General features: G+C 45.6%; 1 protein-coding gene, 2 long non-coding RNA genes and 2 pseudogenes across 52 annotated transcripts; 1 reads left to right on the top strand and 4 right to left on the bottom strand.

The window, feature by feature from the left end:
• Positions 1–15,665: 15,665 nt before the first annotated feature.
• LOC147912382 (uncharacterized) lies at positions 15,666–19,429 on the bottom strand. Its single transcript, XR_015549874.1, has 2 exons — positions 18,769–19,429; positions 15,666–18,537 (listed from the first exon to the last, which is right to left on the bottom strand). It is a non-coding gene; the product is annotated as an uncharacterized LOC147912382 (long non-coding RNA).
• A 3,074-nt stretch (positions 19,430–22,503) lies between these two features.
• Positions 22,504–27,285, bottom strand: LOC147912383 (uncharacterized). Its single transcript, XR_015549873.1, has 2 exons — positions 27,026–27,285; positions 22,504–23,090 (listed from the first exon to the last, which is right to left on the bottom strand). It is a non-coding gene; the product is annotated as an uncharacterized LOC147912383 (long non-coding RNA).
• A 371-nt stretch (positions 27,286–27,656) lies between these two features.
• LOC147912384 (ral guanine nucleotide dissociation stimulator-like) lies at positions 27,657–91,572 on the bottom strand. Of its 49 annotated transcripts, none has more exons than XM_087423649.1 (13): positions 83,845–91,572; positions 83,474–83,595; positions 80,638–80,954; positions 80,407–80,466; positions 79,652–79,867; positions 79,176–79,278; positions 77,003–77,076; positions 76,523–76,597; positions 75,895–75,927; positions 75,115–75,205; positions 61,988–62,156; positions 61,553–61,681; positions 27,657–29,899 (listed from the first exon to the last, which is right to left on the bottom strand). In XM_087423649.1, the coding sequence occupies exons 3-12, from the start codon at positions 80,644–80,646 to the stop codon at positions 61,618–61,620; spliced, it is 894 nt and encodes a 297-aa protein (XP_087279775.1). In that variant the 5' UTR covers positions 80,647–80,954; positions 83,474–83,595; positions 83,845–91,572; the 3' UTR covers positions 27,657–29,899; positions 61,553–61,617. The 49 variants fall into 49 exon arrangements, with proteins under 49 accessions (XP_087279775.1, XP_087279776.1, XP_087279778.1 ...); XM_087423650.1 differs by lacking the exon at positions 27,657–29,899 and adding an exon at positions 31,615–32,186; XM_087423635.1 differs by lacking the exons at positions 27,657–29,899; positions 61,553–61,681 and adding an exon at positions 56,135–60,779 and having other exon boundaries at positions 83,845–83,892; positions 84,559–91,572.
• Positions 71,561–72,182, top strand: LOC147912385 (methyl-CpG-binding domain protein 3-like 1; annotated as a pseudogene).
• Positions 91,573–96,413: 4,841 nt separating the features above from the next.
• LOC101405308 (peroxynitrite isomerase THAP4-like) lies at positions 96,414–100,129 on the bottom strand (annotated as a pseudogene). Its single transcript, XR_015549875.1, has 3 exons — positions 99,227–100,129; positions 97,193–97,735; positions 96,414–96,912 (listed from the first exon to the last, which is right to left on the bottom strand). The product of XR_015549875.1 is annotated as a peroxynitrite isomerase THAP4-like (transcript).
• Positions 100,130–139,209: the final 39,080 nt, after the last annotated feature.

The raw sequence follows: 139,209 nt of genomic DNA on the forward strand, positions 1-139,209 counted from the left end.
GGGGCCAATGATGTGTGGTCCTTTATATAGTCATATATAACCTAATCACTCTTTCATCCTATTAGTGTAAGGAATTCTATGGAAGGTAGATTGGGTGACAATTCAACAAAAGATGATTGATTATGAACATGCTGTTAGGGGACAAAATTGGAAACCTCTAGGGTATAAAGGTTTACTTCTTTATGCAATTAATCAGCCACCCTAACAAACCCCTGTTTATAGGGCAGGTCTATATACATATATATATTAGATTAAGATTATATCACCTATTAGTTTGAATGTGCTTTTGTAAAGTATGCCTTTGTTTCCTCTCTTCTGCCCTCTTCTGTACTGGGAGAAATATGGAATAGCTAGGAAACTGACTGGGATTACTCTGGGAATCTGAACTCAGATCATGTAGGGCTGAATCGCTTAACAAATGAGCTTGCATTGATGGCGGCTACACCACTGGGATCTCCTGATCCAACATCGCGGTCATACACCCTATAGTGGATATGGACAGTAAAATAGACTGTGCTGGGTTTCTCTCCTGAGGGTAACTTGTTCTGTTGACTCAATATTTTGGATCAATAAGTGATAAAATATTTTGACTCAGCTGGTCTAGATTTTAATCACTCAGGAGTGTTATTTTATTCTCTGAGGTCACCCTAAATCCAAAAATTGTTAGTCCCTTTAAGTTTTGTTATCCCCTTGATTTGGCTTTACCTTTTGATTTTAAATTAATTGGAGCTCCATAGGTCTTCGTCTTACTCATTCCCTCGCCTCTTTTCAGGGAAAGGTCAATTTCACTGGATTAAAAGTAAGAGAGAGTAAAACCCTTTGAGTGGCCGCTTACATACAAGTCCCTTCATTTAGACAACAAATGATGATGCTGCCTTTGCAGGGTCCAGCTCACTGTGGCTCTTTACACTGTGGTCACTGGGCAAGCAGTGCCTGTAACACCCAGTGAAATGCCAGAGGAGATGCTTTTGGTAAACAGGTGGGGGCTGCGCTAGTTTGCCGAGTTTCTTTTACTTTTTAAATCTTTGCTTGAATGCCTACCTGTGTTGGGTTAACAGTTAATGTAATAAATAATTATTGGGTTGAATTTATTTTATTGTTAACTTTCGTGATTATCTGTTCTAAGATTATGCAAGGAGAAATAATTCTTGTTCCTCATAGTAACAGTACATTACTTACTAAGTGAAATCTAATAGATTAATGCAGTATTAGATTAGAGTTAGTTTCTGAGATTGAAATTAAGATAAGTATATTGTTGCACCTGGAAGTCTTTCTTAATTGGTGGCTGAATTTAGGCCAACTAGCGTATTGTTTGTACTCCTCTCTAAGGAAGGTTGTATCCTGTACCTAAAAGGCTGCAAATTTTTTAGGGCTGAGCTCTGGGGAAGGCAGGAGGTTGGACAAGTGTGGAGCTGGCTCTGGCCCTAGAGGGGATGAGCAGAGACACAGGACACCTGCTGCCACACACAGCCACAGCAGACATCACCAATCAGTCACGACATGCTGGGCTGCAGAGCCCAGAGAGCCCCCTAGTCTCTCAACAAGTTGCACACGGAAGCCACTCCCGGGCAGAGTAGGGGGCAGTGGGATGGGAAACCCATTTCATAGTCCATCCCAGCTCCCTGCTTGGACGTGCTTCCCAGGGCCTCCTTTCCCCAGGCTTAATGATTCCATCCCTAGCTCCCATCACTGTCCCTTGGGACTCCAGGCACTCAAGGCCCGCTTAGCAGGTATTGCCCCAGCACTCACTCCTTACTCGCCATCGCCTCCCCTCTCTGCTCCCACTCTAGTTCCAGGGCAAGTTACCTGTGGCTCCTGAGTGATGCTCTTGGCCTGGAAGGGCCTTCCTTCTCACGCCATCCACCCTGTGCATGCCTACTCACCCTTCAAGACTGGACTCCAGTGATGCCTCCTCAGGAAGCCCTCCCTGATGCTCCATCTCCCTAGGGCCTGCTCTGGGCCACCACTCTGCCTCCCTGCCCACATCTGTCACTGCCTGGAAACCTTGCTGGCCCCCATTCCTCTGGTCTTCACGTGTACCCCAGCCCTCAGGTGGGAAGGAAATTCTTAGGCTCAGGGCAATGGATAGATTCCTGGACTGTGGTGACACTGCCCACCCCAGGAGAGTCATTCTTTGGGCCTTTTCCAGCTTTGGCCCATTGCAGCTCAGCTGGAGCCAGGACACAGGAGGCTGGCTCTGGGCCCAGCAGATCACAGCGCTCAGGAATTGTGCGTGGAACAATAAACAAACCCCAGCCGGGTGGGATAGCTTGAGCAGCCACAGCTGGCACTTTCTAACTTTCAGAAAGTCCCAGTGTTGAAGGGAATCGCCCATTCTAGCAAATACAGCCCTCTCAGCAAAGCTGAGGTCCCCACCTACAAGAATCTGAAATGGTTCTGCCCTTACTTTTGCTCACCAACTTGAGTCCAGTCCAGAAAGCATATCCTGAAAGGTGCACTCACTCAGAAGAGGGCTAGTGCCCCTGCTGCTGAGTGCATTCATTGGGAGGGACAGACTGAGGCACAGGAAGAGTTCCCATCTCCATGCCCCAATCTGATACACCAGAAAACAACGGATAAATAGTTTTATAAAACCCTTTGCAACCAGTGACTAGCACAGTATCACTGCCCTTTATTCAAACATGCTGTCATCCTGAGGTCAGCATGAAAAATCTTATGATACAGAGGGAGAATCATTCTCTTTTCATCCCATCCATACTGCATCCACATTAACAGCCAGGCATAACACAGCAACTTCCTGCGAGAAATTGCATGCACTGCGTTTTCACCACAGCTGGTTCATTATCAGAGATCCAAAGACATCGGAATGTGTCATCTGGGGGTGCTCTGCCACAGGGCTGGTTATCACTATCAGCATTGTCCAGCATGTTATTCGGCTGAAGTTCTTCAAGGCACCGTCAAGAACATCGTTACCTTACAGAAATGATTGTCTCCCTTCTCATACAGAGAGGGAGACACCTCTACAAAGCAGACCTAGGAAGGTTGTCTGGCAACTCAGATGGCCTCAAGAAGCGAGAGAGCACGAGCATAGGCGCTGTTGGTCTCAGTAACTCACCACTATAGCACTGCATCTCTCCAAACAGGTCTATTTAAAAGCTTTGGCAGAGGGAAACTCTTTCTTCTGGAGTTCAGCCCTTTCTTCAGCCATTGGGGCTACAACATACCAGAGTGGCTTCCGAACTCCACCTGAGCTCTATCAGCCTTCTTCCATCTGGCATCCTTAGGATGCCAAAGCTCCAGGCTGCATGCTGAGTCATCTGCCACAGATGTCAGTCCAGTGTCATCCTTTAGTTGCTGGGAGGGCAGATTGCCGGCTCTGAGCTAACAGCCGCCTGTGGAGATCTGGTCGGTGAGCAGCAGATAAGAGGTGTGATCATAGCTGATTTTTCGCAGACGCCTCACAAGAATTACTCAGCTTGCTGATCACCCATGCCTCAGCCAAAGTTTGGCAACTCCCTCTTTTCCCACCTCAATGCTATTTTTAAAAAGCAGTTAATGGCGCCACCTCCTGGAGGAGGGGTGTTGCGGCAGTCATAACAGGACAAATAGGAGAGTTGTCCTTATTCTCACATTAAGGGACAAGGTGTGTCTTGCTCCCACCAAACATGCTGGAGCCTACGGGTGTCAGACTTTCATTGAGCCAGCTGGATTGCCAGGTGCTCCAAAACTAAGCCATTCCAGGACCTGAACATTAAGGAAGCAGCTATATAACATGCATTGGGGGAGGGGTGGAGACAGTAAATGCAAATGCCCTGAGGAAGGATGGGTGGGTGGAGTTCTATGGATGGAGATAAGGCCAGTAGTGGTGTGGGGGGCAGAGTAATGAAGAAAGGTTGTTTCCTATACTCCTGTCCTCCCAGTTTTGCCGTCTCAGTTCCACGTGGTTCAAACTTTTAAATCAGACCTGCTTTCTAGCTGTTAATCTCCATTTCCATTTCCAACACCTGTCTCCTTGGGCTATGAGAAGGATGATGTGATACCATGCCCATAGAGTGCCCGGCAGAGCGGGCATTCAATATGTATGCTCTCTCCCCCTTTGTGACCACAGGCTCCACCTGAGAATCCTGGGTGCCAGGCCTTCTTCCTAGGTCTGGCCAGAGGCCCGGCATTCCCTTCTCCCTGAGAGACGGGGGCAGCCTGTCTCTGACATTTTCTGTCCCGACAGGATAATGTACACTGAAGTAAACAAGACAAAGAGCATCCAGGAAAACACAGCCATGGAGGGCATGATTGTCGAAGGCTGTGAGACCCTCCTGGACACCAGCCAGACTTTTGTGAGATGGGGCATGGCACCCTGCCTCCCCCAAATCTCAATGTAGATCCCAGGAGTGGTGGCACTTGGGGACACCACCAGTTCGTTTGGCTACTATGTGCCAAAACCTGCCAGCATGATTGTGGAGTATTCCAGGGCTGCTGGAGGAATGTGACAGCTGTATGTAGATGTCGGTATCTGCACACATGGATGCAGATATTACTGGTTTTCACAGTTCCCTTCTCTCCAGATGTACACATGATTCTTCCCAGATGCCCTTGATGTGTCTGTGGATGTCATAGTAAACACTGACATGTCCTTTTGGGGAGAGAGGAGTGGAGGAGAAGGACAGATACTGATTGGCCTGGTGAATCACAAGCATGTTCAGCATCCGAGGGGAAGTCATGTGGGTCAGTCCCTCTGTCCCTTGCTCATCATCCTTAGCCCCTTGTGGGAGGCCGTGATCACAGCGGTTCTCACGGGTAGGAGGTTGCCTTCACCCTCAGCCTCCACTCGCCTTGGGAGCCGTGTTTGAGAGGCACAGCCCTGTGAGGGGGCAGCTAGAGGCTGTGACTGAGGGGACTGACTTCCAACTCAGAGACGTTAGAGCCACTAGGAGTTTGAGGGTCACCTCTTCAGATTCCGCTTGCTGTGGGACCCTCAGCTTCTGCTTGCATGCCCCCGAGGTGACCTCCACCTCAGATGGGCCTCCTGAGTTCCTTCTATCCAGCCCTGGGACTCTCTGAGCAGATGAAAAGCTCGCCAGCACTTCCTGTGGCCTGTGCAGCTGCCTTTGGCCCCTGCTGCCCTTAGCAAGGGTATCATCGACTTGGAGTTTTGTCCCGAGCCCCTCTGTGTGGCCCCCTGTAAATTTCCCTAAGCCCACCCTGTGATCTGCTGGGCCCAGAGCCAGCCTCCCTGTGTCCTGGCTCCCCCTGAGCTGCAATGGGCCAAAGCTGGAAAAGGCCCAAAGAATGACCTCTCCTGGGGTGGGCAGTGTCACCACAGTCCAGGAATCTGCTCCATTGCCCTGAACCTAAGAATTTCCTTCCCACCTGAGGGGCTGGGGTACACGTGAAGACCAGAGAATGGGGCCCAGCAAGGTTCCAGGCAGTGACAGATGTGGGCAGGAGGCAGAGTGGTGGCCCAGAGCAGGCCTAGGGAGATGGAGCATCAGGGAGGGCTTCCTGAGGAGGCATCACTGGAGTCGAGTCTTGAAGGGTAAGTAGGCATGCACAGGGTGGATGGCGTGAAGGAAGGCCCTTCCAGGCCAAAGAGCATCACTCAGGAGCCACAGGTAACTTGCCCTGGAACTAGAGTGGGAGCAGAGAGGGGAGGCGATGGTAAGGAAGGAGAAGTGCTGGAGCAGCCTGCTGGCGGGCCTTGAAGGCCTGAGTCCCGAGGACAGTGAGGAGCTGGCGGAGTAAGTGGGGAAAGGAGGCCTGGAGCACGTCTTAGGGGAGCTGGGATGGCAAATGGGTTCATCACTGCCCCCTGCTCTGCCCGGGAGTGGCTTCCGTGTGCAACTTGTTGAGGACTGGGGGGCTCTCTGGGCTCTGCAGCCCAGCATGTCGTGACTGATTGGTGATGTCTGCTGTGGCTGTGTGTGGCAGCAGGTGTCCTGTGTCTCTTGCTCATCCCTCTGGGCCAGAGCCAGCTCCACACTTGTCCAGCCTCCTGCCTTCCCCAGACTCAGCCCTAAAGAGGTACAGCCTTTTAGATACAGGATACAACCTTCCTTAGAGAGGGAGTACAAACAATACGCTAGTTGGCCTAAATTCAGCCACCAATTAAGAAAGACTTCAGGTGCAACAATATACTTATCTTAATTTCAATCTCAGAAACTAACTCCTAATCTAATACTGCATTAATCTATTAATTCATAGAAGTAGTACTGTTACTATGAGGAACAAGAATTATTTCTCCTTGCATAATCTTAGAACAGATAATCACCGAAAGTTAACAATAAAATAAATTCAACCCAATAATTATTTATTACATTAACTGTTAACCCAACACAGGTAGGCATTCAAGCAAAGATTTAAAAAAGTAAAAGAAACTCGGCAAACACAGCCCCCACCTGTTTACCAAAAGCATCTCCTCTGGCATTTCTGGTGTTACAGGCACTGCTTGCCCAGTGACACGGTGTAAAGGCCACAGTGACTGGACCCTGCAAAGGCAGCATCATCATTTGTTGTCTAAATGAGGACTTGTATGAACGGCCACTCAAGGGTTTTACTCTCTCTTACTTTTAATCAGTGAAATTGACCTTTCCCTGAAGAGGCGGGAATGAGTAAGACGAGAAGACCCTATGGAGCTCCAATTAATTTAAAAAAATCAAAGGTAAGCCAAATCAAGGGATAACAAAACTTAAAGGGACTAACAATTTTGGTTGGGGTGACCTCAGAGAATAAAATAACCTCTGAGTGATTAAAATCTAGACCAGCTAGTCAAAATATTTTATCACTTATTGATCCAAAATATTGATCAACAGAACAAGTTACCCTCGGGAAAACAGCACAGTCCTATTTTACTGTCCATATCCACTATAGGGTGTATGACCGCGATGTTGGATCAGGAGATCCCAGTGGTGTAGCCGCCATTAATCGCTCATTTGTTAAACGATTCAAGCCCTACATGATCTGAGTTCAGACCAGAGTAATCCAGTCAGTTTCTAGCTATTCCATATTTCTCCCAGTACGAAAGGGCAAGAGAAACAAGGCATACTTTACAAAAGCACATTCAAACTAATAGGTGATATAATCTTAATCTAATATATATATGTATATAGACCTGCCTATAAACAGGGTTTGTTAGGGTGGCTGATTAATTGCATAAAAAGTAAACCTTTATACCTAGAGGTTCAATTTTTGTCCCTAACAGCATGTTCATAATCAATCATCTTTTGTTAATTGTCACCAATCTACCTTCCATAGAATTCCTTACACTAATAGGATGAAAAGTATTAGGTTATATATGACTATGTAAAGGACCACACATCATTGGCCCCATGATCTGTGGAGACACCAGTATTTATATCAGTGTCACAAGGCCATCAGCTGGAGTTCACATTGGAAAACATACCCGGGAAGACACCCTACGGAGGACCCATTAGCACACAACTGAACAAGTAATGTGGACTTTTGTCGATGATCATTTGAAAACGTAACTGGGAAGACACCCTACAAATGATCCACTAGCACACAACTGAACAAGTCATGTGGACTTTTGTCAATTACCTAGTATTTAAAACGGGAGGATAGGGCTGGCCCCGTGGCTGAGTGGTAAGTGCGAGAACTACGCTGCTGGCAGCCCGGATTCGGATCCTAGGCACACACTGACACACCGCTTCTCCAGCCATGCTGAGGCCAAGTCCCACATACAGCAACTAGAAGGATGTGCAGCTATGACATACAACTATCTACTGGGGCTTTGGGGGAAAAAATAAATAAATAAAAATTATAACAAAAAAATAAAATGGTAGGATAAAGATGCAGGATTCTTGGGCCGGCTCCGTGGCTTAGCGGTTAAGTGCACGCGCTCTGATGCTGGCGGCCTGGGTTCGGATCCCGGGAGCGCCCCGAGGCACCACTTCTCCGTCCAACGTGAGGCCGAGTCCCACGTACAGCAACTAGAAGGATGTGAACCTATGACATACAACTGTCTGCTGGGGCTTTGGGGGGAAAAAAAATGAATAAATAAAATCTTAAAAAAAAAAAAAAATGCAGGATTCTAATGGGTTCATGGAAATGCTGAATGCACAATTCGGAAACAAGGAATAATCGACAAGGTAAACCAACTCCAATAGATTTATAATTGCTTACTTGTACACAGTAAGAGTTTTTGCTGAAAAATTAAGTATTCATGTATTTGTCTTGATGAAAACATGAAACTTTATGTTGAATAAAAATGGACCATTTTCCTGTATTAGTACATTACTACTCATCATTTAGTCATTTCTATAGTTAATGGAGTTATAAACATAATTACAAAGGCATGCATCCATCAGAAAACAACTATGAGTGAATCTGGAAATTGTAGGGCCAAAAATAATGTTTTCAATATTATGTATTAGAACATGTATATACATAACAAGGATGAGAGAAAACTCTGATTAAAGGAGATTAAAATGTAATCTAATCTTAAAAGAATAAAAAGAGTGTCAGTCCTGTGAGACTGGGGATAGGCAGTAAAATTTCACAGAATTCTGAGACTGGAAATGGGCCATTCCCTACCTTCATTTTTTTATTGTCGTTGCCAAGGGAATTTTTCCACCAAGAACAGAGAGATGGAGGGGAAAGAGGACATGGAAGGATATTGCAGACATGGGAAGGGTTCCATTTTCAGGACACCTTAGAGCAGTCAGGTGTCCATATTCTAGGTCATGTAACCACAAAGAATTTCCCCTGGGAGATGCCTTCTGTAGCTCTTCCCTCCAAATTTCCACTCATTCCTCCTGGTGAGATCATCCTAAATGAGAACAGGCTGGGAGAAACACAAAGCTGCCTGGAAAAAAGCCTATCTTGTAAATTGACCCTGCCCTGGAGCTGGCTGGGCAGAGGGCAGGAGCTGCACGATGGATACCGACTCCTCTTCAGTCCAGGGACTTTCCTTTATTGCCCTTTGGGGAATACACTGACTGTAACTCTGAGGTTCACTGAAGGCCAATAAGATCTAGTGTGAGACTAAGTTGTCAATAAAGCACTTGACGCAACATGTTTTCCTGTGTATCAATATGTGCATAACTAGGGAGAAGGGCCTTAACATCTTTATGATCCTTAAGGGAAATTTGATTCACATCAATTTAGGAATGATTGACAATAACGTGTCATGTAGAAGAAGGATCGTCAATCTAAATGAACTTATTCACACAGTCAGTGTCCTAGTCAGTATGGGATGCTGTAACAAAAATATCATAGACTGGGCACTTTATTTATTTATATTTTTCTGAGGAAGATTCACCATGAGCTAACATCCTTGCCAGTCTTCCTCTATTTTGTATATGGGTCATGCCCACAGCATGGCTGCTGATGAGTGGTATAGGTCTGTGTCCAGGAACCGAACTCAGGCCACCGAAGAGGAGCTCATTGAACTTAAACATTAGGCCATGGGGCAGACCCCTAGACTGGGCATCTTTGGCTTTTGTGTGTGTGTGTGTGTGTGTGTGTGTGAGGAAGATCAGCCCTGAGCTAACATCTGATGCCAATCCTCCTCTTTTTTGCTGAGGAAGATTGGCCCTGATCTAACGTATTTGCCCATCTTCCTCTACTTTTTATATGGGACGCTGCCACATCATGGTTTGAGAAGAAGTGCATCAGTGCATGCCCGGGATCTGAACCTATGAACCCTGGGACCACGAAGAAGAGCACCCACACTTAGCCACTGCACCACCGGGCCATCCCTAGACTGGGCACTCTTAACAAGAGAAGTGCATTCCTCACAGTTCTGAAGACTGGGATGTTGAAGATCTAGGTTCAAGCTGAGTGGCTTTTGGTGATAGCTCTCTTCCTGTTTTGCAGAAGGACAGCTTCTTGCTCTACCCTCATCTGGCAGAGAGAGCTCTGGCCCTCCATCTCCTTGTAAGGGCACTAATCCCATCATGGGGGCATCACACTCATGGCCTCATCTAAGCTAATTAACTCACAAAGGCCCCACTTCCAAATACCATCACGTCGGGGATTAGGATTTTAACTTATGAAATTGGATTACATAGACATTCAGTCCATAGCATTCATGAAACCAACAATTAACAAATATTTATAGAAGTCATACAGCCCAAACTGAAGAATGTTCTGGAGATCATGTGGCAAATGATACAATGTCTTTCCCTTCATAGAGTCTCCTAGTGGAGGCAGTAAAAATTAACAGTCAAAGAAAACTTGTGCTATTTAAAAGCTAACATAGATCAATTATGACAGACTGTACTTACAATTGTCTTTTGGTAAGACAGGTCTGATTATCAGAGTCCAGATTAAGCAAATTCCCCCGGGTGAGGGCATGTCTGGCAATCTCACCTAAAAAGGCTCTTTCCTTTTTGAAATTTTATTTCATCTAGTCCTGTTTGCTTCCACATCCCTTTGGTGTTTTCAAACATATAGTATTTATTAAATCAATGTTTAACTGTTGCTCTGCCTTTACCACATCTGACTGGAAGCAGAAGTTACTGGACTTGGCTGGAACCAAATTTCAGTTCATTTTTCCTCCTCTTTCTGCTCAGACTCTCTTCTCTCACCATTGAAATAGCAAATGCCTTAGGGGAGAAGCCGCATGGAGCTGGTGCTCACAATCTTGTGTTTCCTTTGTCTCAGAGATTGTAGACCCCCAAGTCCTGTCTGCACAGGATGTTCTACAACCCTCCAAACAGCTGTTGTGTGCTTTGTCCAGCTCTTATAGCTGCCCAAGAAAAGCTAGTCAATAAAAGTGGAACCTGGGGCCGGCCCCGTGGCTTAGCAGTTAAGTGCATGTGCTCCGCTGCTGGCAGCCCGGCTTCGGATCCCGGGCGCGCACCACTTCTCCGGCTATGCTGGGGCCGCGTCCCACATACAGCAACTGGAAGGATGTGCAGCTATGACATACAACTATCTACTGGGGATTTGGGGGGAAAAAATAAATAAATAAAATCTTTAAAAAAAAAAAAAGTGGAACCTGCAGTAATTTTATCCTGAAATGTTTTAAATATTTTAAACCAATGAATATTTGTCATTTTTCAAGGAATATTTCTATAATTTTATAAGAAACATTTAAATAGGAATTTTAACAGCAATAATGGCTGTTCTTTGGTCAGAATTCCATGTCATTAATTGTTTGGAATTATATCTAAGCTTTGATGCACTCTCTTCAGTGCCTTTTAAAATATCACTATTCCTTACATTTAAATATCTTGTGATGGGTTTGTATCAGTCACCTTTTTTGTACCATTTCAGATCCTTTTGGGTCCTCATACCCTTGTGTCATATGTCATTTAGCAACCAGCTTTGTAGGTATCATATTTGCTTTATGCAAGCGCCACCTGACAGCTCCCCACATTTTTTCCCTGTGCCCTCTGCCTCTCCCTCTCACCCTGGGGTGTCCATGTTGATGCTGAGGTGTGAAAAACCTCTTGATCAAGCCCACTCGTGCACAACCACGTTCCTTGTTGTGTGGATGTGTGTGTGTTCAGCAATTCTGTATGGTCACAGGGTTCATGGCTATTATGGCATCTATGTGAAAGTGTGTTTTGTTGATGTGTGTGTGTTTAGAGAGTTCAAGTCACTGTGGTCTCTGAGACAGTGAGTGGTCTGTATGTGTCTGTGTTTGTGTGTGTCTTCTGAGTATCAGTGTGCATTATCGTGTAGTTTACAGTCTGAATGCTGCTGGTCATTTGCAAATAGTGTGTATGAGGGTGTGGGTGTGTGTTGTCAGCATTTCCACATGTTCAGAGGATGTCTGTCATTGTGGGAATGTGTGGAATAAGTACGTTGTTAGAGATCAGTGTGGGCACCAACATTGTTTGCCTGTTACTAGTTCAACACTCAACACCCTTGAAGAAACATTGAGTCCAGACATTCACAGGCTCCATCAGGCCCACAGAGATCCTACTCAGCTGTTTTCTTCCCATCACAAACATATGAACAGGTAGCCAAGGACCACTTGATATTTGAGGAATTTCTCTAGCATGAAAGATGGAGCAAAAAACACATACACTGAAGTGAGGGACTAAAGGAGCAGCAAGGAAATCCAGAGATCATAGTGAAACTTCAACTGCATATCTAGTAACATCTTCAAAACAATTAGAGATGGACCAGTCCCATGGCCTAGTGGTTAAGTTCAGAGAACTCCACTTCAGTGGTCCAGGTGCAGTTCCTGGGCGTGGACCTACACCACTCATCAGTGGCCAGGCTGTGGTGGCAACCCACATACAAAATAGAGGAAGGCTGGCACAGATGTGAGCTCAGGGTGAATCTTCCTCAGCAAAGAAAATAAAAAAGAGAAAACAACCAGTAAGTGTATATATATGTATTGATGTTACTGCACAATATTGGGGTTCTCTTGCCCAATGCACATTAAAAAAGCCAATTATTCTGGCATCAGCTTTTGGGAAATGAAGTGTAGCTTTATTTTGTGAGATTGATCTGCAAGGAGACAGGGGCCATATGTCTGTCTCAGATCTGTCTCCCTGATCCAGGGCTTGGGGCACAATTTATGGGATGAAGGGCAGGGTGGTCTGACATGTGGAGGTACATGATTGGAAGTAAGGAGAAGTGAGGGAATTGATGATCTGCACAAGCAAAGTCAAGCTTCATGGCTCTTCATCGGATGTGTGTTCACAAATTGGCAGTGTTACCATGATCGGAGAATGGAGTTTTTAGCTTCTTGATGTCAAAAACGTCACATATAAAGCATTTGTGAACTCCCAGTTGATGAGTTGGTGTTCCCAACTGGTCTGAACTGGACGAGGGGTCTCAGTTCCTGAAAGAAAACTTAAATACTCTGTTGATAAGATGGGGTCAGTTTAACTGGTCCTGGAGGGCCCAAGGTTGTGTTTGTATATGTGTATGTATGCATATGCATGAGATTATCTGTATTTGTGTTAAATGTACAGTATACACAAAGCCAGGCTCTAGTTAAAGTGGCCAGGACAGATTTTAATCAGGCATATACCACTGCAATAGGGAAGAAGGAACAGGATGAACTGAATTCAATTTGATTTGTACAGAGGTGACTGGGCATTTGAAAGGGAGAATGAGGAAGCAGGCAGAGGAGTGAGCAGGGGCTCAGTAGAGTCAGGGAGGGAAAAGTTACAGAGTGTTGGTCAGTGCAATGTGATCTGGCCAGTTGTGTCTGCTAGTTGGAAATGATCAAAGTTTCACTTCTCTCCTCTCACAGAGTCTGGGAGACAGACACCCTGTCCTCCAATGGCTCTCAGGACCTTGAGAAATGCACTCCTGAGTTATAGGAGACACACATACAACTCAAAAGGACAGAGGAAAGATTCACAGTTGTAAGCACTTTTGGGTAAATGCTCTAAGAAAGGAATATCAGGGGCCAATGATCGAGTGTTGGCCAGAACAGTCAATTCTTACGGCTGCCTTGAGCTTTCTCAGGCAGGCACTTTAAGGGGGCAGTGGTCATCCTAAGGATGTGGATTTGAGCTGTTAGAAACTATGTCAGTTTTTAAGTCTTATAAATTGTGTGTGGGGAGGTGAAGTCATTTGTGCTGAGAGGCTGTAGTTATTATAGGCCAAGATCGAGGCCTAGACAAGAATAGGGCTCAAAGGAGCCTGGCTTGAGTTTGGTCAAGTACAGGAAACTACATATATAAATAATATATGTATATTTTTTGAATAATACAAATCAGTATATTGAATAATATAATATATTGAATTAAATATATATTTAATGAATATATAATGTGTATGTTTATATATTTTTGAATTAAATAATATAAATATATATATGATTTAAAGGAATATTGACACATAATAACAGAAATTTACAGAATTCCTAAAAGACTTCTACTCTAGGTTCAGGAAGCTGAATACATCTCAAGAACAATTAAAAAAAAATCTAGAGCCAGATCCATCCAGGGAAAGCAAAGAACACTAAATAAAAAAGAAGATACTCAAAGCCCCACAGAGGAACAGAACACTTACAGAGACTTACATGTAGACATATGATACATTTCTTAACAGTGGAAGACAAGAGAGAGTTGGATTAAATATTCAAGGTACAGAGAGAAAATAACTTTCAGTGTATATCCAATCAAACCATATCTCAAGGACTAGGGTGACTTAAAGATATTTTTATGGGAACACTTACTAAGAGTATTACCACCAACAAATGCTCATTAAGGAACTTGTAAAGAATGTACTTTAAGGGGGTCAGCCACCTGGTGTAGTGGTTTAAGTTCAGCACACTCCGCTTCCAAGGTCTGGGTTTGTGGGTTTGGATCCCAGGTGTGGACCTACACCACTCATCAGCCATGCCATAGTGGCGACCCAGATACAAAATAAAGGAAGATTGGCAAAGATGTTAGCCCAGGGCTAATCTTCCTCAAGGAAAAAACTTAAAAATTATAAAAGAATGTACTTCAAGGAGAAAGAAATTGATAGAAGAAGAAATGCTAAGAGGTAAAAATGGATCGTGAGGATAAAAAGGGTTACACATCTGAATAAATCATTGAAAGAATGACTTAATGAAACAATAATAATATTGACAATGTATAACTGATGGAGTTAAAAACTAATGACAAGGGAACTTCTGTTTTAGAGGAGACTAGAAAGCATTCTTGCTGCAAAACTGGACAAAGCCAGATAAATCATAAATATATTTTCAGAGCATCAGAGAACATCAGAATCAACCAACTAAAATTCCAAAAAGAAGAAAAAGTCTTTTATGTGGGCAAGGATTTTTATCTTTCTTTCCCCTGGAGGCGTTTTCTGATTCTGGGTGCCTGCTGAGGATCTGGTTTGCTCAGTCAGAGCCTCGGCTAGGGAAAAAAGAAACTAGCCAAACTTGCAGTGATTCTGCAGGACTGGTGTGGCAGAGGAAACCCGAGGGCTTTCAGACACACAACTGCTCTTATCACAGCACCTGTACTAAGTTTTGGTGCCACACAGGAATCTGGGGAGCTAGGCCAAAAGCTTCCACAAAACAAAGTGAAACCTCCAGAAGTGGTGGAAGTGGCCTAAGTCAAACATACTGCTAGTCTGACCTTCAGGGAATGTGCCATATTGTGAAGCGATGTAAGGTAGGAGGCTGCAGAGCTGCGCTGAGATGTCTGAAGGATGTAGCTGAATTTTCTGTGGGCTCCCAAACCTGAGGAGACAGAGATCTACCAGACTTAGAACCAGACCCCTGTGCGGGGGAGGGGAGCACAGCAAACAGGAACCGGGGAAAGCGGAAGGGCTGGGTTTACTAAAAGTGAGACCCAGCCCCAACTCTGATCAACGTCTGATTGGACTCAGGTGATCCAACCTCACTCTGTTTCTCAACGAAGGACAATAAGGTCATGTGGAGCCTCTCGAGTTACGTTACACAGACGTTACAAAGACACTGGTGAGAGGATGGAGAAGGCAAGCCACAGACTGGGAGAAGACCTTTGCAAATCACATATCTGACAGGACTATAAAGAACTCTCAAAACTCAACAATAAGAAAATCCAAGTTTAAAATGGGCACAGATTTGGACGCTTCACCAAAGAAGATACACAGATGGCAAATAAGCACATGAAAAGATGCTCAACGTCATTAATCTTGAGAAAAATGCACATAAATACCACATTGAGATACTGCTACGTACCTATTGGAATGACTAGAATTAAAGAGGATGAACATACCAAGTGTTAATTTAGGGTGGAAAGTAACTGGAACACTCCTACATTGCTGGTGGGAAGACAAAGTGGTTCAGCCTCTTTGGAAAACAGTTTTATTTATTTTTTGTGAGGAAGATCAACCCTGAGCTAACATCCATGCCAATCCTCCTCTTTTTTTCCCCAAAGCCCCAGTAGATAGTTGTATGTCATAGTTGCACATCTTTATATTTGCTGTATGTGGGATGCGGCCTCAGCATGGGCGGAGAAGCGGTGCATCAGTGCATGCCCGGGATCCGAACCTGGGCCGCCAGTATTGGAGCGGACGCACTTAACCACTAAGCAACGGGGCCGGCCCCTGGAAAACAGTTTTAAAGTGGAGTTTGTTATGCTGCTGTAACAAATCAACACAAATTTCATGGCTTAAAACAACTCAGATTTATTGTTTTACAGTTCTGTAGGGTAGCAGTCTGACACGGGTCTCCTTGGACTAAAATCAAGGTGTTGGCAGAGCTAGGTTCTTTTGGGGGGACTGTAAATGTTAATCAATTTCCTAGCCTTTTCAAGCTTCTAGAGACCACCACGTTTCTTAGCCTATGGCCCCCCTCCTCCACCCTCAAGACCAAGAACTCTGCACCTCTCTTGCCCTGCCTCCCTTGTTGCATCTTTTTTCTACTCGCCTGCTTCTCTTTCCCTTTTAAGGGCCTTTGTGATGCACTGGGCCCACCTGGATAATCCAGGATAATCTCCCTATTTTGAAGTCAGTTGATTAGCAACCTTAATTCCATCTGCAAACTTAATTCACCTTTGCCAAGTAAACTAATGTATTCCCAGGTTCCAGGGATTAGGACATCTTTCTGGGCCATGACTTTGCTACACAAACAGTTTTTAAAATAAAGTTAAACATACGCATACCATGTGACCCAGCAATTCCACTTCTATGTGCTTACCCAAGAGGAGAAGACTAATACTCACACAAAAACTTGTTTGCAAAGATTTATAGCAGCTTTATTCATAGTCAAAAAAGACAAAACTGAAAATAGCTCAAATGTCCTACAACTGCTGGATGGATAAACTGTGGTACATTCACACGATACTACACTCAGCAATAAAACAGAAGGAACTGCTGATACAGACAACAACATGGATGAACACTAAAATGAATGTATTGTGCTACATGAAAGAATCCAGACTCAAAAGGCCAAATACTGTAGGATTCCATTTATATGATATTCTAGAAAAGACAAACCATAGGGAAAGACAACAGATCATTAGTTGCCAGGGGTTAAGGGTGGGGGAAGAGTTGACTACAAAAGAGCAGCTGAAGGGATTTCTGGGTGCTGGTACTGTTCTGTGTCTTGATTTTGGTAGTGGCACAGCTCTATGCTTTTGTCAAAACAGTTGTACAAAGAGGAAAACAAATACATCATTTCTCACTCATCAGATTGGCAAAACTTTAAAAATCTGACAATCCCGATCTGACAATTCCCAGGGCAGGGATGACTCAGACACTGTTGGCGGGAATGGAAATTGTTAAAACTTCAGAGGATGATTTGGCTGCAGCTCATCAAGTTGCAGATTCACATCAGCCCCTTGTCCAGCAATCCACTCACAGGCAGGTTTCCATTCTAGGGAATCCACGTGTGCTCGAGGAGACACACACAAGTATAGTCATTAAACATGGTATAGGAATGAGTTAATTGTGGTTAGTAGTTATTTAAAAAAGAAAGGAAATATGCATATGGGAAAGAATCAACCCTGCTGGCTACATATGTGATCTGGGAAGGTAACTCATTGGTTTGTCTACTTAATAGTACGTAGCACAGACAGCACTGTACTAGGAATCTGGAGACAAGCATCTGAGCATATAGTTCCAACTCTGCCACTAAGTAGCAGTCAGACTATGGACAACTTAACTTGAGAAACCTCACTTTCCATTTCCTGGAAAATGAAGAGGTTAGGCTCGACAACCACCAAAATTATTTCCAACTCCACAATTCTATGATTCAATAAGTCAACAATCAAAAATTATATTCCAAAGTACCTATGTTCAGAAACTGTTTTTCCCAGATACCCTGAAACTGGAAACTATCAGGGAAATAGGATATCTTAAAATATTGATACATAAAATGGCCCAAATTTCTTGGTACGTCTATGACAAGCTGTTTAATCAAGATCGTAACTCAGAAAGAGCATATAAACAGCGAAACCTACCATATTGACTTGGGTCACCCTCAAGAAAAACATATGTCCTCTCCCATTTTAACAATGCAAAACAAATTCACTATACTAATGAGTCCATCTTGTCAAGTTCAGGTCTGTCTAGCCAAAAGTCATTCATGTATATGGTAAGATTTACTTGATTTTTTAACAAAGATAAAAAGATAAATGGCTTTTTGTATTTTTGCCTGTTTCATCTATAAAGATCTTACATTACAATTTAATAGCTTCAGCCTGCTACAATAATTTAAAGAGCCTTTTGAAACTTGTAATATGCCATGTCCAACAGGATCTAGTAAAAAAATCAGTAGTTCACAATCCAAAAATGCTTATTTAGATTCATTACCGACAATACTTACACTTCAAAGACACCTATAACCAACATGTCATTTGTTCCTACTGCAGAATTTAATAGGTTGTTAAATTCTGGTATCATCCAAAACTATAATTAGGCTGCTATCAATAAAATGTATTTTATTAATCAGAGATATTAAAACTAATGATTAAACTATTAAACTAAATGATTAAATATTAAAACTAATGGCAACTAACGATCTGTTGTCTTTCCCTATGGTTTATCTTTTCTAGAATATCATATAAATGAAATCCTACCGTATTTGGCCTTTTAACCTTTCACCTTCTCAGCCAAATCAAAACTTGAAAATTCTTGTTCTATGAGCTTTCCAAATCTAAATTCTTACAATTCTAAATGAGTATGGAGACAAAACACACACTATATACTACTTCTAAAAACCTCCTCCTTTTTTTTTTAAAGATTTTATTTATTTTTTTATTTTTTCCCCCCAAAGCCCCAGTGGATAGTTGTGTGTCGTAGCTGCACATCCTTCTAGTTGCTGTATGTGGGACTCGGCCTCAGGATGAACGGAGAAGTGGTGCCTCGATGCGCACCCGGGATCCGAACCCGGGCCGCCAGCATCGCAGCGCGCGCACTTAACCACCAAGCCACAGGGCCGGCCCTAAAAACCTCCTCCTTATCCGATTTTAAATTTAGCACCAACTGCCAAGAAAAACCTTTCCACTGAAAACAAAATTCCGTACACATTATGTCAATCATCAATTGATCAGTCATCAGTCTATGTTAACATATGGTGAATTATTATTAGGAAGCTACATAATTTTCACCAAAGACTGTTTAAAGCTCCTTTCATTAAATGCAGTTTACAACAATTCACAGGCTTCAAAGTTCACCTTGCAAATATAGAGTCAATTATCAGAAACCATTAATGGGATTAGGCTTTTCTATAAAAGTGGTCCCAAGGAAGTAGGAACGTTTATTTGTTTAAAGAACGCAATGAGGAGCCCAATAGCCTGAGCTGAGTCAGGCAGAGGATCGCAGACCACAGTCCATCTTCTGAAGGAAAGTGTTCACCCCGGGATGTCGCGACCTGGCCTAGACGGGGCCCCCGGGGGCACGAACTCAAGGGCGCGAGCAGAGGGCTGGCGACTCCCTGCCGCCCCCTGCACCTCCGCTGGGTGGGCAGGAGGCCCCGCCGGGTGGGGCCCCGCCAAGGCAGAGGGACCCGCCGGCCAGGCGGCGTTCCTCTGCTCCTCCAAGGGACAGAGTTGGGCTCCCCCGCCTGGGGCAGCCCGCCAGCAGCCCCGGCCCCCGGCCCCATCCGCCGACCCCCCCCACCGCGCTCCCGCCATCTGTGGTGGAGATCTCCACACCCAGCCCCCAGCCCACCGCCTACCTCAGCGCTGCCTCCTGCCCAGCGCTCCTCCACACTGCAGAAAGGAGAGCTCCCCAGCGCTGAAAATCCTGGAGGAAGGATCCAGAAACCGCCCATCCCCCCACACAAACCTCTGAGGAGGCCACCTCCGCACCAGGGACCCCGCCTCCAGTGCACGTTCTCTGGGGCTCTCCAGCTCGCCATCCCCTCTGCCGCTCTGAGAGCCAGTCCTGCGCATGCGCGGCCTCCAAGGATACAATGGGAACCTCTGGGGGGCACCGGGAGGGGGGTGGGGGTGTGGGGTCCAAGGTGTCCCTGAGAGGGAGAGCGGAAGCGGGCTGGCTCTCTGCAGTCCTTGACTCTGCTCTACCTGGATGACCATCAGCTCCTGGAGAAAATCTGCCTTCCCTTGAGGCGGCTCCTCCTGTCCTGAGAAGCACGTTACATGATCTAACATTTGTTTAAAAAAGAAGAATGACATCCTTAACACCTGATGTGTCGTGTCCCCAGAAGAATTCTCTGCTTCCCCAGAAGACTAGACAGCGAGCAACTGGGACTGAGTTCTGACCTAGGAAGGAAGGACACTGAGGGCACAGCTGTCTCCCCTCTGCTGGCTCCTTCCCCTGATCTGTGGCCGTGATGGGGACACAGCTTTGGGGACTCGTGCAGGTGACAACGCTCACATGTTTGCCCACCATATTACATTTCTTATGATTGAGTGGTTAAAACGGGAGGCTAGCTGTCTGTTTTTCCGACGATTTCACTTGCAGAAATGTCTTTGGACAAAGAAGTTTGTTTTCTTAATTTCTGATTTTAGTAATCAATAACAATAGTTAAAATACTTATTTTCTTAATCTCGTTGGCATGCTAAAACAAACAAGTCACTTGGTTTTCACCAAATTGGCCACATTTTCATTAAAACTTTGGAAGTATTGCTGTTTGAGGTAAAGAAAGCATTTGGGAAGAACAATTACCCTTGGATAATATCTTCCCAGATAAATGTACAAACACATAGTTATGAGCCGTTTTGAGGGGCCTGGGAAATCCAGTTTGAGTTCTACAATGGATCATCTGAAGTAAGGTTAAATTAGTAATTTCTGAGGAGTTTGCAAGTAAATATTCACGTCGCCTTCATCAAATAGGTCTGGTGATTTAAATGAAGGTTGAGCTTAATGATAAAAAGTTTTAAAGAGGCTGAGAAATGTTAAGTAAATGCACTTAAAACAAAAAGGTGCAAATCAAAGTAAAGCCTGTCATTATCCTCTTTAAAACAGAGTCACAGTAGCAGTATTGTCAAGGTATGAGAAGGAATAGAAATGCTTTATAAAGTCAATTCTTCACTTCTAAAGGACCTAACGTGACATTCTAGAAGTCTCCATAGTCTTTCACTCATCTAGATAAAATTGCTCAATTTATATTTTAAAGACTAATGAATCTGAGGGCAAAATATTCAAGGTCAGTGTTCAATTGTTTTTCATTGTTGCAAAGTACATGGGTATAAAATGTGTCTGAAATCCATGGTCTTGGAGAAGAAAAATGTATAGAACTTATTTATCACTCTCGCATGTCCTGACTTAATCCTACAAATATCCCAAGAATAAAGCCTCAGTGAATTCCATTCTGTTCTTAAATATGACATCTTTCATTTCTAATGAATATTCTCAAATTAGGCTCTAGCTAGTAATTATGTTCCTGATGCAAATAGGAAGTAAAAAAGAATCCATGCTTGATTAACTTGGGCTCAAGAGGACTACTTAGAACGAAAATTTGTTTTTTGCTTTGTTTTTCTTTATCGATTTCTTTCTTTCTGCTCAGTGGAGTCAGCAGATAAATGACACAGAAAGCTGAGAGACTGGAGGGCAGGGTCTTGAAGAATGTAGGATTTCCTAAACTTCCAGATCTTTTTTATCTTTAAAATTCTGTGATTTTTGCTATTTATATAGGGGTTCATTTTTTTCATTATTTCTAATAGTGATCATAATAGTGAGACTAACAAAACTTAGCACCTGTGGAACATTTTTCGTCGTAAAAATTTACGTCATTCTGACAACTGTTAATATTTTAAAAAGCCACTGAGAGCTAATCTGATGCTCAGAGGATTTTTAGGGTGGTGAGATTGTTCTGTACATAATGGTGGCTACGTGTCACTATATGTGTGTCAAAACCCATGGAACTGTACAACATAAAGAGTGACGCTTAATTTAGGGACTGTAGTTCATAATGTGAGAGATCAAGATTTGGCCACCCTGAAATCTATCTCTTTACCTTGGTTGTTTTCTCTGAGGACATTTGACCTCCCCCACTAACTGCCTAAAGAATTTGACGTAGTAACTCCTTCCTGGAACAGATCTTCTATTTGATGGCTGTAATATATTGTAAAATAGATGTTACAATAGAAAAGGCACCAACAAGCCCATCTTATCAGAAGTTCTGTCTCCAGCCACACTCTTTGGATGGCCCTGCAAGGAGTTGCCAGACAGACATTTACATTTATAAGGGAAATCTCCATTTGTAAAGGTATCTCCCTCTCTGTATTTGGGAAGAGGGGGGATGAACTCATTCCTAGAAACTTATCAATGTGAAAAGTGAGGCCTTAAATCTGCATAACAGCCTTACTCTTGTTTACTGTGCTTTAGTGGTAATCTCCTGTAACTGACTCCCCCCACCCCCAACATCCTCCTTTGTCGTTAGCTCAACATGGTATGTAAAACGAGAATTTCTGCTATTGTGTTGAGAAACGCAGTGTCCCTGCTTTCTCCCATGTATACTTGTTATTAAACTTGGTATTATTTTCTCCTGCTAACCTGTCTTGTTGATTATTTGGGCAGCCATAAAATCCTTAAGGAAAAGGGCATAGGGGGATTCTCCCTCTCTCCCCACACCTGCAATACCTACACATTTGGGTGAATTCCTCTCTTCCGAGATTCCCCCAAAATATTTCGAGGTTCCTTGTACCTGCTACATAAGTGACATTCTTTACTTATCCAGTAAATGCTGCTTGGAACATTGAACATAAGGTACCAGGCCAATATTTCCACATGGCTTTATTCCATAAAGTCCAATCTTCATTCCTCTAAACTGTATGGCTACATCGCAAATATGATGTTCCAGTCACAGCCTTGGTAATATAACCAGTGTTTCCAATTGTGTCCTGTTATAAGGAGAACAGATTCTTATTGAACTTATGCGAATAACTATATTGCCATGAAAACAATACTTACTTACTAAGAGTTTTTAAATTCTGGAGGGATCAGGTAGAGAGAAAAAGAGAAATATTTTAATATTGCTTACAAAAGTATCATTTAGCAAATTGCTATAAGTCATAGCTAGCTCAGGAGAAAAGAGAAAAAGTTTTCCTTAAATTTGAAAAAACAAAACATTAAAAATTCCACAATACTTCAAATAAAAAATCATAAAAATTATAATCATCCTTATCAGTTCATTCAGTCCTGTGTAATCCATTTTTGATCCCAATCTTTTTGTTAGTGGCCTCATGAAGTCATCAGTTTCTCCATCAGATTTCTGTAATTTCTTACCCAGTTCAGTTTTATGATCAGCAAGTTTATCAGAAGCCTGTACTCCAGTGTAACTGTCACAGTCCTTTCCATGAATTTTTCTGAAGTTGAAACATTTTGCAAAAGCATTAGAGCAAAGAAATAAGTCTGCAAACAAGACCTCAAAATGGCAATTGACAAAGAAATTTGGTTAATTTTGTGACATACGACACTTTAAAATAATAATAACCAGAATTATGACTGATAACCAGGACAGATCAGAATTTCAGTAATTTTATACAATTTTAAAACGCCTATATCAATAACATTTACCCACAAACTACCACCTAAGCATGTTTACCATCACTTGTCTGACAATGCTTCCCATGTAGTTTAACATACTGAGTAAGCCTAATAAGTTTAGTATCTTCCTCCTTATAGGAAGAGAGCAAATATCTCCAAAATAGGATGAGAAGAAGACAACATCAGTTGTAGACAGCTGTCCCAAGACTCCAGACCAGGACTGTATTCCCAACTTTACATCCACTCATTTAAACCTTTGTTATGCTTAAACTGTATACCTATTTTATAATTGTTACATTTAAGATTTTCAGAATACTATCATACTTAAGGAAAGTGATTGATTTGGAACAGACTGGTCTTAAAGTCCAGGCATTTATCGGGTGGCTCCTAATAGAACTTAATGGTTATATAGAACAAATCTCTGGCCTTGACTACTGGCCTGATGGCTAAAACTCTGTACCCGATCTTCCCTTAAATGCAGGGAAGGATTCACAGTGACAATTGCTGCCAACCTGCCGCTGCTTAAGGCCAGACGGGCTCATTCAGTGTTCCCCTGGTATGACCACCGAGCAGCTAGCTATATTTGTTCCTTTTTTAGGGCTAAATGGTGTCACATCACATACAGAAGCCCTTAATGACAGTCAAGCAGGAATTGCCTTATTAAATACTAAAATGTCTTTAATAAAAAGACTGTCCTTCAAAATAGAATGGCCTTAGATATTTTAACTACATCCCAAGGTGGTACATGTACAATCATTCAAACTGAATGCTGTGTTTTCATACCTGACGAGTCTTCTAATGTGTTATCTCTGCTAAAGCCCATGGAAAAGCAGGTGAATGCCTTAAACCATCCTGCACCCGGTCTTGAGTTGTTTGGTTGTCTCCCTTCTGGTATTGGTTCCCTTTTTCCATCTGGATTGCAATTCCTATTTCTATTACTTCTTGGAATTCTTGTACTAGCCATTATGTTTAAACTAATTGCTGTTTTCTTTACTCAGTGCTGTGAGACTGTCACGTGAGCTGGAGTAATGAAAGCTGAGGTGGTCGATTGATCTTATAACCTTGGACAAACTTCCTTTTTTGATAAGGACTATGCCTAAGAACTCATTTTACACTAATCTTTTCAAAGATGTTAAATTATTATCATTGTTACTGTACTTGTTCTATAATTGTGAATAGCGTAAATACAAGGATTCATAAAAAGCACAGATACAATGTTTGTGCAACAACCTAAAATTAATCCAAAACCCATGAAATGCTTCCTCTATTAATATATATATATCTTTGCTTGTCCACTATATCCAATTAATTCCCCCCAAGGTGGACAATTGGGCAAATAAATGAGATAAAAGCCTGGCACCGAGGGACATGAGGGACCCAGGGCAGGCAGCAACCACTCTGGGGCCGAGGGACAATATTTTGATCATCAATGCTTTCTATCAAAAGATTATAGATCAAAAGGGAGAAAATGATAAATAAATGGCAAGCAATAGGATATATTGGAACATATGAGGAAGCCGTTTGGGGTAAAACAAATTTGGCCTGGGTTTGTTTTTCCAGAAGGGCCTGTGACCTGCGTGGTGTATCTGCTTTGCCATGTCCCAAAGAGAAGAATAAATGCCCTTAAGATAAGGATTCAACTTCCCCCTCCTTGGCATTTCCTTAAGGATAAGCATTTCTCCCTAGGCTGGGATTTGACTGCTGCACTGATCCTGTGACCACCCAGCTCCAGACAACAGACCTGACACCAGCCACGCCCTCCCCACTGTGTCCATCAATAGCTATTCTGGCAGGGCAATCTGGCAGGGCGATCTTGTGGTTATTGTGAAAGGGACATTGCAATCTGATGTGATACATGCTCTTTGATGGTATATAACAGCTCTGTACACTCCACTTCTTTGGTACCCTTCCTTCTTTAGGGAAGGAAGGCCCTGGGCCATGGTCCTCAAAAGTTGGTTCATAATAAACTCACCCCAATTTGATTTATAGATTGATTATAGATTATTTACGTCGACATGTTTTACAAGTAATATCTTGAAAGGAAAAAACAATAAAGCAGCAGCCCTGCATTACACATGAAAGTTGTGCTCCCCCTGGAGGGAAAATGAGGATACAACATTGGTCAAGTACTTGATTTTATAATCCACTGGTGCCTTTCAAAAATATAGCTTTATTATTGTAAGAGTAAAGATATCCTTAAGAATAGTGCCACAAAACAGGTTTTCCCAGCTTCTTTTTGTCAACTATGAGAGTGACATCAGCCTGGGGCACTTGAAGAGGCATGGTGGACTCAGCTGAGGGCTATTTAATTACTGTGAGATGATTAGCCAATAGCAAATAAGATGCAGAATGATTAAAAAGAGTTAAAGGGACATAAAGTTGGAAATAATTAGGAAAAATAGTGCCTTCAAAATATCCTCTCATTATTTTTATAGCATTTTTTTTGAGGCATAACTAGGATAGTATGTTAGATTTTTCTAAATCCTTATCTCCAGGACATATATTACTGAGTTCTTCATTAAATAAGATAATGCCAAAGAAAACCTGGACAAAAGTATTCTGTACTATCAACAAGGACAAAACATGTACAACATTGCTCTATATATTAAGATTCCAGCTGTAATAGTTAAGATATATATTCATGTGAGTAAAATTATAATGAATTTCTATTTTTCTCAGGCCGTGAACCATGGTAAAACATATAGTAATAAGCAGAAAACCTGATGAACTAGGTGATTTAAAACACCTGATGTTACAGCTTGGCCAATCAAGGTTGAAATAGATCAATTTAAATTTCACACCTTCTGCTTTCCTTGTAGCCAGTGAAGTGTCTGGAAGACCGAAAGCACTTTAAATTAATTGAGAGTTAAGAGTATTTGGAAGCAGTTGAGGTTAAGCCCTCAATAATGGTGGCCCTTACTTCTGGAGCCATTGACTCTTTGTCATAAGTTTATTGTATAGACGAGTTCTCTCCTTAGATGATTTGTGTATGTTTCATAGAAGAGAGACAGGGCAGGAGAATTAACTATCACTCCACACCGGTTGTGGAGTGATATATATTACCTCATGCAATTCTTACAGTAATCCTTTAAAGTAACTATTATAATTCATATTTAACTGATAAACAAAACCATGTTTAGGGGCCTGCCCTGTGGCGCAAGCGGTTAAGCACACGCACTCTGCTGTGCCAGCCTGGGGTTTGCCGGTTCGGATCCTGGGCGCGCGCCAATGCACTGCTTGGCCAGACATGCTGTGGCGGCGTCCCGTATAAAGTGGAGGAAGATGGGCACGGATGTTAGCCCAGGGTCGGTCTTTCTCAGCAAAAAAAGATGAGGATTGGCAGAAGTTAGCACAGGGCTGATCTTCCTCACAAAAAAAAATAAAAAAGACCATGTTTACAAAATTGATCAAGGGTAGAGGGAAGATCTGAACATCAGTCTGTTGGGTTTTATGCCTCTATTCTCTCCACTGTGATAAAAATGGTACTTCAACATGGGTACTCACCATCTGGCTATTTAATACCAGCTCCTGCCAACATCATTGGATGAGATGAGATGAGAAGTTTACTTCCAAAGTTATCCTATTATATTTAAACTATACTATTTATGAGTCAAATGTCAAGTCATATTTTAGAGGCATAGAGAACAACTGATTACTTCTCCTACACATTTTTCAGTTTTATTATAACTTTGTTGTGCCACATTGTGTCAACTTTGTACCAACTTTAGTGCTTCACTGTTCTTTTTTAAAACACAATTTCATTTTCCATGTAAAGCACCTTGCTGTTTTCTTCTTAGTCACTAGATGGCAGTTCTGTATGTCTGTAAATTACCACTGCAGCAGGAAACAAGCCAGTTTGCTCTGTACAAATGATGGACATAGGAGGATTTCTGGTCCATCAAGGCTGCCTGTGTTATTCTGTGGCCGTAACAGGGATGTCCAGGACTGCTTAGTCAGAGGCATGAAGCAGAGTGAGAAAGCATCCTCTAAGTTCTTCTTCAGATGTGAGTTCAGACACTTACCCTCTCAGCTGAGCACACTGGAGTTTATTGAATCCGTTCTGACTCTTACTCTCACCCTCTAATTAATAAGTCTGGGAGATCCATACCCCTAGAAAAAACACACGACTCATAAAGCCTTTTCTCAACTAAATGGAGTTGAGGGCTATGGTGCTGCCCGAGAGTCTGATGCTTAAAGCAAACGCAGCTGGTGCTCATATGGAGGGAAAGAGCGTCAGCTATACCTTAAGCGCTTTTATTGCTGCTCCTATGGAATGAGCAAGTTTAAAATAAAACCACATTGCTTAAACCTCACTAACTGATTATTTTATTTTCAAGTAATATGCTGTGAAAATCTGCTATGTCTAAGAAACTATTTCATAAAACTGAAACAATTCTGTTTTTTATTCTCTGGTATTTGAAATACTATTAAAACTGTAACTCCTTTAACATTCTACAATATACAAACAGGCAAATATCAATTATATTCTCTAAAAATGTTTGCTCCCATGCTAAAGATTAATATATGGTAGCAAAACGGGTTACCACCCAGTTTTTAACTAATTTTTTGCTTTTGAAATTACATATAAAATTTGTGTTTTGAAGTATTTTCCTAAAACTCAGCAACTTTCCGATATAAATAGACTAGTTGACAGGTAACTAGAATGAAATTTGATCTTTAAAACTCTAGCTTTGTGTAAGAATTGATAATATCAAGCAGTTGAAAGTTGGGTCTCTCCACATTATGATATTTATTAATTGTGAATAGCCACATCTATTACAAAGTGCTGAATAATAAAAAGAAATTAAACAATATCAGCCTTCTCTTACCCCACATGTACAGTTTATATGCAAATAAACTCTCAAAGGTCAGGAAAATGCTTATGATTTCAGCTAACTGGTAAAATACTATCTCATTCCAGTTTTAACCTCATTTGAAATTGACTTAAAACTCTTCTCTTAGGATCCTGCTCTGATCAGTGCCCCCTGGTCCCCTCAATGTCTCATTTGATTGCAAACCTATCTGAGGAATTGAATATTCTTTTCCATTTGTTCTCTATAAGGTATCTGTGATAGTGCTTTTTATACAATGACCACTTGGTACAATTTATTATTAGTTTCAGAAACATCTTTGGCCGGCCTTGTGGCTTAGCGGTTAAGTGTGCACGTTGCACTACTGGCAGCCTGAGTTCTGATCTCGGGCGCGCACTGATGTACCGCTTCTCTGGCCATGCTGAGGCTGCATCCCACATACAGCACCTAGAAGGATGTGCAACTATGACATACAACTATCTAGTGGGGCTTTGGGGGAAAAAAAAGGAGGAGGATTGGCAATAGATGTTAGCTCAGATCTGGTCTTCCTCAGCAAAAAAAAAGAGGAGGATTAGCATGGATGTTAGCTCAGGGCTGATCTTCCTCACAAAAAAAGAGAAACATCTTTATTTAGGAACAAATCAAGGAAACAGATGTGAGGAATGTGGGGTAGCCTAGTTGATGGTGCTTGAGGGATTCTTCACGTGTCTCAGCATAGAAAAATTTAAAGAGTAAAGCAGCATTGGTCAGATCAAAAGTGTGGGGTGAACATAATTCTGAAGGGATAATTATGGAGACGTAAAAACAAGAAGCCACTTGAATTGCATTGGAAGGTATTAGACACATCAAAGGGCTGGGAGAAAACCTTGTTTAATGTAAGTTCTTTCTAAACTCTAAGGCAAAAAGTAATATGAATTTACATGGTAATTATAAACCACAAAACAACAATTCACAAGACAAGTAAACAACTAAAGTAGAAACCAAAATAAGAAAAATAGAGGTTAAAGAAGAGATGGAGAGAGATGGTTGGGGTCAGAAAACATGGCTGAGTCATCCTTGAAGTCTCCCTCAGACTCTGATCATTCTTAGTGCTCAGTAAACACTTTGAGCCCATGAGCCTGGGGAGGGGCAAAGTGAGAGGTGGTTGGGAGGGGAGACAATGCAAGGATACCCTTGTGGAGGCACTGACATTGAAAATCAGTGACATTTTGCCAAGGTGTTTACCATAATATATTAAGGATTATTCTGGAAAGTTAAGGATTTTTCTGGAATGTACATTTTCATTTTATGGAAACTCCAACTAGCCCAGAGAACGATTGAGACATTTCAGCTTTAGAAATAAAGAGAGGGGCCAGCCCTGTGGCACAGCGGTTAAGTGCCCGTGCTCCACTGTGACAGCCCCGGTTCACAGGTTCGGATCCTGGTGCGCACCGACATACCGCTTGTCAAACCATGCTGTGGTAACATCCCATATAAATTAGAGGGAGATGGGCACAGATGTTAATCCAGGGCCATTCTCCCTCAGCAAAAAGAGGAAGGTTGGCATCAGAAGTTAGCTCAGGGCTGATCTTCCTCACAAAAAAAGAAAGAAAAGGAAATAATGAGAAAATTTTCTGTCAGTTTTAAGAATGAAAACCAGTTAGCATCTGGAAAACAGTTGCAATTTGAGATCAGAATGTGGAGAAAGAATTAGATGTCACAAGTTGTTTTTGCTTTTATCTAGGGCAGTAAGGCTTGCGGGGGGAATGAAGTTCCATCTTGGCTCTATTGAGTTTGAGAAGGTGTAAAATTCATTTGTTCTGGGCAACACTGTTGACCTGCGGAGAAAGACAAATGGTTCAAGCAGCTAATCTAAAGGCATGACCTATATGTGCAAGGTATTTGTGGTAGGTATTGAAGGAAATACAAAGAATTATAAGGTTCCAAGCTCCTCCACATACATGACATGGCTTGCAAGATGTCACTTGATTCTGCCAAGGTATTTAGTGTATGTTGTATTAGAGAACCTAAAAAAAATGGGAATGTTATCGAGAAATTGTAATTAAGGACAGCTTCTTAGGAGAGGTGGACTACATCAAGTCCTCAAAGGGACCACTTTTGGGCAGGTGGAGGGAAGAAAGTGTGAGGATTTCAGATGGGGGAAGAGAGGAAAGGTACAGACGTAGAAAGGAACATGGCATTTGGGCATGGGGGTGGGGAGGCCATGACAGGCACAGTCTTCCCGTGACTGAGAGGCAGCTCAGTTTCCTCCTCCAGGAGCCCAGCACTGCTTCCCACCTCCTGGCCTCCTCCACCTGCAGACCCCACGCCTGAGCCAAGGCCTATCTTATCTGGATCACTGCCTAATCTCCCAACAGGTCCCTTTACTTCCAGTCTTAATTTCTTCTAATCTTTCCTCCACAATGCCTCCAGAGTTACCTTCTAGAATCTAAATTTGTTTAAATGTGACATCTGCTTATACTATTTCAATGACTGCTCAGAGCATTGGAGAGAACATTCAGACTCCTGAGCTGGACATGCAGGCTTTCCCTTGCTGTCCTCATCTTTAGCCTCATCACCCACTGTTTCCTACATGTTCGCTTTGTTCCAGCCTTAAAAATACCCCCATATTCTGAAAGCTTTAGCATCCTTTATATCTGCCTTTTTTATGTGTGTCTACTGCACTCCTACCCCTTGTTTAATCAACTTAATTCCTATTTCTTAATCTAAACTCATATCAAATGTTCCTTCCTCTTGGACACTTTTCCTGAGAGGTCTCCATCTAGAGACTCCTTTTGATGTCCCCACTCTGGGACCCTGTACTTATCTGCTTTTCCATAACTGTTGTTTTATTCATGTCTCATAGACAGTGAGCTCCTTCAAGCTGAGACTATCCTTCTTCTTGATAAATAAATGGCATGCAGTGGGATACATTGGAGCATATGAGGAAGCCATTTGGTGTAAACCTAATTGGGCCTGACCTATTTTTTTATAACTTTTTTCCAAAAGGGGCCTGTAGCCTCTGTTCATCCATTGTACATCCACTTTAAGCAATTAACATGTCCCAAAGACAAGAACAATGCCCTTAAGATGTAAATGCAACTTCCCCCACATTGGCATTTCCTTAAGGATAAGCATTTCTCCCTAGGCTAGGATTTGATTGCTGTGCTCATCCTGTGACCACCCAACTCGAGACAACAGCCACGCCCATGGAGACAGCAGACCTGATACCCACTGTGTCCATCAATTGAGGTGCTGACAGGTCAATGTCGCGGCTATTGTAAAAGGGACATTGCAATCACATGTGATACATGCTCTTTGATAGTATATAACCACTGTGTACACCCCACTTCTTCAGAGTGCTCCATTTCTTCATGAAAGGACTCTCCCGGGCTATATGGTCTTCAAAGGTTGGCTCGTAAGAAACTCACCCCAATTTTGATTTATAGATTGGTTATGGGTTATTTGCATCGACATTTCTTGGTGTAATTGCGGCAGGATCTCAGAGAAACCCACCGGATACCACCTGGAATCTACACTGAACCGACAGTTGGTACCGCAGGGGCACTTTGAGCCCCACCCGGATCACTGCATTCTTCAGGTGACCCTGGTGAGTTCTCCTGAATCCTGGACCTCTTTATTTTAAGTTGATAGTCCAAGAGTTTATTTGAGCTGTTTTAAGATATTAAGACTAGAGGCTTTGAAGGGTACCAGTACATTTCCTAGGTGGAGAAAAACCTAGGGGGAATTTCCCAGGCCAAGGAACTTTAGGGGAAGCTTGGAGTAAACTGGGTTGGTTGTCCTTTTAATTTGGCTTTAAAATTGGAAAGAATTATGTTTATAAGGTCTGAACAAAACTGCTTGATAGAGAAATGAGAGTCTGATCTTGTTCAGCTATGAAGAAAAGAGACATGGCTCCTCCCGGCTGAAAAGGCGTTTTACAGGTGACTGAAAAACCTCAGTAGGCGTGTCAGAGGTGAACCTCACGATGTGTAACCGTCCTATAAGGCATTCCATTATCATTCACGTTAATTAATTATAGCTTCGTCCGGGGATGCGCACATGAGGGTTGGTCACCCACGCTCCGAAGCCCCATGGTGGTCCTAGACTGCCAGCGGGAGAAACCTAGACAAATAAGACAGTGATTACGACACTCCTTTAGGGAATAACACTCAAAGCAGCACACTTGTGACCCACTACACAGTTCGAGAAGTTGTTCAGACTTTAGAAAAAACAAACGAACAAACAGAACTAAAAATGGGAAACCGTGCTTCAAAAGCCTGCCGGCTTCCAGATGGACAACCCCCGACGGGGACTCCCGCTGGTTTCACGTATAATGCATACGGAAACAATGCTTGCAAGTATTTAACTAAATGGGAAAGGTTAACTCAGGATGACTTAGGTCGTAAATGGCCAAAATGGTGAACGTTTGACCTCTGAAAACTACTGTATTTGCACGCCCATGTTGAAAAAGCCGGCGATAAAACCAAAACAAAAGAAGGGGAAGATTATTACGATTGGCATTTAGAGGCTTCAAAGTGTAATAATGATAAAATGACCTCTTTACAGGAGACTAACCATAAAGTGACTGAGAATATTTCTGAATTAAAGAGAGATAAGAAGTCAGAAGCTGTCCACCCCCTTCACCTCCTCTACCTCCTCCACCACCGCTGCTTTCAGCACCTCAGAGCTCATCTCCTTCTCCCTCAGCACCCGTGTATCCTTTCCTTTCTGAGCTTCCGTACCCTGACCTATCCACTTCACCTCCTCCTCCCTCACCTCCTCCTCCTCCCTCACCTCCTACTCCTCCCTCACCTCCTCCTCCTCCCTCACCTCCTCCTCCTCCCTCACCTCCTCCTCCTCCCTCACCTCCTCCTCCTCTCTCTCCTCCCACACCTCCTCCTCCTTCCTCTCCTCCTCCTCCCTCACCTACTCCTCCTCCGTCACCTTCTCCTCCTCCTTCACCTCCTCCTCCTCCTTCACCTTCCCCTCCTCCTCCACCCCTAGAGAAAACAAGAAGTAACTCTCATGGAGCAGATACTGAAAGTCCTAAAGTTATAGTGGCTGCCTTTAAGGAGAAAACTGTTACTGGGTGAGGTGAGCCTGCTCTGTGTATACTTCTTGGACTAGAACTGAATTTAAGAATTTGACGAAGGACTTCCCAGGCCCTTTGCAAGATCCTTTAGAGTTTGCTCAAGAATTTGATTTTATTGTTAGAATGTAGGATCCCAAAAAGGGAACCCCAACTCCACCCTCGGGAAGGCGCGGACCCACAGACACAGAAGACCGAGCTTGATGCAAACGCAAGAGGTAAGAGTTTTATTAAGCGGAGCTCCGGGCCGACACGTGTCTCTCGCAGGAGACAGAGGAGTCGACCCCGGACCTTAAAGGGCAATTTCTTATATAGGGTTTGGAAGCACAAAGCGGGAAAAGGTTGGCGTGGTCTTACATGATTGGCTAATTTAAAACATTTAAACAGTTACATTTTATGGCGCGAATTGCTATGGCGCGAAGCGATTATCAGGTTACACACACGCGTCCCCATCTGGACCCCCTCCACCCCGACCCTCCCAAACTTATCCCTCTGGAGCACTCTCTTGTTCTCAATTCTTCCCCGAACAGTTTAGGGTGGGTCTTTCATGAATAGAGTCAGTCAGGATTGATAAACGTTCCCTCCTATACCAGGAATCCTTAGGGCATGGAGGTGCCTGTTTCTAAGGTAGTAACTTTTAAATTTTTAATATAATTTACTTCCTTCATTCACCACTTCTTCTTTTGTCCCTAGTTCTAATCTTAGAACTTAGTTTTCGGTGTCTACTATTAGTGGCTCATTGCGTGGGAGAGCTTGGTAATGGCGTTGGAGCATCATAGCATGCACTGCATTGACCCTTTTTCTTATGAAAGCAGTAATTCTATTGAAAACACACGGTCCGAAAACTAAAAGTAGACAAAGAATCAGCAAGGGTCCTGCTAGGGAGGATAGTAAGGTCGTCATCCAGGGGGACTTAGTGAACCAGGATTTAAACCAGCTTTGTTGTGCCTCCCTGCTTTGCTGCCTCATGTCTAATCTTTTTCTATTCTGGAGCACTACTTCAGACAGGGAGGTGAGGGACTCCTCTAATTTAGAGATGGACTGTTCTAAAGTCCTGAGGTCTTCATCTATAGCATTGCTCAAGGCAGTTAATCTCCTTTCTCCTGTGACTAAGGCCGTAGTGCCAGTCCCTACGCCCGCGGCAACTCCCAGTCCCAGGAGTACAGACAGGGTGAGGGATACTGGTTCTCTTTTCCATAATCTGGATCTCTGGTCAAATTCATCCTCGAAACTATTGGCAGTAAGATAATAAATTCTAGGCACCAACTGCACAAGCACGCAAAAATCTTGTGACGAATTGAATACGCTAGTTGAGATGCAGGGGGTCAGGCCTATGGAGCAAGCCCATCACCTATTGGGCCCTGGTATCAAAAAATAACCAGGAGTGGTCGGAAGGCTGACTTCAGTCTTATTACATAGAGCCTGGTAGCCCGGGGGAATTTTTCTTAAGCATAGTCCTGAACCGGTCCCTGATACATCCATTAGGGTTATCCGCCCTTCTTTGCCCCAAAGACAAGTTGTGTGGTCCGTGGTGTTATTATAGACCCCCATGGTGGCAATTCCTTCATAAGAAGGGGGGGCTGACCGCTAGGCATAGCCAGCATGCTTTAGTCATTTCAGGATTGGAGCCATTTAAGGCGTAGTAAGCTCCCCGTACTAAGTTAAACAGTCTGTGCCATCTTTGCCCAGTAGGTACTGCAGGAGGTCAAATGTCCTTCAGAGAAAACAATCAAGGTAAAGAGATATATTTTAGGGTGGCCAAATCTTGATCTCCCACAGTCCCGCCTTTGAAACTAAAAGTTTCACAGTCTTTTTGAAACTTAAAGAAGTTTCATAGTCCAGAAGCTGAGTTGGTAGATTGTTTCATCTCACTGAACACATTTCATAGTCCTGATGATAGATCAGTTCAATTGAGTTCCTTTTGGAAGGTGGTGATGCAGGTGGGCTCTCAAGGTTACGCCTATATTATGGTATCAAGTCCATCAGCTTCAGTTTGTAAGGCTTCAGGAAAAGGGCAGGTTCAGTTCTCAGTGATTCCAAATGAAAATGATGGAAAAAATCAAAAACGTTAGTTTGGAGATCTGTAGCCAGATATTTCAGGAGACTGGAAGAAATCAGGATCCAGTCTAGTCAACAGATATAAAAAATAAAAACTTCAAAAGACAATTATCTAATATCTGCAAATGTATACTATAGTTTTATAGTTTTTACTGAAATATAATTTTTTTCTCTCTAAAATTACCCTCATTTTTATTAAGATAGAGTTGGCCCAATTATTAACATAAGTACAGCAAGAATAGCAATTGATCACATAGGCTCTTTTAAATCTGCTTTGCTGGAACTTTTTATAAGGAATCTCACATTGAACTTCAAAGGCCTCTCGAGGCCAGGAAAGCCAAGCCAAGGATTTTGTCATCAGACTTTGCCTGCAATACCTATAAATTTGGGTGAATTCCTCTATTCTGAGGTTTCCCCAAAATATTTCAAGGTTCCTTGTACCTGCCAGATAAGTGACATTCTTTACTTATCCTGGTAAGTGCTGCTTGGAACACAAGGTACCAGGCCAATATTTCCATGTGGCTTTATTCCATAAAGTCCAATCTTTATTCCTCAAAAGCTGTATGGTTATATCGCAAATATGATGTTCCAGTCATAACCTTGGTAATATAACCAGTGTTTCCAATTGTGTCCTGTTACAAGGAGAACAGATTCTTATTGAACTTATGCAAATAACTATATTGCCATGAAAACAACAATACTCACTAAGAGTTTCCAAATTCGAGGGATCAGATAGAGAGAAAAAGATAAACATTTTAATTTTACTTACAAAAGTATTATTTACCAAATTGCTATAAGTCATAGCTAGCTCAGGAGAAAAGAGAAAAAGTTTTCCTTAAATCTGAAAAAACAAAACATTAAAAATTCAGCAATACTTCAAATGAAAAATCATAAAAATTATAATCAGTTCATTCAGTCCTGTATAATCCATTCTTGATCCCAATCTTTTTGTTAGCAGCTTCACGAAGTTATCAGTCTCTCTAACAGATTTCTGTAATTTCTTATCAAGTTCAGTTTTATGATCAGAAAGTTTATCAGAAGCCTGTACTTCAGTGTAAATGTCAGAGTCCTTTCTATGAATTTTTCTGAAGTTGAAACATTTTGCAAAAGCATTAGAGCAAAGAAATAAGTCTGTAAAGAACAAGACCTCAAAATGGCAATTGACAGAGAAATTTGGTTAATTTTGTGACATACAACATTTTAAAATAATAATAACCAGAATTATGACTGATAATCAGGACAGATCAGCATTTCAGTAATGTTGTACAATTTTAAAACACCCATATCAATAACATTTACCCACATAATAGCACCTAAGCAGACTTATCATCACTTGTCTGACAATCTTTTTCATGTAATTTAACATACTGAATCAGCCTAATAAGTTTAGTATCTTTCTCCTTATAGGAAGAGAGCAAATTCCTTTGAGAAGTTCCAGGGCCCTTTGAAAATTATCAAAGAAAAAAGTAAAAAAAGACTTTACGATATGAATTTTGGGGGAGCTTGTCAAAAATATAAACAGTCAAAGCAAACATAGCATTAACAGTCTAAAAAGCCTTAATAGAGACCTCAGTCTTTTGAACACAGGAAATTATTTTAACAAAACATAGATTTTTTGTCTTTTAGGTAGACTTACTCAAAGGTAAAGAAAAATCTTTTGTACCCTCTTTATCAAGTTTAAGAAAATTATCCTTTTAAGAGAAATAAGACCAAATTATAATTTTGTACCAGCTTATTTTTGATATTAAAACTCATTTACTTAATTAAATTTATTTTAATCTTAGCCAACTTGACCATGTAAAAACTCTTTTTCCAGAATTCCTCTTTCACAAACTTATAACTTCTTTTTTACATTCAGAAATTGTCCCATGTCTTTCTTTTCCCTTCTAGTACTTGAGGACAAATTTATCTTTTTTAATCGACCAAACAAAACATTTTTATTCTTTGTTCCTTCTTTATACATCTTACTTTTTTGTACACAGACATATTTTTCTTAATTTTTTAGTAGCTTCAATCACATATATTAATTAGAAATTTTAACCCTTATAGACTTTGACTTCTAAGTAAAAACTAAGTAAGCAGTTATAAACTTTTTTACATTAGCATTTTGTGGATTGGAAAATTTATGAACACTTCATAACTTCTAGAAATATGTTACTTTATGGTACAATCTTTTAATAAAACACATGTTTACCAATAGACCTAAAACACCTTTTAGTTTTCCTGTAATGAAAAGCCAAAAGTAGACAAATGTACATTTAGCAATCAATGTCTAATATCTTATTTTATTTGGAAATGATGATACTCAGAGAATTTCCATCATAAAATTTAGCAAAACTCTAAAGTTTTAAGTTACCAGAAAGAGTTTGGAAGCTGTAACCACCATAACACATAATTATTGTATAAAGTTCATCCAACGTTCATCTTTTTCACAACTATTTAGTTACTTATTCCCAATAGTTATTTAGATTGCCTACAAGACTTCATAAGACTTCAGATAAAATTAGCCATCATTTAAATTACTATTTTTGTTAACCAGTTCTGTAATAGAAATAACATCAGTTTTTTCCTACAAAATTTCATGCAGTTTTCATCACTTCTTATACCTTTAAACACAGTCATCACTAAGATTTTTATCAATAGGTCTTGGTCTTATAACCTTGGACCAGGGGAGCATTCCCAGTCAGACATTTTAAAACATATTCAGGCAAGGTTGATGCAACCTCTCTATACAAAATCAGCTCAAACATTCCAACCTTTATAATCTCATCAACACTTACATTTTTACATGTTCTCAACTCAACTGCAACCTGAGTCAAGGTCTCAAGACTAGTCAAATTTTTCCCTTCTTTTTTCTAGCCTTAATTTTTAGGTACCAATTAAGCAATTATGTGAGAGCTCTCAAAACATTTTTTTCCCTAATTTAGAAGTTTTTCCAATTCAAAGGATCCGTCGTCTGGCCATTGACGAGTAGGATCTTCACTTGTATATTTATTCCAATAGTGACTCGAACCAATAAACCTTTTTAAGGAAAGACCCGGAGGTAACTTTCCACGCTTAGAATAAATCTTTCCCATGGACGCAAGAGGCGTCCCTGGTGAGGGCGCAGATGATGTAGCCCCCATGATCCACAGAATTTACTCCCAAAGATATTCAGACTCCCCTGAGAGCTTGGCACAGCCGGACAGAGACAGTTCGGAACCCCAGTGTACTCGACTGGCCACCAAGGTGCACCCCGGTAAATGCACCTTCCGTATGGTGGAGACCAAGGAGAATATTCTCACTGGTCACAAAGCCAAGTTTTCTCAGGACACAGAACAAGACAGAAGGAAAAATTTCATCCGGTTTTTTTTTTTTTTTTCTTATGTGCACAATGACAGCTTTAGCCACGCCTTAGGTCTCTTGGAGCCAAAATAATACCTGGGGGGGGAGGTGCCGCAGGGTTGGGGACCTGTGTGCTTTTACAGAGTACCTCATCGTTGCACGGACATTTTTCTTGCAGTTGGCGGGGGACCTGTGTCATCTACCCCGTTCCGTGACCCAACTTATCCTGTCACGGGAGTCTTCTGAAAGTGGCGAGCGCCCTAATGGCTCTTAACTGCTCGACCCGCGCCCACTTAAATTTGCGGCCTTTTTGGCTTCCAAGATGCCCTCGGCAATGACCTTCACTTCATGTGCATAATAACCCACAGCAAAGTTTGTAGACGCCGGTCTGGTGAGACCCGCAAACTCATCGGTCTGTGGGGCCGGCCCGGACAGCAGGCTAATAGGGCCTATGCCTGCGTCCTACCCTATGGTATTTCCTTCTTATGACAAAAGACACAGACAAAAGAGAAAAACAGAGACTACCTTTGGGAGGAAAAGGGATCAAGATCAAAAACCAAGAGTACTCTACCAAATTTAAACCAAGAGTCACTAAAAGCCCAAGAAAATAGTTTCCCAAATATTTTCTCCTGCCAATCTAAATTTAGAAAGAGAAAAGAATTCTCACCATTCCCTTCCGCCGGACTCCGCAGATAGAGATTCCGGGAGGCTGACGTGGTAAGAAATCTTACCTTTTTGCCGGCTTTTGTCAGGCGTTCCCGTATCTCATCATCTGCAGTAGTCCAGGGAGAAGGCAGGTCCTCCAGCTGTAGGATCTCATCCCGTCAAATGAGGTCCACGTGACGAACAAAAACAGAACAATGAACATCAAAGACACACCAAAACAAACAATCTCGCCCGGTTGGCGTCTCTACAAACCAACCGAAGGCGGCTTCAGATGGGAGGGTTTCAGATCCTCCCTGGGAAAAAGAGTGCCGTTTCTTTTTCCACCTGAAGGGTGGTGGTCAGGCTTTCCTGACTCCCCTTGTCCCTTGGGGCGTCCCCCAGGGTTGCAGCCTGCAGTTCCCAGCACGTCTGCCACTGCAGCCGCTTGGCCCTCACGGCCCGAAGCGGCGGCTGCCCAGATACCGAGACCAAAATAATGCTTCGCGGCGCCGCACACACTCACACACCCAGTCACTCAGGCTTACCTCCAAGGGGTCTTCGGAGTCTGGGGTGACCGCGCCGATCCCGGACGAGCCCCCAAATGTAGGATCCCAAAAAGGGAACCCCAACTCCACCCTCGGGAAGGCGCGGACCCACAGACACAGAAGACCGAGCTTGATGCAAACGCAAGAGGTAAGAGTTTTATTAAGCGGAGCTCCGGGCCGACACGTGTCTCTCGCAGGAGACAGAGGAGTCGACCCCGGACCTTAAAGGGCAATTTCTTATATAGGGTTTGGAAGCACAAAGCGGGAAAAGGTTGGCGTGGTCTTACATGATTGGCTAATTTAAAACATTTAAACAGTTACATTTTATGGCGCGAATTGCTATGGCGCGAAGCGATTATCAGGTTACACACACGCGTCCCCATCTGGACCCCCTCCACCCCGACCCTCCCAAACTTATCCCTCTGGAGCACTCTCTTGTTCTCAATTCTTCCCCGAACAGTTTAGGGTGGGTCTTTCATGAATAGAGTCAGTCAGGATTGATAAACGTTCCCTCCTATACCAGGAATCCTTAGGGCATGGAGGTGCCTGTCTCTAAGGTAGTAACTTTTAAATTTTTAATATAATTTACTTCCTTCAAGAACATATGCACAGGATATTTAGATTTATATCAGCATGTGCATTTGCTGGTGTCTGAGAACAAAGCAAATGAATGGATAAAAGAGGCAGATTGGAGAGACCCCCTGGAGGATTTCCATAAGCATGAGGCTCACCACCTTAAGGAGTGTAGGAATATTGCTCGAAACTTACACAAAGCCATTTCAGTAGTTTTTCCCAGGAGGATAGATTGGGCTAAAGTCCATCAATGTAAGCATAGACCCGAGGAATCTATCTTTGATTATTTCGAAAGGCTTAAGAAAACCTTCAAACAGCATTCTGGGGTGGCTCCTGAATGTTTTGAGGATCATTAAAATGATTCAATTTTCAATTCAATTTCCTTGGAAGGATTAGATGAGGAATTAGCAAAATTAGTTAAGAGACATGAACTGGATTGGACTTTAATGCACACTAGTGCTCTTGTCACTATTACAGATAAACTATCTAAAACCCTCCAGAGGGCCGGCCCCGTGGCTTAGCGGTTAAGGGCACGCGCTCCGCTGCTGGCAGCCCGGGTTCGGATCCCAGGCGCACACCACTTCTCCGGAAAATGCTGGGGATGCATCCCACATACAGCAACTGGAAGGATGTGTAGCTATGACATAAACTATCTACTGGGGCTTTGGAGGGAAAAAATAAATAAATAAAATCTTTAAAACCCTCCAGCAAAAAAAAAAGGCCACTAAGGTTATGAGTATACAGCTACAACAGCTTAGTGGCCCAACAAACGCCATCCTTTTAAAATCTGACCAGAAACGAAATCACCGTGTTTGTTACTATTGCAAAAATCCTGGTCATTTCAAACAAGACTGCCATAAACTCAAATGGGATTTAGGGGGTGACAACAAAACACAGGAATAGGGCTGCTCCAAGGATTACGAGAGGGCATTTCCCCTCCTCCTCACAAATGCCTTAGGGGAAATTAGATAAATAATGGAGGAGAAACTTTAAAGGTCCTTGTAGATACCGGGGCTACCTTATCTGTCCTCAACCCTACCCTTATTCATTGCCCTCTCCCTCGGAGTAAACGGGCAGTTGAAATGGTAGAGGTTTCGAATTTTCCAATGTAGGTTTTTAAATCAGAACCAATAATTTTTCAATTAAGAACCATCACAGTAAAAATGTGTTTCTCCTGGTTAAATGTGCTCCAATTCATTTGATTGGACGAGATCTTCTAGAACCATACAACGTCCATATTGCCTTTTCACGAAAGGGCAAAATGATTCTAGATTCAGAAAATCGGGATGCTGACCAGACTGTAATTGCTGAAAGGTTGATGATTGTGAAATCAATGACTCAAATAAAAGAGAAAATTGATGACCTGTTATTACAAGTGCCTAGAGAATTATGGTCATCATCCTCTTCAGATGTTGGGAAAATTAAATCAGCCACTCCTATTAAGGTGACTGTTGACAACCCTAAGCCTCTATCTAATATTCGGCAATATCCACTTAGACCAGAGGCATTAAATGGGATAAACCCTATCATTCAGGATTTCTTGAAAAGAGACTTATAATTCCTTGTACTAGTCCCTGTAATACACCTATCTTGCCTGTAAAAAGCCAAATGGGAAAGGCTGGAGATTTGTTCAAGACCCGAGAGCTATAAATAACATCGTGATTCCCCGACATCCTGTGGTTCCTAACCCACACACTTTGCTCTCGGCCATTCCAACTAACAGCCGCTATTTCTCAGTCACTGATTTATGCAGTGCCTTCTTCAACATTCCCGTAGAAAATAATAGTCAATATCTTTTTCCTTCACGTGGGAAGATCGTCAGGATACCTAGACAGTTATGCCACAGGGCTATACTGAGACGCCCACTTATTTTTCCCGGATACGCCAGGCTGATTTAGTGAATATAGAATTCCCTAATGACTCCACTTTAATTCAATATGTGGATGATTTCTCTTGTGTTCAAACACTAAGTTGGATTCTGAGAAGGACACAATTTATCTGTTGCAACAGCTAGCATCTAAGGGGCATAAAGTGTCCAAGGACAAATTGCATTTTTGCCTGCCTGTTGTAAAATATCTAGGACACTTGATATCTAAGGATGGACAGTTGATTGATTTTGAAAGGATTAAAGGAATCCTGGCTTTTTCTCTCCCTAAGACAAAGAAACAGTTGAGGATTCCTAGGACTAACTGGATATTGCAGGAACTGGGTACCTAACTTTTCACTTATTGCCCAGCCCTTATATACATTACTAAAGTCTGACCAGCCTGATGTAATTGAATGGACACCAGAAGGAGAGAAGGCAGTAACTACCTTTAAGTCTGTTTTGGCCCAAGCACCAGCCTTAGGACATCCTAATTACAGCTTGCCATTTTTCCTCTTCGTACATGAAGATAAAGGAAATGTTTTAGGTATCTTAACTCAAAAACACGGAGGTCGACATCGACCTATAGGGTATTATAGTCAGCAGTTAGACTCAGTGGCAAAAGGGCTTCCGCCTTGTATGAGAGCCATTTCAGCAGCAGCGCTCTTATGCAAGACCACTGAAGAAATAGTGATGGGGTCTCCTTTGACTATCTATGTTCCTCACTCAGTCTAATCTCTCCTAAAATCTCATCACACTCAGCATTACTCTGTCAGCTGACTAGCCTCCTATGAAGCTCTGTTGCTCTCTGCTCCTAATATTACCTTAGCCCGGTGTAATAATCTTAACCCTGCAACTTTACTTCCAGCATCACAAGAAGAAGATGCCCACTACTACATTTATTAACTAATTACCTACTTACTCCTAGGAATGATTTGCAAGAAACTCCCATTGATAATGCTGATCTAATTTGGTTTACAGATGGATCTTACTCAAAGGATGAACAAGGGTGTTATCGGGCTGGATATGCAGTAACGTCCTCAGTAGACGTAATTTACCAGAGATAAAGTCAGCACAGCAAGGCGAGTCAATTGCTTTAACTCGAGCTTGTCAATTGGCCAGAGACCAGGTAGCAAATATCGACACTGACAGCCGTTATGCTTTCGGAGTAGCACATGACTTTGGAATGCTGTGGAAACAACGAGGGTTTTTAACCTCTTCAGATCAGCCTATAAAGACGGAGAAACAGGTTGCAGAATTATTACATTCTATACAGCTGCCGAGACAACTAGCGATTATTAAAATACTAGGGCATTCCAAATCTGATACTTTGGAAGCTAAAGGAAACAGGCTTGCTGATGCAGCTGCTAAACAAGCAGCCTTGAAGGCTCGCCCTACCCAGCCTCGAGAATGCCTGCTGCTTCCTAGTAACTCTGCTAACCCAGTAAAAGACTTCCTTCTACAGGCCCAAGAAGCGGCCACGGAAGAAGAAAAACAGATATGGCGGTCAAAAGGGGGAATTTTAGACCCCCCTCACAGATGTGGTTTGGGCCCAATAGGAAACCCATGATACTTGTTGGAGCACAATTGCCCCTGCTCCAGCATACACACCAACTAACCCACTGGGCACCTGAAAAGATGATTTTATGGGGAAAACAATACTTTTGGAAACTTTCTCCCACAGTGGCCCATAAAACTTATACTCGTTGTGTTATATGCCCAAAGTAGAATCCAGGGAAACCACTTCATGGGTCACAAGGTCACTTTCCCCTTCCTAAGGGACCCTTTGAGGTATGGCAATTGGACTTTGTCTAAATGCCACCACCTCAAGGATATAAATACATCTTGGTAATGATCTGTATGTTCTCACATTGGGTTGAGGCCCTTCCTTGCAGAAGAACAACGGCTCTTACAGTAGGTAAATTACTATTAGAGAGAATAATTCCTGCTTGGGGAATTCCTACCGAGTTACATAGTGACAAGGGAACTCATTTCACTGGACAAATAATTAAATCTATTTGTAATATTTGGCCAATAATGCAGCATTTCCACTGCGTTTACCATCCCCAATCCTCAGGATTGGTGGAAAGAACTAATAGCACGATCAAACTTCAATTGGCAAAGCTTTCAGAAGCATTTAATCTCTCATGGCCAAAAGGTCTTCCGTTAGTGCTCCTCAGTCTTAGATCTACATCATTTGGTAAATATCGACTGTCTCCTTTCGAAATAATAACTGGACGACCTATGCAATTAGATGAAGAAATGTATGAACCAACTTTACTTAAAGGAGATATTTTACATTATTGTCAAGGTCTCATTGAGGGTCTTAAAAGAAATGAGAAACTGGTAGCTAATTCTTTTCACAGTAAGCTCCCGGGAGACGAAGACCTTAAGGATCATGGATTACAACCTGGAGATTTTCTTTATTGGAAAAGACACCTGATAAAGGACTCTTTGCAGCCCCGTTGGAAAGGACCATGTCAGGTGCTTTTAACCAATCCATGTGCTGCAAAATTAAAAGGCGTAGACTCATGGATTCACATTTCTCATTTAACATAGTCTTCTCCACCTGAATGGACTTCAACTCCAGTCTCTGACACCCAACTTCGACTGACCAAGACGAATATCTCCAAACCATGATGAGAAGAAGATGACATCTGTTGTAGACAGCTGTCCCGAGACTCTGGACCAGGCCCGTATTCCTAACCTTATATCTCCTCATTTAAACCCTTGTAGTGTTTAAGCTTTATGTAATTGCTAAAATAATCAATTTCTAGATTGCCTTACCATTTTCCTACACCAATGCTTTACCCTTCAACTTTATAAGATAGATCAGAACCTAATTACAAAACCTTTTGTTGATTACAAAAAAAAAAATGCCATTCAAGGTTTCCCTAATGCTTTGTTTTTCCAGTCTACATCTGAATGGACCTCTGATGGCAATGTTTTTCTGCAATGGGCACATTTCTTTGCTACACACAAAAATCAGTCCAATTGTTGGCTATGTGGCCAACTTCCGCTTTCTAACACCTCTGGGTTGCCTTGGTGGGTCTTTCCCTTTCGAGGCACAGATTGGAAAGCTCTAAAGCAATTTATTGTGATAGAAAGATCTAGTTCTAATGTTCACAGTTCATCTGATATTACTAATTATGATCCTGAAACATGGTCAATAGCCCATACTATTAATAATACAGGACACGGTTATTCTTTTTCTGTTACTCAAACCATCCAATTATCCGAACAAATTGCAGATAAACAAAAGAAACCAGACATTACAGTAAAAACTATGGAAGGTTTCACACAAATTTGGATGGGTATGTTTGGCTTACTCCTAGCCATGGATCTTTAAACATACCAGCACCTTTATGTTGGGAACAGAGAAATCATTCCAAACAAAATCTACCAAATTACACTCTAAAGATGGGCTGGATATCCCCCGAGTAATGTCAGAATACTATTATACATAAAAAAAGTGATTGGTTTGGAACAGACTGGTCTCGAAGACCAGGCGTCTATTGGATGGCTCCTAATGGAACTCAATGGTTATGTGGAACAAATCTCTAGCCTTGGCTGCCACCAGGATGGCTAGGGCGCTGCACTCTTGGCTTCTCTTGGATACAGGGAAAGATTCGACCAGAGCTAATATCTGTGGCCAATCTGCCTTTCCTTAAGGCCAGATGGGCTCATTCAGTGTTCCACTGGTATGACCACCTAGCAGCTATATTTGCTCCTTCCTTGGGGCTGGAAGACGTCATATCACATATAGAGGCTCTGACAAAATTTACTCAACAAGCCCTTAACGATAGTCAGGCAAGAATAGCTTTCTTAAATACTGAAATGTCTTTAATGAGAAAAGCTGTCCTTCAAAATAGAATGGCCTTAGATATTCTTACAGCAACCCAAGGTGGTACACGTGCGATCATTCAAACTGAATGCTGTATGTTTATGCCTGACGAGTCTTCCAATGTGTCATCTCTACTAAAGCACATGAAAAAACAGGTGAATGCTTTAAGCGATCCTATACCCAGCCTTGATTTGTTTGGTTGGCTCCCTCCTGGTATTGGTTCCCTTTTTCGATCTGGATTGCAATTCCTATTTCTATTACTTCTTGGAATTCTTGTACTAATCATAATATTCAAACTGATTATTGTTTTCTTTACTTAGTGTTGTAAGACTGGCATGCAAACTAGAGTAATGGTGGCTCAGTGACTTGAGATGGCCAATCAATCTTATAACCCTGGACAAATTTCCTTTTCTGATAAGGACTATGCCTAAAAACTCATTTTAAACTAATCTTTTTAAAAAATGTTTAATTACGGGCTGGCCCCATGGCTTAGCGGTTAAGTGTGTGTGCTCTGCTGCTGGCGGCCCGGGTTCAGATCCCAGGTGGGCACCGACGCACTGCTTCTCCGGCCATGCTGAGGCCGCGTCCCACATACAGCAACTAGAAGGATGTGCAGCTGTGACGTATAATCATCTACTGGGGCTTTGGGGGAAAAAAATAAATAAAAATAAAAAGAATCCCCATTCTTATAAAAAAATGTTTAATTATTATCATTGTTACCGTACTTGTTCTATAATTGTGCACAATGTAACATAAGGGGCTATATATATTTAAAAATATATATTTTTTAATATAAAATAAAAATAAATATAATATAAAATATAAAAAATATTAAAAAAAGTGCATATACAATGTTTGTGCAACAACCTAAAATTAATCCAAAACCCATGAAATGCTTCCTCTGTTTATATATATATATATATATATATATATATATATATATATATATATATATATATATACCTCTTTGCTTGTCCACAATATCCAACTAATTCCACCCAACGTGAACAACTGGGCAAATAGACGAGATAAAAGCCTGGCACTGAGGGACATGATAGACCCAGGGCATGCAGGAACCACCCTGGCTCTGAGGGACAATATTTTGGTCATCAATGCTTTCTATTGAAAGATTATACATCAAAAGGGGGAAAATGATAAATAAATGGCCAGTGATAGGATATATGGGAGCACATGAGAAAACAATTTGGTGTAAAACTATTTGGGCTTGACCATTTTTTTTTTTCCAAAAGGGGCCTGTAGCCTCTGTTCATCCATTATATACCCACTTTAAGCAATTAACATGTCCCAAAGACAAGAACAATGCCCTTAAGATGTAAATGCAACTTCCCCCACATTGGCATTTCCTTAAGGATAAGCATTTCTCCCTAGGCTAGGATTTGATTGCTGTGCTCATCTTGTGACCACCCAACTTGAGACAACAGCCACGCCCATGGAGACAGCAGACCTGATACCCACTGTGTCCATCAATCAACGTGCCAACAAGTCAATGTCATGGCTATTGTAAAAGGGACATTGCAATCACATGTGGTACACGCTCTTTGATGGTATATAAGCACTCTGTACACCCCACTTCTTTGGAGTGCTCCCATTCTTCATGAAAGGACTCCTCCGGGCTATATGGTTCTCAAAGGTTGGCTCATAATAAACTCAACCCAATTTTGATTTATATATTGGTTATAGATTATTTGCATTGACATTCTATTTGTCCCTCCAGTATCTAAACACAGCACCTGACACATTTGGGGCACTCAGAAAATGTTTGATGAGTGAATAAGTATGTGGGAGACCACACTTGGTGGAGCAGAAGGGGCTTTTTTTTTTTTTTTTAATTTTTTATTTATTTTTCCCCCAAAGCCCCAGTAGATAGTTGTACGTCATAGCTGCACATCCTTCTAGTTGCTGTATGTGGGACGCGGCCTCAGCATGGCCGGAGAAGCGGTGCGTCGGTGCGCGCCCAGGATCTGAACCCGGGCCGCCAGCAGCGGAGCCCACGCACTTGACCGCTACGCCACGGGGCCGGCCCCAGAAGGGGCTTTTTGGGGAGTGGTAGAAAATTCGCTCACATTCCTACCATAGTAGTTGAGGCTGTGGGCTTTGGACCAGTTTGTCTGGGCACCAATCCCAGTTATTCCACTTTTAACTGGGGAATCTGTGCAAAATATTTACTCTCTGAGCCTTAGTTTCCTCATCTATAAAATGGGGCTACTGATAACTCCTGTCTCATAGGGTTTTAGTGAGATTGAAATGCATTAACTAATATAAAGTGCTTAGAAGAGCTCCTGGCACATAGTAGGCACTTAAATGTTAGCTGTTATGTTATCATTATTGCTCTTATTTCTGAGCAATACTCTGGTTTTGAAAAGATGCTTTCATAATATAGTTGATCCTCATTATTTGTGGATTCCGTGTTTGCACACTTGCCCACTAGCTAAAATGAACTGGCAGCCCCCAAATCAACACTCTCAGGGCTTTCATGTCCATTTGCAGATATGCACAATGTGTTGAAAAATTTGATTCACTCGACGTGCATGTTCCCAGCTGAGGGGAACAAGGTGACGCTCTGCCCTCTTGTTTCAGCCCATACTGTAAACAAGTGTCCTTCTTGCAGTCTATTTAGTGCCCCATTTCTTATCTTTTTGTGCGTTGTGTTGGTGACTTTGCTGTTTAATATGTCCCCCATGTGTAGTGCTGCAATGCTGCCTGGTGTTCCTCAGGGCAAGAGGCTGTGACGTGCCTTTACAGAGAAAGTATGTGTGTTAGACAAGCTTCTTTCAGTCACGAGTTACAGTGCTGTTGGTGTGAGTTCAATGTTAATATATCAACAATATATATTAAATAAGGTGACTTTAAAGAGAAACACAGAAAACAAGGTTATGTATTGATCAGTTGAAGAAAATGTGACTAAGGCTTGCAGGAACCTAACCCTGCATTTCCCGTAGGAGCAGTGGGTCATATTCACTGATTCAGTGTTCACAGTGAATTTATAGAATGTCACACTGTGCATAATGAGAACTGACTGTATCTTATGTAATCCTCACATACTCCTTTATAGTAGATACGGTAGGGAACAGGTGTCCACATTTTACTATTAAAGTAAGGCTATTAAAGACCTTATGAGCCAAGTAGAGAATTTAAAATGTCTTGTGCTCACCATAAGAGCCATGAATTTTTTTTTTCTTTGGTGAGGAAGATCAGCCCTGAACTAACATCTATAGCCAATTCTCCTCTTTTTGCTGAGGAAGACTGGCCCTGGGTTAACATCTGTGCCTATCTTCCTCCATTTTATATGGGACGCCGCCACAGCATGGCCTGACAAGCGGAGCATTGGTGCGCGCCTGGGATCTGAACCTGGGCTGCCAGCAGCACAGTGTGAGCACTTAACTGCTATGTCATGGGGCTGGCCCCTAGCCATGAGTTTTTGAGCAAGGAAGAACTATGATGAACTGATGTTTAAGGAACAATTACCTGGCAAGAGAATGTAGCATTGAGAGGAAGAGGGAGAACTGAGCCGGAAAGGAGAACCAGCTGTGAGACTCTCCAAGTATTCCCATTGCTAGGTGAGGAGATTCAGAGCTAAGGTGCTGATGTGATAAAGGAAAAGTAGCAGCCAAAGGATGAAATAATGGATTTGGTAACCATATATAGGGTGTAAGTTAGGCTGTGGTTCTCAAAGTGGGGTCCCTGGACCAGCAGCATCAGCATCACCTGGGAACTGGGTAGAGATGCAAATTCTCAGGTGCTGCTGCAGACCTGCAGAACTGGAAACTCTGGGGTGGGGCCTGGCAATCTGGGTTTCAACAAGGCCTCCTGGTGCTTCTGGTGCCCATCAAGTTTAAGAGCCAGGGAATTAAAGACATGATTCCAAGACGTCACCATGCCCAGGTAAGCTGCAAGGCAGGGAGGTGGTATTTGTTTGGAGGATAAGACGCATTTTAAGGTTTAGGAAAAAGTAGTTCAGCGTCTGTTTCATTTTAACGGTGCCAAAGATGCCATTTTAGCTCTCTGCCTGTGAAGCTCTTTTGTTCACAACATGTTCTCCTTCAGAGAGGCCTTGGTAAGTTATTTACCACTTACCACATGTTCTGAGAGTCCCTTCCTTCTTGAAATTCCCTTTCAGACTTGAATACGTACTTGATTTTTGTGCACAAGCTCCTCTATTTAAGATCTGGATTTCTTGGGCCGGCCCCGTGTCTTAGCAGTTAAGTGCACGCGTTCTGCTGCTGGCGGCCCAAGTTCTGATCCCAGGCGCGCACCGACACACCGCTTGTCTGGCCATACTGAGGCTGTGTCCCACATGCAGCAACTAGAAGGATGTGCAGCTATGACATACAACTATCTACTTGGGCTTTGGGGGAAAAATGAATAAAAAAATAAAATTAAAAAAAACAAATAAAATCTGGATTTCTCTTCCTATAGGATCGTGTATGGCACATACAGACTTACTGTAAATTTGGAATGCCTTTGGTTTGTTCCAAAACCTTAGAATGTTTTAGAATTTAGAACCTGATGAATAGAGAATTTATCTGCTTCTGTGTAGGACTCATATTTTTCAGATGTCTAGAGGTATCCCAACTTTCCAGTAACGTGACCTTAGATTTAGTGGAACTTGAAAATCCTAATATAGCAGAAAATGAATTACATCTCTCACATTAACATTTACAAAATAAATGATCACAATGTTGACTTTCCAATAATGACTTTCTATATTCTAGGCTCTGAAAGTATCTTGCTTACATAATAAACATGATAAAGTTTCAAAGATGAGCTAATTAACTTTTCGGCAAAAGCTTTGCTTGAGTGTATCTTGGCTTCCTTTTTGACAGTTTTAGCCTTAATGTTACAGTAATATTTTCTTTTTCTGGGAATCAGTTAATCTTGTATTTGGTGAATATTTTAATTTTTAATGGCCGCTTGTGTTTTGTGATATGCACATGTTCAAACAATCTATAAGAACTAACCATTACCACCCACATATAAGATTATACAGGAATGGAAGAATTTTGGCTGATTTATTGTATATAATTGCTCAGCCAAAGCAGATGGCAGACTCTACCACTTACAATGATTTAGGGGTTTGAAGCAGTATTTTTAAATACAAATAATCTCAAAATTGGTAATATATAAAGTATATTACTTACTGTGGTAACTAACCAAAATAGTTAAATTTGTTATCTTTCCTCCATTTATAAGGATGCACCCATTATATAGATTCTGTACAAAATTGCAAAGATCACTTTTTTCCTTTTCAAAATTTATTTATTTTAATTTTCAATAGTGAGAACCTTAGTGTTGGGTAAACTGCTGCACAATTACTGGAAATGCTGAGAGTCTTTTTGAAAAGTGTAGAAATCTAAAGATAATGAAAAGTACATTTCTCCAATGTCAAGTCCCTTGAGGATCTGATAGGCCTCTGTCTAGTTACACCCTGAAGAGATGGAAGATTAAACACCAGCACAGGACACAAGGGAAGAGGCTGCCAACTTGAGGGCTTCCCACGGACCACAGAGTGCCTGGCAGACTCTTGGAGATTAAATCTGGACTTTGTCCATGGGTAGGCCCTGAGAGGAGGATTTTGCTTGATTGACCAGAGAATAGACAACCTTTTTTCTTGATAACAAGTAATACTTACCATGTAAATTTCTTTATTAATCTCTGAATAAATAAAAAAATATAACCCGTATAGAAATCAACTCTTACTGACAAGCCCTGCAGCCTTCTCTAGAGACCTCAACAGAAAATGTCTCAGCTGACTGTGAATTGCTGTTCTCTGAAAGCCAACCAGCCCTTCACTGATGTCCCTGAATAAGGAAGACCAGATACAATTCTTGATGATGTTTAGCTGAATTCAGACCCAAAAATCCTACCCCCAGTTGGCTCCTCTGTGAGAATGGATGGCCGGCCTTATTTCACAGGCTGGGCAGTTGAGGTTTCAGATGAGCTTAATTGCTCTGTTCCCCAAGTATGGAAAAGGAGGATTGTGACATTGATCCAGGGCTGAGATTTTGCAGATAAAGATAGGGTCATAGAGGGGAACAAACATTTCAGCAAATTGATTTTTTTTCTCTACAGTGGAAGTAATTTAAGAAGCAGATTGTCTCTTAATCGAACTTCTCTTCCCTGTTCTCTATCTGTAATATCGTCGTAAAAACTCTCTCTATAAAAATTTCAGTCTTTTTCTTTGCAGTCTATTATCATCTTTATGAATTCTTTGACTTCACCACCTTCTTGGCACCCCAACACTAGCCATTGTGATATTATCATAGATTCAGTTTTGCAATTTCATCCTCTTATCTCTATTTCCTCTGCCATTTTGTTAGTTTTAGTTCTTATTGTATCTTATGCTTGAAAACATTTGAAGCTTACAGAGTATATCAGTTCCTTATTTTCTCAACTTTTGATTATCTAAGTGGCCTCAACTATCACTCTTTTTAAAAAAATGAAATACATAGAACAATACGCTGTCATAAAATGACCACTTATAAAATTAAGTTCAACCTGAAATCCCTCCCCACTTAACAGAGACCATCTTTTATAATTCACCATGCTTTAGTTTGGGCAAGGTTAGTTTATCAATGATTTTTGGATGTTTTAAACAATATGAGACAAATACAGTGTAAGCTGAAATTGTTAATCTTGCAGAAGTTGTAGAATTTCCTGATGGTTAGGGAAGTTGATGGTAGAGAACTTGAATCATATGAAAAGTAGTTGATTAATTAGCACCTGACAGAGTTTGCTAATTTGGTAAGGATGATGCTATGACATGTTGAAAAGATAATTTTGCATATCAGAGTATTGTCAGAGGCCACTGGGAAAATTCATAATGTTCTCAAAACTACAAAAAATGACCATTTTTTCATAAAAGGTGTCATGCATGATGGCATCATATACTTCTGTCAGAAAATTTGCAATGAAGAAAATTAACACTTGAGTCATTTTAATTCTAACAATTTGTTTATGTTACTATTTGTTTATGTTACTATTAGGTTAAAAAATCTTTTTAGAAATAAAGTGATAAGTGATGTACTTGCTTAATTTTTAATTTTTTTTAGGAAAAAAATTTTTCACATTAAAAAAATATTATTTGTATTACTTTATGTTGAATTTATTCCTGGGCCCAAAGACTTTCTTTTAATTAACTAACACCAATCCTTTTCAAACTATTCCAAAAAGTCAAAGAAGAGAGAATGCTTCTAAAGTCACCCTAGGGTGTTAGCACTACCCTGATATCAAAGCCAAAGACACTAAGAGAAAAGAAAACTACATGTCAATATCTTTGATGAATAGTGATACAAAAATCCTCAATAAAACATTAACAAACCAAATTCAGCAGCATATTGAAAGGATTATACATCGTTTTTATGTGAGATTTATTCCTGGAATGCAAGGATGTTTCAATATATGAAAATGAATCAATGTAATAAACCACATTAACAGAATGAAGGAAAAAAACACCTGATCATCTTGATGGATGCAGAAAAAGTCTTTGACAAAAGTAAACATGCTTTCATGTTAAAAACACTAAAAAACCCTCAGAGAAAAATGAAGCTACTTCAACATAATAAAAGCCATATATAGAAATCCACAGAGAACATCGAACTCATGGGCGAAAGACTGAAAGCTTTTTCTCTAAGATCAGGAACAAGGCAAGAATACCCACTTTCACCACTTCTATTCTACATGGTATTAGAAGTTCTAGCCAAAACAATTAAGCAAGACAAAGAAAGAAATATCATCCAAATTGGAAAGGAAGAAGTAATATTATATTTGTTTACAAATAATATCTTATACGTTGATACCCCTAAAAATTCCACAAAACAAACTGTTAGAACTAATAAATTCTGCAGAGTAGTGGAACACAAAATCAACATGAAAAAATTAGTTGTTCTTCTATACATTAATAATAAGTAATCTGAAAAAGAAATTTACAAACTTTACATTTTTATTTACAATAGCATCAGAAAGAGTAAAACACTTAAGAATCAACTTACACAAGGAGATAAAAACTCCATTGATGTTTTTTACAAAAATAGAAAAATCTATCCTAAAATTCATATGGACTCTCAAGGGACCCTGAATAGCCAAAACAATCTAGAAAAAGAAGAACAAAGTTGGAGAACTCGCACTTTCTGATTTCAAAACTTACTACAAAGTAATCAAAACAGTGTGGTACTGGCATAAATAAACACAATATACTAACGAAGTAGTATACAGAGCCCTGAAATAAACCTTTACATATACGGTCAAATGATTTTTGACAAGAGTGCAAAGACTATTCATTGGAGAAAGGATAAGTTTTTCAACAAATGGTGCTGGGAAAACTGGATACCCACATGCAAAAGAATGAGGTTGGACCCTTACCTCACAGGATATATGAAAACTAACTCCAAATGGATCAAAGATATAAATGTTAGAGTTGAAGCTATAAAATCCTTAGAAGAAAACACAGGGAAAAAGCTGCATGTCATTGGGTCCAAATGCCATTGCCAACAATGATTTCTTTAATATGACACCAAAGACATAAGCAACAAAAAAAAAATAACAAATTGGACTTCATTAAAATGCAAAGGTTTTCTGTATCACAAGATAAAATCAACAGAGTAAAAAGGCAACACACAGAATGGCTGAAAATATTTGCAAATCACATATCTGATAAGGGATTAATAACTAGAATATATAAAGAACTCCTACAACTCAACAATAAAAAAAAACCCAATTTAAAAATGCACAAAGGACTTGAATACACATTTCTCCAAAGAAGATATAAAATGGCCAATAAACACATGAAAAGATGCTCAACATCACAAAGTATCAGGAAAATGCAAAATAAAACCACAATGAGATACCTCTTCACACCCATTAGGATAGTTACTATCACAAAATAAGAAAATAACATGTGTTGGCAAGGATGTTGAGAAATTGGAACCCTTATACTTTGATGGTGAGAATATAAAACTGGAAAACAGTATGGCAGTTCCTTCAAAAATTAAAAATAGAATTACCATATGATCTAGAATTTCCACTTATGGGTTCTGAAATAATAGAAAATATATTTATTGGTGTCTGCCTCCAATTCCTGGCACAGAGTTATTGAAGCCCTTGTACTTTCCTCAACGATAAGAACACTAGGAACATCTCTTGCTCTAATATTTGTCTTTGACCCCATCCCTGACACAGAGCTCCTAAAACCCTTGTAATTTCCTAAGTGATAAGAACACTAGGAGAATCTTGTTCTATTGAGGCAACTCTGGGTGGGCTCCTGGATGGGGGCTGGTGACCAGAAAGACCAAGCCCTCATTAGAAGCTTGGAATTTTTCGCCCTCCTCTTTATCCTCCAGAGAAGGGAGAGGGGCTGGAAACTGAGTTAATAATTGATCATGCCTATGTGAGGGAACCTCCATAAAAATCCCAATAGAAGGAGGTTCAGAGAACTTCCAGGTTGGCCATGACAAGGAGTGCCTGGAGAGTGGTGCATCTGGAGAGTGCATGGAAGCTCTGTGCCCCGTCTCACATACCTTTCCCTATGCACCACTTCCATCAGGATGTTCTTGAGTTATATCCTTGTATAATAAACTAGTGATCTAGTAAATGTTTCTCTGAGTTTTGTGAGCCACTCTAGCAAATTAATCAAACCCAAGGAGGAGGTTGTGGGAACCTCTGGTTTACAGCCAGTCAGTCAGAAGTACAGGAAACAGCCTGGGCTTCTAACTAGCATATGAAGTTGAAGTGAGGTTGGGTGGGTGTGCAGTCTTATAGGACTGAGCCCTCAACCTGTGGAATCGGATGTATCTCTGGGTTGACAGCATCAAATTGAGTTGAATTATCTGACGACCAGCTCGCATTCCAAGAATTTCTTGTTGGAGGTGTGGGGAACCCTCCCACATGTGAAAAAATCAATCTCGGAACACCATTTATGGGTATACATCCAAAAGAAGTGAATGCAGAGGTATAAAGACATATGTACACCCGTGTTCTTAACAGCATTACTCAAAATAACCAGAAGCTTGAAGTAAGCCAGGTGTCCAACAATAGATGAATTGACAAAAAAAAGAAAAATGTGGTTTATAACATAATGGAATACCAATGACCCTTAAAAAGGAAGGAATTCTGGGTCCAGCCCAGTTGTGCAAGCGGTTAAGTGTGTGCGCTTTGCTGCGGTGGCCAGGGGTTCACCGGTTCGGATAATGGACGTGCACTGACGCACCGCTTGGCAAGCCATGCTGTGGCGGTGTCCCATATAAAGTGGAGGAAGATGGACATGGATGTTAGCCCATGGCCAGTCTTCCTCAGCAAAAAGAGGAGGATTGGCAGATGTTAACTCAGGGCCGATAGTCCTCACCAAAAAAAAAAAAAGGAAGGAATTCTGACGTATGCTATGACATGGATGAACCTTGAAGACTTTATTCTAAGTGAAATAAAGCCAGCCACAAAAGGAAAAATACTGTATGATTCCACTCATATAAGGTACTTAGAGAAGTCAAATTCATAGGAATAGAGAGGACAATGGTGGTTCCCAGGGGCAAGAGGGAGGGATAACAGGGAGTTGTTGCTTAATGGGCACAGAGTTTCAGTGCAAGGTGAAAATAGTTCTGTGGATGGTTGGAAGTTATGGCTACACAATAATGTGAATGTACTGAATATCACTGAACTGTACACATAAAAATGGTTAAAATGGTCAATTTTATGTTATGCATATTTTATGACCATTAAATAATTATTTTCAACAAATGAACAAACACTAGCTACATGCAATAGCATGGATGAATATCACAACCATAATGCTGCATAAAAGAGATTATATTCAAAAGGCTATGTATTGTATAATTCCATTTATATAAAATCCAAAAAAGAAACAAAACCGAGGTCTGGCTTCCAGTAATGGTGGAGTAGCTTGTTGAACTAACACTCTCACAGATAACAATGATAAAATCTGCATAAAATATTTTATATATTTATTGTATATATATATTGTATATATATAGTATATATATTTTTATATATATATTTACATAGAATCATGTATCTATATGTAATACACATACAATAAATGTGTATATGTGTGTATGTATAAATCTCTTCCAAAGCAAGCAGAACTGAGAGGGAGTCTTCCCTTGAATGATGGGAATTGCACCAGGAGATATTTGCAAGCTTGAGGCTTTTGCCTCAAAGCATTCCAAAATCTGTACTTGGCCCAGACAGGGGAGAAACTACAGTCTTACTTGTAATGTTAAAGGATGTATTTTGGGGCTGGCAGAGTAGCTGGAAAGTTAGGGGAGAAATTCTAGAAGGGAGGGAGCCACTAAGAGGAAAATCTCAAAATATGTATGAAAGTCTCCCCCACACACACACCAAATTGGCAGATCTTTGAACAACACACATGCAGGGTAGGCCCCAGAGGGACTATTGTAAAAACAGCAGTTGGAAGATGAAAGATCTGATTGAGGAGTTCAGCTATGCCCACTGTAAAGGAGATAGGATTGGAGTTTCAGTCCGGCCAAGTTAACTCCCTGCTAGAAAAATAACAACACTCTTCAGAGGAATACAATAGAATCCAAAGTCTCTATAACTATCATACATGACTTCCAGTACACAATTTAAAAAAGCATGAGATTTGAAGAAATAGGAAAATGTAATCCATATATGACCAAAAGCAGGCAGTAGAAACTATCCCCAAGTTGTTGCAATTAGCAGACAAGGATAAGAAATTAGCTTTTATAAAGATGATAATGGTGGTAAAGAAAAATATTCTCATAATGAATGAACAGATGTGGAAACTCAGCAGAGAAATGGGAATTATAAAAACGAACCAAATAGGAAGATGAAATTTAAAAAAAGTACTTTTGAGTTTACCAGTAGATTAGAAACAGTAGAAGAAACATGAAGACAGAGCAATAGAAATTATCCAGTCTGAAGAAAAGAATGTAAAATTTTTGAAGGAAAATGAAGAGAGCCTTACAACCTGTGAGATGATTGAGTCCCCAGCAGAGAGAGGAATGACAGAAAAATTAAATGAGACAGAAAGGCAAATCAATAAGTAATAACATAAAACTTCCAAAATTTGGTGGAAAATCTAAAATTTTAGATCTAAGAAAGTCAACAAACCCACAAAATAAAATACAAAATAAAACCATACCTCGGCACATGATAGTCAAGCTGTTAAAATCCAAAGATAAAAAGAAAATCTTGAAAGAATTCAGGAAAATACATACATACAGGGGAAAACATTACATAGAAGGAGAAATAATGTGAATGATGGATGATATATTATCAAAAAAAAATACACAAATCAACAACAAAATCACATCTTTCAAGTACAGAAAGAAAACCCAAAAGTCAACACAGGATTCTATATTTAGCAGAACTCACTTTCATAAAGGAAGCAGAAGCCACAATAAGATACCACACACCAATTAGATGGCTAAAATAAAAAATAAAATTGCAAATACCAATAAAATTGCAACTACAAAGTGCTGGTGAGGACTAGGAGCAACTAGAACTGGGAATGCAACATGATAGTTGCATTCAGAAAACAGTTTAGCAGGTTCTTATAAAGTTAAACATATACTTATTATATGACTCAGATATCCCACTCCTAGGTATTTACTGAAACAAATTGAAAACTAATGTTTAAGGAAAAATCCTTGTGTGAATCTTCATAGCCATTTTATTCATAATTGCCAAAGCTGGAAACAAACTAAATGTCCTTCATCAGGTGAATGGAGAAAGAAGCTCTGGTGCATTGGTACATTAGAATACTACTTGGCAATAAAAAGGATAAACTCTTGATTCACACAACAACATGGATGAATCTTGGATGCATTTCTCTAAGGGAAGGAAGCCAGATTCAAAAGGCTATATAGTATATGATTCCATTTATATGACATTCTAGCAAAGGCAGAAATACAGGGATGGAAAATGATCAGTGGTTGCCAAGGGATGGAGTGGGGGAAGGGGTTGACTACAAAGTGACAGCATGAGAGAAATTTGGGGGTGAATAAAACAGCTCTGTATGGTACTGTGGGGGTGGATATACGACCATAAAGTTGTCAAAACCCATAGAACTGTACACCACAAAGAGTGAATTTTACTCTGCAAATTTTAAAAATCAATCAGGATGCTAGGGAACTCAGATGGAATGAAGTGACAAATGAATCTCACTGTATTATAAGCATGTGACATAACCACACTGAAGGTGTGGAGATGAAAGGTCCTGACCTGAGTAACTTTGGAAGACAATGTTTTGACGGGATACTGTAAAACTAATGTACTCGACACAAACACTGTACTCTAGGTGGTAAATTTGTTTTTCATAAGGGTATGGATTAGCAATTCTGAAAGTAGTTGACACATTAGTAAATATATTGTAGCTAACTGGAGTTAAGTTTCTCACTGTTGGTGAAAGAAGTTACAAATAAGCAAAAGGAGAATGCTAGAATAAACTCTGTGGTGCTGGATTGGAGTTGGAATTATCAGTATGAATCCATGTCTCTTTTAATATATCTATCCAGATAGACGGATTGATAGATAGACTGATAGATCAATTGATAGATGTGTATACCTGAGTTTATATTCATACATACATTTCCAAGCTCTGCTGAGAGGGTCTAGAAGCAGCGACACCCTAGTATCAATGAGCACACCTGGCTCCCAGATCTTGGTTTCTAAATATCATTCCCCAATAAAAATAATCAGGTTTTCTTGGAGAAATGGGTACTTCTAGGGCTGGAGATGGAAAATACAAGATGAGCCTGGAGCATCTTGTAGTTCTGGGAAGTCTGAAAGTGCTTTAAAAAAAAAATACAGATAATGAGATGTGTCAAAAGCAATCAATCTGAAATACTTCCCAATGGCTCAAGTTGGAAAACTGAGAGCAACAAAATAAATAATGGTAGCACTGGATTATTACCCAGAGAATAAAATAAATATCCATGAGTCTATACTGATATAAAAAAGATTAAATAAGAAAGGAAGAAAGAAAGAAAAAAAGGGGGGAAAAAGAATGAAAGAAAGAGAGAAAGAAAGGAAGAAGGAAGGGAGAGGGAGGAGGGGAATCTTCCTCACAGAATTCCAAATAATAACCGCAGCTGGACAGCATGAAATAGAAAATTGCCACTAGAACACCACAGTAATAATTACTGTAGGCAAGACTGACTGATGAATGCAAAAACTGTGGGTGAAACTTAAAGAAGAAACAGTACATTTGCAGAACCTCAAAGCATCTACCTCCAAATACTTCACTTTTTTCTCTTAATTTATTTAAAAGACTTATGACTATTTAAAGCAAAAATTATAACACTGTATTGTGGGATTTATAACATGGGTAGATGTAAAATTTATGAAAACAATAGCACAAAGTTCAGACAGTAAGTGGAACTGTTCTGAAGCAAGGCTTCCATATTTTACATTGATTAAATTGGTGACTATTAAGTCTAGGTAGGCTGTGATATGTTAAAGATGCATATTGTAATCTGGAACAACCACTAAAAAGTGCAAAAGGCGTGTCACTTAAATGCTAATAAAGGAATCAAACAGAATACAAAAAGCTTTTGTACAAGAATGTTCGCAAGAGATGACCTGCAAGTCCCCAGGAGGAAGATGAGCACACTGCGGGGCATCCACAGAGCAGAACGCCCTCAGCCGTGCCGAGTAACAAATGCTGACACACACATGCTGGGCGAGTCTCGTCAACCTCGTGCAGAGGGAGGCAAGCTGGACAGAAAACAACACACGTGGGATGATTTCAGCCAAGATGAACCTATGGTGAAAAAAGCAGAACAGTGGTTGCCTCAGGGGAAGGAAAAAATTGCCTGAGAATGAACAGGAAGGAGTTTTCTGGGGGTGTTGGAAACATTCTATTCTTAAAGGGGTGAAGGTTATATGGGCATGTTTATTTGCCAAAACTATAGAATTGAGATTTGTGCCTTTCAGTGTGAGTACATCTTACCTCCACACACACACAAAGGACTAAAAGTATAATAAAGTGAGGTGGGAATGGGATGGAGTGTGGATGAAATAAAAATGGCAGATGATTAGTAGTTGTTGAAGCTGGGTGATGGGCCTACTATGCTATTTTGTTTTTTTGTATATTGTTTAAATTTTTCTGGCATCCACAGAGCAGAATGCCCTCAGATATTGTTCTGTAATAAAACAGAAATTGTTCTGTAATAAAACACTTGTATAAGAAGACAAACTTGATATACAGTGTTCGTTGGTAAGACATTGGTTACCTTTGAGGAGGAAGGAGGAAGAAAGGGATTGTCCGGGTCTGAGTGAAGCTGCTGCTAGTTCTTGGTCACACAAGTGTGTTCACTTTGTAATAATTCTTTGAGGTTTACATGGATGACTTCTGCATATATTTCTGTATGCACGTTATACATCAATAAGCATTTTAAATGCTGCATATTTGCACAAAGATCCTAACTCAATATCTCAGAATAACAGAAGGGTTTTGTTTTAAAGTGAAACACATTCACTCATGACATCATCAGATGGATTTTAATACTCCCAAGTATCTATTAATGCCCTCACCCTGTGTGGTCCCCTGGGTCTTTCCATTCTTGCCTCAATTTGGTAACTGGCATGGTTTTGAGATTTTATGATGTCATCTTTCTCCAGCAAGGTCCACTCCCACGACGATGCTCACCAAGGCCTCGACACCTAGCACAGTGCAGTGTTCACATCATGCACTCAAGACCCTTGGGACTGGGTTGAATGAGGAACAAAACGAGGAGTACATGATGTTTGTAACTTATGTCTAGGTGCCATATCATGCCTTAGGAAATTGGTAGGGTTTTTCGATAGATTTGCTATGCTTTCTAATTTTTCCTATTGAAAACAATGGGAAATAGAGTCTCAGAGTTCTTTCTCAGAGACAGTCTGACATTTCAGGCACAGATTACTGACAATTATTAATGGCATATGACTTTCCCACCTCATCTTAGTTTTAAGTTTTTAACTCCTTACCTTGGAAATGACATAACTTTGCTTCTTCTAAATCTTGTAGTAATACTGATGCTCCAGAAAGTCAGGCCACGGATATTCTGCTGTTGTGCATCCTCTCTGCAAAGAAGTGGAGCTGTGCATCCACCAGTCTGAGAAGCATGTGGTGCTGTAGTATTTGGAGTCAGAGTAGCTAAATGGAAAAATTACTTCAGAGAATTATCACCATAACCCCCAACAGCAACAAATAATTTTGCTTAATTATTTTGTGATTCTGTGGGTATATTTAAAAAGGGATATTAAAACTGGTTGCCAAGGAGCCAGCCCTATAGTAGAGTAGAAATTGCATATTACCTTCCTACACAAACTTGCCTAACATTGTGGGAATGAGCAATGAGAAGTTTTGGTGTTGTTGCCTGTGTTAATGAGGCCAAGAGGTCCACACTGGGATAAGGAAGTCCAGTGAACAAGCCTGTGTGCAGCGTCGGACAAGGGGCATGCGTGTGGTTACCCGAAGTGGCTTAGGGGTCACTTACCAGTGCATCTGAGTTTCCTGTCTGTACAATGCAGGAATTGGGGCTGCCCACTGTGATGTTTTCTCCTTTTTATGACATGTCTCAGGGCAGTCCTTCTAAGATGCCTGACCAAGGTATGGGCCCTTCAGGTGGGTGGGGTCCAAAGGGAGGATCTCTGCAGCGACCCTGACCACGGGGTCCAGAGGGAGGATCATGGCAGCCTGGAGGGATGCAGGGGATGGTAGGACAGGTGGCCTTGAAAAGGCAAATTCCAGGATCCCAGGCACCCGGTATTTCCATTTTAGATATTGAATTTACTTTTCAAATACTGACCAGGGTGCTTCCACTAGGGCTGCAAGCATCCTCAGCAACAGCCAGTCTGGTGAGCCCCACCCCTACCTGAGTACCGGCCTCAAGGGATGCAGTCCAACCTCACTGCGCATACTCTGGGGGGTGCACAGGGCATGGAGGGTGGGTGTGGTATAGAGAAGAGGCGGGGTAGAGAGTGGGGTGGAGAAGCAGAGGATTGGGGCCCAGGGGCGGAGGGACGAGGCAGGAATTGGGGCCCCTAGCTGTTCATGCTGGGAGCTTTTGTCTCTTAACTGCTCCCAGCAGGCAGCCTGCAGAGCTGCAGGGCTACAACTCCCAGGATGCTCTGGGCACAGGGCGGTGCCTAGCCCTAGGGGGAGGAACAGGGTGGTGTGTGCTTGGCTGAGGTCAAAACCGTCATTGGCTGCAGACACTTGTCCTGCACCTGCTCCACGTGGACTGAGCCCCGGAGGGATGTGATGGGACGAGAAGGACCAGGGAGTTAGGAGGGTGTGGCGGCTGCATGGGCAGCCGAGGGCCTGCAGCGTGCAACCGCTTTTGTCCAAAGTTGAAGCCAGACTCGCCCCTCTTCCACACCGCCTCCCTCCGTGGCTTGATTCCTCCTCCCACCTGCATGCCTGTGGGTCTTTCCACAGCCTCCTACCTAGTCCAGGGCCAGGTGCTTCTCTAAAATGCTTATGGGAACTGGTTTGACATCCCAGAAACTTTCCACTTTGCCTGCTGCCCTCTGCCTTCTCCAGCCAAAGTGCCAACATTTCATTAGCTTTTGGGAGAAATTCGCCCTTGTGGCCCCTCTTGCAAGCACAACTTAAGAGCAGGCCAGGGTGGTAACATTGGCTGTTGCTTGCCTTTTTTGCAGATGTGGAAGTTGAGGCATCCTTGAGGTTAATCACTGGTTTCCCCAGGATCCGCTAAGAGCAGAGGAGAACAAGCCAATTCCCAGGAAAGTATCTAGTAGACCATTATCATCAACCCATTCCAGTGCAGAGACCTCTGAAACAGCATCCTTAAGATGAGAATAGCTTAAGCATTTTGCCCTTTAGATTGATCACCTAATCTCAGCTCAGGCCTGAGTGGCCAGTCTCTCAGAGACACAGGTGACGACTCTGATCCCTCAGGAAGAGACCGGTGGTCCACCTTTGGGAGAGGGATGTGTAAGGTAGACAGCACTTGGGCAGCATTTGAAATCCGTCAGCTTTAACATCTCTGCTTTGGATTCCAGCAAGATTCCCGGATAAACACGCCCAGGGATAGTCAGATGTACCGTATTCTTTAAAAATTGATTAGAATAGTGAAAGGAACAGAGCATAAAATAGCTTGCTTATTTGCAAAAGATGAAATGCAAGCAAGATCTTCTTGTCAATTTTTTTCTGTTCATTCTCTTGGCTGTACTGTACACTTGAATGCAGAAACAAAAAATTTGAATGGCCAAATTCTCTTTTCCTGAGATTGGTAAATTAACTTAAAAGTTCTATTGAAACCTGTGGAGGAGTGGTTAGCAGCTTTCACGACTTATGTCCTCCCCAAAAATCTGGGCGTTGATCTACATGAAAAAAAGTCCTTGTTTATATTACACATCCCAGTAGGTTACATTTCCGATTCCTGAATGTGGGATATTATCAAAACAACTGAAAAACCTGGTCATGGAAACTGGACCCTGTCACTTTGTCAAGAATTTGCCTCTTTATGAATAAATGACACATGAATTCTCTAACATTTTTGTAAAGACTGGACGAGAAACTCTGTGGTGTCTCTGAATGTGGCAAGACAGGGAATTCTCATTAGACCACATCCTCGGGTTCTTCTCTCGTGTTCAATAGGCCCGGGTGATAGTCCGTGTGGTCAGGTGCAGCGCTGCTCCCCCAGCGCCCAGAGTTCCATCCTACTCTGGCCTGTGCCCTCTTCAGGGGGTTCTGACAACATTCGATCACAAGGGTTGGAAGGAGACATTGTAACATGAGGATATTCATCATCTTAAAACAAGAATTAATGGAGAGGAAAGTTTCGGGGTGTGTGTGCTCCGATGCACTGCTGTTGGGGTGTGGCTGCAGTGACCACTGTGCTCCCAGCAGTCCCCACAATGGCTGTCTCAGACGTTTGATCTCCTGGCGCAACCACAGCAGCTGTTGACAGAGATGGGCGCTCGTTGTGGTTCAGTGTCTTCCCTCAGATTTTGTGGCTCTGACCCTCCTCTACTCGCCCCTTTCCTAGTCCAATCTGCTGTGTTGATTGCTTTGTAGTTGTTTCCTAGGAGCCACTGTGTGTAACTGTATTTCACAGAGTCTTTAGGGACCCACCCTCACTACACGAGTCACTGTACAACAGCGACTTATCCAGGTGTAGCCCGTGTTCGTCCTCTCCAGTGGAGCTGTGAAGAACCCTGCTTAGTCAGAGCTCCTCTCATTCTCCTGCTGCTTACAAAGCTGGGCATCTCGTCTTTGGTCTCATTAACATTATTCTTTTCATCGATTATTCTGAAGTCGGATACGACTTTGTTAATAATGTGGACACTGGCTGTCACAGGCACTTTTATGTATCTTCCCCAACAGCTCTGTGAAGTAGACCTGTGATCCCCATTTTACGGGGGGGACACTGAGGCTCAGAGAGGTCGAGTAGCTTCCTTCACTTCACAAAATTTCTTGGTACATTTTGAATCTCCACTTGGAACTCCGCCTCTCACCCCATCCTGAGTCCATTATCTGCTTGATGGCAGTCACCTTGCACAAACAGGCCCCGGGCAGGGAGTGGACTAGTTGGGCGTGGTCCTCCGGCTTATCCTGGGAAGTTTCTAGGTTTATTGCGAGAGCTGGAGCAGTGGATACTGACCGTCACTCGCCTGGAAGGTTTGTTATGTAGAAATACTCCACTGACTTTTTGCGGGTGTCATGTCTTCTTTGTCTTCATTGCTCCCCTGGGCTTTCTCCTACAGTCCGTGCTGTGCAGTAACATACAGTACAGAGACTGGTGAACACAATAATGTTGGCCTGCACAAAATGGCCACATCACTCATTTTTCTAATTATGAAAGAAATACATACTGTTAAAAATGTCAAATTACACAGATCTATATAAAGTGAAACCCTCCACTTTCATCCTCTTCCCTGAAAACTCACTCCCCTACTCAGAGGGAACTGTTGTTAACTGGGTGGGGTTTATTCTTCTGGACATTTCCTATGTATTTATAAATACACATAAAGTTTTTTAACATAAATTACATAACTACATCGTTTTGCAATTTGCTGTTTCCTAAACCATATATCATAGACGTCTCCCGTTATCAGTGCACATCATTCTAACTTACCATTTTAGATGTTTTAGAGGTATTCCAAAGAACAGGAATACCATAATCTGTTTACTTCTTCTTTGATAGAAATGGGATTACATCCAGTTTCACTATTATACATAACGCTGCAGTAAGATCCTTGTATGGAATTTATTACACTGTTATTCAACTGCTCAGTTTGCTTTGTTTCCTTTTAGTGAGAGACTATGATATATTTTTAACATTTTTATGGGAATTATTTTATAGGGAAATTAATTTTATCACTGAATAAATACATTTATGGGGAAACTGGCCTTCAAGGTCATCCATCTCAGTATTCTGGAGAAAAATCTTGACACTTAGAAGGTATTATGCTTGCTCCATCACATTCTAACGAGTCATGTTAACAATTTAAAGTTGAATGTTTGAATAGCCTCTACTATCTCTGTTCGGAAGGATGACTTTTTCTTGTCTTGAAAACTTCTGACTCCAGGGGCTCTCAGTTGGACTTCAGAGAGGATAAGATATTGGTGTCATATCTGTTTCTCTTCAGCTGTAGGCTGAATCTTCCAAAGATGATAGAATTGAACATGGTCCAATCAATATATATGATTTGGGTCAAAAATTCAAAGTAATGAACACAAGATAGGAATCTATAACTTTGGTTCTTAATAAAGAATTTCCTTTGAGGACCTGCCCAGTGGCGCAAGCGGTTAAGCGGGCACACTCTGCTGCAGCGGCCTGGGGTTTGCCGGTTCGGATCCCAGGCGCACACCGATGCACCGCTTGTTAAGCCATGCTGTGGCAGTGTTCACCATATAAAGTAGAGGAGGATGGGCACGGATGTTAACCCAGAGCCGGTCTTCCACAGCAAAAAAGGGGGGGATTGACATTGGATGTTAGCTCAGGACTGGTCCTTCTAACAAAAACAAACAAACAAACAAACAAAGAATTTTCTTTGATATTCTTAAGTCTCTGTGATTACTAGTAAAAACTCACCTATGGGTGAAGAGATTTGGTTCTGCTGGCAATGTCTGGCTTGAACATCCATAGTTAAGCCTGCCACATCCGTAGGTAGATTAGACTTGACCTCTTGATGACCTCTGCCCTTGGTCTTTGACCTGGGAAAAATAAGAATTTTAAAAAGCCGCTGTTATTAGCACTCAATGCTAGAAATGCTCATTAAAGAGTGAGTTTCATTTGGTAAACCAAAGGGAATATAAGCAAAACAATGTCTTTAATATCTATAAAATTTCAAAAAATTCTCATTTTTTAAAATGTAACTCTGTTTTTGCCACAATGAAAACTGTGTATATAGGAATGAAATATTACTCTGTCCATTTCTTAAGTTGTTTCCATTGACTTGGATTTATCCTCTAATCCGGATTCCAACTGTGAAAGAACGTCTTGGTCCTTCAAAGAAAAGAAGCCATTGAAATTTGATTTTCTGAGCCGGCCCTGTGGCTTGGTGGTTAAGTGCGCGCGCTGCGATGCTGGCGACCCGGGTTCGGATCCCGGGTGCGCATCGAGGCACCACTTCTCTGTCCATCCTGAGGCCGAGTCCCACATACAGCAACTAGAAGGATGTGCAGCTGTGACATACAACTATCTACTGGGGCTTTGGGGGCAAAAAATAAATAAAAGTCTTTAAAAAAAAAAAAAAGAAGACAAGGGCTATATAGCCCTTTTCTAAAAAAAAAAAAAAAGAAATTTGATTTTCTTTTAGCTCGGCATCCTACAGGTTTGAGGAATAAATGATCATGTAATGATACAATGATTTTGAAATCTAATTGTAAATTAGAGGGGTGTAAGGGATGATTGAATGGTGTTTCATCCTCATGGTTGGGGTATTGTACACATGGACGTGTAACCACGATTCAGGAAGCTGCTTCAGCCCCGTGACATCCCTGAGAACCACAGTTCAGGGAGGATCTAGGCACACAGCCATCTGCCTCGATCTCCTGGGTTACATGTAGATCCAGCTGTCTTGAATGTGGCTTTAGAGCAGCTATCTATTTCTCCCCTTCCTTCTCTCCAGCTTATCTCAAACAGTCTTGACTATCATATTTTAAAGTAAGAGCAATTATAGTTATTTAGATGAGCTTCTTGATCATTATTGCAGAGTAATAATCAGGCATACCATTAAATATTATTTAATTGACCTAATTAAATTTGTTGTACCTTATAATTGATTAGAAAACAAAGTTTAGTTTAGAGTTTCATATTCACCAAATCTGTTAATCTACTTACAACTGCCATGTGCCTCACTCCTCTTAGAAGTGTATCTTTGGCCCATCACAAGATTTTAATGAATGAAATCATCATAAATTAAGATAATGTACTGTCTTTTGGATGATAGGGAGGCATATGGGTCCATTTTGGAAATATGCCCATCTGTCTTTGCTCCCCATGGGAAGTTTCTGGTCACTAGGTCTCCAGGTGGCTTGCACAAGCCCTAGGTCTATAATAGCTTGGTGCCTCTCCTTCTAATTGGGGTAGAAATAAAAGAAGTCAGAGAGACTTATTAAAGTTTTGGTTGCAAGAAGTCTTCTATGAAGACCATCCATGCATATTGTTCTGGGTAGCTCTCTGTTCCTAGGACTACTAGTTACTTAAAGCGCTTGTCAGGAACTGTAAAAGGCCTGATATTTTACCTTACCTGCAAGCTAATAAGTCAGCCTACCATGGTCTTATAGATGTTGGCAAAAGACATGAGACCCATGGGTCAGAGACAAAGGACTTAATGTCACAGCAATAGCAGTGGCCAGAGTATCAGCATTTGCACCGGTTCACTAAATCCCACTTCCTACAGGTTGATACACATTGGGCCAGGTGACATGCAGAGGTTTGCAAGAACTCAGAGCTTAAAGAACTCAAATCTTTGATAATGGGCAGGAAATCTGCTGACCTTTGCCCCAGGGAGGGGTGTTATTTCTATTATACTGGGCAGTAAGCAAGCCTGCCCTTTGCTCCCGAGGAGGTCACTATTTCTGTCTTCCAAGGCTGACAGCTTTACACACATCCTTGAAAAGATAACCTGGTTTTACTGGCTTTCAAAGATAAGCTTGAATGAGAATCGATCATCATTCTGTTCTTCTGTTTCCTTTATTGAGATTGTGCAAATATGCTCTTTTCTCTGTAAAGTTCACTAACTTTATTGATACATAAGGGATGCTTTTGGTTTTATTTATTAAGTTGAAATTTTCTTATTAGAGCAAATGATGAAACTATTATGGGTTGGATCTGAAAGTATGCTTTTCCAGGAAAATGTGAAAGATCAGTGTTCACAGAACTTTGCCACAAGGAGCTCATAGCAACTTAAATGATTTTAATTTGACTACTGTTTTGTACAACTTTCTTCCATCTTACTTCATCCTCTCTGCTTCCAGTAACTCTCATATGGGAATGGGGCAGTCTCAGGGATTCACTGAACTCATTTACAATATTCAAATGGTTTTCTCTGTTATATTGTTTTTATTGAGGTAATGTTGACATACAACATTATATTAGTTTCAGGGGTACAACATAATGATTCATTGTTTGTATATATGTTGAAATGATCACCACAATAAGTCCCGTTAACATCCGTCCCCATACATAGTTACAAATTTTCTTCTCTTGTGATGAGGACACAGTGTATTTCAAGGTGCAGAAGAATTAACGATTATGTCATACTTTTCCATATACAGCTTGATGGATTTGGACATAAGTATACACCCTTGAGACTGTCACCACCATCAAGGCCACAAACATATCCATCACTTCACAAAGTTTTCTCTCACCTCCTTTATTACTATTATTCTGTGGTAAGAACTCTTAATATCTACTCTATTAGCAAATGTGACGTATGCAATACAGTCTTGTCAGCTGTAGGCACTATGCTTGTCCTACATCTCCAGAACTTATTTATCTTGATAACTGAAATTTTGTATCCTTTGACCATCAGCTCCTTATTTCTCCATCCCCCCAGCCCCTGGTAACCACCATTCTAACCTCTGCTTGTATGAGTTTGACTATTTTAGATTCCACATATAAGTGAGTATTCGCCATTCTCTGTCTGCCTTATTTCACTTAGCATAATGTCTTCTAGGTCCATCCATGTTGTCAAAAATGGCAGAAATTCCTTCTTTTTTCAAGGTTGACTAATATTCCATTTCTTTATCCATTCATCCGTCAGTGACATTTAGGTTACTTCCGTGTCTTGGCTATTGTGAATTAGCTGCAATGAACATTAGAGTGCAGGTATCTCGTTGAGACCTTGATTTCAATTCCTGTGGGTATATACTAGAAGTGGGATTGCTGCATCATATGTTAGTTTTCATTTTTGGAGGAAGCTCCATACTGTTTTCCATAATGGCTGTACTAATTTACATTCCCACAAGGATTCCTTTTCTCCACATCCTCACCAACATTTACCATCTTTAGTTTTTTTGATAATCGCCATGTTAACAGGTGTGAAGTGATAGCTCATTGTGGTTTTGATTTGCATTCCCTGATTAGTGATGCCGAACACCTTTTCATACACCTATTGGTCCGTTGTATGTCTTCACTGGAAAAAGTCCATTCTGGTGCATTGCCCATTTTTTAATTGATTTTTCTTTTTGTTATTGACCCAACACAAAAAAAGAGAACAAAATTGTCAGGCATTATGTGTGCTTCCCAGTTGATGCAGATGGTTTTGTTTTTACAATGGTACCAAAAGATAATGTTTCATGCTTTTTCTCAGTTTGTTATGTGACCAGCAGTAGCTATGGCATGGCAGATAATCGGGATCTTCTTGGTTTGGAGGTTTACAACATAAATGAGTGGTAAGGAATTTTTTATTATTCCAAGGAAATTATTGAGATCATAGTGCATGGAATCCAGGATTGATAAGTGTAGGAGGAAATTAAGGTGAGGATCGGTGATCTGGCAATACTTCTGATCTTGAGGGACAGGTATCTACTGTATGAGTGTTTGAATAAAAGTATTAGAGATCAGGAATTTGTGGTGAGTGAATATGTTTTCTGAATTATTTACTTTTGACCATAACCATTTGGATTATATGAACATCTGGGATATGGGAGTAAGTCGTTAACAGGGGGTGGTTGATAATGTCACTATTGATTTAACTTCTATGAACACCAAGTGGTCAATGGATTAAGAAAATGAGTAGTCAGAAAACACAGAAATGGTAGGATTTGGGATTTAGTAAAGGTTTGGGAACCGACTGTCCTGAGAGGGAGTGTCAGGACTTGTGCGGTTGACAGTGACAAGGACAAGAATAGAATAGAAACACACTCAAACAAGGAGGGGTGTTAACAAGATGGGGGAGGAGAAATGATCTGGAGTAGCCTTGAGTTTTGACCTTGAGCTTTCTGTTCTTGATGCAAATCTGCCTGATGACATCCCAGGACACAGGTCGGATTTATCCCCAGAGGATAGAGGGAGGGTGGAAGTACAAAACAGCCAGGATAATTGTCCTAAAAAGGCAGGCTTCCTTTATCATTTGACCCAATTTCATGATTTATTTTTGTAAGGTAAGAGGAAAAGAACGATGATAGTCACGTCTTCACAGAGGAAGCAGTGTAACTGTGGGAACCAGTCCAAACCAAAGCCTCGTTTAAGCATCTCCATCCCTTTGAGGATGTCCAGTGACATATTCAAGAGGCCGGGTACTAGAATCCCATCCCATTCTGGCAGTGACGGGTCTCTGGGAGGACACTTTGGACCAGCGCCACCAGGTCTGCTGGCCCGAGAGACTGCAAGGACTCCAGGCCTGCAGCAGTGCAGGACAACTGGTAAGTCCTTTCAATCTTGCCAAAGCGTTGCAAAAACTTGCACCTAGTCACACAGGTGAATCCCTGCCAGGTGTGCTCACAGGTGGTCTGCACTCCAGGTCCCATGCCCACTCCTGCCGGTCTTCAGATTTGGCAGAGGTGATTCCAGGAGCTGATCTGGGCATTCCACAGCTCCACTGCCAACAATTTCTGGTGACTGAGGAAGGTATCAGGAAGGAGGAAAGGGCAGTGAAGAGCACAGGAGAGAGACTGGTGATAGCACGGATGGCGGACAGACTTGCTAGCGAGGCAGAGAAAGTGAGGGGCCAAGAGGGACGTCCTGACTGCAGATGAAATGGAGCAGGCACCTCAGTGAGGTCTCTTGGCAGCATCCCTAATATTTCCTTGCTTTGAGATCTTGAAATTTTAAAACATATCAATACGTTTCTTTTATTAAACTCTGCTGCGTGACATAGAAAATATAGACAGTGGTTTCTTTCTGAGGTGAGAGGTTGAGTTTCAGGTGAGGAGAGAAAGATCTTCCTTTTTCATGCTGTTCTCTCATTTTCTTTTACTATGCACATTATTTATTTTTACTTTCAAGTTAGCAGCGAGTTATCAATGTCACGAGATGATTCAGTTTTTCCCCTCACAGTCACAGTAAAACCTACTTAAAGTGGATTATTCTTTTTGTGTAATATTCCAATAGATTCCAAAATATTATTTCAAAAGCACTTCGATGTCTATATTCTCAAATTAGATATTTACTTATAAGTCTCCATTTTTATGTTCTTTGTTGCATGCTAATTCAGAGTTGCATCTAAGGAAATACCAGATTTCCCTCAGTTTTTTAGATCCATATGTGTTGGAAGTTTGATTCATGAAGATGGACATGGCAGTTGGGGGATCGTGCTATTATCAAAAGAGGCCTTTTCAGCATCAGTAATCTGACAAGAACCCACTGCTTGTTGGGATTTAATTGTCTATTTGTGGGATCAAGCTTTTGCTGTTGGCACTTCTCTTTCTCTTTGGAGGGAAAGTACGGCCTTCCCATTCTTTCCATTACCAAACCACTTTCCTGGGTGGCTGTGCCATGTCAGGAAGAGCCTGGGATGCCGGGAACCAGGATTCATCCTCAGCTTCTGGCTGTCCTGAGAAGGCTTCCCTGGCAGAGTCCAGCCTGTGTGTCTGGGTGACACTTGCAGCCATCAGAAAGGAGGGGATAGCTCACAAGTGCCAAGCGATTCATCTGGCCCTTGTCTTACAGGGTGTTCCCAAGGGAAGAGGTTCAAAATGCCACTTGGTAACCCTTTGAAAGCTGCTAGTCATGGGGTGGGTTCTCGGTGTGAGCTCAGAGCAGTGTCTATTCACCACCAGATGGGAAGCATTTCAGTATTTTAATTGGTAAGGCTGTGTTCATGCACATCCATGGATCATCAGTTCCATGGCATTCCCTGCTGGACCCCCCCACACCCCTGTCATACCTGATCTTTCAAAGCTCCAAACAGGGTTCACACCCCAGCAGGTGGTTGTAATGTAACCACAGCACAAGACTGGGGAAAAAATCACAGACACCCAGGCTTGACACACTTTAAGGGCTCGGGCCCAATTGCCCCATTTGGACGAGTTTGGAACACCAACACTGAGTGTGTAAACTGGAGGATTGTCCAAGACCATGGACCTCAGAAGGACACGGGCTCAGAAGTCACCTTGGACAGCAAGGGACAATGTGGGGTCACTGAATGGCCAGGATTATGGTCCCTTATCCTGGCAAAGTAGAGCTCACTCGGGATCCATCAGGCCAAGCCAGGGAGGAGGCTTGGGGCTTTCTAGGGAAATTCTGTCCTAAAGGGAATTGCATAAGGAAGGCAGGGGTGCTGAGAATCCTAGTTCACAGGGAGCAGTCATGTTTATGTAACAAGGCCCAGCTGTAGCCTTAAAAGCTGCATCACAAATCTTTCCTCCTGGATACAAATCAAGCAGGAAAAGGAATTCAGAGTCCTGGACAGGGATCCCAGCAGGATTCAAATCTAGGTCAGGGGTGAACACGGAGCCCCTAGAGGGGCCTCAGGAGGGAAAGTCCTGCCTGCCTTTAGTCCATCTGCAAATGAACTTCCGCGGGTCTTGTCCTCTCCACGTGCACGTTTTGATCTTTTTCCATTGTTTTCCCCACTTAGAGCTGATGTAATCCCAGAGATTGAACTAGAAAACAACAAGTTCCTAAAATTTGGTCAAAAGAAACCTCAAGAAGAGAAGCAGAAAACATTCCCTCTTCCTCCAGAATTAGGAAGGCAGCCCCTGCCTGTGGCACGACATGGTCCTGGGTAGTGCTGTTTTAAAGTCACCCACATTTCAGTGGTTGTTTCTCTGCCTGTGAAAGTACCTTCAACCTTTAAATCTCAGGAGAAGGGGTGGTGGGCCGTGTCTGCTCCTGGAGGAGCTGAATGATACTGAAATGAACTGGTCCTCGGTGTTAGGGGGACTTGGGAGTGTCCCCACTAGCCAGAGAAGGGGCTGGCCCTTCTCCCTTCTCCCACATACAATAAGCTGATGACCCGGAAGAGTTCTTGATTCAAGGAGAAATGTGAGATTCTGTGTCTCCCTTACATGCCTACAGAAAGTGACAGAACCACACCACAAGTTCCAGGCTGTAAAGGGAACAGGACTTTAATATAATATTCAAACATGGCATTTATTATTTACAACAAATAACTACTGTTCCTCCCCAATGGATGCATAGGTGCTGGGGGATGTCAGGGAGCTGAGATGGGATCGTCCCCTCTCTCTTGGGCTTCAGGGGACCCCAGGAATCAGCTTACAATGCTCCCATTCCTGTCAGGTGAGAGGAGCTGGCCCGGTGCATCGCAAGCATCCCAGCTGTGTCCCCGCTGCTGAGGATGGGGCTGTGATAGGCCACTGGTACGTGGCTCGGTATTGGGGCCTGGGCACTGAGTAGAAGTGTCGGGTTATCTTGGGGGACCTCCCTCAGAATCATGGCCACCCACCCTGTCCCCACTGCACTGGGTGCTGCAGACCCTGTGCTCAGTGCTGTTAGCCACCAGTACCCCATTTGTCCCTGCCACGGGAGCAATCGTTTACTATCACCTATTTCACAGAGGAGGAAATGGAGTCTCAGGAAGCTGAAGAGAGTCACCCCAGTCACAGGACTGCTCAGTAGTGGAGCTGGGATCCCAGTGCCAGCTATCGGACTCCCCAAGGACACACTTAGCTCAAAGCTTTACTGAACCCCTAGGAGTCAGTCACCCCGGCCCAGACACTCACTCACCCCTGAACTTGATGATGGCCGGTTCTTCTTGGCCTTGAATATTCTGCTGGCCAACTAGGTCTGGGGCTCTAGCAGGCAGGACAGGCTGTAGCTACAGTACAGAGAGGCACCTCTGAGCCTACCAGGAGCCACACCTCAGGTGTCCCCCCACTGCCTTCCCAGCAGCTGGAGTCTGGGTGTCCCAGAGTTTGCCAAGCAATAAGGACTGGGGCTGAGCAGGGGGCCACGGAGACAGGCTCTCTGGACTGGCCAACATGGAGAGTCCACCCCTGCCCTCACTCAACTCCTGCACAGCCTCAACTATCATTCTCGTTGAGTAGCTCTATGTCCTGGAATCAGGCCCCAAATCGCTCCTCCGGCTCTGGTTGTAATTCTTTGCAACCACTGGGAGCAGCAGCATCTCCCTCATGACTCGGTATTCCTGGGACCAGAGGGAAGGAGAGGATGCACACAGGGCCTGGGTGGGGGATGCTGCAGGGGCCTTGTGGGGGGTGAGGTGTGGGGCAGGGGACCAGTCCTGGCAACGTTTCTTCCCACCAGTTCCATCCAGGCTCTACCTGTTCTCAGAATGGGAATAATCAGCCCCTCCTCCAGGAAGTTTTCCTTGATGCCATCCTCCCCTCAACCCAGCCGCCGTTTGGATGGGTCTCCCACTTCTCTGTTATCGAACTCTTCCACTCAATGTAAGATACAGGGGGTGGAACCAGGGACTGTTCTGCCCAGAGGGTCTCTGATTTCCACCTCTTTCCCTCCCCTGCAGGGAGTGCCGCAGCTGCTCACCTCAGTCCCTTTCTTAAGGTTGATCTCATTCCCCTGGAAGGTAGACAGCCAGAGTCCATCAGACAGAATGCCATAGCCTGACTAGCCCCTTATGTCCACCCTTTCTCATGTTGCACGACTGCCAGGTCCCCAGAGGGGGCGGAGCATGCAGAGAAAACAGGACTTCGACCTAGGCCGGGCTCTGGGCTCCAGAGTAGGAGACATGGGGGTGAGGCTGAGGGACCTGGCAGCACAACCCTCTCTGATGACAGATTTGGAGGCTGAGGCCTCAGGCAGAGGGGACTGCTCAGCAACTTATGTGCTGCCTGACTTGGGGGGGGCGACTCCTCTCTCCCTCCATGGGCAGCATGGGAGTTAGAGGCTGAGTCCAGCTCAGATAAAACCTCACGCAGCTGTGCCATCAGGCAGCTCTGAGCTTCCCCAGCCTGGGGAACCGGAATGGGTGTCTCAGGTGGAGCCTCTGTTCACTCATCCCTAAGATGGGCCTGATGCCCCAGCTCCCAGGGGCGACTGCGAGGCTGCCAGGAGAGATGTGTCAAGTGCTGAGAGCTCGGAGCACATTTCGGGGGCCCCCGCATCCCAAGGTTCAGGATCGTGGTCCTTCCTGCCTGGTCTCAGGTTCACCCACCTCGAGATAATCACCCATCGCCAGACACAGCATAAGCAGGTCACCGAGGAAAGTGCCAAGATAGGGGACGACACCCTGTGACATTGGGGTGCGGTTGGGATGAGCCCTTGCTCTCAAGTCGACCCCCTGCAGACCCTCCCCTGAAAAGTCCACAGCCACAGCCTCCTGGCCCACCCCAGGGTTCCCACGGGGAGCAGCCTAGGACCCTTAGCAGCCTCCCCTCAATTCCTCCTTGCTTCACACCCCAAGAACACCACACTCCTCCTCCTCACCTCCCAGGGCAGGCTTCTAGCAAATCACAGGGTATGCGGTCCCTGTCCCTCCCCACAACAAACCCATCCTGCACCAGCTCTTCCAGGCCATCCCGGTCACTTCTACTGGGGGATTCGGACACTGTGGCACCAAGAGAAATGGCCCTCCTCTCTTGATTTGAGGTCTCCAGCTGGGAGCGCAGAGCCCCTCCCCCACAGGCACACTCACCTGCTGCTGCTGCTGCTGCTTCTCCTGCACTCTCTGGGGGTTGCTCTCCGGGGGGCAAACGTGGAGGGCCCCTCCTATCAGGGTCGAGGACAGTGTCAGTGAGGCCATAGTCCCCTCACCGCATTTCTCTCCAGCACCACTCGCCTCCGACACTGGACATCTGACTCGAGTCAACTGGTACCAATGCCACTCCACCCTCCAAGGTCTTGTGATTCCAGAACAAGCCCAGCTCCAACTCTCTGAGTGTAAGCTTGGGCTTGCGTCCTGGACTCCCCAAGCCTGGGGAGTCCAGTGGCATCTGGAAAGTGTGAGAACTCCAGCTACTTCACAGGTTCTCCTGAGGACTCACTGTCGCATGACTGTCATCACTGTTCTCGCCATCACCTCTCCAGGTGGAGCAGGCAGAAAGCTCCCACATTCCTTTCCTCCCTCTTACCTCATCACCCCCTTGTGAGGCCTGCACCACACGATCACCATCCTTCCATTTCCCTGATGGGGAGACAGAGGCCCAAACAGGGGCAGTGAGTTGCTCAGGGGCCACAGAGGAGAGGCCACTTGGCCCTCCCAGCCAGAGACACTGTTACAACATTCTCACCTAACCCCCAGCTCCACCACTGACAACACTCCTGTCCCCTGAGCTCTCGAAGCTTGGTCGTGGGCCGAGCCATGGATGGAGAGGATGTGGTGTCTTGGGAGTCTGGTTGAATGGCTCCTGCCTGCCCCAGTCCCGTGGAGTGTCTGGCCCCCAGGCTGGGACAGAGGCAATGCCAAACCCTTCTCCTCCCCAAGGAACCTCTCAGGATATTCCCCTGCACTGAACTCTTTCTTTATCCACTCAGAAACTGGACCCCCAAGGTGCCACCTCCGATCTACAGGGAAGGGGGTGACAGGACGTTTTGCTTCCCCGTTTACATGAAGCTCCTAACGTCCTTTCAGCAGGATCCACTAAGAATCTATCAGTTGCCTAGACGCTACTCATAAGCCACCTGGGGTATATGTCATTGCCAACCAGGCATTCAGGTGAGACTCCTGTGGTTGACTCGAGTGACTGTTCTAGGGGTCCAGGGGGGGTCCCAGAACGCACACACATCTGTCTCTGGTCCAGCTGTTCAGATCCAAAGATGAGCATCTTGTTTGTCCACCTGGGCCATGGGAATCCCCTGCTGTGCCCCTCCCTAGAGCAGGCAGTGTGCCCTCCCCTTGGAGACATGGTGAAGATAGAAGGAGCAGCAGGGGCCTGGCTTCCTGAGGACAGGTTTAGGCTGAGGGATAAACCCACCCAACCACCCAACAGCCTGGAAGAAGCTACATCCAGCAGGATGGACGTGCATGGAAGCCAGAGATCTGCTGATGGCGCCAGCTCGGCAACTTGCCCTGGAACAGCACAGCCAACACCACTGTGTCCCATGACCAGGGCCTCCTGCCCACAAACGGCACCCCACCTGCCCATGAGCCAAACAGATCCCTAAGCTTGTTAACCTGGACAAGATAGATGGGAAAGTTGCAGAGAAAGTTCAAGTGAGAAACTATCAAAACCACAGCTTGCCCAGTCACCCTCCCCCTGTGGCCCCTCCTCTCTTTGCAGACCCCCAGCCTCCACTCCACCTTGGTCATCAGTTCTCTGCTCAAGGACTCGTCTTGGCTATAGCGCTCCTTAAGTTTTTCAGAGCTCTCCCTGAGGCGAGGGGAAAGAGGGAAGGATAAATTTAGGGATAATGTGAGGGGTCTGAGTGCAAATCCTTTTCTTTGACAATCTGAGAGATTCAAACTGCCGGGAGGAGTGCTCTCACTGGGCTCCTCTAAGGGCTAAGGTCTCATGGGACTGGGAGGGGGCTCTCCTGTTGGTCACTGGGGTCACCATTCCCCCACTATACAGAGCAGCTCTCTTTTGACCACTTTCAGTTTCAACTGGGCATAGAGTTCTGTTGCTATAAACACTTGAAAATCTCCAATGTGGCTCAACCCAGTACCTGGCATTTAGAGAAACCGAGTCCTGAAGCAGAATTGGTGCACTAAGGACACCAGGAGACTTAGAGACACACCGCCGAGGCCCAGGCCGTGTTCCAAGCATTTGCTGCCACCCAGGAGTTCCCAGCTGACTGAGGGGCCAATGGCAGACATACGGGAGATCCCCCATCCACCCTGGTCCTCCTATGGAGAGAGGCCTACCCACCAGGAAACTTCCCCTGTGTGTTCTTCAGGTGGCATATGGAGGTTTTCTGCAGAGCAGAGGTGACAGTGCGGGGCGAGGAGAAGTTCTTCAGGATCTTGCACTCCTGGGGAAGGGAAGAGAATGAGCTGTGAGGTGGGGCGCTGGAGACCCGCTTGCTCTAGCTTCAGTCCCCTTCTATTTAAATCTCCTCTCCCGGATGAGACAGATGCTCAGGGAGCCCCAGAAGGGCACATTTAGGACCCAAAGAGTAACACTCACAGGGAGGAGGATTTTAGCTCAACCCAGGGAGGGAGCCAGGTAGGAAGCGAGCATCCCCGCACTGGGACCTGGAGTCAAAGTCAGCATTCACCTGGCAGGAAGGGCCTAGGGACTTGCAGGGGCTTAGACCACACACTGCAATCCTGGGAGCTGATAAAGGTGGAGAGGCCGTTCCCAAGGCTCCAGAGAGGGTCTCCACTGGGCCTCCCACAGCACACCTGGGCCACCTGGATCCAGCGCTCCACCACCCTCGCCCTGTCCTGGGCCGTCATGCTCGGGTCCCCGAGGCAGGTGGTGATGACGAGGCTGGCCACCCTTCTGAAGTGGTCGATGGTGGCCCGGACAGTGTGTCCCAGGTGCTCATGGCCGGGCTTGTTCCTCTTGCCCCAGGTGGAGCCCAGGCACTGAGAGGGCACCACCTTCCGGAAGAGCTCCTGGGGAACAGGGTGAGTGTCACCCAGCATTGCCACACCCCAGCTCTGTGTCCACATCCACAAAAGTCCCACACAGGGGTCACAGTTTAGAGCTGGAGCTCAGGAAGCTCAGGATGTGGCCTGAGCCTTGTGAGAGTCCCTGGCTTTTCTTCTCTGTCCACTGAGAGTACCCAGCAGAGGATGACCCAGGACCCAATACTGGCAAGGAAGGGAGAGGGACATTTGCATCCAGCCCGTCCTGGCTAACTCCAAGCTCCAGATGGTGGCTCAACTCGGCTCATCCCAAGGGGGCATCTTCCAACACCCTGATCCCCCCTCTGGTCCCACTCCCCATTCTGATGCACATTCTCCCCTGGCAGCTGCAACCACGGGCCTTGTCTGTCTCCCTTGTAGTGGAGTACACATCAGGTGTCTACTAAGTCCTGAGGCTGTTGAGCCTCCTCAGCAGACGGTTGGGCCACCAGGCACCTGGCTGCACACAGTGAGTTCCCCTCCACCAGTGATGTGCTAGGCCCCACCCAGCTTTCCATCTCTTCTACCTCATGGAGCCGGCACAGCCACTCTGTGCAGCAGGTCCTGTTAGTGTCCACCTCTACAATCTGCAGGTGGAAAGCAAAGGCTTAGGGGTTCAGAAAGTTGCCCAGGTCGTATGGTTGGTAAGGGGTGGAGCCAGGATTTGGGCCCAGATCATAGGAGACTGGATGAGGTCTGGGGCAACGATGGCAGAGGGAAGGGCTACCCCACCCCGCGCTGAGAGCCCAGCTGCTCACCGCATCCATCACGGTCAACTGCTCCACCACCAGCTTAGGAGGGAAGGCCGTGAGGTTGGGCTTCTTCTCACCCTCCTTAATGGCCACAGGTGGAGATGGACTTCCCACTAGAAATGATGGTCCAGGTGACTCCAGCTCAGCAGCTCCCACTCCTGCTGGAGCCGATGTCGGCCCTTGCTCCAGTTCCAACACTGCTGGTGGAGGGGACACTGGCTCCAGTGCTAGAGGGGGTGTTGTCAACGGAGCTGGAGCCAGCTTTACCTCCACCACTGCCCACAGCTCTGCTTCTGCCGCTGGCTGGAGCTCTGCAGCTGGTGCTGCAGCAGGATAAAGAGAAAGATTCACTCACATAGCTGACTTTCCATGTGTCCTTCTAAACACAGGAAAGATCCCACTTCCTTTCCAGGAATAGCCAGCCTGCAGTCCCCCTTACCCTCTGGCTCTGCCTCAGTGGTCTCCTAAACTCACAACAGACAAGGGAAAGAGGGTCACGGGAGCTCAGCTTTGAACCAGACAAGGTTACCTGCATGTACATCCCCTTTAGCTTGAAAAAGAGACAGCCCCTGACTGGTCCCACCATAGTTCTGGTCCAACCCCAACATCTCAAGGTCCTGAGTGTGGAGGCCCTCTGCTCCTGCTCTCATCTCAGAGCAGCACTGGATGGTGTGGGTGGCCTCATGTACCTGCTCCTTGTCTAGTGAGTTGGTGGAGTTGAAACCATTGGGCAGCTACTCGATGACCTCCTGAGTGGAGTTCTGCAAAGACTGCCTGGGAGCTGGGCCAGAGGGAATCAGGGGCTGCCTGCACACTGCCACTGGGGCCAACCCCCAAGAGAAAGTCTGCTCCTCAGTTCAGGCACAGAGGGCATCCTGGCAAAGAACTTTGGTCAGGGAGGGAAGGAAATGAAACCTCTAGGGTTCAATAGCATACGAGTAGAGGAGCTCACCTTCTCATGCTGCCAGCCATGATCTGGGGTATGAACGTGACAGACCCACCAGGTTTCCAACACCTAACAACCAGCTCCTGCCCAGGAATGGCCTGACCCAGATACCCTGCCTTCCCCACTCCACACAGACACACACAAACACACAATGATGGGCCTGGAGTGTGGGGTTGATCAGGTGGGATCACCGTTGTGTCCTGGCCTGCACTAGCCTTTCCTGGGCTCCCCCATGTTACCCTTCACTGCCTCCTGTCAGACACCCAGAGGCGTCAGGGATGAGGGCTGAGCCAACATCGGCAACAATCAAAAAGATTCTCTTTCTGGGCTTTTTTGAGGCCAGATCCTGCAAAAGTTGGGATACAACAACAAAACATTTTTGCTTCTTGACTGTCTCCATTCAAGTGAGCTGGATGAGCCTGGTTACCAGAGTTCTAAGATCTGTTGAGGCCTAGGACCAAGGAGATGGGGTCATTTTTCAAGATTCCTTTACCTGGGACCCTTACCTCAATCAGATTTCTCCAGAGCTGCCCCTTGAGCCCGGGCTGCTCACCCTCCTCTCTCATGTCACTTCCTGAACTGTGCACAAGGAGCCTACACAGCCCTAGCAACAGCTCCCTGGAAACCTAACTCAGGTCCTTGCTTTGAGGAGACAGAGATGAATGCAGACCTCCTTTTTCTTACCAGTTCTGCATCCTGGGAAAGTCCCTGTGCCTCTCAGGTCCTCCCTAGTTTCCAAACCTGCACCATGGGGATCAGGCTAGAATCTACTTCCTAGGGACCTCACCCGGTGTATATGAGATAATATCTATTACCCATGTGGGCTGGTGTCACATGTACCTAAGGCACAAAATTAGAGATGGAAGAATAACAAGAAGGGGTGACATGTAGCACAGAACACCACTCAAAACAGGCCTGGGTTCTAGCAATGTGATATTGGAACAGTCACTTCCAACTTGGCCTCATTTTCAGGTCAGCATCATGAGGGGGTTGAAACTAATGGAAATTTAGATACTGCCACCCTGTGGCATTAAACCATTCAATTGTTTCCTGTTTTATGGAGAATGAGACCCAAGTGCCTCATCTTGGCCTATGAGGTAGGCAGCCTCCACAATGGTACCCAGTAAGCCCCACCCATGGCATAGCCATCCCCGTGGAACCACTAAGTGGTTAGTAACTGGCTTATGAACATAATAAGAGCCAAAGTGATGGGATGTCTTGTCTAAATTTTAACTACACAAGTCTTTCACTTCCTCTTACTCCCTCTCTCATGTTCCATCTCTCTTTCTCACTCTGTCGAATCCCTGTAACTGAGGAATCAAATACCAGTGTTTTGGGGCTGCCCAATGTGGAGGCCTATAGAGGAGAGAAGCACGGGAGTGCCCAGGCCAACAGACAGAAAGGAACTCAGGCTCTCAGTCCAAACTGAACCCTGAAGTCTGAGAGTGACCTTGGGGGCTAGTCCTCCCCCAGTTGAGCCTCAGTTGAGGCCACAGCCCCAACCTGTTCAACTCACTGAGGCAGAGGCACCCAGCTAAAACGTGCCTGATTGCTGATCCACACAAATTGTGAGATAGTCAACATTTGTAGTTTTGAAATGCAAGGTTAGGGGCAATGAAGTCAGAGAGGGAAAGGTAACTGACACAGCCTACCAGGCCCTGGCCCTACCTTCCACCCCAGCTCCTGTTCTCTCCTCCCAGCCTCCCTCCAGCTGCACTGACCACATTTCTGACCTCCTCTGGCCAAATTCACTTCTGCCTGTGAGCCTCTTGTCATTCTGGTCCCAGCAAATGTCACCCTATTGAGGCCTTTCAGACCCTCCTACCCAGTGACACCCAACCCTCCCTCACAGCCCCCTGCTGTGTTTCTCTACAGCACTTGCTGAGAGGAACTTACCCACGGCTCTCAGAAACAGTGAAAAAGATGGAGAACTCAAAGGTTTTGCGGGTACCAATGCCTGTGTTTCTCATCCCCTAAGCCATCAGATGTCTCCTTTGGATCCCACTGCTGCCACCAAACTGGTACAAAACAAAATAAAACTGAGTAAATTTTAAACATCTTATTGGCTTTATTCAACATTTCATGAATCAGGCAGCATCCAGTCTAGCAGAGAGAAAGGAGCTCCAAGGAGCTGTACAAAATGAAAAACTTTTATAGGCAGAAGGGAGCAGGAACAAGGAAGTTACACTACACAAAAAAGAGGGTTGGTTATTGCAAGGTTACCTTCCTTTAGGGGATGGCAGGGCTCTGTCAGGAATTTGACCTACCTGCTGCTCATCAGGCGATTCCCAATTGACTGGTTTATGATTCTATTCCTGGGAGGGCAAAAAGTCTAATTAAATCTTGGCTTGTTGACGTGAGACTTAGGCTAAGTGGCTCCATTAGGGCCTGGTGTCTTGTTTTATTATTTTATTTATTTTTTGTGTGTATGAGGGAGATCAGCCCTGAGCTAACATCCGTGCTGATCCTCCTCTTTTTTTTTGCTGAGGAAGACCAGCTCTGAGCTAACATCTATTGCCAATCCTCCTCCTTTTTTCCTTCCCCAAAGCCCCAGTAGATAGTTGTATGTCATAGTTGCACATCCTTCTAGTTTCTGTATGTGGGGTGTAGTCTCAGCATGGCTGGAGAAGCGGTGCATCGGTCACGCCCGGGATCCGAACCCGGGCCGCCAGTAGTGGAGCACGCGCACTTAACCGCTAAGCCACTGGGCCTGCCCTGGTGTCTTGTTTTAAACACATTACTTCTGCTGGTCCCTGATTCCCCCAGTTACACCCCAGCTGTCCCTTCATTGACCATTGTTGGTCACACACCCACTGCACCTGCCTCCAGTCCTTCCCCTTCAACACCGTAATCTCACACACAGCTCCTCCCGACACTATCCTGACATCTCCCACCACACGTCCCCTATACATTCCACACTGCCATCAAGATGATTCACAAACACCACCACCATTTATGTCCAATGGGCTGAGAGGTCTAACCGTGCACTGGGAATCAGGAGTCACAGGGTCTGTCACTTGGCCTCCAATCACCTCCAAGTACCCCAGCTGAAAGGCTTACCCTGCGGAGAGACTCAGTTGTAGCCAACTCCATCGAACAACATCTTTGCCCCGGGATTCCTTCAAAATGCTCTCCCCACTTTCTGCCCCAACTGCTCCTTGAGGGGTCATTTTGGGGTAGCCTTTGAGGCCACCTTGGTGATTTTGTGCCCAGGCCCAGACAGCTCTTGGCCCACAAACACTTTAACCATACCCCCTGAAATCATATAGCACAGGTAACTAGTGAATGGATGCAAATTATTGGTTTTACCTCAAGACACCTAATGAATATTTTACACCAGGAGCATCCACTTTTGGGTTTTACTGTGGGCTGATATCACAAGGCTCTCATCCAGTGAGCTTCTCTCTTCCCCAGCCCTCTGAGCAGCTTTCTCCAGGCTATATTGTGCAATGCACTATTGTTTCTCTCTCAGCCTGCTTCTCTCAGGTCGCAGGTCCCCTGAGTTTCCTGCCCTGACAGGCTACCAACAACCCATAGAAACAATGTCAGTCCTATAGCACTGGGTTTTCAGTTCTACTGGGATTGACTGACTGGACTTGGCACAGGTGCGGTGGCCCTACCCACACAAAATCAGGAAACTGAGGCAACTAAGAAGTATCAACAACCCTAACAGAACATGGACAACAACTCCCTAAGAACATATCATAACCCCTGAACAACACTCTCATGAGTCTCTTGCCCAAATGGTTTTAGAAAATGGCCTGGCCCTAGACTGTCTATACCGGTCAAGGAAGGAGGGGTTGGTGCCTTTCCTAGAACCACTTGCTGAGTGTACATCAACAGAGAAGTTCAAACCTACCTCCACCAAATGGCCCAAGAGGTTAAAATATTGCATAATATTACCCAGATCTTTGAATAGATACCAAAGGCCCCTGAGATCACTGACCTATTTTCGTGGCTGGTCTCTCCAAGTTGGGGACAATGGAAATGGACTGGATTTTAGACTGTTGCTTGTATAATCATAGGATTTGTTACTATAGCCCTCGTCGGATGTTTACTCTCTTGGCTACAACCTGCCCTACCCTAATAACTCCATTAATTACACTTATTAAATATACCAGCCAACTTAAAATTAACCAATACCCTGATTAACTTAAAAAATTCAAAATTTTTATGTGGAAAATCTGCTTAACATAGAATACACTGTTTTAAGCATTTCAAAGTATACATTTCTGTGGCTTTTAGCACAATGATTATGTCGTGTGGCTATCACCACTATCTAATTCCAGAACATTTTCAACACCCCCAAACAAACCCATACTCATTCACACTCTATTTTCTGCTAACCCAAACCCATGGAAACAACTCATCTGTTTTCTCCCCCTACGGATTTGCCTATTCTGGACATTTCATTCAAATGGCATCCTGTTATTTATTGCCTTTGTGGATGGCTTCAGTGAGCACACATGTTTCAAGGTTCACCCATGGCCGAGCATGTAGCAGTACTTAATTCTTTTTTATGGCTTATAATATCCTATATTATGAATAGGCCATATTTGGTTTATGCAGTGATAACTGGATAGAAATTTGGGTTTGTTTCACTTTTGGACCATTGTGAAGAATGTTGCTTTGAATGTCTATGGGCAAGTTTGCTCTTTTGGACATATCTACCATGGGCCTCTCCAGGTCAATGGTAATTCTAGGTTTAAGATTTTAGAAAATGCCAAGCTGTTTTCTGCAGTGGCTGCATCATTTTACTTTCCCACCAGTAATGTATGTGGGTTTCCCTTTCTCCACATCTTTACCAACACTTGTTATTTTCCATTATGTTGAATATAGCCTTCATTTTGAGCATGAAATTGTATCACATTGTGCTTTGAATTTGCATTTTCCTAATAATTAATGATACTGAGCAACTATCTTGTGCTTATTGGCCATCTATATATTTCCTGGAGACATGTCTATTCCAGTTGCTTACCCCGTTTCATTGACTTGTCTTTTATAATTGAGTTCTAAGAGATCTTTATATATACTCAATGTAAGAGCCTTCTCACTTATATAAGATGCATACAGTAGGAGACTTCAAAGACCACTTTTAACAATGGATAGAATATCCATTCTATCATCCATACAGAAAATCAGGAAATAGCAGACATGAAAACATTAAATACTAAATGGACCTATCAGACACACACAGAACATTTTACTGGACAGCAACAAAATGCACACTCTTCTCAAGGGCGCACAGACTATTTTCCAGAACAGATCACGTGTTAGGTCACAAAACAAGTCTTAACAAGATTAAGAAGACTGAAATAATACCAAGTAACTTTTCTAAACACAATGGCATGAAACCAGAAGTCAATAACAGAAGGAAAACTGGAACATTCATAATACGTGGAAGTTCAACAAAAACTTTTAAACTTAAAAGTAGATCGGGGGCCGACAAGTGCTGTAGCGGTTAAGTGCATGTGTTCCGCTGCTGGCGGCCTGGGTTCAGATCCTGGGCACACACCAACCCATGCTTGTCAGGCCATGTTGTAGTGGCATCCCACATAAAGTGGAGGAAGATGGGCAAGGATGATAGCTCAGGGCCGGTCTTCCTGAGCAAAAAAGGAGGATTGGCACGGATGTTAGCTCAGGGCTGATCTTCTTCACACACAAAAATGGTAGATCAAAGAAGAAATCAAAAGGTAAATTAGAAAATAGCTCAAAACATACAAAAATAAACAATAGAGACTGGCCTGGTGGCACAAGTGGTTAAGCGCGTGCACTCCACTGCAGCGGCCCGTGGTTCGCCAGCTCAGATCCCGGGTGCACACCGACGCACCGCTTGGCAAGCTATGCTGTGGCGGAGTCCCATATAAAGTGGAGGAAGATGGGCACAGATGTTAGCCCAGGGCCAGTCTTCCTCAGCAAAAAAAATAAAATAAAATAAAAGAGGATTGGCAGATGTTAACACAGGGCCAATCTTCATCACACACACACAAAAAGAAACAATAAACACACCAAAACTTATAGGCTGCAGCAAAAGTAGTACTAAGAGGAAAGTTTATAGTAATAAACTTGTAAATTACAAGAGAAGAAAGATGTCAAAGAAACAACCTGGCTTACAACACACAGCATTAAAAAAAGAAAAAATGAAACCCAAAGTTAGCAGAAGGATGGAAGTCACCAAGAGGAGAGTGGAAAAAAAATGAAAATATGGAAAATTAATAAAAGTAAAAGTTGAGTTTTGGAAAAAATAAAATTGAGAAACCCTTAGATAAAATATCTGGGAAAACAAAGATAGATGACTCAAACTTAATCAGAAATGAAAGAGGAGACATTGTAACGGATGCTTCAGAAAGAAAGCGATCAGAAGAGACTATTCTGAACTAGTGTACACTCATAAATTGCATAACCTAGACAAAATAGATAAATTCCTAGAAACAACGTACGAAAGCTGAATCATGAAGAAATAGAAATCTTGAATAGACCAGTAACAAATAAGCAGACTCAATCAGTAATCAAACACCTCCCAACGAGAAGGGACTTCTCCACTCTGCCTGACCTTAGCCAGCCTGCCCCAGCGCCAGGCTGACTTCTGTGGACCTAGCTGGCTCCCTGCAAGCTTCTGCAAATCCAGGTCCCTGGCTCACACTGGAGCATGCCAGCTCTGGTGGCCTCAAGCAGCATCCTTGACACCAGGCTCCCACCAGGCTCCTGGGAACCCAGGGCCCCATCTCAGCCTAGGGGCTGCCATCTTCAACAGCCCAAGGTGGCTCTTGTGACCACAAGTGGTGTCTTTGGCACCAGGCTCCTGGTGGGCTCTGGTGAATCCAGACGCTGGCTCACCCAAGTTTCTGCCACTCCAGGCAGCCATAGGCAGCACTCAAAGCCACAGGCAGCTTCTGTAACAGGGCAAACCCAAGACCCCAGTGGGCTCCCACAAACCCAAGACCCCAGGTCACTCCAGCACTTGCTGGCTCCAGCAACCCAGGTAGATTCCATGACACCAGGCTCCCAGGGGGCTGCTGGGAACTCAGGCCCATGGATCACCACACCACCTGCCAGTTCCAGCAGCTGTAGACAGCTCTTATGGAACGAGGCTCCTTGCAGGCTCCCACAAAACCAGGCCCCCAGCTTACCCAGGTGCTTGCTGACTCAGGCGGCCCCAGGCAGCTCCCATGGCACCAGGCACCAGCAGTTTCCCATGAACCCAGGCTTCCATCTTGATCCAGTACCTGCTGGCTTCTGCAGCCTCAGGCAGCTCCTGTGGCCCCAGGATCCCGGCAGGCTCCCAGGAATCCAGACTTCTAGCCTACCACAGCACAAACTGTCTCTCGTGGTGCCAGGCTCCCGGCAGTCTCCCGTGAACCAAGGCTCTCAGCTCATCCCAGCACTGGTGAACTCTCATGGTCCTGGATGATTCCTGTGGTGGCAGGCTCTCAAAGAGGACCTTTCAAAACAGGCTGCAGTGGGGCTACTCATGAACTCAGGGTCCCAGCTGTGCCCAGGGCCAGACACAATACCATAGACCCAAGCTTTCCACTCGCCCCAGTACCAGGCTGTCCAAGGACTCCAGCAGCAAGCTTGCCCCTGGACACCACCAGATGGCCTACCTGGGACCCTTAGATGGGATGACTGTGAAGGCTTTGGTTTGCTAAAGCCAGTCTGTAAAGAGTGGAAGAGGTGCCTACTTCCTCAAATTTGCAGGCACCAATGGAAGGCCACAAGGATCATGAATAATCAAAGAGTCACGACACCACCAAAGAAAAAGAATAAAATGCCAATGACCGACCAAGCAATGGAGATATAGGAACTATGTGACAAAGACTTCAGAACAACCCTCTTTGAGAAATTCATAAAACTCTAAGGAAACATAGATAGACTACTAAATGAAATAAGGAAACAGTGCATGAACAAGTGAGAAGTTCATTATAGAAACAGAAATCATTAAGGAAAAACAAACAGAAATCCTAGAGTTGAAGAACACAATGACTGAACTAAAGAATTTAATTGAGAGCTTCTAAATCAGATTCAACCATGTACAAGAAATAATTAGTGAACTAGAAGATGTGTCGTTTGAAATCATCCAGTCAAAGAAGCAAAAAGAAAAACGATAATGGATAGGAAGGGGGAAAGGCAGTGTGAATTATGAGATACCATGAAAAGAAATAGATAAGCTTTATTAAAGTACCAGAGGAGAAGACATGGATAAAGGAAAAGAGTGTTTACTTAAAAAAAATAGCAGCTGACATCTTCCCAAATCTGGAGAGAAATTTACACATCCAAGGTCCTGAAGCCGATCTGTCAACCTAAAATTTCAAACTAAAACTTTCTTCTCCAAGACACATTATAACAAAACTATCTAAACTCAAAAAAAGGATCAAACAACATGATCAAGTTCAACATGATGCAAATCAATGAATGTGATACACCACATTAATAGAATGAATGATAAAAATCACAAAATAATCTCAATCGATGCAGAAAAGGCAGTTTGACAAAATTCAACAGCCCTTCATGATAAAAACTCTCAATAAAGGGTTACAGAAAGAACATACCTGAACATAATAAAAGGTTTACATGACAAAACCCACAGCTAACATCATATTGAACAGTGAAAGGTTGAAAGCTTTCTTGCTAAGACAAAGAACAAGACAAGGGTGTCCAGTCACAACACCACTCTTCAACATTCTGCTGTAAGTCTCAACCAGAGACAGTTGGCAATGAAAAGAAATAAAATACATCTAAATTGGAAATGAAGAATCAAAGTGGTCTGTGTTTGCAGATGATAAGATTTTGTATAGAGAAATACCTAAAGACTCCCCCCAAATTGTTAGGACTAATAAACGAATTCACTCAAGCTGCAGGAGACAAAATCAACATGTAGAAATCTGTTGCCTTTCTGTACACTAACAATGAACTATCTAAAAAAGATATAAAGAAAAAAATCCTATTTACAATAGCATCAAAAACAGTAAAATACTCATATATAAATTTAACCAAGAAGGTGAAAGATCTGGACACTAACAACTATAAGACATTGATGAAAGAAATCAAAGACACAGAGAAATGAAAAGATATCTTATGTTCATGGATCAGAAGAATTAATATTGTTAAAATGTCCATGCTACCCAATGCCATCTCAAGATTCAATGTAATTCCTATTAAAATTCCCATGACATTTTTCACAGAAATAGGACAAACAATCCTAATATTCATATGGATTCACAAAAGACCTCCAATAACCGAAGCAACCCTGAGAAATAAAAACCTGAAGGAATCACAATTCCTGATTTCAAATTTTATTACAAATCTATAATAATAAAAACGGTATGATACAGGTATAAGAAGAGACACATAAACCAATACAACAGAATCAAAGGCCCAGAAATAAAACCACACACATACACTTTGCTAACACTTGACTAGTCAGCTAAGAAGACTCCATGGGGAACAGATAGTTTGTACAATAAATGGTGTTGGGAAAACTGGATAACCACATACAGAAAACTGAAATTGGACCCCTATTTTACACCACTCCAAAAATGATCCCAAATTGAATTAAAGACTTAAATGCAAGAAACCAAATATAAAACAACTAGAAGAAAATATAGAGGAAACAGCCCCAAGAAACTGGTCTTGACAATGATTTTTTTGCATATAACATCAAAAGTGCAAACAACAAATGCAAAACTTAACAAGTGGGATGACATCAATCTAAAAATCTTCTGCACAGCAAATAAAATAATCGGCAAACTAAAGGGGTTAATATCCACAGTATATAAGAAACTCTTACAACTCAACAGCAAAGAAACCAACAAAACAATATGAAAATGGTCAAAGGACCTGAATAGATACTTTTCCAAAGAAGACATAAAAATGGTCAACAGGTACATGAGAAGATGCTCGTGATTACTCATCATCAGGGAAATGAAATCAAAACTACAAGATATCACCTCACACCTGCTAGAATGGTTATTCTCAAAGAGAAAACAGACAAGAACTGTTGGCAAAGTTGTGTAGAAAAGAGAACCCTGTGCACTGCTGGTATGAAGGTAGATTGCTAAAGTCATTACTGAAAAAAATGTGGAATTTTCTCAAAAAATAAAAATGGAAATACTATATAAGTGAGCAATTCCACTTCTGGTTGTATATCCAAAGGAATTGAAAACACCATTCTGAAGAGATATCTGCACCCCCATGTTCATTTCAGCATCATTCACAAACTGAGGACAGGGAAAGAATCCATGTGTCCATCAATGGATAAATAGATAAAGAAAATGTGAGATATATGTATACATGAAATATATAATGGAATATTATTCAGCCATGCAAGAGAATGAAATCCTGCATTTTGCGACAACATGGGTGGACCTTCCATCGGGAAGGTTCGGAGCTCCGTGAGCAAGGACGGTGACAGCACAGTCAAGGAAGTCACAGATAATGAACACAGAAAAGTTTTCCCCCTCACTGGTCGCAGCAATGGCAACGATGGGCCCGGAGAGGACTGCCCTAGGATTTACAACGTCGTGAAACCCACAGTTAGAGCGGGCTCAAGGACAGAGCACCACATCCTGTGAGAATGCCAATCAGCACCAGCTTTCTGGAGGGCAAACCTCCCGAACCCTGGAAGCTGCATGCCATTGGCCCCGCTGCTCTGTTGTACGGAATCTGTCCAAAAACAAAGGGACTGGGTAAAGATGATGGACTGAATAAACATATGTAGAACCCCTTTGACATAAAATCCCTAAAAAATTACCCATAGATTCCTTCATTGATGAATAAATTCATAATAGCCCTGGGAACCATCAAGAGAGCCGACATATTGAGGAAGACATCAAAGAGAGAAGGCAGCCGGTGAGCGGGATCCCAGTGGGGAACTCCAGTGGGCCATGGAGACCAAGCCAGGGCGCCCTCTCTCCCTCCCCCTCCTCCCCCTGCCGCTCGCCTAACACCTCCTGCAATGTCCCTCCACTCCCAGCCACTGCCCATGTCACACTCCAGGAACACAGGAGCAGAGGCACAGGGCGCCCTTTCCACCAGCACATCTGTCCTCTTGCTCTCTGCTCCTCCCCAGGCAGCGGAGCCCAGCCCTGCACCTCCTCAGGGCCCAGCACACTCCTCCCTGGCCCTCAGGCTCCTCCTTTCCATCCGGTCCTACCTGCAGCACAGACACCTGCTAGCTCATCTCCACCTTACAAACAAAACTCTCCCTTGGACCCAAGCTCCCTTTTGGCTACTGTCCACTTTCCCGACTCCCCTTCATGGCTAAACCTCTTAAGTAAAGTGCCTCATCCCTACTGCCCTCCCATGACCCCCTTCCCCCACTCTAGACCCAGCTTCATTCCCACCCTCTCAAGGAGACTGAGGTCACCAGTGATGCCACATGGCCGAGTCCAGCCATCTTTTCTCCATTCTGATCAGAGCTGTATCCCACCCAGCTGAGCACCCCTCCTTTCTGCAATACCCTTTTCCCCTCGTGGCTCCTGCGACTCCATGCTCCACCGTTTCAGTCCCCTTTCCTGGACCCTCTTCAGCTGCACCTCTGCAAACACTGCCTGCTTCTAGGCTGGGCCCGGGGCCCTTCTACAGCTACAGTGTCTCCAGGAAACCTCATTCATCTCCACGGTTTTAAACATCTCTGACCTCATCCTGACTCTGCAGACACACCAATGCAACTTTAAGAGGTTAGGTGCTAGCTCCCCAGCATCAACACCTAAGGAGTGTCTTAGACTCGATTCCTCTACAAAACTGTCATGAGTTCCAAAATAGCATCAAATATTTCCAAAAAGGAGAAAAGATTTAGATACAATTAATAGTGGTGAACAAAGTAACCAACAAAACGTATACTTACATCCAATCATAGTCGCTTGATGGGCAAAATAAGAACACAGAACTAAGATCAGACAGTCTCAAGCTGGGGAGTGGAAGGTGAGGAGCTGGGAGTGTAGAACACAGGAACTGATCAATTCTAAGCATTTACAGAAAGAAAGGCAGAAATGGTTGTTCCTAAAAGCTGAAAGACACTCACTAGAGGAATAGAAAATCATGAGAAAGCCTAACAAATTAAAAATGAAATTAAATGGTAGACTCAAATTCCAATTTATCAATAATCAATTGTAAATGGATTAAATTGCTCTATAAAAAGATGAAAGCTCTCAAGATGAGTTAAAATATAGTTATAAAATAACAAGAAATAACAAGTGTTGGAGAGGATGTGGAGAAACAGGAACCTTCATACACAGCTGGTGGGAATGCAAATTGGTGCAGCCTCTATGGAAAACGGTATGGAGATTCCTCAAAGAATTAAAAATAGAGATGCCCTATGATCCAGCCATCCCACTACTGGGAATCTATCCAACGCACCTGAAATCAACAATCCAAAGAGGCTTATGCACCCCTATGTTCATTGCAGCATTATTCACCATAGCCAAGAAGTGGAAGCAACCTAAGTGTCCCTCGACTGACGATTGGATTAAGAAAATGTGGTGTATATATACAATGGAATACTACTCAGCCATTAAAAAAAGACAAAATCATCCCATTTGCAACAACATGGATGGGCCTGGAGCGTATTATGTTAAGTGAAATAAGCCAGAAAGAGAAAGACAAACACTGTATGATCTCACTCATATGTGGAATATAAACCAACGCATGGACAGAGAAAACTGGACTGTGGTTACCAGGGGCAGTGGGGGTGGGGGGTAGGCACAAGGGGTGAAGGGAGTCATATATATGGTGATGGACAAACAAAAATGTACAACCCAAAATTTCACAATGTTAGAAACCATTAAAACATCAATAAAAAAATATATATAGTTATAAAATAAAGGGATATAATATGGTTGAAAATAAGGAGATAAAGAAATAAGACTTTAAATGGGACACAAATGGTTTTTCTGTGTTGATAACTGTCAGGAACACTTATGCACCTAACAATATGGTCTTGAAACATAAAGCAAAACTGGACAAACAAGAAGACACAGGCACCTCCAGAATCACAGGGAAACCTACTTTACCTCTCTTAGAAATCCACAGGTCAAGTGACACAGTAAGTTAGGAAACAGATCTGCTTATCAAGACAAAAAAGCTAGATCTAGCCTCAGCCCGAGGGACAACAACATAAGCAATGTTGAGGATACATTCTCCTCAAACCACAATGAAACAATCACCACAATGGACTGTGTGCTAAGCCACAATGAAATCTCTAAAGAGTCCAAAAAGCAGAAATCTATAAGTGACCACATTACTGGACCTTAAAGCAATAAAAGTAAAAAATAATCACAAAATATTGGCTCCCCTCCCCCAACCTATCCACAAGAAAATCTGTCCACACCTTTCTAAATCTCTCAGGTTAAAGAGGGGATCTAGATAGACAGGACAAACTCTTTAGAAATGAACAGCAATGAGAGCAGCATGAGGCAAATCCATGGCCTGGGGACAAAGGGACAGAAGAAGGGACACAGCCTCCACTGCAAGTATCAGGGAATATCAACTGTACACGAAGAAGCTGACCACTTCCCTCCAGGAGCCAGAACAACACCACAATAAAACCAATGACAGCAGAATGAAGTGAGGATTCACGAGGCAGGAACAACAACGTAGACCTGAGCAATAGAGTCAAGGGCTGGCTGTCTGGAAAGACCTGTAACAGCGAGAAACCTTGTGGAGTCTGACCAAGAGGAACAGACAAAGGCACCAAACTGTACCATCAGGTACAACAAACTACAGAAACAGCTTTAACGTGATAGGAGAACATAGCGGATAACTCTGACCAGGACATCAGCGGCCCTCAACTGGAGCTGTTGTTCCCCCAGGATGCATCTGGAAACATCTTGCTTTGTGTTGTCCTAATGGTTGTTACCCCAGGGGTCCTGGAGATCCTGAACAGCCTGTCACATAGAGCCGTTTCCCACCGGAAGTGTTACTGACATCTGGGAAGACAAACACTGATCCAGATTAAATGAACAATGTGGCAGGGAAATGTTTTCCATGGATGTATAACAGGCAAAAGATACCCTCAATATGTAAGGAATATCGAGAAACCAATGTTTACAACTACTAAAATGTAAATGAGCTGGAAAATCAGAAACATAGCCAATAAACACACCAAAAATACATCCAACCTATTCATACAGGTGGAGAAACATGTATGTAAAGCACAGGAAACACTCTGGGATATTACACACCAAATTTTACTACCAACAAGGAATAAAAGTTGGGAGGTAGGTGAGAAATAGGAGTTTTTACCACTTCTTAGCTTATGTATTTCTTTGGTGTTTTAATTTTTACAAAAGAGAATGTATTCTACTCGAAAAGATGTTTAAAATTTTAAAGAAATTATTAAAATATTCAAAATGACTTCAGTTCAAGGATATTCATTACAACATGAATGGAAAGAACCCCCCCATGACTTTAAGAGTCTCCCATAACTTTTCTAATACTTTACTATGTCTATTTTATTTCACATTTAGATCCTAACTCACTGGAATTTATAGTTCTGTGAAGGATGCAACAGAAGCTGATTTTCTCCTGTTCAAGTGGAAAACCAATCATCCAGGCACCATTCATTGGGTAGGTCTGGCTTTCCCAGCTGACCTGCAATGCTTCCTTCCCCACCTGCTAAACCCTGACAACTACCGCTGCCTCTCAAGCGCCCTAGAGCGAGCGGGGTGAGCTCTGCAACCTGGGCTCCCTGTCTGTGAGGGGCGGCTACCAGCAGAGCCTTCTCCCAGGACAGCAGCAGGCATGCTGCACACAGAAGTGCTCAGGGGCCGTCTGCTGTGGAGCAGGAAACTCCTCATGAGGAGCAGGCAGTGGGGGAGCCCCGAGCCCCAGGACTGACCTCGGCTGGGGCAGCAGGCTGCTAAGGCAGGGAGCCCCCTCCCTTCAGCTCGTCCAGCTCCTCCTGCAGAGTGCGCACTTGGCTGTCGGCGGCTGCCCCTCTTCAGCTCGCCGTTCTTCTCCACCTGCTCCCGCAGGCGGCACCCGTGCTCCTGTTCCCCCTGGAGCAGAAGCAGTAGGAGTGCAGTGAGTCGAGGAGTTCTTGGGCCCCAGTGCTGACAGGATGACCCCGATGAGGGACGTGGGGCAGGTGTCGTGGTGCTCGCCCTACACAGCTTCTGTGGCTGGCTTCAGGGTGACATCTGTTGGAGGGTAGACGGGCTCTGGGAGGCTTTCTGAGGCATCATTGTGAATGATGAACTTGGGGGCTGTGGGCCAAGCCCTCATCAGGCGCCAGGCTGGTCCCGCTGCAGCTGGGCTCCACATCCTTCTTCAGCCTCTTTCAGTCAACAGCCTCTCGGGGGACAGATGGCCTATCTCGAGTGTGCACCAAGGAGAAACTGTAAGACAGAAGCCAGCCAATAAGTCTTCATGCCCCAAATCCTGAGGGATAAAGTCACCCACGGAAATGCCACTCTTTCCACGCCCCCCCCAAAGCCCCAGTAGATAGTTGTATGTCATAGCTGCACATCCTTCCAGCCGCTGCATGTGGGACACAGCCCCAGCATGGCCGGAGAAGCGGTGCGTTGGTGCCCGGGATCCGAACCTGGGCCGCCAGCAGCGGAGCGTGTGCACTTAACCGCTAAGCCATGGGGCCGGCCCCGGAAATGCCACTCTTACCCAGCAGGCCCTGGCTGGGAAGAGGGGGTCCCATCGCCAGCATCTACAGCAGACGTGTTTGCATCTCCCTGGTTGCCTGATGCTGTGGAGGCCACACTGTCTCCTGGAGTTCCTTCCAGAGACTCTGCGCCCAATCCTGACTGGCGGCTTCCTGGGTGGCACTGGGTGCGGGTTCACCCTGCAGAGCGGCTCACTTCAACTTGCAAGACTCCAGCTGGGCCCTCAGATTTTCCCTCAAGGACGACGATGAACCTGTAGCTCCCTTCCCATCTGCTTCACTCACATGTTCCTCAGGACCCTGGCGGCCTTTCTGGTGTCCTTTCTCCTGGGGCGGCCATGGCCTTCAGCCCCCCTTCTCAGTCAGGAGGAAGATGGAGGGCATGACCATGGGCTTGAGCACGTAGTACTGATCCTCTAGCATTTCGGAGAGCTTTTTTTGGTGAAATGTTCACTACAGATGAAAGAATGCTTAGCGGGGTCCAGTCATCCCTGTGAACAGCTTTTAACCACTGGACCAGACATTTTGAGCCCTTTATGTGAAGCCTGCAAGAACAGATGAAAAAGTAACTAGAAAGAAAGAATTAAATGTCTCCACCTAAAATGATCAACTATAAAAGCAAAACAAGTGCTTTTGTGAACACCCACATCTGTAGCGAGTTTGTCCATTTAAACCTTTAGTAAAGATTTAAGGAACACCTTCTGCTTGCAAGTTATTACTGGAATAGAAAGATGAAAGACCCACTGTCTACCTTAAGGAGGTGACCGTCTGTAGGGCAGAGAAGGAAGGAAGGTGAGGACCTCCTCCCAGGCTGTGGTAAGTGCCCTGTAGGGACACAGATGCTCGGGCAGATAGCACAGGATGGCATCAAGACAACAGGAAAGGCTTCAGGAAGCCTCAGAAATAGTTCCTAGAAGCTCATGGCTGCCCAACCCTCCTGCTGTCCCTGGGATGCAGGACTTTGGGTGCTAAAACGGGGAGGGTTGGTCCCCCTATTTCAAAGCCAGGCCAGGTGTCGGCCAGCAGAGCCTCCCAGGCACTCAGCAGGGCGCCTGGCCCCAGCTCTGCTCAAGCAGCTGAGGATGCAGGACTGCCGCCAAGAGGAGGTCAGCCCCAAGAGCTGTGGTTTTGTGTTCCTCCTGTCCTCCCCCTACCAGGAGGAAAGCTGCTTCCTGTACCAAGCAACCAGCCCCTGAAATGTACTGACCAAGACACTTCATAATCTTTTCTCCTCATTAAGGTAAAATCTCTATTTAGACCAAACTGTGCACATGGGGGGTGGGGGGTCTCTCCCGAGGGCTTTCTGCTCCACCTGAAGTCATCTAGACCCCCTGAGGCTGCTGTGGACCAGACCAGGTGGATACTAGCTCCTCAGGGAGTTCCAAGCAACATGACCTTCTAACCTTTCTCAATGCTTTGTGACTAGTTTCCCAAAGACCCCCGCCACCTTTGCCCCCAGACCACAATACATGCCAAGAGCAACCTTCTCTGCAGTGCCTTGCATCATTCTCAAAAACAGTAACAAAACTTTTGGGACACAGGCTCTGAAGGAAACCGTCAAGAAAGCATGTTGTCTGACCTCTGACACAAGCTCATGTTACTACTTCTTTGGATAGATTGTAACAACTTCCGACTTACAACAAACCACTGTAAAATTTCAATAAGCCTACAGACAACACGTGGCATTCAGGTCTTTCAAAATTCAATAACAACCTGCAACATGAAACAAAAGGATCTGCCAGGAGGTTTTCAAAGTAGAATGTCTTCAGTGCACGGTTCTGGGCCCTCCAGTGCGGAGTCCACAGGAAAGGACTCACTCAACTGGCTGAATTCCAGAGGCCCTCATGAAGGGAGCCAGGCCAGGGGGAAGGCAAACCCCTCACCCGCTGTGGGAGCCCATGGAAGAAGTGAAGAGAGGAGCCTCTTCCCAGAGTCCCTGGGGTAAACCTTCCAGTGAGGAGTGGGCCTCACCCTCCTCCACCCAGGATGCTGTCAGATGCAGAGTCCACAGAGTCAGACGCCTCTCCAGGACTCACCTCCAGTGCAGAGCCACTTTTCCCTGCACTGCCAGGACCCTTCTAGCAACAGAGTGTCTGGGAGGCATGTCCATCCTGGAGGTACAAGTTGTCTTTGCTCAGCCACATTCATGATTGCAGAGATCAAGGCAGGCTCCCTGCCATCAAAAGAGCAAAAAACTCATAGCAAATTCAAGGAGATAGTGACCTAAGGAAGAGCGTTTCCAGAATACCATTTCTCGACATTGTTGGCCCCAGCCTGAATCAGTGGAGAACAGGGTGGCCGTGGGGTGGGGGTGAGAGGGTGGTGGAGGCCAGTAGGTGGGCTCCGGTGGCCGTGAGGTGGCCACGGTGGCCCGAGGCACCCGGAGCAGAGACGGTGGCACAAACCAAGGCCACACAGCGCCCAGCGCTGACTCACATGCTGGACCAGCCCCGAGGCCCCGAGCATAGAGTGCCGCCTGCCTCGGGCTGGACCCTGCAGAGGGCTGACCGCGCAGTGGCGGTCCGGTTATTTGTGGAAGGAGATGACTGTTTCTCCTCGTTGCCTGGTGGTGGGAGCAGTTCACCGCCGCGCAGCAATTATCATCCCGGGCCTCAGGCTGTTGCGCCGCCAGGCTCCGGCCCCTCCTCGCCGCCCCACAGCGGGACCGCCACAAGTGTAGGGCTGGCGGTGACACTCTGCAGCATGTGGGAGCTGGTCCCCACGCCCCGCAGGACGGCAAGATGGCGGCGCGTGTCCATCCGTCCTCCGTAAAGGCCTGTGGGCCTAGGCAAAATGCCGGCTGAAGCGCCCACACCAGGGTCGTGCTGCCCAAACGCATCCGTTCCGCTGCGCTGATGGGTCGCTGCTGCCGTGTTCGGAGCCAACAACTCAGAACGAGGGGGAGGGAGACTGTGACCGGCCCTCCGCGAGGGGCCCCGCCGGATGCCAAGATGTAGACCAAAGCACTTCCGCCCGCACTCCCGGCCCCGCCGGGGTTGCTCGACAGGATTGGCCCCAGCGGCTGCCCGTCGTGTCGCGCTCATTCTCAGGGCAGTGGGAAGAGGGAGGCGGGTGAGGGCACGCCCACACCAGGGGGCCTGGAAGGCTATGCTCGCCTGGGCCCTCGGCCGCAGAGACCGGCTGGCGCGGTTTGGGGTGGGGCCAGGAGGCAGAGCGGGCGAGGGCGGCTCCCAGAGTGAGACCGGTGCATCTGACAGCCCGCTCCCTGCGGGTCTGGAAGCTCCTGCCATCCACCCTCAGCGCTTGGGCGCCGGCCTGACAGGCCCACGGCCACTGAGGCGGGAGGGGCAGTGGGGCGTCGGGGAGGGGACGCAGGGGTGCTGGGTGGGCTGGGGCGCTGGCCTGACAGGCCCACAGCCGCTGAGGCGAGAGGGGCAGTGGGGCGTCAGGGAGGGGGGGCACCAGGCAGGGCTGGGGCAGTGGTTCTTGGGAGGCTTTTTCCTTCCCTTCCAGGAGTTAAGAAGTGAAAGCTCTCTAACTCCTTTGAAGTTATGTTGTAGGCTGGAGGGGAGGAACCTACTCCAATGCTGACAACACACACATGTTTTTGTTGACTGATTGGTCATTCCAACTTCTTTTTCTGTGATGGAAAAGAGAAACAATCCATCTCGTTGGGCGTTAAGTTCTTAGAGTCCTAATACAATGTGTTGGGGGGCAGGGGTGGGGTATTGGTGCTTTGGCCAATGCTAGTGTTGGGCAAGAGGGAGAATCCTCCTCTGCCCTTTCCCTTAAGGTTCTTATGGCTGGCCAAATAATGAAAAGACAGGTTAGCAGGAGAAAATAATACCAAGTTTAATAACATGTATACATGGGAGAAACTTGGAAAGGAGCAGCTCGTCATTCTGTCTAAGCTGCTTGCTTAAGTATTGTATTGTAGCTAGAAGTGTGGAAGGTGTTGTGGGGGGTAGTGGTTTGGGATTTCAGAGGGGAAGAAGACAATTCACATGGAAATAGAAATGCAAATGTTTACCTGACAATTTTTTTCAGGTCAAGCTATAGAGAATGTGGCCAGGGAGAGACAGACATTTTGATAAAATGGGCTTCTTGGTGCCTTTCCTATTGTAACATCTATTTTCCATTATATTACAGCCATCATACAATATTGGCTTCTTCCTGAAACAGGTTTTCTATGTTAAATTCTTTAGGCAGTTTGGGAGGGGAAACTCAAATGTTCTTCCTGAGTGTTCTGAGTCTTTATTGTCTTCAGCTCAAAATAATCAATATACCAGAGTGGTACATCTTGGGGTGGCCTGCCCTGAGCACCATCACTAGCATGCTTCTGCTTCAGATGAGACAGTTCGTTAATTTTTGCTGGCAACATATTTTGGAATTTTGCAAGTTGCCTAGAAAGCACTTGTACACGGGCTCTCTTTTTCTACCCACAGCAATTTTAGTTCCCTCATTCCTTGTAAGGAGTGATTTGCTTTCAAGTATCCCTGCATCTGTAAAGGAAGACTTTCATTTGGTTTAATTCCACCTGTCATGGTGGATGGCATTGCTTTTGCTTCCTTTTACTTTTCCTGGCAGCTGCAACATAAGTTTACTGAGAACTGTACAGTAGACATGTAGGCAATATTTCAATGGTTTGTGGCATCTGGTCACTTAAATGTGTTAAGTGGCTGAAGAAATAGTACCCTTGACTTCCAAAGGAGCATGTTCAGCAGATGTATTTCTGGTGAAGTTTGTTTAAAAAAGAAAAAGAATCAGAAAGTGTTGTACTGTTTGCTGGGGGTACACTTTGCTGGGGGCACAGGGTGGAGGAAGGAATAGAATTATTTATCCATTTGTTCTCAGGTTATTACTGCTTGCATACCTATGACCATTTACAAGAGAGACTTGGTTAAGGTAGAAAACACAGTTTAATGTCAGTCATATTACCTTAGATGTGAAAGTCATCATGTTCAAGTTAGGAGTAGGCATGTGATGACTAGTAATGGGACACTGAAGGCTGCTTCAAAGTAGAAAAGGTGTTGGCACTTGAAGGCCTCTGTTGATGCTGATAGAAACATGGATGGTATTTGTTGGATGTGGTGGGGAGTTTTCTTTCTAACCTGACGCTGTGAATCCTTTTAGGGCTGATTAATGGACCAGCCTCCCCTAGCCCTTGGGGTTCTTACAGATTCAGCCTCCCTTGCCCAAGGGTCAGGTAGTTCCTGGTTGTTTTTACAGTCATCCATTCATTAAGCTACATTTCTTATTGAGTGCAAGGTTTGTGTCATGCATTGTTCGAGACCCTGGGGCCAGAGAAGTGAACAAAACACAAAAAGGATGCCCTGGGTGATGTTCTAGATGTGACACCAATGGTGTAGCTCATGTGGGAGAGTGATGTGTGCCAGGCTGGAGGGGGATGGAGTTGTAGCCAGGAGGGCCAGGAAAGGTCTTACCGCAGAGGTAGGTTTTGAACAAGGCCCAAAAGCAGTGCAGGAGGAAGGGCAAGTGGCCTGCTCTGGGAGCAGCAAGGAGGCCAGTGTGGCCAGGGCACAGCCGGTGACGGCAGCAGGAGCTGAAGGCAGAGTGGTGACTTGGCCCCAATCCTGGGGCCTAGTTGGTTATAGTGAGGACTTGGACGTTTATTTATTCTGAATGAGACGGTGACCATTTGGAAGGTTTTGAGAGGAGGAGTAACATGGCTGGGCATATGTTTAGCAGACTCGATCTGGCTGCTCTGTTGAGAATATACCACAGAAGGGCTGGGGCAGAAACAAGGAGACCGGTTAGGACGTTGTTGCAATAAGCCAGGCAAGAGGCCTTGGAGGCTTAGGTCAGGGTGGAGAGAGGAGGTTGAATTCTGGATGTGTTTGGATGTCGAGACAGTAGGACTGTGTACAGATGGGAAGTGGTGAGGGCTGGGGAGGGGGGAGTTGAAGTCGGTGCTGAGTTTGTGGCCTGAGCCAAGAAATAAGAGACTCAGCTGGGGAGACTGGGGGAGGTCTTGCTTGGTGGGGAGCTGTTGGGAGTTTGGTTTTGGCTGAGTTGACTGTGAGATTTATATTTTTTCTGTAGCTCATTTCCACAAGAGGAGAGCAGAGAATGGCCACCTGGAATCCATCATATGAAGTCCCTGTGCCCCTCCCAGGCTCTCTCCTGGCACAGACATCCTACGGGAATGCCTTGGAGTGGAGGTTCCTCTGTGCAAACTTTCTTCAGTGTTGGGGCCTGTCAGGACTGTCCCTCCCTGGGTTTGTCACCTTGAAAAGTTTTACTCATTTAGTTGAGCCTCAGGTTTTCAAAAGTTAAAGTTTCTGTAATTAGTGGGCTTGAAAAGCAGTATAAAATATTTCCAAAGAGGCAAGAAATAGGTAAATTTCACAAAAAATAAAAGATTCTAGTATTACATTGAATGTGTTAAAAATTCTTCTTTCCTTTTCTGCCTCCCCTGAGCGTGTGTAGTCATATTTTGAGGTCTGTTCTTTTCTTTGGGATGGGGTGTTTTCAAATGGAATTCCAGGGCTTACAGTGGAACAGCAAAGGTGTTAAGTATGATTAATTGTTCATAAAACAGTGTCTTGCCATGGAGATAACAATTAAATAACATTATTTTCTGAAAGTAATAAATACACATGGCTTTTCTTGTTGAACTAGAAAAATGCGTTACAACTTTCTTCCCTCCTTTCCATTAAAGTGTAGGTTTGTGTGAATTTGCTGGATTCTTCAAACACTGGGTCGTGCCATTTACAAGATCACTGTGGTCCAAAGCAACATGACTGGGAGCAGAACCCTGGGGTCAGGGTCTCTAAGCTAAGCCCCCCTTGAGCCTGCACAGGGAAGTACTTGAGGGCCCACACATTCTTCCTGAGTGTCCTCTCTGCTCATACCCACTGCAGAAGGAGTCTTTCGCTGAGAGAAGCTACAGGGCCCTGGAAAGCTGGGAAGGCACCTGCACAGGGCTGGGGGTTGCTCTCCTTCCTGAGATCGTCCCTGTGCTCTCCTTGGGCCTGTGTCTACACGTAGGGTGAAGTTTTGCACCCACACTTTAGGTGCCTGCAGAGTGTAATTTATGCACATTGGGAAAGTCTGTGAAATCAGGAGTTCTGTGTCTAGATTAGGGTTTATGAATTTAGGGTTCATTTGAGTCACAACCTTAAACTGCATCCTGCCAAAGTCTCCTCACTTGTGAGAGTGGAAGCTGAGAGAGGGAGCCCTTCTCTTCCTCCCCAGGCAGAGGAGGGTGTTTGAGCTCCCAGAGTCCATTCCTATGACTGCTCAGGTGTCCCCACCCTTCTGTGCCAGGGACTGACCCACTCCAGGGCTTCTGTCTCTACCAGGAGAGTTTAGAATGTGTTTAAGTTTCTTTTTATTTTTTATTTATTTTATTTATTTATTTATTTTTGTGAGGGAGATCAGCCCTGAGCTAACATCCATGCTAATCCTCCTCTTTTTGCTGAGGAAGACCGGCTCTGAGCTAATATCTATTGCCAATCCTCCTCCTTTTTTTCTTCGCCAAAGCCCCAGTAGATAGTTGTATGTCATAGTTGCACTTCCTTCTAGTTGCTGTATGTGGGACGTGGCCTCAGCATGGCTGGAGAAGTGGTGCGTCGGTGCGCGCCTGGGATCCAAACCCGGGTCACCAGTAGAGGAGCACGCGCACTTAACGGCTAAGCCACTGGGCCAGCCCGTTTAACTTTCTGAATGTGGCTTTCCTTCTGTCCTGTGGGAAGCAGGCTGCTTATCTGTGCTGATTCCAATATTTGTGTTTCTTTCCTTTGGATTCCTGTATCGATTGAATAGTGCAGCCCTGTGCTTCTGGTTTCCCTTAGCTCTTTGTAATTTTATTTTCTGTATGAGAAATAACATTTTGAGTTTCTTGGACTTAAAAATGTGAATTGATGGAGAGATATAATGTCAGTAAGGCAAGAAAATTGTGGAACTAAATAGAATTTTTGTTTTTTTTAGGCATCTTGAGAATGTTAAGATGTGAAATGAATGTGTTGAAGTTTTCAGGTGAAGTTTTCGTTTTTACGTCAGTGTTTGTGTGTGCGTGTCCCTAGAGAACATTGAGATTTAAAAAGCTAAAACAATGGAATTTCTATTTTAATTGATGTGAAGAAAACTAATCAAACTAATCCTACTATGTTTAAGGAGCTAAACCCAAACCCCTCTTGCATTATAATGTGCCACTGACTCCTGAAAATCCTGCCTGTGTGAGACACAGTGGAGGACAAACTAGGATGCAGCTTGTCCTTGTAGTTAGCGAGAGATATGAAATGTCATTTCGTATGGTTACTCTTTTGTAACCGTTAGTGTGCTAAAGGAATTAAATCTTAGAGTGGTTTCCTATGTACAGAAGTTGAAATTAAAGAAAAATTATTAAATGAGAAATCATGGTATGTGTAAATTTCTGTTGATACTAGATAAATCTGTAAGATAGAAAAATCTAGCCTCAGAAGTGTCACTGCCAACACTGTGGTCTCTGTGTATCACAGTGGTTCTGAATAAAATATGCCTTACCATCTTGGACAAATGTCATTGAATATTTTTTCTTTAAAACCTCCGACCACAATAAAAACCCAGGCCAGGCTCCTTTCCTTGCTCTCTCAAGCCATGTCAGAGCTGCTTGAGATTCTGGCCCTGCTCTCCTCGGAGACTTCTATTATGTGAGTCATAAGACTTTTCCTAACTTCTCTGTGTGTGTGTAGAGGGGGGCACACACAAGCATCAGTCTCTCCGTGGGAACCACAGCACTTGCCAGTGAGCAGTCATATTTTGAAAGGAATCTCTTTCTCTGAGAGGTAGGTCTCAACAGTGGGCTCAAAATATTCAGTGAACCATGTTGTAAACAGATGTGCTGTCATCCAGGCTTTGTTGTTCCATTTGAGCATTGACTTTAACTTAAAGTCACCAGATGCATCACCCCTAACAAGAGAGTGAGCCTGTACAAAGGCCCGGGGGGGTAGATCCGAGGGGAGGGGAGAGAACAGGATCAGTTAGAGGAACCAGAGGTCAGAGTGTGAGACAGGAGTTGGAGAAGGGGCCAGAGCAGTCAGTAACAGCACAAAAGCCAGGTCAAGTCCCTGTGCACCATGTCTGGGAGTCAGGACCTTCTAATTGCTGTCAGTGGGGGAGCCCCACTTCTGCTTGGATCTCTGGGGGACAAGAAGGCAGTGTCTGACCATGTCTGTCTGTCCACAGCTCCCAGACCCTGGCCAGGGAGTGTGAAGTGCTGAGGCAGAAGTACCTGCACCTGCTGCAGATCGGGGAGAGGAGAAGACAGTGGCCAAGCAGCTACGGCAGCAGATCGAGGATGGGGAGATCAATATCGAGTGGCTGAAGGCAGAGGTGACTGCTGGCTAGGGGTGCAGCCGAGGCTGGCCAGGGGGCCCAGGGCACAGGCCCAAAACCTCACACTCTGGGCTCCTGCAGGGAGCACCAGGGGGCACATGACCGGCAGGGGGACCAGGTTCTAGCCACAGCTAGGCCAGCCTCCAAACTTAAATTCAGTGATGCTGGCAGAGTGGGAAGGGTCTTAGTCAGATCTGAGTTCAGATCCTTCCTCTGCCACTTGACAGTTGCAACCTGGAGTACATCCCCCCATCCCCTGTGCCTCCATTCCTTCATCTATAAAACATACTTTTTATACTTGCCTGACAAGGGTGTGAGGATTGAGTGAGGTTATTTATGGGCGAGTTTTTATTTACTCTGCTGATGACCACATTGACTAAGCATTCCCACATTATCAGCTGAAGAGTCCGGGGACACAGACTCCCTGGTAGGTCATCATAGTGTGGGCTCCTGGCTCAGTTCCAAGCAGTCGTTCCCTCTGCCTGTCATAAGAGCTCCTACAGGGGCTCACCGGGCATCGGTCTGGAGGCCATGCTGTTGTTAGGTTAAGGCTTCTAGAACTTCACTACTCAAAATGTGGTCCATGAAGCAAGAGCATGTTAGAAATGCAGAATCTCAGGCCCTGCCCAGACCTCCAGAATCAGAATCTGCCCTTTCACAACATCCCAGTTGATTGCCATTTACATTAAAGCTTGGGAGGTGCTGGCTCTCTGTCCCTTAGACGCCCCTCACCAGCTGTCCACCCCAGCACCGAATGATCTGATTGCCTCTCCCCCCTCATCTCACCAGTGCGCACCAATGCTCAGAGCCATCTGGCCATGTCACAGGTGGATGCTGAGCTGAGGACGGGAAAATGGAAACATATTCTAACCATGGTCGGCTGCATGATTTGTAGGGCCTGATGCAAGGGAAAAATGCAAGGCCCTGGGTGGAGTTGGGGAAGTCCATCTCCCCTTCTCACAGCCCACCAACCCACCCATGACAGATAGGCGATCCCCCAATTTTAACCTCCAACCTCCTCTAAACTCTGTGCCATGATACACTTGGTACCTAGATGAGGGGTGGGCAAGATGCCCCTGCTGAGTCACCCACCTAGTGCCCAGGCATTGTCTCCTTGCCCTGCCCTGAGACACCATCGGGAGTGCACTGCACCCACCCTTTCTGCACCTACCCCGAGGCCCCTGCAGAGGGTGGAGGGTGACTCACTGTGGAATGTGAGTCTTCCTGGCTGACTCAACCCACTTGCTCCCAGACAGAGAGTAGAGGAGGTCATGGGTTCTGGGGTGCCAGCATGTGGGGAACGAGCAGCTGAGAAACCATCCCAGGGAGGCAGCAGGAGGCAGGAACACATGAGGGCTGAGGCTCCAAGCCCCTGGGGTGTGCTCCATTGTTCCATCAGATGTTACTTGTGAAACACAAATTCAAAGAGAAATGATTAAGAACTTCAAGTTGGTAAAGGCAGAACTTGAAGCCCCAAGCATGGGGCCTTCTGAGCATAGGACCCCATCACACGCCCTTGAAGCCAGCTCTGCCTGGAATGTTCAAAGATCTGAAGTTGCCAATTCCACCTTACAGTGCCATTGCCAAGCTCTGAACTAATGGTCATATCAAGTTGGAACTTGAGGTTGAACAAAAGCTTCAGATTCCACACACCTCCCTCTATCCTGTACCAGGCACTGTCAGACAAGCTTCCTTAGTCAGTCCCCATAACCGTCCTCATAGGATGGAACGAGGAAGCAGGCTCAGAGAACTCAAGGCACCTGCCCAAGCTCACACAGCTGGGAGGTGGCAGAGCCAGGACTAGATGCCAGGTCTGTGTGTCTACTTGCCAGTCTTCCCACTCCACTCATAGCCTCTTCTCACATGGCTCCTGGGATAGGGGCTTGTCCCGTGTCTAAACCATCTGGTTCATTCTGAGATCTATCCTAGCTGTACACATATCCCTGAAACCAAGCTGAGACCTTGCTAGGGGCCAGGGAATAGGTCTAGGGACCAGAACCAGGTTAGTGGCTTCATGATCAAGAGTGTCTGTGTATCATTCATTCACTCACTCACTCTTTCACTAACTGCCTAAGATCAGCTGACCACTGCCTCATCCTCTTCCCCAGGCTACTCTTCCCCCATCACTTGGGGCTCCAGCCAGTGGTGCCTGGTCATGAGCTGTGCACCTCTTGGTCTTTGCACATGCTGGGGCTTCTGTCTGGAGTGCCCCTGCCACCCCCATGCTTCCCTGCCTGGCGGAATCCTACCAAGCTCGAATGCCTCCTCCTGAGGGCTCTCATCCCAGAATGTGCTCCACACCCCCTGCTCCCATGGCTTTCCCACCCTCAGCATGCCACGTCAGAGCCGGTTCCTCAGGTCTCTGTCCCCCACCTGGCCTGTTGGGACCTCCTTGAAAGCGCGGATGTCCTTTATCACTCTCTTCCTTCTGCCTTGCACATAGTAGGTACTCTAAGGGCTTGATGAACTAATGGACATCAAGCTCTGTGGTAGGCAGTAAAGAGATGAAAATTTCCACCCTTAAGGTCTGATTGTGGTAGAGTGTGATTGGTGCCATAATAGAGCTTGCAGTGTGAACCCAGGTAGAAAATGAGTCATTTTATGGCCAAAGAGGGTGTGAGTTCATGTCGCATATGGCCTTGAAAGGTTTAGGGGGTTGATAGGCCAGAGAATGGGTGAGTGCAAAGGACAGGACCCTCTCTGGTGCTGGAGAGCACAAAACTGGCCAGTTTTGAGTGAAAGTGAGTGTGTGTGTGTGTATGTCTGTTAGTGTGGCCGCAGAGGCCTTTTTGGTGGGAATTTGGAGCAGTGTTTCCAACTGAGGGCATTACTCTCCAGGGCAAAGATTTTTTTTAAGAAGACTTTGAAAGATCAGCTTGGTAAAGCTTTCCGGCTGTAGTCTCTCTCTCTCTCTCTATCTCTTCCTCTCCCTCTCTCTCTCTCTCACTCACACACACACACACACACACACACACACACACACCCTGCAGGGCAGAGGACACCTGTGTGCTCTGGAGGGGCTCCAGGAAGGTGAAACAGAGCCCATTTCCCAGGAAGTAGTTCATCAGGTAGGCAAGAGGTGCTGAGGAGCCAACTAAGTGATGAGTGACGCCCGTGACAAAGACAGAGGGTCTTAGAACATCAGAGCTGGGAGGGATCTGAGAACTCTGAGGTCCACAGAAGAGGAAGGGACTTATCCAAGGTCACTCCAAGGTCACTTCCAGTGCTGGAATCCAAGCTTAACCTTGGGTCTCCTGGCTGTAGATCCTTGTCCTGTTCCTCCCTCACAACTTATCCTTTCCTTGCTGGGGAGATGGGCCAGATAAAAGGTGCATGTTCAGGAACCACTGTGTCACCTGGATGGCCTCAAGCTCTCATGGACCACCTGATGGCCAGAAAAATTCCTCAAGCCCCATCCCACATATTACTGAGGATTTTCAGGGTCTTCCATTTTCCTGGCCACATCTGGCTTCCAATTCTGCTCTCCTGACTTCTTGTATCACTTCTCACAGTGCCAGTCTCCACTCAGTCTTGACTGCTCCTTACCCCCTTGTGGTCGCTCCATGTGTCCGTCAGGTGGAACTAGATTCTGCTGCAATTGCGAACAGCCCCCAAGTCTCAGTGGCTTAAAACAACAAAGATTGCTTTCTCTCTCACACTGTGTCCATTGTGTGTTCTGCTCCACAACATTCTCACTCAGAGACAGGGACACAGGCTGACGAGCCTCCACCATCAGGAAATTCACCAGTCCCATGGCAGGGGAAGGATCATGGCAAATGGTGCCTGACAGCTCTGCTCACATTTCACTGGACAAAGCGAGTCACATGACCACACCCGACTTCGGCGGCTTGGGAAGTACGGTCTTGCCCTGTCCCAGGAGGAGAACTAGAGTATCCAGGAAAGCCCTAATGACACCCAACTGGCTCCTCCTTCACTCCCCAAGCCCCCAACACCAGCCAAGTATGGACCAGACTTTCTGAAAGGCTTAGATACAGTAGAGGGGCTTTCCAGTACTGAAACAGAAAACAGCTTAAAGGTGAATAGAAGACATCCCTTCCCTCCTGTCACTCAGCCTTTCCTGCTACAGGGATTTATCGCTGACCTCCTCTCCTCACACTGGACTCTCTCCATACCTTCCCAACTGCCATTTTGTTGTTGTTGGGTGTGTTCATAATCCTTTAACTGCCAAGACCCTCACCCCCGTCCAGTGATGTGCTGGAGCTGGCTCACACCAACTTGCAAGTCAGTTGTGAAATTTTCAAGAATCTCACAAGCTTGTTACTCACTCTTTGGTAGCTTAAAATGGGCCAAGGTAGGAATGTTTACACCATGGAAATTGGCCAGTGCTACCAGCCAGAGTTTTTCTTTCAGAGAGCTGGTCATTAATCCTTTACCAATATACACTTGTCTACACCTTTTTTCAGGACCAGCTAAATACTTTGCTGGGCCCAGTGCAAAATGAAAATGCAGGGCTCTTAGGAATTTCAAGGTAGCAGCAACAGAGCCTTAAACCAGGCATTAGGCCTTTCTAAGCGGGCTGTGCACAGGTCACACATCAAGGACACTGGCCCTGTCTCTACTCCCTCTATACTCTCCACCCTGGAGCCCCCATCCACAGCCATCTCTCCCTAGAGGTAATGGGAGATCACACCCAAACAAAAGTCTGCACAAAATTTATTAAGCAAAACTATCAAGCTCTATCTCAGTCTCTTATCTCCCATCTAAACAGCCCTCTTGGACCTCATCTTTTGTAACCAAAAAGCTCCAAGGACCATCTAAAACAAAGGGAGCATCCTCCTCTGAGAAGAATCCTCCCCTCCTCTAGAATCCTCAGTTTGGCACCATTTCATGTTTGAATAGTTGTTTTTCTCCCATTTATGATTGGAAGTAAGTTGGGACGGCTCAGGCAACCCTAGAGGGCAGGGTAGGAGTTTAGATGGTCGTGGTATTTTCCTGGCTTGTGAGCACTCAGAGTCCTGGAAGGTTGACTCTGCAAGAAACTGCAGAGATCTTTAGTTCAGGGTTTAAGGTAAAACTGTAGCCTTGGGATCAGGTTTGCAAACCAACTTTGACATGGAGAGGGCCGCCTTGACCCCTCCCCAGGCAGCCCGTCTGCAGGGCCGACTCTGTGCCTTGAGTCTTGTTTCCCATGTTCCTCCTGCCATCCCCACCTCTGCTGCCCTGCACTCAACTCCCTGTTGTACCTTGCACCTTTGTTCACACCATCCTCTCTGCTCCAATTCCCACCATCCTATGGTGCACCTGTTGGGCTCCTGTTTTGTCCTGCAAAACCTCTGGGTAGCGCTTGTGCCTTCCATGGTGAGACCCTCCCATGGCAGTAGGGGCCCACCTCTGGTCTGGCCTCACCTTGTTGGAATATAAGTTACTTCTGTGGGTATCTGACCCCCTTCTTAGGCTGGAAGCTCCTCCAGGGAAGGGATCTGATTTATCCACCTCCAGCTGTGTCTCATCCGTGCCCAGCATGGTGCCCACCACAGAGACTCCATCAGGACATGCTGACAGGGTTGGCACAAAGAGAGAAAGAGATGGGCATCTCTTAGGCTTGAAAGAGGCCAGAGGGAATGGAGAAGGAAGGAGAGAGAACTGAGTTGTGTGGCAGCTGTTTGAAAAGCAAGAAGTGCAGAGATCTTTAGCAAAACCTTGACTGCTAACAGAAAAGAAAAAAGCCTGGATTAATTCCTCCATCAATGACTGCACTGACTAAATGCATTCTGGATTAAAGACATTGTCTCCAGAGAGGGGACTGGGGTGGGGCAGGAGCCAACGAGCAGTCCCCCTAAGGGGTGTGGCAAACGAGGGCTTGCCTCTGATGGGCCAAGAAGGCCAGACTGTGGAGTGGCAAGTGGGCAGGGCTCAGCCGAGACACCAGGCATTGAGCAAGGTTGGGCAGCCAGAGCTGGACTCTAGCCGGCGAGTTGGGGTATAAGCCAAAGTCCCAACTCTCCATGGTCATCGTTGACAAGGGTCAACTGAGCAGGCTTGGACGTCAGCCAAGCCAACCTGGATCCAAAGCAAATGCATCCCCAGAAGGGACCTGCAGGATAAGGGAAAGGCAGCCTCTGCGAGCTCAGCGGGGCTGGGGCTCCTGCCGCCATGCTGACACTGGCTCGTAGCAGGGGTGGGCCATGGCCCAAGGCTTCTACAGGGTCCCCAGGCTCACAGCTTTCCAGAGCTTTGCCCACCCGGCCTGATCCTTAAATCAGGCTCCCAGACTGCCGGTGCTGCCTGTGCAGGGAGCAGAGTGCCTGACCTGACTGCATCTGGGTTTTACTCTGGTCCCTGGGGAGTAGATGTCCTGTAGATGCCTCTGAGAAGAGCGCCATCAGTTTTACATACAAACTACTTTTACACACACACACACACACACACACACACACACCCCGCCATCCTAAAGAGAAATGGATACCACGTGCAAATCCCAGAACTGGCCAAGAGAGCAGACTGGCATGGGAGTGATGACATCAGGGCAGTGAGGGTGCTGACTGGGCATCCACGTGTCTCTGAGCTCTCCATGAGCCTGTGTGTGAGTCCCTTAGCTCTTTAGAGCTCAGATCCAAGAACAGCCATTTTTTCATGTGCCAAGTTTCTCAGAGAATCGAAATAATAGAAAAGCCTGCATCGGCCCTGAATATTTCTCCATTAGATATTTTCAGCCAGTCTTCAAGCACAGGCCTGCTTAGTTTTAGCAACCCAGAAGTGGAGAGCGGGTAACTGTCCCATTTTGCTTTCAAAGTGCTCCATTCGCTCAATTGTCAGAGCCCATTCATCCTGCCATTCAGCAAGTTGCCTTGAGGGGACAAAGCCACGTGCCCTGAAAAGGGAGGGGAGCTGGCTCTGTGGCATGTTTGTGATTTCCTGAGCTACTATCTTTAGACTGTGCCACATAGCTCAGGGGTGTCTCTGCACCCACTCAGCACCTTCCACCCACTGCTCTTGTTGTACTGAGGGAGTGAGACCCCAGGGTGGTGGTTTGCCCTCAGGGCACAAACCGCTGGGAGAGGGGACAGCCCCCTGTGACAGCTCATGGAGGAGGAAAGCAACAGGGGCCTCCAACAGCCAAAGTGCTGGGTCATCACAGAGGGAGGAAGCAGAGAGTACATGTGGAGAATGGGACCAGGGAGGGGCATCTGATGTGGCAGGGAAAGACAGAGACCATGGCAGGGAGAGGGGGACAGGCTCCTAGGCTGGGGCTGCCCTGACTCCCGGGAGGATCACTCTTCCTCTCTGGGCCTCAGTTTTCCTGTCCACAAATGGGGTGCACGACAGAGTCCCTTTGGCTTCCACTCTGTCGCTCAGCTCAAACCCCAGACACATTGGGGAGGTTCCCAGGTCTCCAGGGTTTTAGGAGCTGGGGGTGATGAGCAGGGGCAGAGGAGGAACAGTTGGGAGGGGAGGGGGCTGCAGGAAGTCTCTCTGGCATCCTTACAGCTCATCCTGGGAGAGGAGACTCGGGCTGTGTTCTGCAGCTGGCAGGCTGGGAAGCATGGGCAGGGAAGAGGGTGCTGGGAGGGGACCCACGGCAAATGTGGCTGCCAGGGGTGCTCAGAGGCCCATTAAGCAGCCTGGTGCTAAGCTGCCAGTGAGGAGGCATGTTCCCCAGGGCTCTTTAGGTGGTGACAGGGCACGTGCTTGGGTGAATCTGGGTGTTTTTCCTTTTCTAAGTTTTCCCCCAGAAGGGGGTGGTGGAGAGCTAGCATTTACTGAGCACCTTCTCTGCACCAGGCCGTCAAATTGTCCCATTACTTGCAGAGGTGACATCATTTCACCTTCATATTTTACAGGAAAGACCTGAGGTTCAGAGATGTTAGGCATCTTGCTGGAGGTCACACAGCTGAGAAGCAGCATAAGGTGGATTTGAGCCTGATCTGTGTGGGTCTCAAGCCCTAGCTCTTTTCACATCATCAGTGGCATTTCCTCTGAATTCTCCAGAGCCCTGAGTTTCTCTAAGATCCCTCAGGGTCACCCCAGCAGGTGGACACTGAGGGTGCCAGGAAGGCTGGCAGCGAGAGCAGCTCCCGTCCTCTGCCAGCTTCTGGGGCATGTGACCCATGTTTAGAAAAGTCTATGTTTGCTTTAGTGCTCTGCTGTCACCATCTTGAAATTTCGTCATTTTTTAAGAAGGGGTCCTGCATATTTTCTCTGCACTGGGCCCCACAGGTTACATAGTCCATTCCGCTGATGGGGTTTTCACATAAGGTGTCACTTGAGAAAGGCTGCTAGAGTCCCACCGGTGGTGGCAGCCCCTGCCCTCTCCCTGGTCCCCTCAGCTCTGCTGGACTTGGGGGCGGGGGCCCTTTGGAGGGGCAGGAACTCCGTGGCCGGAGCTTACCCTGTGCCTCCTCTGTCAGTGAGGCCATCGTGTGTTTGCACCAGATCTTTACCAAGGCCTGAAAGCCTGCGTCTCCAGCTGGCCCACTGGAACCGGGGTGAGCAGCCAGCCCTGGCAGAGGTCCCCAGCCCCTCCTGCCCCTGCATCCACCTGAGAAGTCCCTCTCCAGGCCCCACTCCTCCAGGCTGGCGGCACTTCCATCCTCCCGGGGTGTAACTGTGGCCCCTTAAAAACACACAGAATCCCTCAGAGGGAGCAGAAGAGGAAAGACAAGTTGGCAAAAGCTGTTTTTCTAGGAGGAAGCAATATATTTTTAGTTTCTCACCTACTTTTCCCTTTTAAAAATAATATATTTGAACCCATTTGAGAAAATTTGACAATCTAGAGAAGCAGAAAGTGTTAAAAGCTATATCAACCATAGTTCTCCGTCCCAAAGATAACCACTGTAAACACTTTGGTGTGTTTTCTTCTAATTTTCTTCTATGCATAGATCTCGGGGTTTTTTCCCCCTGTTTTATTTACATAATGTCACACATACTGAATATTGAATTTGAATCTTGATGTGGTTTCTTTTTTTTACTTAACGTTATAGCACAAGTGTTTTCTCATGCTGAAAGTATGCTTTTTGATGGCTGTATGATGCTCCAGTACCTGTGAGCATGCCATCATCCATGCAGCCATCTCCCGTCATTGGCTCTTAAAGTTGTTGCAACTTTTTGTTACTAGAAACACTCATCTCAGCGTCTGAAATGTTCATATGAGAGATCATCTCCTTGGGACAGGTTTCCAAAAGTAGAATGACTGAAACAAAAGGTAGAAGCACCGTCAAGGCTCCCACTCTGTCCACCCTGCGTCACTGCTCTCCCAGCTGGCTGCACCGTCCTGACGGCCCCGAGGGCTGCACAGCAGGACCCCTGCATCACGCCTCTCCCACACTGAGTGCAACCCTTTTGTTGTTCACTTTCCTAAGTCAGAGAGCCCCGCTTTTCCCCAAGGTCACAATGGGAAGCAGCCCTAGAAAGACGAGGTCTGCACTTCCTGTAGTTGCGTGGTTGAAGGTGCCGTCCCTTGGGTAGTGGAACGCCCTGTGTAAGAGTTCCGGCTTAGAGTTTATCGCAAAGGAGGCATGTTTTTCTTTTTTAATGGAGTTTATAAGCAGAGGTTTCAGTGGGTCCATCCCTGCCAATCAAGTACTGAAGGACAGGTTTGGGGAGATTGGTGGGGCTTTCAGGGGCTGGAAGGCAGGGTATTGCGTATCCAGAAGGTTGGGACAGAGCAGGCCAGCAGCAGACCCATCTTGCTGTACCTTGGGAGGCATGGAAGGACAGGGACACATGGATAAAGGGACAGACAGCTGAAGGGACGTGACGCAGGAGGGCATGTCATGTGGGGGAAGCCCTGGAATGGGGGACTCAGGAGACCTGGTTCCAGGCCAGCTACTGACTCACGTTATGACCTCAGATGGGTCACTTCTGTCACTGGTGGGGCACTCTGAGAGGGAGGCCTCTTGTGGGAGCCAGGGCCGAGGGGGATGTGGAGCTGCAAGGCAGTTACCACAGAGGCCTCAGCTGACCCCCCAAAGCTCCAGAGCTGGGTGGCCCTTCAGACCCTTCAGGCTGTGGGGCACACCACAGCACCCACAACAGCCCGCTCCAACCTCCCAATACACAGGGGTCAGACTAGATGTGGCCCCATCTCTATAAAGATCTGTGATTCTGATGCAGTCCCGATGCCTGGGGCCACCTATCTGGCCCTGGATAGGGCAGTGGTGCCAGAGTCATCCCCAAAGGCAAGGGTGTCTCTGGGTGGGAGGTCTGAGCCTGGCCCTGACCTCCGTGGGTGGGGCTGGGTGAGCAATGGCTTGTGGGGCATCTCCCTGAGCAGACCTGTTGGCCCTCCTTCTGCCCATGGTCAATTTCTATCAGGAGTCAGTCTCCAGTCACCAGTACAGCCTGCAGATCCTGGCCCACTGCAAGCAGAACAGTGACTTTGACAAGCTGCTGAAGCACTATGAGGCCAAACTGACTGCAAGGAGAGGGTGCTGGAGGCCTTCATCACTGACCCTGTGTTCCAGCTGGCACCTAGCCCTGTCCTTGAGGGCACATGCCTGGGGAGCCTGCTGGGGGGCCATGGCAGTGAGGGCCCCAGCTGGGAGGAAGCCACATCTGGGGGCACCAGGGGTCCATGGCCTGGGAGGGCCCAGGCCCTACCAGGCCCCAGCTCTGGGCTGCCTGGAGAATGGGGTTAGAGCCAGCCCCTGACCCAGCAGATGGCAGGCCTGTCCAGCTCCACAGAGCAGGCAGTGTGGGTAGGTGAGGGGGAGCTCCTGGTCCTGAGCCCACCTCCAGGCACTTCCTCCTGCCAGCTTAGAGCCTCAAGATCTGGGCTCTTGCCCCAGACAAGACCCTAGAAGAGCCTCCACATTAGAGTCTGAGATCAAAAGTGCTGTGGGTGTCCGTCCTCAGCCCTGCTCATGGGAGTGCTGGGAGCTGAGAGAACCATTCTCCTTCCACTTGGTCTCTCTCTCTCTCTCTCTCTAGGTTGCTGCTTTGTCTCTGACTTGCTTCATCACTGTCTCTCCTTGCCTCTGTCTCCCTGTCCCTCTGAACTTCCCCATCCTTGCCTCGGTCCCTGTCCCCCTGCCTCTCCCTGCCACAGATTCCCAGGCAAATTCTGACACTGCATGAGCTCCTGGCCCACTTTTCATGAGCACATCGAGCCAACAGCCTGGAGGACGCCAGGGCTAAACTGGGGGAGCTGTCTGGGTGAGCCTGGCTCCCGGGTGCCCCCACCAGTGGACAGGCCAGGGCTGAGGATGCTCCCCAGCGGGAGTTTGCTGAGCCCCAGATGGTAAAAGCTCATATTCAGGTTAGGATCCCAAGGGGTGGGGGTTGGGGGACCCCCGGCCTGTCCCACCTGGAAGCAGGGTCCCCAGAGCAATCTGAGGAGTTCACAGCTCAAGCCCAGGGGGCAGTTGGTGGGATGGTGTGGGTGGTGTGCTGTCCTTGGCACAGATGGGGTTCAAGGAAGGGCCCTGGTCACTCACGTGGGCCCACCTGCCAGGAAAGGGATCCGCCCAGGGACTCACAGGCACTCTGCCAACTTCCCCTGTTCTCCAGTGTCAGTGTCTCACAACCTGTGGTACAGGAGCCCCAGAGGGGGGCCTGGGTGATGGGCCTTCATGTGCCCAAGGCTGCAGTCAACAGCAGGCAATGTCATGGGTGAAGCCCATGACTTGTCCAGTGTCAGGGGCCCCAGCCCTCTGGTCAAGGCCCCTCCGCTGCCCTCATTCAGTCTCCAAAGCCCGGGGGATCCTTCCTCTGCCTGGGCAGAAGCAGAGGGACAAAGGAGGAGGGGCCTACAACAGCCCAGGCAGCAGTTGACGGGGGGCCGGCACCAGGTGGTGGCAGTGGAGGTGAGGAGAAGGTTCAGAGTCTGGGTTTGTTTTGAAGATGGAACCAACAGGAGTTTCTGATGCATTAGATGTGAGGAGAGAGAAGATGGGAATCAAGAGTGAGTCTAGCGTTTTTGGCTGAGCAAGCAGAAGGTTAGAGTTGCTGCTAACCAGGATGGAGAAAGGTGCAGGAGGGGCAGGTGTGGAGGGGGAATCTTTCTTGCTTCATTGGAGCTTAACTGGGGGCATGTTGAACTTGAGATGGACAACAGTGGTGGAGAGGACAAGAAGGGAGGAGGGCGTTTGAGTCTGGGGTTTCAGGGAGGGAGCCATTCGGGAGCCATCATCTCGGAGATGGTATTATAGTCACAAGACTGGTGAGATAACCAGAGGAGTGAGTTTAGGCAGGATCGAGATGCGCACCAGGAGCTAGGCCCTGGGCTTTGCACCTTATGGAGGCCAAGAGATGATGAGCAGCCTTGTAGTCAGTGATGGGCTGCCAGAAGCTGCAAAGGAGGGTCGGTCTGCAGCGTGAGAGGTGCTGTCCCCAGCCCTGCCAACCACTCAGTGCCCTAAATGGCTTCCCGAGTCCAGCAAGAGGCAGCCAGTAGGGCCACGGATCCCAGCTGGGCAGAGGGAGGACCAGGCTGGACCAGGGCAGGGCACAGGCCCCAGAGTGGAGGTTCATTCAGGGAGCAGATGTAATCAGAGCATGATTGCAGACTAACAAAAACCATTGTGGGGTGGGGACCCAATCCTCTCATGCCCCAAGGAGCCAAATCCTGCACACTTCCCCAAGGAGAAGACTTGGGGCTCCAGCGAGGCTCCTCATCCCTGTGGGATGCCCTGTCCCGGTGCCAGCAGGGGTGAGGAAGGCACGTGGGTGCCAAGGCATTTGCCCCAAGACCCTGATCCCCTTTCCCGAAGCCTACTAGTCCTTTGTCCCCCCTGATCACCTGCACCTGGCCTGAACCCAGCCCTAGTGGTACAGAAGAGGGTTTTCCTGTCTCCCTGACAGCAGCCCTTTCCTCCTCCTCTCTCCCTCCCTTGGGGGATTGAGGAAAGCTCCCAGCCAGGCAGGAAGCCATCAGATAACCAACCCTCCCTGGCTGTGCTCAGAAACACTCCTCCCCTGGGGCTGACTCTCTCCTGCCTCTGGCCTTTGTCCTGCTTTTTCTCCTGAACCTCATCTCTTGGGCTCACTGTAACCCAGGTCATCACTTCCAGTTCCCCAGGGAGGCTGAAGCCCTGGGAACTCCTCCCCAGCTGCGTGGGCGGTGTTGCTCTCCTCAACACAAAGCCCAGCGGGGGCTGGCACTAGTCTGACAGTGAGGCTGAGGTTGCTACTCTGGAATCACCCTTTGTTCTTAGCAAACACAGCCTCCTCAGCAAATCCCCACCCTCGTCCAAAGAAACAGTTCTGCTGAGCTTTGCTAACTTCCAAAAATTAATCCCTATCCAGGGAACTGGCATATCCTTGAAAGGTGCCTCCCTGTGCCCTGTCCCTTCCAGAAGAGGGCTAGGGCCTGGGCTGCTGAGAAGAGCATTGCTGGGAGGGAGGGACTGAGGCTCCTAAGGAAGAGACTCCATCTCCATGCCCCAGTCTGATAACCAGAAAACATAACAGATAATAGTAGTTTTATAATAACACCTTTGCAACCAGTGATACTAACAACAGCGATCACGGCCCTTTACTCAAGCATCTGCCATGTGCTGGGCCTGAGGTCTGCAAGTGAAATGCATTCTCTTCCATCCTCACTCTGACCTTCTACAGGTGAGCAAACTGAGGGTCAGAGGGGCCCAGTAATTTCCTCATCACGCTGAGTTCGTTAATCACCGATCCAGCTCGACCAGTGTCATCTCTCATTGCTGGGAGGGTTCAACTGGACAGTGTCTACTAGAGAACTTCGTAAGCCACTCATAGTAACCAGCCCTCTTGGTGATCTGGCCGTGGTTGTAGAATTTGAGGCATCAGCAGACAAATAAGAGGTTCTGTGCTTTTCTTGGAGTAGGTGAGGTACTTTTTCCAGACTCTCCTCCTCCCAAAATTACTATCTAAGACTCCTGAAAACCCACCAAGGGTCTTAGCAAAGTTGGCAACTCACGCCCCTTTTCCCACCAATGCTCTTTTAAAAAAGCAGTTAAATGGCGCCACCTCCTGGAGGAGGGGCGTTGCAGCAGTCAGAACAGGACTAACAGAAGAGTTGTCCTTACTTCAGATTAAGGGACAAGGTGTGTCCCACTCCCCCAAGCTCTGCTGGAGCCTGCTGGAGTCAGCCTGTCTGTAAGCCAGCGGCACTGCCAGGTGCTCCAAAACTAAGCCATTCCAGGGACCAAACATTAAGGAAGCAACTGTATAAAGTGCAGTGGGGGAGGGTGGAGATAGCAAGTGCAAAGGCCCTGAGGCGTGATGACTGGGTGTAGTTCTATGGATGGAGATAAGGCCAGTAGTGGTGTGGGGGGCAGAGTAATGAAGAAAGGTTGTTTCCTGTGCTCCTGTCCTCCCAGTTTTGCCATCTCCATTCCACGTGGTTCAGACTTTTAGATCAGACCTGCTTTCTAACTATTAATCTCCATTTCCTTCTCTCTGAAATAAGAACAACTGTCTCCTTGGGCTGTCAGAAGGATGATGTGAGATCATGTCTGTAGCTTGCCAGGCACAGCGGGCATTCAATATGCATGTTCTTTCCCCCCTCGTGACCACAGGCTCCACCTGAGCATCCTGGGTGCCAGGCTTTCTTCCAATTGTTACCACCCAACATGGGGCCTTCTGCTCACCACAAGATATGCCAATAGTCAAGAGGCAAGGTGGTAGGAAAGAAAGGACTTTTTATTACAGCTTGCTAGCAAGGGGAAGATGGCCGACTCATGTCTGAAAGAACCCTCTTACAGAAGAAAGACTACAGGCCAGTTATGTAGAAGGCTGGTCTCCCAGTCGGGGAGGCATCTGGTCCCAGGGTGGGGGCATCCATCCGGTCTTAGTTCCTGGCAGTCTTTTCTTTTACTTGATATGCATCAGAGACTGGAGCAACGCCCTCTGAAAGATCACCCTGATCTTTCAGTTGTCATTGATGATGGCTATCAGCATAGACTCTCTGCCCAGGGGTCATCACATCACATTCCTAAGGAACACAAAAGAACAAAGTTATCAACTTATAGCAACTGAGAGGGGCCTTAAAGTCCAGAGTTAGTCAGAGATTATTCCAAGTCACAACATGGTTTCCTGTCTACAATATGGCTTCCCTTATGTCAACCTTGTCTTGAGCTGGTATCACTAGGTCTGGCCAGACACCTGGCATTCTCTTCTTCCTGAGAGGTGGGGGCAGCCTGTCTCTGACTTATTTTCTGTTCCCACAGGATAATGGACAACGAAGTAAATGGGACAGAGAACATCCAGGTAAACATAGCCATGGAGGGCATGATTGTTAAAGGCTGTGAGACCCTCCTGGATGCCAGCCAGACTTTTGTGAGATGGGGCCTGGCACCCAGCTTCCCCCTCAAGGTAGGCCCCAGCAGTGGTGGCACTCAGGGACACCACCAGTTGGTTTGGCTGCCATGTGTGTCACCCTGCAGATCAATCTTGCAGAATAAAAGCTGATTTCTCCCCCCCAAGGCTGATGCCATAATTAATTGGCTTGTTTATGTGCATCGGGCAAAGAACCCCAATTTTGTGCGGTAACACCAGATCATCAGTTTAATGTCCCCCTTTGACTCAGCTCCTTCTTCCCCTTCCTGTCCCCACCCACCCCACCCCGCTCCCCAAGGAAGATGTAAAGTAAGACATCAGCCCCCACGTCCATGATTCTCAAGTGGTTTAGCGGGGTTCGGGAAAGGAGAGGGGCTCTTTTTGCCCGAGAAGAGTCGAGTTGCTCAGACATCCACCCTCCCTCCCCCAACATCCTCCCTCCCTCCCTGCAGTTTGGACGCTGCAGCCTAAGAGTAGGGGAGTTGAATAAAACCATTCACTGGAGAGAAGGCCAAGGCAAAGTGAAAGTCTCCGACTTGACCAGAGAGATTTCCGCGTTTGAATGAAGCAATTCCATGAGGCCCATTGGAATGAATTGACCTGACCTCCCTTCCCCCCCTCCCTGACTGGCGAGTCCCACCCACTTGGCAATGGAAGGCTAGAGGTTTCATCCTAAATGGTGAACCAGGCGCCTTGTCTGCAGGAAAATCTCGCATTGGTACAGCCCAGTTGGTATCTCAGGCAAAGTCGTCAGGGAGGCAAGATGATGGTAGATGAGAGGAGACTTGTTCTGGAACCACCCTCCCCTATGGGTGGGAGTGGGACTGAGGGTGGGACCCAGACTGCCAGAGAGTAGGGCAGTAGTAGCTGCCTGCCTGCCCGGAGGCTGAGAGCAGTACAGGGCACACTGGCTCCTGCAACTTAACTCATCCTGGGAACCTTCTGTTGTCACTCCTGTGGTGCCAGTTGCTGTGATGAACAAAGCTAAACTCCTCTCTCTGCATATTTCTTTTTTTTATTGTGAAACTTTTGTTGTACATTATTGTTTGTCAGTCACCATGTAAATGCACCCCTCCAACCCTTGTGCCCAGGCACATTTCTTAAAAGGCCTGAGTATGAGCTACTACAGATTCTCCTGATTTCTTGCAAAATGTGTTACTGCCTGAGAAGAGATTTTCATATATTGAGGTATATGGGGTAACTATTCGGGTTCAAAACTGGTTCGGCTTGAACTAAAAAGCCTGACTTATGGTCTATCAAACATACATTGTACATCTGCTTAACCATTAAAGAATACACTCTCTTAAGACAAGAATGCATCCTTCCCCTCCTACGTCCTATTGGTAACACCCGGATTAGTCCCATTCCTGACATCACTGTCACATTGACCTGCTAATTTGCAATTGAATACCTCTTTGAAATTTTGACAAAAATGTACACTGGGTGTGTTTAAAGTATATTCTCTGTTCTAAAAAGATATAAGACTGTACTGAAAACCATGCTTCTCTGGAACACTTTCTAAGGCCTTCCCAGGTTATAATCCTCACTCTGGCTCAAGTAAACTCACTTAATTTCTCTTATCTATAGAATGGTTATTGGTTATTTTGCATCCACATGCCCCAGGCGGGGGTTGTCTGCCAGCCGCAAGACATGCCAGTAGTCAGGAGGCAAGGAGGTGGGAGAGGAAGGACTTTATTACAGCTTGCTGGCAAGAGGGAGGTTGGCCGAGTAATGTCCAAAAAAACATCTGAAGGGGGCACAAAATCTTACAGTGGTTAGATAGGCCAGTGGGTTATAGGGGAGGGCGTTAGGAATGTTGACCCCCTGGTGTTACAGACTGGCAGTGCCACACCAGATCTTTCAGTTGTCATTGATGATGGCTATCATCATAGACTCCCTCCCTAGGGGTCACTACATTCCTAAGGAACTCAAAAGAACAAAGATATCAACTTACAGCTGCTGGGAGGGGCCATAAAATCCACAGAGTATGTCTGGGTTACTTAGAGGTCATTCAAAGTTACAAAAGGGTTTCTTTTCTACAATATGGCTTCCCTTATGTCAAACTTGTGTTGAGCCGGTATCAAATGGACTGACCCGCACCCTCCCACCCTGCCAGACCAGACCCCTTGTACATGAGGGGGTCAGAATTGGCCACCTCAAGATGTGTCTCTTTGGCATGAGGATTATTTGGGGCTGGTTACTTTTAAGAAACTGCAAACAAGGGAGAAGCTCTGAAAACCAAGTAGAAGTTACCCTTTGTAAGAGACCTTTACATTTGTAAGGGAAATCTCCATTTGTAAAGGTGTCTCCCCCTCTGTACTGGGAAGAGGGGGGATGATCTTATCTCTAGAAACTTAGTGCAGAAGGCAAGGACTTAAATCTGCAGAATAACCTTACTCTTCTTTACTGTGCTTTTTCTGGTGATTTCCCATAGCTGACTCCCCCAACCCCCAACATCCTCCTTTGTGTTTACCTAAAGGTGGTATTTAAGGTGACAACCTCAGCCATTTTGGCAAGCTGCTCAGTTTTTCGGAGTCTCTCCCATGTATACATGTTATAAAGCTTTGATTTGCTTCTCTTAGTCTGCCTCATGTCAATTTAATTCATAGACAAGTCAGAAGGACCTAGAGTGGGTAGAAGAATTGTCTTCCTTCCCTACATACAAAAACCTCCACTTGGGGCCAGCCCGGTGGCACAGCGGGTAAGTGCGCACACTCAGCCCAGGGTCGCAGGTTCGGATCCTGGGCGCACACCGCTTGTCAAGCCATGCTGTGGCAGCATCCCATATAAAGTAGATGAGTCTGGGCACGGATGTTAGCCCGGGGCCAATCTTCCTCAGAAAAAAGAAGAGGATTGGCATTGGATGTTAGCTCAGGGCTAATCTTCCTCACCAAAAAAAAAAAAAAAAAACCCTCCACTTGAAGAGTTCTTTTACCTTACCCAGAAAATAAACACTACCACCACCACCACCACCACCACCATCAACCCAAATACCTAACAAACAAAACAAAAATCCAGCAGGTCTCCTTCTACCTCATCCACCTGAGAAGAGCCAGTCTCCTCTAAAGACCTTATCCTCAACGACTTACTGCTGCCTCCCTTTCTCTGGCACAGTTCTCCCTCTGAATGTGCCCCATCTTAGACTCACACAGCTCCACCACTCAGGTGAGCTGGAGACAATACCCAAATGTGGTCTCATCAATTCAAAGTGACCTATGCACGAAATCAGCCATAAATGTGGTCCAGAAATCATTGACGTTCATGTGCCTCCGATGACATTGTTACTCTGGAGACCCCGGCATCTAGAACCCATCTTCTCCATGTTCTTCTAACCTTTGCTCTACCTCTTTTCTCCTAATATCTTGCCTGATGGTTTATGGAGATATTAGATCCCATCTGGCAAGAGCCAAATCATCTTCCCACCATGTGAGGAAAGAATAGGCATGGGCCCACCCCCACCCATTGTTACCAAACCAGGTTCATTTTTGCCCATTGCCCAGAAAGCCAAACACCAAGATGACAAGATTGCAGCAGTGAGAGGGTTTTAATCACAGGCAGCCAAGTGAGGAAAATGGGAGAACAAGTCTCAAATCCACCTCCTCAAAAATAGGGACTCAGGGATATTTATGGGGTAGCAGGGCAAGGTGGTCTGAAATATGGAGATAGGTGCTTGGAGGTGAGGAGAGGTGAGGTAATTGTTGATCTGCGCCAGCATAGTCAGACTTCATGCCTCTTCATAGGATGCATGTTCACAAAGTGGCAGCATTAGCATGACCTAAGAGTGGAGTTTTTAGCCTCTTGACATCAAAGGGCCACTTATCAGACATCTGCACGGGCCCAGTTGATGGGTTGGTGGTCTCAACCAGCCTGAAGTGGACAAGGGGTTCTAATTTCTGAAAAACAGCTCAAACACCCATTACCCCGGCTCTAGGGGGATGTTATCTATAGGAACCTAGTGGGAGTCAGATAGCATATTGCCTAAGCAGCACAGTTAACTGTGGGCGGGGAAACAACTAAAGGCTACAATCAGTAATTGCAAAAAGGAAAAAAAACTTTAGTTACTAGCTACTTAATCATCAATGGCTAACCATTTGCCAGTTTCACCATCGTATCTTTCTCTGCCCACCCACCCTATCATGTCAGAAAAATGAGTCCCCCAGAAAAGTGCGTCCCTCTTGTCAAAAGCCAAAACCTGAGGTCAAACGCTTAGATGGAAAAGACACCAGAATATTGCTTTGAGATACAGACACTTGCAAAGAAAACAGAAAAAAAACCTAACACCATCAGGCAGGCAGGTGCAAGAAAGGAACGCTGACCCTCCCTCTTTTCTTCCTGGAAGCAGGAGATCAACCAACCAACCAACCAACCAACCTCTCCCACCCCCATGGAAGATGTCCTCCCTATCCTAGAAGGAGAGTGACATTGTTATCTTATTGTCAAGGACAGGAAGTTGAGAATGAGAGAATTCCGTACAAATAGACCTTGTTAAAAAAAATCCTTATCTTCCTTTAGCCTCCCCACATAGCATGGTTACTGTAACCATGGGCCCCCCAGGACCCATTCAACTGACCCCATCTTATCAACAGAGTAATTAAGAAATTGTCTTTCAGAAAATGTGCAGGGGCCGGCCTGGTGGTGTAGCGGTTAAGTTCGCATATTCTGCTTTGGTGGCCCGGGGATTGCCTGTTCAGACCCTGGGCGGGGACCTACTCACCGCTCGTCAAGCCATGCTGTGGTGGCGTCCTACATAGGAGAGCTACAACTCTACAACTGTTGATGCACAACTATGTACTGGGGCTTTGGAGAGAAAAAAGAAAAAAGAGGAAGATTGGCAACAGATGTTAGTGCAGGGCCAATCTTCCTCAGAAGAAAATAAATAAATAAATAAAAATAAAACCTTAAACAAAAAAGAAAATGTGTTTAAAATCATGTATCCAGAGCATGCATGGAAGAAGAAGTCTAGACCTGAAATGACCGAGGAACCAAAGATTCTCCACCCTACAGAACCAAAGGACAAGGACACAACCATAACTTCAAAGTCAGACTCTTATCAGCAGTGAGGCAGCCATCATTCAGGAACATCTTGTGTTAAAATTTCTTCCCCACCCCATCATAAATGTTTAGAACCTTACCATAAATGCTCGAAGCCCACCATTCAAAACCTGTCCTGCCAGTATTTCTGCACACCAGCCTGTTCTCCCAAACCTCTCAAATTTCACCCCAAATCCTGAATCAAGGAGACAGAACTGAGGGCACACACCACCTGTTTCCCTGCAGATCAATCTCACAGAATAAAGCTAATTTCTCTTCCCAAAAGCTGACACCATAAATAATTGTCTTGTTTTTGCACATTGGGTAGGAGAACCCATTTTGTGTGAGGTACATTAGTTTTCCACAATTGCTTCTCTTTGTTCAACCCAATGGAACAGCACTTAGGTTTTGCCACTTCTCTGAGTCTTCATCTTTTTAGGAGGGCTCCCCGTGTCATGTAAAACTTATAGGAAATAAATTCGTATGCTTTTCTCCTGTTATTCTGTCTCATGTCAATGTCATTCTCAGGCCCAGCCATCAACCCTAAGAGAGTAGAGGTAAAATTTTGCTTCGGTGACATCTTCTTTTCTGGCATCTTTGAATTCGGCCTCCTTCATTGGTTTGATTCTTCAGTATGCCAACATGCTCTCAGCTACCATCTTAAGAAACTCTATGACTATGAGCTGTGTCTTTCAAAACTATATATACCCTTGCCATATGATCCAGCAATCATACTCCTTGATATGTATTTATGCCCCAGAAACTCTATCTTGGTGAAAATTTAACACTTTCTCTGTGCCTTTGTGACATAGATTTTCTGCTCCCATCTTCTCTAGGGCCCTAGAGCCACTCTTTGAAACGCAAATGTTGGATCAGAGAGAAAAACAAAAGCCTTAGCCATTTGAGCACGTAAACTTAACCTTTCCAACTGCCAAAACAAAATTTGGATTCAATTACTCTTTCAAAACTAGTGAGCCTTGTATTACTATACCTGATTCATGGCAGTCATTTTATTTATTTATTATTATTATTATTTTTTTGTAAGGAGGACCAGCCCTGAGCTAACATCCATGCCAATCCTCCTCTTTTTGCTGAGGAAGATTGGCCCTGGGCTAACATCCGTGCCCATCTTCCTCTACTTTATATGGAATGCCGCCACAGCATGGCTTAACATGCGGTGTGTCAGTGCGCACCTGGGATCCGAACCGGGGAACCCCAGGCCGCCGCAGCAGAGCGCGTGCGCTCAACCGCTTGCGCCACCGGGCTGGCCCCCATGGCAGTCATTTTAAAACAATAGCTGTGAAGTCTCTGTGTATGTGTGTCTATATGTATGTTATATATGTATGATATTTTACCTATGGATGGTATAATTTCTAAAAGAGTTCTATTTAATTGGCTTAAAGTAAGCACTTATATAAATTATTTCTAAATGTAACAAAAACTAACCCAAATGTTTTTCCAGCTAACGTGATATAAAATAATCTTTGGTAAATGAAAGCTTATTTAAGTTTGCTAGTTTGATTGAAATAGACGTGTCCTCAGAGTTATCAGCATTGGATAGGATGCAGACACGCAGCCTGGGTTTACTAGTCAAATAAGTAATGTTTGTTATGCATGTTATTCCTGTTACAAATTTGTCAGCAAAATGATAGCTAATTTTGTCTAATGTTTCATGAAGTTTTCCTGGGTAGTCTAAATATAATTGGGATATAATATAATTGGGAGCAAATGATTTAGAGAGATGTAAGTGAAATAAAAGTTTATAGTTTTTGGTTTTTGTTTATTTTCTCATATTTTTCTTTTCCAGTCTTTTGGGTGGTAGATTCTCAATTCATTGTAGATACCTGATAGAGAAGAAATTTATATCTAATTCCCCCAGATCTTAAAGGTGCCTCAGCATTGACAATGGTCATTCATGTGCAGGGATCATTTGTTCGTGCCATCAAGTCAACTCTGACTCCTAGAGACACTGTGTACAGCAGAGGGAAACCCTGCCTAGTCTTTTTTTTTTTTTTTTTTATTGAGGTCATGTTGGCTTATAGCATTGTGTAAATTTCAGGTGTACATGATTATATTTCAGTTTCTGTATAGATTGCATCATGCTCACCACCAATAGTTTACTTTTTATCAGTCACCATACATATATGCCCCTTTATCCTTTTCACCCAGCTCCCACCCACTCCCCCTCTGGTAACCACTAGTCTGTTCTCCTTATCTATGTGTTTATCTTCCACATATGAGTGAAAGCATATAGTATTTGTCTTTCTCTGTCTGACTTATTTCACTTAGCATAATACCCTCAAGGTCCATCCATGTTGTCACAAATGGCATGATTTTGTCTTTTTTTTTTATGGCTGAGTAGAATTCCATTGTGTGTGTGTGTATATATATACCATATCTTCTTTATTCATTCATCCATTGATGAGCGCTTGGGTTGCTTCCACTTCTTGGCTATAGTGAATAATGCTGCAATGAAAGAGGATGCATAAATCTCTTTGAATTGTTGATTTCATGTTCTTTGGAAAAATACCCAATAGTGGGATAGCTGGATCATATCATATTTCTATTTTTAATTTTTTGAGAAATCTCCATACTGTTTTCCATAGTGGCTGCACCCGTTTGCATTCTGACCAGCAGTGTAGGAGTGTTCCCTTTTCTCCACATCCTTTCCAACACTTGTTATTTCTTGTCTAGTGAATTATAGCCATTCTGAGAAGTGTGAGGTGACATCTCATTGTAGTTTTGATTTGCATTTCCCCAATAATTAGTGATGTTGAGCATCTGTTCGTGTGCCTGTTGGCATGTGTATATCTTCTTTGGGAAAGTGTCTGTTCATATCCTCCACCCGTTTTTTGATTGGGTTGTTCATTTTCTTGTTGTTGAGTTGTATGTGTTATTTATATATTTTGGAAGTTAACCCCTTGTTGGATATGTGATTTGCAAACATTTTCTCCCGTTTGATGGGCTGTCTTTTCATTTTGTTAATGGTTTCCTTCCCTGTGCAGAAGCTTTTTAATCTGATGTAGTCCCACTAATTTTTTTTGTTTATTTGTTTCCCATGCCTGAGTAGACATGGTATTCCAAAAGATACTGCTAAGACTGATGTCAAAGAATGTACTGCCTATATACTCTTCTAAGAGTTTTATGGTTTCAGGTCTTACATTCAAGTCTTTAATCCATTTTGTGTTAATTTTTGTGTATGGTGTAAGATGATGGTCTACTTTCATTCCTTTCTGTGTGGCTGTCCAGTTTTCCAAGCACCACTTATTGAAGAGACTTTCCTTTCTCCATTGCGTGTTCTTGGTTCCTTTGTCAAAGAGTAGATAGATGTGTGGTTTTATTCCTGGGCTTTTGATTCTGTTCCATTGATCTGTGTGTCTGTTTTTCTGCCAGTACAATGCTGTTTTGATTACTATAGCTTTGTAGTATAATTTGAATTCAAGAAGTGTGATACCTCCAACTTTGTTCCTTTTTTTCCAGGATTGTTTTGGTTATTTGGGGTCTTTTGTTGTTCCACATGAATTTTAGGATTCTTTGTTCTATTTCTGTGAAGAATGTCATTGGGATTCTGATTGGGATTGCATTGAATCTATAGATTGTGTTAGGTTATATGGACATTTTTCCAGTTCTCTTCTTCCTTCCTGCCCTTTCCAACTCCCAGCCCCAGATGTCATCCTTGGACTTCCCCCTTTCCGCACTCTGTGTGGTGGAGCAGTAGCAGGTCTTGCATGCATGCCCAACCACCCCATGCCAGTGAGTTGGGAAGCGCCCGTCCCATCCACAGGGCCGTGGGTTGAGTGGGGGTGCACCTCATTGGCATAGGGAGGAAAAGGGCGGGCCCCTCTGGCACATTCCCACCTGGGCACCCCACCTCCTCCACCCCTCTGGGGCCTTGCCCCGGGCTGGGATGGGGAAGGGGAGTGGCAGGCATGGGTGAGCAGCAGGTGTCAGTGGGTGGCCCATGGCCCCTTTCCCAGGGAGGCTGCAGGCTGGTGTGCACATGTGCCTCCGACGCCGTCTGTGCCACAGTCCCTCTCCTCCCTGTGGCACAGGGTGGGGGTTCAAGGGAGGGGATGGACGCTGCCCTTGCACTCCTTCCTCCCACCTCTCCACCTGCATTCCTGGTCAACTAGCAGTACTCAGGGCTCAATCTTGCGCGGACATGGTGAAAAAGGGTGTGCTGCGTGCTGAGGAGTGCCCATGGACAGATGGGCTCAGACACACCAGGATGCTCTGGATGGATGCTGGGGTTGACCAGCTGTCCCTCTTGGACTTGGCCCCAGGTCCCAAGATGCTAGGGTCAACAACATGTCCATACCGAGCATCACCAGGCCTTGGGGCTTCTGGGCTCTGAGGTTCCAAGGCTCCAGGTCTCTGGGGCCCCTGGGGCCCCAGATCTCCAAATACCCAGTTCGACCAGCTGTCTGTCACATACTTCACCCTGGGTCACTGGACTCTCAAGTTGACTAGATATCTGTCCCAAGCGTCCCATGGCCTCGTGGCTCCCAGGCTCCCAATCTCTAGGCTCTGGGCACCCAGGTCCACGTTTCTTCTGGTCTCCAAGTCCACAGTTTCACCAGCTGTCCATCTTGGACTGGGCCCCAGGTTCCCATATGCTTAGGCGAACCAGATGTCCATCCCAATCATCCCAAATCCTTGAGTCTCCCAGGCTCCCAAGCTCCAGGCTCTGGGTCCCCAGGTTCCTGAATCTCCATGTCCCTGGGTCCCTGGGTCGACCAGCTGTATGTCACAAACTTGGACCTGGGTTCCCAGACACTCAGGTCATGCAGATGTCTGTAAAGAGCGTCCCAGGACCTTGGGACTCATGGGCTTCCAAGCTTTTGGCTCTGGGCTCCTGGGTCCCTGGGTTCCTGGTTCTCCAGGTCCCAGAGTCCCCAGGACACAGGGTCAACCAGATGTCCATTCCAGACTTAGCCCCAGGTCCCTGGACACTTGGGCCAATCATATGTCTTTCCCAATCATCCAAGGGCCTCAGGGCAACTGAGCTCCCATGCTGTGGGCTCCAAGACTTATGTTCTTGTGTCCCCTGGTTCCCAGGCCCCGGGATTGACCAGCTCTCCATTGTGGACTTGGCCCCAAGTCCACGCTCAGGTAGACTAGATCTCTGTCCCAAGCATCCCAAGTCCTCAGGGCACCCATGCTCCCTAGCTCCAGGCTCCAGGCCACTCTGTCCCTGGGTACCCAACTCCTCGAGTTCCCGGGTTGAACAGTTGTCCAGCCTGGACATGGCCCCAGGTCCCTGGAGGTTTGAGTGGACCACATGATTTTCCCAGCACCTCGAGGCTCCCAGGCATTCAAGCTCTGGTCACCGGCCCACAGATCCCTGGTCCCTGGGTCACCGGTTCAACCAGCTGTCCATTCCAGACACGGCCCCAGGTCCCTGGATGCTCAGGTTGACTAGATGTCCACCCCGAGCTTCCCAGTGCCTCAAGGCCCACGTGCATCCTAGCTCTGGGCTCTGGGCTCTGATCCCTAGGTCCCTGGGTTGACTAGCTGTCCATTGCAAACTGGGCCCTGGGTCCCATGGTTGACCAGATGTCCATTTCAAGCATCCCAAGGTCTCTGGGCTCGTGGGCTTCCAAGCTCTGGGCTCCAGGCTCCTTGGCCCCTGGATCCCCAGGTCCTTGGGGACCCGGGTTGACCGGGTATGTCACAAATTTGGCCCTGGGTCCCTAGATCGACCAGCTGTCTTTTGTGGACTTTGCCCCAGGTCCCAGGACCCTCAGGTTGACTAGATGTCTGTCTCAAGCATCCCAATGTCTCTAGGCTCCTGGGCTCCCAAGCTCCAGGCTCTGGGCTCCAGATCCATGGGTACAGGGTCCCCAGGTCCCCGGGTCTGCAAGTTGACCATCTGTTTGTCTCATATTTGTCCCCAAGTCCCCACATGCTCAGGTTGAACAGATGTCCATCTCAGACTTGTCCCCAGGCATTGGGACACTTGGGTTGACCAGATGTCCATCCAGGTGTCTCCAGGCCTTGAGGCATCAAGGCTTGGGGCCTTGGGGTTCTAGGCTTCCTGGGCATATGGGATCCCAGGCTTCTGAGCTCCCAGTCTACAGTCTCATGGGCTCCTGGGCTCCTTAGCTCTGGTCCCAGGATCCAAGAGCTGTCTGTCCTGGACATGGCCCTGGGCCTTGAGATCTCAGGTCAATGAGATGTCTATCCTGAGCATCCCAGGGCCTCAAGGCACCAGGGCTCCTGGGTCCCTGGGTCTCTGGGTCGACCAGCTTTCCATCCTGGACTTGGCCCCAGGTCTCCAGATGCTTAGGTCGACCAGAGACATCTATCCCTGGGCCTCAGGGCCTCAGGGCCTTGGGGCTTTGTGGCCTTAGGGCTCCCAAGTTCCTGGGCTCATGGGATCCCGGGATCCCAGGTTGCTGGGCTTTCAGGCTCTCAGGTTCCCAAGTTCTGGGTCTCCAGATCCCTGTGATGACCAGCTGTCCATGCCAGACTTGGCCTCAGATCCTGTGACTGCTAGGGTCTAAAAGATGTCTGTCCCATGCATCCAGTGTCTTGGGGATCTCAGGCTCCCAGGCTCCCAGTCCTGGGCTCCAGACTTAGAGCCCTTCGGGTCCCTTGGTCCCTGGGTCCCAGGGTTGACTAGCTGTCCATTCCAGGCTTGACCTCAGGTCCTGGGATGCTCAGGTCAACCAGATACCCATGCCATGCATCCCCAGGCCTCGTGGCCCCAGGGCTCCTGGGATCATGGAATCCTGGGCTCCTGAGCTCCAGGTCCCTGGGTCCCTGGGTCAACCAACTGTCCGTCCTGGACTTGGCCCTGGGCCCCGGGGCACTCGGGTCAACCAGTTGTTCATACCAGGGCCTCGAGGCTTTGGGGCCTTGGGCCCTCGAAGCCTCAGGGCTCCCGGGCTCCTGGGCTCCAGGGCTCCCAGGATCATGGGCTCTCAGGTTCCTGAGCTTTTGGTCCCCCGCGGACTTGCAGGGCTCCCTTGTGTGCTCTGAAGGGGAGCCAAACCCATCTCTAATTTAGCTCCTTTCCCATTGCCCCTAAGGGCAGACTTCAGAACATCTCACTGTTACCGACTGCCCTTGAGCCCCAGAGAGAGTTTTATCCATATTTACAGCCACCAATCTGAGCACAGCAATTTCATTTTTCCCCATGGTGCAGGCAGGTAAGCAGGAAGCATGGAATGCTTTTCTCAGCTTTCTGAGGCCCCCCTGCTTTATTCTAACCAACCATCAGTGCGACTCATCGGGGTCTCTGGGACAACAGTCAAAGATCACTTAGCTCCTCGTCACCAAACACCTCGGCAACCAGGCCCACCACTGCCGCAAGGGTCTGGCTCCATCCCTGGCCAGCCTGCAAGGTCTCACCTGTCTTTTTTCCAAAGAGTGCTATGACCATGTAAACCTCCAGGAGCAGGGTTAAAGGTCCAATGGTGTCAACCTGTCTGGAGCACGTGGGGCAAAGCCCCATGGCCTCTTTTCTGAAAGAGAAATGGGCCCACTTTTGCAGGAGATGTGGCTTTCACATGGGGAACATAAAGTTGTTTACTCTGTAAAAGACAGAAGTTGTTCTCTGCCTGCCTGAGGGATTCAGTGCTGTGAGTCCACCCAAGTTGTTTCAAGGAACGCTGCTCAGGGGCCCGCCCCGTGGCTTAGCGGTTAAGTGCGCGCGCTCCGCTACTGGCGGCCCAGGTTCGGATCCGGGGCGCGCACCAACGCACCGCTTCTCCAGCCATGCTGAGGCCGCGTCCCACATACAGCAACTAGAAGGATGTGCAACTATGGCATACAACTATCTACTGGGGCTTTGGGGAGAAAAAAGGAGGAGGATTGGCAATAGATGTTAGCTCAGAGCTAGTCTTCCTCAGCAAAAAGAGGAGAATTAGCACGGATGTTAGCTCAGGGCTGATCTTCCTCGCAAAAAAACCAAAAGAAAAGAAAAGAAACCCTGCTTGGCCAGCAAGGAGTCATTTATACAATGACTACCTGGCACATGAGGGCGAGGTCTCTAGCTCCATGAGCATTCACAGCGCACGCTCACAAGCCAGTTACGCATTTGTACAACAGTACCTACCATGAATCAGCCCGAACTTCATGCACAATATTTCTTTCACTTCTTTTTCTCTCTTCACTGCAAATTTTTGGCCCAAACTGTATTGGGGGTTTTTTTAAATAGAAACACAGACCAAAAAGTTTTAACAAGACATTACAATAGCAGCTGTAATTGACCATCATCTCCTGGCTGGAAGCTCAGGGAATGATGTGAGAAGGCAGCCAGTGGAGGGGGCATCTTGCACCATTACCCATGCCTGCACCCCTTCATGGCCCGGTGCCAACTTGCTTTTGGCTTCAAGTGGCCTTTTACTTGGCCTCCACAAACACACTTGTAATAATAACAAGGCACCAGCTGGGTGGCTGGTTTCAGTCCTACCTCTTGCCACTCAACACTCCAACATCTTATCAACAGGTGGCACACACTCTCGGGCACCGGGGAGTCACCCCCACAGCCCCGCAGCTGGTGGGACAGAGGGAGGACTTAGGCAAGAGCCATACCCAGGAGCTATCTCCCCCAACTGGCCAGGCAGCCCTTGTCATCTGAAAGGACACTGTAACTCTGCCAGCCCACTTGTCAAGCACACACCAGATGTCCCAAGCCCTGGCTGATCTGACCAGTAAAGATACGAGCCTAGTTCAATCTGGAGAGTTTCTTACTTACACAGTGGAAGGAAGAGCAGCCCAAGGTGGCAGCTCCCTGTGGTCCTCATCCCACACACCAAAGGGAAACACAGAAACCAAGTGGTAGAACCACAGCACAGTTGTAGGACACTCTGTTGCTGGGGAGCACATTTTAGATGGCACATGAGGGTTTTATCAGCTGCAGCTCTGTTCTGAGGGACTGGGCCCCCAGGGGAGCCAGGGAGGGAGTGAAAGCTGGCCTCTCCCTGGGGTTCCTCCAAGACTTCCATCAGCTGTAGTTCACGCCTTTGTCTGCATGGCCTGTGTGCATGCAGGGCACCAAGGCAGAGCTGTGTCTCTGTGCACACAATGAGACACACAAGCAGACACGAAAATTCACAGGAAACACAGAGGCGCACACAACACTCAAGGACCAACCCCTACAGAAACCACACAGCGCAGCCCTCAGCCACACACACACTGTCACACACCCCTTCACACCACAGGCTCAGCTGCGCCTGCCCAGTCACAGGGTCAGAGACAGGGACCCACAGCTACCTAACACACACCACAGTCACCCCATACCTGCCCAACATCAGAAAGCCAATGACCCCCAGACCAGCGTGCTCCAGTCACTAAGGCGCCACTAGCTGCCTTCACAGGTTTAGGAGACCAAGTGGAGCAGGTAGATGGTGGCTGCAAAGTGAAGGCCCATGGTGGATCCCACCCAATGTGTGAGTGCCATGTGGCCCCACCGAGTCCACACACACAGGGGACATGTCCCCCTACTGCATGTCCCATCACATGCCAGCCCCCTGTTTCTGCACACATACCTCCCAAGAGGTGCCCACACCACCCAGTCCTGGGGATCTGGAGGGTCAGAACCCCTCCCTCCAGACCAGGCCCTCCTTGGTGACCCAAAGGTGGCCCAGGAGTCACCATGCCTATGTCCACATAGGGGAGGAGTGCTGCTGGGGTTGGGGGGCTGGTTCAGGTCAGACCAGGGGTGCCAAAGTAGGCCTTCCTGTGCCAACAGCTGAGCCGAGCTGTGGAACATCTTCCAAATGCAGGCCTGTCAGACTCCTGTTGCAGTTCACAGCTCCACCCACCCGGGCCACCCAGGACTCAGAGCTACCAGGTATCCCGAGCTGGCCTGGGCAGAGAGGTCTTGTGGTCACCTGGCTGGCCACAGCACAAATTCCTATTGCAGACCCCAGGCTTCATGTGGGTGCCCTGCATGAAGACTGAGAGTAGGGGCACAGGTGACAGGCTGGCCCAGACTGAAATCCTGGCCTCCCACCATCCAGTTCCCGCCTCAGAACTTAGGTGGGCACCCTCACCCAGCTGCTATTGCCCTCTACCCATGACCTCCAGGGGAGGCAACAGCACCCAGGCACAGCCCCAGCTGGCTCCTGTGACCACTCAAGGCGGGCTCGGCTCCCACATCACACCTCCTGCTCCTGCCACCAGCCGGGAGTGTGCTACACAGTGCCAGGGTGCGTCTCCAGCCTTGGGTTGTGCCCACCCTCCATGCTCCATGGCACTGGTCTGAGTGCTTGTTGTCATTCATTCATTCATTTTATTCATTGCTGCTTCCAGGCTCAGAGGGATCACAAGGACAGGCAGGGCAGGGAGAGCCAACCCTGCCAGGACTGAGGAAACTCATCCTGGGGAAAACCGTGAGGACCATGTGGGGACTTCAGTGTGTCCCCAGAGGGCTCAAGAACCCTCCCCCTGCCCTGTGTCACTCCCCTAGTCAAAGCCCAGTCATCTCACAAAGCCACCCAACCACTCAGCACAGTGGCTAGAGAGTGACTTGTGAAAGGCAAGTCTGACCACGTCTGTGCCCCCAAACTCTTCATACCTCCTGCTGCTCCTAAGACAAGCCCTCGAGAGCCTCTGTAACATGCACCCCCAGTACCACCCTCCCTTTGGCTTCTGCAGCCCAGCCACACAGTCCCTCTCACCGTCTACCAGGCCCCAACTCTCGGCAGGGCCTTTGCACAGGTCATTCTTCCCACCAGAACCCCTCCTGTTAAGGGCTGCTCTGGTTGGTTCAGCACCAGCCTCCCTGCCCTGCCTGTCTCCCTCTTTTAGGATGTTTCATTTCCATCTGTGATTCTGGGGTGTGCCTCTCCAACAGGGCTGGAAGCCCCTCAAGGGTAGGTCCTGTGTCTGTTGTGTTCACACAGGATCCGCAACTCCTGGCACAGCAGCTGGCTCAGGCCCCCAGCCACTCAGGGGACCTCAGGAACAGGGGAACCAAGCCAACGGTGTGAAGTCTGGGTTCAGGCTGGGGGTGGGCAGCACCAGGCAATCATGGCAGCCCCAGATGGGGACTCAATCTCCAACTGTCCTGGCCAGGCAGCTCCAAGTGTGGTCCTTTGTCAGGGTCTCAACCCCCAGCAATTGGGGGAGGCAGGGGGAAGAGACAGCCAGACCCCAGTGTCACCCCACTGCCTAGCTTTAGATGGTTCCTCTGGGCTGGTCCTTGACCCCTTCCTCTCTGGGACCACTGGTGGACAAGGACCCAAAGCCCCGAGGAAACAGCTACTTCCATCTGCTGAGGCTCTCGGGGACTGACATGTGCAGACCTGCAAACAGCGGCCACTGCGGTGGAGCTGCCCTCTCCTATTTCTATCCTGTAGCCTGACCTCGTCACCCTTTCCTGGGGCCGAGCTACTGTGTGCAGGTGTTAAAGAAAATATTACTCTGACACTTGTTAAAATGGTAAGGAAGACTTTATTCAGGACTATTTCAATAGGTGCCAAGACTATCACAACAGAGAAGAGAAATGGGGCTCAAACTCCAAATGCAGCAAAGACAGCCAGGGATTTATAGCCCAGAGCAGAGGCAGGGGGTCAGCGGATGGAAAATTACCAAGAGGAGACACCAACGGTAGGGAGATTCTTGCTGAAGCTAAGCCAGGGTAATCAGATCTTGAGAGCACAGGATGAAAATTTGATCAGATATCAAGGGTGATCAGATATCAAAGGTAGGGGATTCTCTCTAAACTGACTTAGTAGGATTAGGCAGGCGGAACACAGGTCCCAAGAGTAAGGCCTAGTGGAAAAAGAGGGCTCAGAGATGCCTGCCCAAAGTTTGGTCGAGTCTTTGTCAAGGGACCACCCTGGAGGAGGACCCTCCTTGGATCCGACCTTTCAGAGCCCCCAGGGGTCAGCATGTCCTCTCCTCCCTGCGCCTGGGCATCCCACTCATGGCACTCAGACCGGTCCTCTCGGGATGGTCACACAAGCCTCCTTTCCAGCCGTTTTTTCCATGACTCTTACCTACTTTTACATTTTGCAATACAGCCGCCCCTCCCAATTTTCAGCAGCGCTCCCTCCCACTGAAACGAGGAAAGCATGGTGCTACTTCTCCGTGACGGGAATCCCCGCTTCCTGCTCCCATAAGCCCAGGATAGTCAGCCGTCTGAATTTTTTTCTCTAGGTTTTCGTAATTTATAAAAAGTCTAACTGTGGATTCCAGGGAATGTATTCTCAAGGTTGGGATGAGACCTTGGGCCAGGTTTTCTTCTCAACGCCCACGAGGCTGAGGGCAGGGGACGGGCCCTCCCGGGGGTGGTTGATGCAGGCGCTGCCCTGCCGACCGCCGCTGCAGGAGCGCCCAGACCCTGCGAGAGGGGACCCGCTCGACAGGAGGTGCGAACGAGCGCCCCCCAAGTGGAAGACAAGGAGACTGAGGCCGGAAGGTGACTAAGCTGGCTCAAGGTCACGCCGCTTGTACTGGCACAGCTCGGGGCTCAAAGACTCCAACGCTTCCTGGGGGAGCGCCAGGCTAGGACAGCAGCGAC

The sequence above is a fragment of the Ceratotherium simum genome, chromosome 35 (genome assembly GCF_057802395.1).
Source record: "Ceratotherium simum simum isolate JZ-2026a chromosome 35, ASM5780239v1, whole genome shotgun sequence".
In the NCBI taxonomy this organism is placed as follows: domain Eukaryota; kingdom Metazoa; phylum Chordata; class Mammalia; order Perissodactyla; family Rhinocerotidae; genus Ceratotherium; species Ceratotherium simum.

Coding starts and splice junctions, on each gene's coding strand:
- LOC147912384 (XM_087423635.1), bottom strand. Junction 79,279..79,651: donor GCTGGATCCAGGTGGCCCAG/GTGTGCTGTGGG, acceptor TCCCTTCCCCAG/GAGTGCAAGATCCTGAAGAA. Junction 76,598..77,002: donor AGCAGCAGCAGCAGCAGCAG/GTGAGTGTGCCT, acceptor CCAATGTCACAG/GGTGTCGTCCCCTATCTTGG.